This window comes from Somniosus microcephalus, chromosome 11 (assembly GCF_052327205.1).
Source record: "Somniosus microcephalus isolate GS21.2 chromosome 11, FLI_Smic_1.0, whole genome shotgun sequence".
NCBI lineage: Eukaryota > Metazoa > Chordata > Chondrichthyes > Squaliformes > Somniosidae > Somniosus > Somniosus microcephalus.
This window is the reverse complement of record NC_140997.1, coordinates 90,219,006-90,363,184: the sequence shown is the minus strand read 5'-3', so window position 1 is coordinate 90,363,184 and position 144,179 is coordinate 90,219,006. Positions and strand designations below refer to the sequence as shown.

The window sequence follows — 144,179 nt, the reverse complement described above, 5'->3', positions numbered from 1 at the left end:
CGGGATACTCAGGGAAGGGATGGAACAGACCGGGATAGTCAGCGAACGGATGGGACAGATTGGGACAATCAGTGAATGGATGGACAGACCAGGATAGTCAGTCAAGGGATGGGACAGACCTGGATAGTCAGCGAACGGATGGGACAGATTGGGACAATCAGTGAAGGGATGGACAGACCGGGATAGTCAGTGAAGGGATGGGACAGACCGGGATAATCAGTGAAGGGATGGACAGACCAGGATAGTCAGTGAAGGGATGGGACAGACCGGGATAGTCAGTGAAGGGATGGGACAGACCGGGATAATCAGTGAAGGGATGGACAGACCAGGATAGTCAGTGAAGGGATGGGACAGACCGGGATAGTCAGTGAAGGGATGGACAGTCCGGGATAGTCAGTGAAGAGATGAGAAAGACCGGGATAGTCAGTGAACGGATGGGACAGACTGGGATAGACAGTGAAGGGATGGGACTGTCCGGGATATTCAGTGAAGGGATGGACAGACCGGGATAGTCAGTGAAGTGATGGGACAGACCAGGATAGTCAGTGAAAGGATGGGTCAGACCGGGATTGTCAGTGAAGGGATGGGGCAGACTGGGATAATCAGTGAAGGAATGGGACAGACTGGGATAATCAGTGAAGGGATGGACAGACCAGGATAGTCAGTGAAGGGATGGGACAGACCAGGATAGTCAGTGAAGGGATGGGACAGACTGGGATAATCAGTGAAGAGATGGGACAGACTGGGATAGTCAGTGAAAGGATGGACAGGCCGGGATAGTCAGTGAAGGAATGGGACAGACTGGGATAGTCAGCGAAGTAATGGGACAGACTGGGATAATCAGTGAAGGAATAGGACAGCCTGGGATAATCAGTGAAGTGATGGGACAGACCGGGATAATCAGTGAAGGGATGGGACAGACCGGGATAGTCAGTGAAGGGATGGGACAGACCGGGATAATCAGTGAAGGGATGGGACAGACCGGGATAGTCAGTGAAGGGATGGACAGACTGGGATAGTAAGTGAAGGGATGGACAGACCGGGATAATCAGTGAAGGGATGGGACAGACCGGGATAGTAAGTGAAGGGATGGACAGACCGGGATAATCAGTGAAGGGATGGGACAGACCGGGATAGTCAATGAAGGGATGGGACACACCGGGATAGTCAGTGAAGGGATGGGACAGACCGGATAGTCAGTGAAGGGATGGACAGACCGGGATAGTCAGTGAAGGGATGGGATAGACTGGGATAGTCAGTGAATGGATGGGACAGACCGGGATAGTCAGTGAAGGGATGGGACAGACCGGGATAGTCAGTGAAGGGATGGACAGACCGGGATAGTCAGTGAAGGGATTGGACAGACTGGGATAGTCAGTGAAGGGATGGGACAGACCGGGATAGTCAGTGAAGGGATGGGACAGACCGGGATAGTCAGTGAAGGGATGGGACAGACCGGGATAGTCAGTGAAGGGATGGACAGACCGGGATAGTCAGTGAAGGGATGAGAAAGACCAGGATAGTCAGTGAAGGGATGGGACAGACTGGGATAATCAGTGAAGGGATGGGACAGATCGGGATAGTCAGTGAAGGGATGGGACAGACTGGAATAGTCAGTGAAGGGATGGAACAGACCGGGATAGTCAGTGAAGGATGGCACAGACCGGGATAGTTGGTGAAGGGATGGAAAGACCGGGATAGTTAGTGAAGGGATGGGACAGACCGGGATAGTCAGTGAAGGGTTGGGACAGACTGGGATAGTCAGTGAAGGGATGGGACTGACAGGGATAATCAGTGAAGGGATGGACAGACCGGGATAATCAATGAAGGGATGGGACAGACCGGGATAGTCAGTGACGGGATGGGCCAGACCGGGATAATCACTGAAGGGATGGGACAGACCGGGATAGTAAGTGAAGGGATGGAACAGACCGGGATAATCAGTGAAGGGATGGACAGACCTGGATAGTCAGTGAAGGGATGGGACAGTCCGGGATAGTCAGTGAAGGGATGGGACAGACCGGGATAGTCAGTGAAGGGATGGGACAGTCCGGGATAGTCAGTGAAGGGATAGGACAGACCGGGATAATCAGTGAAGAGATGGACAGACCGGGATAGTCAGTGAAGGGATGGGACAGTCCGGGATAGTCAGTGAAGGGATGGGACAGACCGGGATAGTCAGTGAAGGGATGGGACAGACCGGGATAGTCAGTGAAGGGATGGGACAGTCCGGGATAGTCAGTGAAGGGATGGGACAGACCGGGATTATCAGTGAAGGGATGGACAGACCAGGATAGTTAGTGAAGGGATGGGACACACCGGGATAGTCAGTGAAGGGACGGGACACACCGGGATAGTCAGTGAAGGGATGGAACAGACCGGGATAGTCAGTGAAGGGATGGGACAGACCGGGATAGTCAGTGAAGGGATGGGACAGACCGGATAGTCAGTGAAGGGATGGGACAGACCGGAATAGTAAGTGAAGGGATGGGACAGACCGGGATAGTCAGTGAAGGGATGGGACAGACCGGGATAGTCAGTGAAGGGATGGGACAGACCGGAATAGTAAGTGAAGGGATGGGACAGACCGGGATAGTCAGTGAAGGGATGGGACAGGCTGGGATAGTCAGTGAAGGAATGGGACAGACCAGGATAGTCAGTCAAGGGATGGGACAGACCGGGATAGTCAGTGAAGGGATGGGAAAGGCTGCGATCGTCAGTGAAGGAATGGGACAGACTGGGATAGTCAGCGAAGGAATGGGACAGACTGGGATAATCAGTGAAGGAATGGGACAGACTGGGATAATCAGTGAAGGGATGGGACAGACTGGGATAATCAGTGAAGGGATGTACAGACCAGGATAATCAGTGAAGGGAGGGGACAGACCAGGATAGTCAGTGACGGGATGGGACAGACCGGGACAATCAGTGACGGGATGGGACAGACCGGGATAATCAGTGAAGGGATGGGACAGACCGAGATAGTCAGTGAAGGGATGGGACAGACCTGGATAATCAGTGAAGGGATGGACAGACCGGGATAGTCAGTGAAGGGATGGGACAGACCGGGATAGTCAGTGAAGGGATGGGACAGACCGGGATTATCAGTGAAGGGATGGACAGACCGGGATAGTCAGTGAAGGGATGGACAGACCGGGATAGTTAGTGAAGGGATGGGACACACCGGGATAGTCAGTGGAGGGATGGAACAGACCGGGATAGTCAGTGAAGGGATGGGACAGACCGGGATAGTCAGTGAAGGGATGGGACACAGCGGGATAGTCTGTGAAGGGATGGGACAGACCGGATAGTCAGTGAAGGAATGGGACAGACCGGAATAGTCAGTGAAGTGATGGGACAGACCGGGATAGTCAGTGAAGGGATGGGACAGACCAGGATAGTCAGTGAAGGGATGGGACAGACCGGGATAGTCAGTGAAGGGATGGGACAGACCAGGATAGTCAGTGAAGGGATGGGACAGACCGGGATAGTGAGTCAAGGGATGGACAGACCAGGATAGTCAGTGAAGGGATGGAACAGACCGGGATAGTCAGTGAACGGATAGGACAGATTGGGATAGTCAGTGAAGGGATGGGACAGATTGGGATAATCAGTGAAGGGATGGACAGACCGGAATAGTCAGTCAAGGGATGGACAGACCAGGATAGTCAGTGAAGTGATGGAACAGACCGGGATAGTCAGTGAAGGGATGGGACAGACCGGGATAATCAGTGAAGGGATGGGACAGACTGGGATAATCAGTGAAGGGATGTACAGACCAGGATAATCAGTGAAGGGAGGGGACAGACCAGGATAGTCAGTGACGGGATGGGACAGACCGGGATAATCAGTGAAGGGATGGGACAGACCGGGATAATCATTGAAGGGATGGGACAGACCGGGATAGTCAGTGAAGGGATGGGACAGACAGGGATAATCAGTGAAGGGATGGGACAGACCGGGATAATCAGTGAAGGGATGGACAGACCGGGATAGTCAGTGAAGGGATGGGACAGTCCGGGATAGTCAGTGAAGGGATGGGACAGACCGGGATAATCAGTGAAGGGATGGACAGACCGGGATAGTCAGTGAAGGGATGGGACAGACCGGGATAGTCAGTGAAGGGATGGACAGACCGGGATAGTTAGTGAAGGGATGGGACAGACCGGTGTTGTGTATGTAATATGTGTGCTGTTTTGAACCTATGGACAGGACTGCACTGCTTGTAGGGCGTAGTGATACGCAGTACCACTCCTGGCCATAGGGGTATAAATAGTACTGTGGGTACTGATCTCCCCTCAGTTCCCGCCTGTGGGCATGAAGTAAAGACCTATGGAAAGTCCATACCTCCAACCAGTAAAGACCTGTTTGAGTTATACGTTTAAGTCTTTGTGTTAATTGTTCAATACAATACACATACTTAACAACCGGGATAGTCAGTGAAGGGATGGGACAGTCCGGGATAGTCAGTGAAGGGATGGGACAGTCCGGGATAGTCAGTGAAGGGATGGACAGACCGGGATAGTCAGTGAAGGGATGGACAGACCGGGATAGTTAGTGAAGGGATGGGACAGACCGGGATAGTCAGTGAAGGGATGGGACAGTCCGGGATAGTCAGTGAAGGGATGGACAGACCGGGATAGTTAGTGAAGGGATGGGACACACCGGGATAGTCAGTGGAGGAATGGAACAGACCGGGATAGTCAGTGAAGGGATGGGACAGACCGGGATAGTCAGTAAAGGGATGGGACAGACCGGGATAGTCAGTGAAGGGATGGACAGACCGGGATAGTCAGTGAAGGGATGGACAGACCGGGATAGTTAGTGAAGGGATGGGACAGACCGGGATAGTCAGTGAAGGGATGGAACAGACCGGGATAGTCAGTGAAGGGATGGGACAGACCGGGATAGTCAGTGAAGGGATGGAACAGACCGGGATAGTCAGTGAAGATATGGGACACACCGGGATAGTCAGTAAAGGGATGGGACAGACCGGGATAGTCAGTGAAGGGATGGACAGACCGGGATAGTTAGTGAAGGGATGGGACAGACCGGGATAGTCAGTGAAGGGATGGAACAGACCGGGATAGTCAGTGAAGGGATGGGACAGACCGGGATAGTCAGTGAAGGGATGGACAGACTGGGATAGTCAGTAAAGGGATGGGACAGACCGGGATAGTCAGTGAAGGGATGGACAGACCGGGATAGTTAGTGAAGGGATGGGACACACCGGGATAGTCAGTGGAGGGATGGAACAGACCGGGATAGTCAGTGAAGGGATGGGACACACCGGGATAGTCAGTGATGGGATGGGACACAGCGGGATAGTCTGTGAAGGGATGGGACGGACCGGATAGTCAGTGAAGGGATGGGACAGACCGGAATAGTCAGTGAAGTGATGGGACAGACCGGGATAGTCAGTGAAGGGATGGGACAGACCAGGATAGTCAGTGAAGGGATGGGACAGACCGGGATAGTGAGTCAAGGGATGGACAGACCAGGATAGTCAGTGAAGGGATGGAACACACCGGGATAGTCAGTGAATGGATGGGACAGACCAGGATAGTCAGTGAAGGGATGGGACAGACCGGGATATTCAGTGAACGGATAGGACAGATTGGGATAGTCAGTGAAGGGATGGGACAGACAGGGATACTCAGTGAAGGGATGGGACAGACCTGGATAGTCAGTGAAGGGATGGAAAGACCGGGATAGTCAGTGAAGGGATGGGACAGACCGGGATAGTCAGTGAAGGGATGGGACAGACAGGGATAATCAGTGAAGGGATGGGACAGACCGGGATAGTCAGTGACGGGATGGGCCAGACTGGGATAACCAGTGAAGGGATGGAACAGACCGGGATACTCAGGGAAGGGATGGAACAGACCGGGATAGTCAGCGAACGGATGGGACAGATTGGGACAATCAGTGAATGGATGGACAGACCAGGATAGTCAGTCAAGGGATGGGACAGACCTGGATAGTCAGCGAACGGATGGGACAGATTGGGACAATCAGTGAAGGGATGGACAGACCGGGATAGTCAGTGAAGGGATGGGACAGACCGGGATAATCAGTGAAGGGATGGACAGACCAGGATAGTCAGTGAAGGGATGGGACAGACCGGGATAGTCAGTGAAGGGATGGGACAGACCGGGATAATCAGTGAAGGGATGGACAGACCAGGATAGTCAGTGAAGGGATGGGACAGACCGGGATAGTCAGTGAAGGGATGGACAGTCCGGGATAGTCAGTGAAGAGATGAGAAAGACCGGGATAGTCAGTGAACGGATGGGACAGACTGGGATAGACAGTGAAGGGATGGGACTGTCCGGGATATTCAGTGAAGGGATGGACAGACCGGGATAGTCAGTGAAGTGATGGGACAGACCAGGATAGTCAGTGAAAGGATGGGTCAGACCGGGATTGTCAGTGAAGGGATGGGGCAGACTGGGATAATCAGTGAAGGAATGGGACAGACTGGGATAATCAGTGAAGGGATGGACAGACCAGGATAGTCAGTGAAGGGATGGGACAGACCAGGATAGTCAGTGAAGCGATGGGACAGACTGGGATAATCAGTGAAGAGATGGGACAGACTGGGATAGTCAGTGAAAGGATGGACAGGCCGGGATAGTCAGTGAAGGAATGGGACAGACTGGGATAGTCAGCGAAGTAATGGGACAGACTGGGATAATCAGTGAAGGAATAGGACAGCCTGGGATAATCAGTGAAGTGATGGGACAGACCGGGATAATCAGTGAAGGGATGGGACAGACCGGGATAGTCAGTGAAGGGATGGGACAGACCGGGATAATCAGTGAAGGGATGGGACAGACCGGGATAGTCAGTGAAGGGATGGACAGACTGGGATAGTAAGTGAAGGGATGGACAGACCGGATAGTCAGTGAAGGGATGGACAGACCGGGATAGTCAGTGAAGGGATGGGATAGACTGGGATAGTCAGTGAAGGGATGGGACAGACCGGGATAGTCAGTGAAGGGATGGGACAGACCGGGATAGTCAGTGAAGGGATGGACAGACCGGGATAGTCAGTGAAGGGATTGGACAGACTGGGATAGTCAGTGAAGGGATGGGACAGACCGGGATAGTCAGTGAAGGGATGGGACAGACCGGGATAATCAGTGAAGGGATGGGACAGACCGGGATAGTCAGTGAAGGGATGGACAGACCGGGATAGTCAGTGAAGGGATGAGAAAGACCAGGATAGTCAGTGAAGGGATGGGACAGACTGGGATAATCAGTGAAGGGATGGGACAGATCGGGATAGTCAGTGAAGGGATGGGACAGACTGGAATAGTCAGTGAAGGGATGGAACAGACCGGGATAGTCAGTGAAGGATGGCACAGACCGGGATAGTCGGTGAAGGGATGGAAAGACCGGGATAGTTAGTGAAGGGATGGGACAGACTGGGATAGTCAGTGAAGGGATGGGACTGACAGGGATAATCAGTGAAGGGATGGACAGACCGGGATAATCAATGAAGGGATGGGACAGACCGGGATAGTCAGTGACGGGATGGGCCAGACCGGGATAATCACTGAAGGGATGGGACAGACCGGGATAGTAAGTGAAGGGATGGAACAGACCGGGATAATCAGTGAAGGGATGGACAGACCGGGATAGTCAGTGAAGGGATGGGACAGTCCGGGATAGTCAGTGAAGGGATGGGACAGACCGGGATCGTCAGTGAAGGGATGGGACAGTCCGGGATAGTCAGTGAAGGGATAGGACAGACCGGGATAATCAGTGAAGGGATGGACAGACCGGGATAGTCAGTGAAGGGATGGGACAGTCCGGGATAGTCAGTGAAGGGATGGGACAGACCGGGATAGTCAGTGAAGGGATGGGACAGACCGGGATAGTCAGTGAAGGGATGGGACAGTCCGGGATAGTCAGTGAAGGGATGGGACAGACCGGGATTATCAGTGAAGGGATGGACAGACCAGGATAGTTAGTGAAGGGATGGGACACACCGGGATAGTCAGTGAAGGGATGGGACAGACCGGGATAGTCAGTGAAGGGATGGGACAGACCGGAATAGTAAGTGAAGGGATGGGACAGACCGGGATAGTCAGTGAAGTGATGGGACAGACCGGGATATTTAGTAAAGGGATGGGACAGGCTGGGATAGTCAGTGAAGGAATGGGACAGACCAGGATAGTCAGTCAAGGGATGGGACAGACCGGGATAGTCAGTGAAGGGATGGGAAAGGCTGCGATCGTCAGTGAAGGAATGGGACAGACTGGGATAGTCAGCGAAGGAATGGGACAGACTGGGATAATCAGTGAAGGAATGGGACAGACTGGGATAATCAGTGAAGGGATGGGACAGACTGGGATAATCAGTGAAGGGATGTACAGACCAGGATAATCAGTGAAGGGAGGGGACAGACCAGGATAGTCAGTGACGGGATGGGACAGACCGGGACAATCAGTGACGGGATGGGACAGACCGGGATAATCAGTGAAGGGATGGGACAGACCGAGATAGTCAGTGAAGGGATGGGACAGACCTGGATAATCAGTGAAGGGATGGACAGACCGGGATAGTCAGTGAAGGGATGGGACAGACCGGGATTATCAGTGAAGGGATGGACAGACCGGGATAGTCAGTGAAGGGATGGGACAGACAGGGATAATCAGTGAAGGGATGGGACAGACCGGGATAGTCAGTGACGGGATGGGCCAGACTGGGATAACCAGTGAAGGGATGGAACAGACCGGGATACTCAGGGAAGGGATGGAACAGACCGGGATAGTCAGCGAACGGATGGGACAGATTGGGACAATCAGTGAATGGATGGACAGACCAGGATAGTCAGTCAAGGGATGGGACAGACCTGGATAGTCAGCGAACGGATGGGACAGATTGGGACAATCAGTGAAGGGATGGACAGACCGGGATAGTCAGTGAAGGGATGGGACAGACCGGGATAATCAGTGAAGGGATGGACAGACCAGGATAGTCAGTGAAGGGATGGGACAGACCGGGATAGTCAGTGAAGGGATGGGACAGACCGGGATAATCAGTGAAGGGATGGACAGACCAGGATAGTCAGTGAAGGGATGGGACAGACCGGGATAGTCAGTGAAGGGATGGACAGTCCGGGATAGTCAGTGCAGAGATGAGAAAGACCGGGATAGTCAGTGAACGGATGGGACAGACTGGGATAGACAGTGAAGGGATGGGACTGTCCGGGATATTCAGTGAAGGGATGGACAGACCGGGATAGTCAGTGAAGTGATGGGACAGACCAGGATAGTCAGTGAAAGGATGGGTCAGACCGGGATTGTCAGTGAAGGGATGGGGCAGACTGGGATAATCAGTGAAGGAATGGGACAGACTGGGATAATCAGTGAAGGGATGGACAGACCAGGATAGTCAGTGAAGGGATGGGACAGACCAGGATAGTCAGTGAAGCGATGGGACAGACTGGGATAATCAGTGAAGAGATGGGACAGACTGGGATAGTCAGTGAAAGGATGGACAGGCCGGGATAGTCAGTGAAGGAATGGGACAGACTGGGATAGTCAGCGAAGTAATGGGACAGACTGGGATAATCAGTGAAGGAATAGGACAGCCTGGGATAATCAGTGAAGTGATGGGACAGACCGGGATAATCAGTGAAGGGATGGGACAGACCGGGATAGTCAGTGAAGGGATGGGACAGACCGGGATAATCAGTGAAGGGATGGGACAGACCGGGATAGTCAGTGAAGGGATGGACAGACTGGGATAGTAAGTGAAGGGATGGACAGACCGGATAGTCAGTGAAGGGATGGACAGACCGGGATAGTCAGTGAAGGGATGGGATAGACTGGGATAGTCAGTGAAGGGATGGGACAGACCGGGATAGTCAGTGAAGGGATGGGACAGACCGGGATAGTCAGTGAAGGGATGGACAGACCGGGATAGTCAGTGAAGGGATTGGACAGACTGGGATAGTCAGTGAAGGGATGGGACAGACCGGGATAGTCAGTGAAGGGATGGGACAGACCGGGATAATCAGTGAAGGGATGGGACAGACCGGGATAGTCAGTGAAGGGATGGACAGACCGGGATAGTCAGTGAAGGGATGAGAAAGACCAGGATAGTCAGTGAAGGGATGGGACAGACTGGGATAATCAGTGAAGGGATGGGACAGATCGGGATAGTCAGTGAAGGGATGGGACAGACTGGAATAGTCAGTGAAGGGATGGAACAGACCGGGATAGTCAGTGAAGGATGGCACAGACCGGGATAGTCGGTGAAGGGATGGAAAGACCGGGATAGTTAGTGAAGGGATGGGACAGACTGGGATAGTCAGTGAAGGGATGGGACTGACAGGGATAATCAGTGAAGGGATGGACAGACCGGGATAATCAATGAAGGGATGGGACAGACCGGGATAGTCAGTGACGGGATGGGCCAGACCGGGATAATCACTGAAGGGATGGGACAGACCGGGATAGTAAGTGAAGGGATGGAACAGACCGGGATAATCAGTGAAGGGATGGACAGACCGGGATAGTCAGTGAAGGGATGGGACAGTCCGGGATAGTCAGTGAAGGGATGGGACAGACCGGGATCGTCAGTGAAGGGATGGGACAGTCCGGGATAGTCAGTGAAGGGATAGGACAGACCGGGATAATCAGTGAAGGGATGGACAGACCGGGATAGTCAGTGAAGGGATGGGACAGTCCGGGATAGTCAGTGAAGGGATGGGACAGACCGGGATAGTCAGTGAAGGGATGGGACAGACCGGGATAGTCAGTGAAGGGATGGGACAGTCCGGGATAGTCAGTGAAGGGATGGGACAGACCGGGATTATCAGTGAAGGGATGGACAGACCAGGATAGTTAGTGAAGGGATGGGACACACCGGGATAGTCAGTGAAGGGATGGGACAGACCGGGATAGTCAGTGAAGGGATGGGACAGACCGGAATAGTAAGTGAAGGGATGGGACAGACCGGGATAGTCAGTGAAGTGATGGGACAGACCGGGATATTTAGTAAAGGGATGGGACAGGCTGGGATAGTCAGTGAAGGAATGGGACAGACCAGGATAGTCAGTCAAGGGATGGGACAGACCGGGATAGTCAGTGAAGGGATGGGAAAGGCTGCGATCGTCAGTGAAGGAATGGGACAGACTGGGATAGTCAGCGAAGGAATGGGACAGACTGGGATAATCAGTGAAGGAATGGGACAGACTGGGATAATCAGTGAAGGGATGGGACAGACTGGGATAATCAGTGAAGGGATGTACAGACCAGGATAATCAGTGAAGGGAGGGGACAGACCAGGATAGTCAGTGACGGGATGGGACAGACCGGGACAATCAGTGACGGGATGGGACAGACCGGGATAATCAGTGAAGGGATGGGACAGACCGAGATAGTCAGTGAAGGGATGGGACAGACCTGGATAATCAGTGAAGGGATGGACAGACCGGGATAGTCAGTGAAGGGATGGGACAGACCGGGATTATCAGTGAAGGGATGGACAGACCGGGATAGTCAGTGAAGGGATGGACAGACCGGGATAGTTAGTGAAGGGATGGGACACACCGGGATAGTCAGTGGAGGGATGGAACAGACCGGGATAGTCAGTGAAGGGATGGGACAGACCGGGATAGTCAGTGAAGGGATGGGACACAGCGGGATAGTCTGTGAAGGGATGGGACAGACCGGATAGTCAGTGAAGGAATGGGACAGACCGGAATAGTCAGTGAAGTGATGGGACAGACCGGGATAGTCAGTGAAGGGATGGGACAGACCAGGATAGTCAGTGAAGGGATGGGACAGACCGGGATAGTCAGTGAAGGGATGGGACAAACCGAGATAATCAGTGAAGGGATGGGACAGACCAGGATAGTCAGTGAAGGGATGGGACAGACCGGGATAGTGAGTCAAGGGATGGACAGACCAGGATAGTCAGTGAAGGGATGGAACAGACCGGGATAGTCAGTGAACGGATAGGACAGATTGGGATAGTCAGTGAAGGGATGGGACAGATTGGGATAATCAGTGAAGGGATGTACAGACCAGGATAATCAGTGAAGGGAGGGGACAGACCAGGATAGTCAGTGACGGGATGGGACAGACCGGGATAATCAGTGAAGGGATGGGACAGACCGGGATAATCATTGAAGGGATGGGACAGACCGGGATAGTCAGTGAAGGGATGGGACAGACAGGGATAATCAGTGAAGGGATGGGACAGACCGGGATAATCAGTGAAGGGATGGACAGACCGGGATAGTCAGTGAAGGGATGGGACAGTCCGGGATAGTCAGTGAAGGGATGGGACAGACCGGGATAATCAGTGAAGGGATGGACAGACCGGGATAGTCAGTGAAGGGATGGGACAGACCGGGATAGTCAGTGAAGGGATGGACAGACCGGGATAGTTAGTGAAGGGATGGGACAGACCGGTGTTGTGTATGTAATATGTGTGCTATTTTGAACCTATGGACAGGACTGCACTACTTGTAGGGCGTAGTGATACGCAGTACCACTCCTGGCCATAGGGGTATAAATAGTACTGTGGGTACTGATCTCTCCTCAGTTCCATCTGTGGGCATGAAGTAAAGACCTATGTATAGTCCCTACCTCCAACCAGTAAAGACCTGTTTGAGTTATACGTTTAAGTCTTTGTGTTAATTGTTCAATACAATACACATACTTAACACTGGCGACGAGTCAGGTTCTTACCCTGCGGCAGTTGAAGAGAGGTTTCAAACATCACCACCCCACTAGAAGCGACAGGCTTTAGGACTCTGAAGCCTCCATCAGCGACTGAGCACTGGAGTGCAGCAGCCATCCTGACAGCTTCCAGCGACTGACAGAAGTCTTTCTGCAGTTTCCTTGTTCAACCTAGGTGGTGGGGTAAGCCGTGCAGCGTTGGCTGCAAAGACAGGGCTGGGGAAGTTGGAGAAGATAAGGGCGATCGCAATCCCTGATAAGAGCCGCGGTGAAACGCGCGAGCGGGTAAGCCAGAGCCGGGAGGGAGCGAACAAGAGCCGCGGTGAAACGCGCGAGCGGGTGAGCCAGAGGCCGGGAGCCGCTTCAAGTGCGAGGCGCAGCGCGGGCCAGCGATCGGGACCAAAGATAAGGGCCGCACTCGGACTGAAAGGCGCGGCGGCTGCAGAAGCTCAAGGTGCGAGAGCCGCGGTGCACAACGCGGGCTATCGATCGCGGCGAAGATAAGGGCCGCACTCGGGGGCTGAAGGGAGACGGCGTCGGGGGACGGGTGAAGACCGCCAAGCGCGGGAAAACCGCCATTTTGTGGGCGGAGGACGACGGCAAGAGCGGGAAGCTGCCATCTTTGATAACAAGTAAACAAAATAAAATCTGAGAAATTGCAAATCTACAATGCCTAAACACGGGAATATTAGCACCTTTGATAGTGACCTCGAAGATTGGGCCATATATGTTGAAAGAGTAAAAAATTATTGTAAGGCCAATAAAATTCGTGACCAAGATAAAGCTCTAACATTATTAAATTTAATGGGTGCGAAGACATACGGGCAATTGAAACACCTGTTATCACCAGATGAACCAGCGGATAAGACGTTCGATGAGATTGTTACTGTCCTGAAAGATCATCTAAACCCCACGCCACTGATGCTAGTGGAACGATTTAAATTTTACGACAGAAGGCAGCTACAGCATGAAAGCAATGCTGAATATTTGCTGGAATTGCGTAAATTAGCGAAATATTGCCAGTTTGGAACGGGATTGACAGATGCACTACGAGACAAATTTGTGTGTGGTTTATTTAAACAGGATACACAAAAGCGACTGCTCGAGGAGAATGAGCTGACGCTTGAGAAGGCGGTCACTATGGCAGCAGCACACGAAGCCGCAGCGAGAGGCACGGCAGTAATGCAGCTACGGTCACCGGAGCTCAGTGCACACAAATTGGGTGTGAGTTCTGTTAAATGTTATCGTTGTGGAAAGACAACGCATGATCAGAACCAGTGTTGGTTTAAAAACCAAGAATGTAGAACTTGTGGTAGGCTTGGACATATAGCTAGAGTATGCAGGTCAGGGAAGAAGACCAGCAACAAGAAGTCACCGCAAGGAAAATACGCAAAGGTACACAAGGTGACCGAACAGGAGTCCGATTCAGACGCTAGCAGTAATGAACTGGCTAGCTTAAGAGTACTCAACGCTGGTAAGGGTGCAGACCTCCAGACAATTTGGGTCACTCTTCAGATAGAAGGAGTCCAAGTAAAACTGGAATTGGACACTGGATCGGCATTGACGGTCATAAATAAGAAAGATTACAGAAAGTTATTCCAACATATTCCCCTACAGGATACGGGGATTATATTGAAAACATACACGGGGCAAAGAGTGTACCCCATCGGGAAAATAGAGGTTGCAGTGGTCCACAAGGGCGAAGACAGTCAAATAATGGACTTATATGTGATATCTGAAGGAGGTTCTCCACTACTAGGACGGGAGTGGATTAGGAAAATGAATATGGACTGGCATTTCCTACAAACAATAACGAGTGAGAACTCGGTGAAGGTAGTCGGCCCAGACTCTGGAACGGATGATGGTAAGCCCAACTCAGGTGCAAAAGACAAAGTTTCAGCACAGAATTCCACTGAGCAACAACAACATAGTTTAACTGTGGATTCTGAGTCTGGCAAGTCTACTGATGTGCCCATTTCTGAGGGACACCGGGCTCGAACTCAACTCCATTTCAAACTACAACAGCAATTAGAACAAATGCTTCGCCGTTTTGAGCAAGAGTTGAATGCAACGAAAGAGTTCTTTGATATAGAGTTGGAGAATCTGGAAAGACAACAGAAGCAGCTGATGGAGAAAATGGAGCAGGAGCACACAAAACGTCTGATGTCAGAGGAGTTAACGGTCAGCCAACTCCTGCATATGCTGAAGGACAGGACTCTGAAATGGGAAAAACTTGAACACGAACTTCAATATTCAAACGAAAGGGGTTCGGAGCTCTCAAAGGTTATTGGAAGAGCTGAGGTGGCAACACAGACTGAGATGACTGCAACAGAGCAGCCCTTGGATGCCAAAAGTACGCTGACTCACGTCAACGTAGAACAACAGACCGCTGAAACAGCTGCTCCGGTAGAGGGATTGAATAGTCCGATCAATCAATCTCCAAAAGAAGTTGAAGTAGTAAAATCTCAAATGAGGTCATTAGTAAACGACTTGCTGAAAGCCCAGAAAAAGCTGGATGAAGAGGTACGCATGAAGAAGTCTCTTCAGGAAAGATGTCTGGACTTGGAACAAAAGCTGGCTAACGCCCAGCTGGGTATGCAGGAAATAGAAGACCCTCTCGCTGGCCTAGATCAGGACGACACCGAATATTACTATGTCCTGTCCTGCCCAACTTGTAACTTCGACTCCCACCATACAGAAATCATGGAGGAGCACCGAAAGTCTACGGAACATCGGGAGAAGGTGGCTCTACTACAGAAAAAGGAGGAAGAGAAGGAGGAACTGCGCATGCAGCTGGCAGCTGACAGTGGAGCCCAGAGAGTCTCCAAGAAGCAGAAAAGGAAAAGTCGAAACAGAAGATGACCCATCTGAACCATTATTACCTCTACGAGATCACACACGTGGTCCCTCTGAACGGAGCCAATTCAGTTCGGAAGTTCAAACTGTTAAATCCATGGAAGGACTATTGAATGAGTCACTCCAGCAACGTGAACCGACTACACCACAGAGATTGAATCTGTGAACTGTTTTCCGCAGAGACTGAATCTGTGATCTGTTTTGACATGAAGTTATCTATGTATCTATGTTATTCTGTTATGTAAACCTGAAGTTATATATGTATATATGTTATTACGTTATGTTAAATGGGGAGATGACTGTAAAGCTAGGAAGGGAGGAATGTTGTGTATGTAATATGTGTGCTATTTTGAACCTATGGACAGGACTGCACTGCTTGTAGGGCGTAGTGATACGCAGTACCACTCCTGGCCATAGGGGTATAAATAGTACTGTGGGTACTGATCTCCCCTCAGTTCCCGCCTGTGGGCATGAAGTAAAGACCTATGGAAAGTCCCTACCTCCAACCAGTAAAGACCTGTTTGAGTTATACGTTTAAGTCTTTGTGTTAATTGTTCAATACAATACACATACTTAACAACCGGGATAGTCAGTGAAGGGATGGGACAGTCCGGGATAGTCAGTGAAGGGATGGGACAGTCCGGGATAGTCAGTGAAGGGATGGACAGACCGGGATAGTCAGTGAAGGGATGGACAGACCGGGATAGTTAGTGAAGGGATGGGACAGACCGGGATAGTCAGTGAAGGGATGGGACAGTCCGGGATAGTCAGTGAAGGGATGGACAGACCGGGATAGTTAGTGAAGGGATGGGACACACCGGGATAGTCAGTGGAGGGATGGAACAGACCGGGATAGTCAGTGAAGGGATGGGACAGACCGGGATAGTCAGTAAAGGGATGGGACAGACCGGGATAGTCAGTGAAGGGATGGACAGACCGGGATAGTTAGTGAAGGGATGGGACAGACCGGGATAGTCAGTGAAGGGATGGAACAGACCGGGATAGTCAGTGAAGGGATGGGACAGACCGGGATAGTCAGTGAAGGGATGGAACAGACCGGGATAGTCAGTGAAGGGATGGGACACAACGGGATAGTCAGTAAAGGGATGGGACAGACCGGGATAGTCAGTGAAGGGATGGACAGACCGGGATAGTTAGTGAAGGGATGGGACAGACCGGGATAGTCAGTGAAGGGATGGAACAGACCGGGATAGTCAGTGAAGGGATGGGACAGACCGGGATAGTCAGTGAAGGGATGGACAGACTGGGATAGTCAGTAAAGGGATGGGACAGACCGGGATAGTCAGTGAAGGGATGGACAGATCCGGGATAGTTAGTGAAGGGATGGGACACACCGGGATAGTCAGTGGAGGGATGGAACAGACCGGGGTAGTCAGTGAAGGGATGGGACAGACCGGGATAGTCAGTGAAGGGATGGAACAGACCGGGATAGTCAGTGAAGGGATGGGACACACCGGGATAGTCAGTGATGGGATGGGACACAGCGGGATAGTCTGTGAAGGGATGGGACGGACCGGATAGTCAGTGAAGGGATGGGACAGACCGGAATAGTCAGTGAAGTGATGGGACAGACCGGGATAGTCAGTGAAGGGATGGGACAGACCAGGATAGTCAGTGAAGGGATGGGACAGACCGGGATAGTGAGTCAAGGGATGGACAGACCAGGATAGTCAGTGAAGGGATGGAACACACCGGGATAGTCAGTGAAGGGATGGACAGACCGGGATAGTCAGTGAAGGGGTGGACAGACCGGGATAGTCAGTGAAGAGATGGGACAGACCGGGATAGTCAGTGAAGGGATGGACAGACCGGGATAGTCAATGAAGCTGTGGGACAGACCGGGATAGTCAGTGAAGAGATGGAACGGACCGGGATAGTCAGTGAAGAGATGGGACAGACCGGGAGAGTCAGTGAAGGGATGGACAGACCGGGATAGTCAATGAAGCTGTGGGACAGACCGGGATAGTCAGTGAAGAGATGGAACGGACCGGGATAGTCAGTGAAGGGATGGGACAGACTGGGATAGTCAGTGAAGGGATGAGACAGACTGGGATAGTAAGGGAAGGAATGGGACAGACTGGGATAATCAGTGAAGTGATGTGACAGACTGGGATAATCAGTGAAGTGACGGGACAGACTGGGATAATCAGTGAAGGGATGGGACAGATTGGGATAATCTATGAAGGAATGGGACAGACTGGGATAATCAGTGAAGGGATGCGACAGACCGGGATAGTCAGTGAAGGGATGGACAGACCAGGATAGTCAGTGAAGGGATGGGACAGACTGGGATAATCAGTGAAGGAATGGGACAGACCAGGATAGTCAGTCAAGGGATGGGACAGACCGGGATAGTCAGTGAAGGGTTGGGACAGGCTGGGATAGTCAGTGAAGGGATGGGACAGATCAGGATAGTCAGTGAAGGGATGGGACAGGCTGGGATAGTCAGTGACGGGATGGGACAGATCAGGATAGTCAGTGAAGGGATGGGACAGACCAGGATAGTCAGTGAAGGGATGGGACAGACCAGGATAGTCATTGAAGGGATGGGACAGACCGGGATAGTCAGTGAAGGGATGGAACAGTCCGGGATAGTCAGTGAAGGGATGGGACAGACCGGGATAGTTAGTGAAGGGATGGGACAGACCGGGATAGTCAGTGAAGGGATGGGACAGACTGGGATAGTCAGTGAAGTGATGGGATAGACCGGGTTAATCAGTGAAGGGATGGATAGACCAGGATAGTCAGTGAAGAGAATGGACAGACCGGGATAGTCAGTGAAGGGATGGACAGTCCGGGATAGTCAGTGAAGAGATGGGACAGATCGGGATAGTCAGTGAAGGGATGGGACAGACCGGGATAGTCAGTGAAGGGATGAGACAGAACGGGATAGTCAGTGAAGGGATGGACAGACCGGGATAGTTAGTGAAGGGATGGGACACACCGGGATAATCAGTGAAAGGATGGAACAGACCGGGATAGTCAGTGAAAGGAAGGGACACACCGGGATAGTCAGTGAAGGGTTGGGACAGACCGGGTTACTCAGTGAAGGGATGGGACAGGCCAGGATAGTCAGTGAAGGGATGGGACAGACCGGGATAGTCAGCGAAGGGATGGATAGACTGGGATAATCAGTGAAGGGATGGACAGACCAGGATAATCAGTGAAGGGATGGAGAGGCTGGGATAGTCAGTGAAGGGATGGACAGACCGGGATAGTTAGTGAAGGGATGGGACAGACTGGGATAATCAGCGAAGGAGTGGGACAGACCAGGATAGTCAGTCAAGGGATGGGACAGACCGGGATAGTCAGTGAAGGGATGGGACAGGCTGGGATAGTCAGTGACGGGATGGGACAGATCAGGATAGTCAGTGAAGGGATGGGACAGACCAGGATAGTCAGTGAAGGGATGGGACAGACCAGGATAGTCAGTGAAGGGATGGGACAGATCAGGATAGTCAGTGAAGGGATGGGACAGACCAGGATAGTCAGTGAAGGGATGGGACAGACTGGGATAGTCAGTGAAGGGATGGGACAGACTGGGATAGTCAGTGAAGTGATGGGGCAGACCGGGTTAATCAGTGAAGGGATGGATAGACCAGGATAGTCAGTGAAGAGAATGGACAGACCGGGATAGTCAGTGAAGGGATGGACAGTCCGGGATAGTCAGTGAAGAGATGGGAGAGATCGGGATAGTCAGTGAAGGGATGGGACAGACAGGGATTGTCAGTGAAGGGATGGGACAGACCGGGATAGTCAGTGAAGGGATGAGACAGACCGGGATAGTCAGTGAAGGGGTGGGACAGCCTGGGATAATCAGTGAAGGGATGGGACAGAACGGGATAGTCAGTGAAGGAATGGACAGACCGGGATAGTTAGTGAAGGGATGGGACACACCGGGATAGTCAGTGAAGGGATGGGACAGACCGGGTTAGTCAGTGAAGGGATGGGACAGATTGGGATAGTCAGTGAAGGCATGGGACAGACCAGGATAGTCAGTGAAGGGATGGGACAGATTGGGATAGTCAGTGAAGGGATGGGACAGATCAGGATCGTCAGTGAAGGGATGGGACAGACCAGGATAGTCAGTGAAGGGATGGGACAGACCAGGATAGTCAGCGAAGGGATGGGACAGATTCGGATAATCAGTGAAGAGATGGGACAGACTGGGATAGTCAGTGAAGGGATGGACAGACCGGGATAGTCAGTGAAGGGATGGGACAGACTGGGAGAGTCAGTGAAGGAATGGGACAGACTGGGATTCTCAGCGAAGGAATGGGACAGACTGGGATACTCAGTCAAGGGATGGACAGAGCAGGATAATCAGTGAAGGGATGGGACAGACTGGGATAATCAGTGAAGGAATGGGACAGACCAGGATAGTCAGTGAAGGGATGGACAGACTGGGATAGCCAGTGAAGGGATGGGACAGACCGGGATAGTCAGTGAAGGGATGGGACAGACTGGGATAGTCAGTGAAGGGATGGGACAGACCGGGTTAGTCAGTGAAGGGATGGGACAGATTGGGATAGTCAGTGAAGGGATGGGACAGATCAGGATCGTCAGTGAAGGGATGGGACAGACCAGGATAGTCAGTGAAGGGATGGGACAGACCAGGATAGTCAGCGAAGGGATGGGACAGATTGGGACAATCAGTGAAGAGATGGAACAGACTGGGATAGTCAATGAAGGGATGGACAGACCGGGATAGTCAGTGAAGGGATGGGACAGACTGGGAGAGTCAGTGAAGGAATGGGACAGACTGGGATTCTCAGCGAAGGAATGGGACAGACTGGGATACTCAGTCAAGGGATGGACAGAGCAGGATAATCAGTGAAGGGATGGGACAGACTGGGATAATCAGTGAAGGAATGGGACAGACCAGGATAGTCAGTGAAGGGATGGACAGACTGGGATAGCCAGTGAAGGGATGGGACAGACCGGGATAGTCAGTGAAGGGATGGGACAGACTGGGATAGTCAGTGAAGGGATGGGACAGACCAGGATAGTCAGTGAAGGGATGGGACAGACCGGGATAATCAGTGAAGGGATGGGACAGACTGGGATAGTCAGTGAAGGGATGGGACAGACCAGGATAGTCAGTGAAGGGATGGGACAGACCGGGATAGTCAGTGAAGGGATAGGACTGGACTAGTAACAATACTGTGGAGGAGGAATTCCTGGAGTGTTTACGGGATGGTTTCCTGGACCAACATGTCGAGGAACCAACCAGAGATCAGGCCATCTTAGACTGGGTATTATGTAACGAGAAAGGATTAATTAGCAATCTTGTTGTACGAGGCCCCTTGGGTCGGAGCGATCATAATATGATCGAATTCTTCATTAAGATGGAGAATGAAGTAGTTGACTCAGAGACAAGCGTCCTCAATTTAAATAAAGGAAACTACGATGGTCTGAGGAGCGAGTTGGGTTAGATTGAGTGGGGAATGGCACTCAAAGGGTTGACGGTGGATAGGCAATGGCAAACATTCAAAGACCGAATGGATGAGCTACAGAATTTGTTCATCCCAGTTTGGCATAAAAATAAAACAAAAAAGGTGACTCAACCGTGGCTAACAAGGGAATTTAGGGATAGCATAAGATCCAAGGAGAGGACATATAAATTGGCTGGAAAATGCAATAATCCTGAGGATTGGGAGCAGTTTAGTAGTCAACAAAGGAGGACAAAGGGATTAATTAAGAAAGGGAAAATAGAATATGAGAGTAAGCTTGCAGGGAACATAAAAACTGACTGTAAAAGCTTTTATAGATATGTGAAGAGAAAAAGATTAGTGAAGTCAAGCGTAGGTCCCTTACAGTCAGAATCAGGGGAATTTATAATGGGAAACAAGGAAATGGCTGACCAACTAAATACATACTTTGGTTCTGTCTTCACAAAGGAGGACACAAATAACCTCCCAGAGATGCCGGGGAACATAGGGTCTGATGAAAGAGAGGAACTGAAAGAAATCATTATTTGTAGGAAAATGGTGTTAGGAAAATTGATGGGACTGAAGGCCGATAAATCCCCAGGACCTGATGGTCTACATCCCAGGGTACTTAAGGAAGTGGCCCTAGAGATAGTAGATGCATTACTGGTCATCTTCCAGAACTCGATAGACTCTGGAACGGTACCCATGGATTGGAGGGTAGCTAATGTTACCCCACTATTCAAAAAAGGTGGTAGTGAAAAAGCGGGGAATTATAGACCGGTAAGCCTGACATCGGTAGTGGGGAAAATGCTAGAGTCTATTATAAAAGATGTAATAGCAGAGCACTTGGAAAGCAGTGACAGGATCAGACAAAGTCAACATGGATTTACAAAAGGTAAATCATGCTTGACTAATCTACTGGAATTTTTTGAGGATGTAACTGGTAAAATAGATAACGGAGAACCAGTGGATGTGGTGTATTTGGACTTTCAGAAGGCTTTCGATAAGGTCCCACACAAGAGATTAGCGTGCAAAATTAAGGCACATGGGATTGGGGGCAAGGTATTGACTTGGATAGAGAACTGGTTGGCGGACAGAAAGCAAAGAGTTGGAATAAACGGGTCGTTTTCCGAGTGGCAGGCAGTGACTAGTGGGGTACCGCAAGGCTCAGTCCTAGGACCCCAGCTGTTCACAATATATATTAATGATCTGGACGAGGGAATTGGATGTAATATCTCCAAATTTGCAGATGACACAAAGCTGGGCGGGAGGGTAAGCTGCGAGGAGGATGTCGGGAAACTCCAGTACGATTTGGACAGGTTGGGTGATTGGGCAGAAACATGGCAAATGCACTATAATATGGATAAATGTGAGGTTATCCACTTTGGTGGCAAAAACAGGAAGGCAGATTATTATTTGAATGGCAATAGATTGGGAGAAGGGGAAGTGCAAAGAGACCTGGGTGTCCTTGTGCACCAGTCACTGAAGGTAAGCATGCAGGTGCAGCAGGCGGTTAAGAAGGCAAATGGTATGTTGGCCTTCGTAGCAAGAGGGTTCGAGTACAGGAACAAGGATGTCTTGCTACAGTTGTACAGGGCCTTGGTGAGACCGCACCTTGAGTATTGTGTGCAGTTTTGGGCACCTTACCTGAGGAAGGACGTTCTTGCCATGGAGGGAGTGCAGCGAAGATTCACCAGGCTGATACCTGGGATGGCAGGAATGACGTATGAGGAGAGATTGTGTCGATTGGGCTTATACTCACTGGAGTTTAGAAGATTGAGAGGGAATCTCATCGAAACCTATAAAATTCTGTCAGGTCTGGACAGACTAGATGCAGGAAGGATGTTTCTGATGGCCGGGGAGTCCAGAACCAGGGGTCATAGTCTAAGGATAAGGGGTAAGCCATTTAGGACTGAAATGAGGAGGAATTTCTTCACCCAGAGAGTGGTGAACCTGTGGAATTCTCTGCCACAGAGGGCGGTGGAGGCTAGTTCATTAAATATATTCAAGAAAGAGTTGGATATATTTCTTGAGGCTAAAGGGATCAAGGGATATGGGGAAAAGGCAGGGACAGGGTACTGAATTTGGATGATCAGCCATGATCACCTTGAATGGCAGAGCAGGCTCGAAGGGCCGAATGGCCTGCTCCTGCTCCTATCTTCTATGTTTCTATGTTTCTAGGACAGATTGGGATAGTCACTGAAGGGATGGGACAGACTGGGATACTCAGTGAAGGGATGGGACAGACCAGGATAGTCAGTGAAGGGATGGACAGACCGGGATAGTCAGTGAAGGGATGGACAGACCAGGATAATCAGTGAAGGGATGGGACAGAGCGGATAGTCAGTGAAGGGATGGGATGGACCGGGATAGTCAGTGAAGGGATGGGACAGACCGGGATAGTCAGTGAAGGGATGGACAGACCGGGATAGTCAGTGAAGGGATGGGACAGACTGCGATAGTCAGCGAAGGAATGGGACAAACTGGGATAATCAGTGAAGGGATGGGACAGACTGGGATAGTCATTGAAGGAATGGGACAGGCTGCGATAATCAGTGAATGGATGGACAGACCAGGATAGTCAGTGAAGGGATGGGACAGACCGGGATAATCAGTGAAGGGATGGGACAGACTGGGATAACCAGTGAAGGGATGGAACAGACCGGGATACTCAGTGAAGGGATGGAACAGACCGGGATAGTCAGTGAACGGATGGGACAGATTGGGATAATCAGTGAAGGAATGGGACAGACTGGGATAATCAGTGAAGGGATGGGACAGACTGGGATAGTCAGTGAAGGGATGGGACAGACCGGGATAGTCAGTGAAGGGATGGACAGACTGGGATAATCAGTGAAGGGATGGGACAGACCGGGATAGTCAGTGAAGGGATGGACAGACCGGGATAGTCAGTGAAGGGGTGGACAGACCGGGATAGTCAGTGAAGAGATGGGACAGACCGGGATAGTCAGTGAAGGGATGGACAGACCGGGATAGTCAATGAAGCCGTGGGACAGACCGGGATAGTCAGTGAAGAGATGGAACGGACCGGGATAGTCAGTGAAGAGATGGGACAGACCAGGATAGTCAGTGAAGGGATGGACAGACCGGTATAGTCAGTGAAGGGATGGGACAGACTGGGATAGTCAGTGAAGGGATGGGACAGACTGGGATAGTAAGGGAAGGAATGGGACGGACTGGGATTCTCAGCGAAGGAATGGGACAGACTGGGATACTCAGTCAAGGGATGGACAGAGCAGGATAATCAGTGAAGGGATGGGACAGACTGGGATAATCAGTGAAGCAATGGGACAGACCAGGATAGTCAGTGAAGGGATGGACAGACTGGGATAGCCAGTGAAGGGATGGGACAGACCAGGATAGTCAGTGAAGGGATGGGACAGACCGGGATAATCAGTGAAGGGATGGGACAGACTGGGATAGTCAGTGAAGGGATGGGACAGACCAGGATAGTCAGTGAAGGGATGGGACAGACCGGGATAGTCAGTGAAGGGATAGGACTGGACTAGTAACAATACTGTGGAGGAGGAATTCCTGGAGTGTTTACGGGATGGTTTCCTGGACCAACATGTCGAGGAACCAACCAGAGATCAGGCCATCTTAGACTGGGTATTATGTAACGAGAAAGGATTAATTAGCAATCTTGTTGTACGAGGCCCCTTGGGTCGGAGCGATCATAATATGATCGAATTCTTCATTAAGATGGAGAATGAAGTAGTTGACTCAGAGACAAGCGTCCTCAATTTAAATAAAGGAAACTACGATGGTCTGAGGAGCGAGTTGGGTTAGATTGAGTGGGGAATGGCACTCAAAGGGTTGACGGTGGATAGGCAATGGCAAACATTCAAAGACCGAATGGATGAGCTACAGAATTTGTTCATCCCAGTTTGGCATAAAAATAAAACAAAAAAGGTGACTCAACCGTGGCTAACAAGGGAATTTAGGGATAGCATAAGATCCAAGGAGAGGACATATAAATTGGCTGGAAAATGCAATAATCCTGAGGATTGGGAGCAGTTTAGTAGTCAACAAAGGAGGACAAAGGGATTAATTAAGAAAGGGAAAATAGAATATGAGAGTAAGCTTGCAGGGAACATAAAAACTGACTGTAAAAGCTTTTATAGATATGTGAAGAGAAAAAGATTAGTGAAGTCAAGCGTAGGTCCCTTACAGTCAGAATCAGGGGAATTTATAATGGGAAACAAGGAAATGGCTGACCAACTAAATACATACTTTGGTTCTGTCTTCACAAAGGAGGACACAAATAACCTCCCAGAGATGCCGGGGAACATAGGGTCTGATGAAAGAGAGGAACTGAAAGAAATCATTATTTGTAGGAAAATGGTGTTAGGAAAATTGATGGGACTGAAGGCCGATAAATCCCCAGGACCTGATGGTCTACATCCCAGGGTACTTAAGGAAGTGGCCCTAGAGATAGTAGATGCATTACTGGTCATCTTCCAGAACTCGATAGACTCTGGAACGGTACCCATGGATTGGAGGGTAGCTAATGTTACCCCACTATTCAAAAAAGGTGGTAGTGAAAAAGCGGGGAATTATAGACCGGTAAGCCTGACATCGGTAGTGGGGAAAATGCTAGAGTCTATTATAAAAGATGTAATAGCAGAGCACTTGGAAAGCAGTGACAGGATCAGACAAAGTCAACATGGATTTACAAAAGGTAAATCATGCTTGACTAATCTACTGGAATTTTTTGAGGATGTAACTGGTAAAATAGATAACGGAGAACCAGTGGATGTGGTGTATTTGGACTTTCAGAAGGCTTTCGATAAGGTCCCACACAAGAGATTAGCGTGCAAAATTAAGGCACATGGGATTGGGGGCAAGGTATTGACTTGGATAGAGAACTGGTTGGCGGACAGAAAGCAAAGAGTTGGAATAAACGGGTCGTTTTCCGAGTGGCAGGCAGTGACTAGTGGGGTACCGCAAGGCTCAGTCCTAGGACCCCAGCTGTTCACAATATATATTAATGATCTGGACGAGGGAATTGGATGTAATATCTCCAAATTTGCAGATGACACAAAGCTGGGCGGGAGGGTAAGCTGCGAGGAGGATGTCGGGAAACTCCAGTACGATTTGGACAGGTTGGGTGATTGGGCAGAAACATGGCAAATGCACTATAATATGGATAAATGTGAGGTTATCCACTTTGGTGGCAAAAACAGGAAGGCAGATTATTATTTGAATGGCAATAGATTGGGAGAAGGGGAAGTGCAAAGAGACCTGGGTGTCCTTGTGCACCAGTCACTGAAGGTAAGCATGCAGGTGCAGCAGGCGGTTAAGAAGGCAAATGGTATGTTGGCCTTCGTAGCAAGAGGGTTCGAGTACAGGAACAAGGATGTCTTGCTACAGTTGTACAGGGCCTTGGTGAGACCGCACCTTGAGTATTGTGTGCAGTTTTGGGCACCTTACCTGAGGAAGGACGTTCTTGCCATGGAGGGAGTGCAGCGAAGATTCACCAGGCTGATACCTGGGATGGCAGGAATGACGTATGAGGAGAGATTGTGTCGATTGGGCTTATACTCACTGGAGTTTAGAAGATTGAGAGGGAATCTCATCGAAACCTATAAAATTCTGTCAGGTCTGGACAGACTAGATGCAGGAAGGATGTTTCTGATGGCCGGGGAGTCCAGAACCAGGGGTCATAGTCTAAGGATAAGGGGTAAGCCATTTAGGACTGAAATGAGGAGGAATTTCTTCACCCAGAGAGTGGTGAACCTGTGGAATTCTCTGCCACAGAGGGCGGTGGAGGCTAGTTCATTAAATATATTCAAGAAAGAGTTGGATATATTTCTTGAGGCTAAAGGGATCAAGGGATATGGGGAAAAGGCAGGGACAGGGTACTGAATTTGGATGATCAGCCATGATCACCTTGAATGGCAGAGCAGGCTCGAAGGGCCGAATGGCCTGCTCCTGCTCCTATCTTCTATGTTTCTATGTTTCTAGGACAGATTGGGATAGTCACTGAAGGGATGGGACAGACTGGGATACTCAGTGAAGGGATGGGACAGACCAGGATAGTCAGTGAAGGGATGGACAGACCGGGATAGTCAGTGAAGGGATGGACAGACCAGGATAATCAGTGAAGGGATGGGACAGAGCGGATAGTCAGTGAAGGGATGGGATGGACCGGGATAGTCAGTGAAGGGATGGGACAGACCGGGATAGTCAGTGAAGGGATGGACAGACCGGGATAGTCAGTGAAGGGATGGGACAGACTGCGATAGTCAGCGAAGGAATGGGACAAACTGGGATAATCAGTGAAGGGATGGGACAGACTGGGATAGTCATTGAAGGAATGGGACAGGCTGCGATAATCAGTGAATGGATGGACAGACCAGGATAGTCAGTGAAGGGATGGGACAGACCGGGATAATCAGTGAAGGGATGGGACAGACTGGGATAACCAGTGAAGGGATGGAACAGACCGGGATACTCAGTGAAGGGATGGAACAGACCGGGATAGTCAGTGAACGGATGGGACAGATTGGGATAATCAGTGAAGGAATGGGACAGACTGGGATAATCAGTGAAGGGATGGGACAGACTGGGATAGTCAGTGAAGGGATGGGACAGACCGGGATAGTCAGTGAAGGGATGGACAGACTGGGATAATCAGTGAAGGGATGGGACAGACCGGGATAGTCAGTGAAGGGATGGACAGACCGGGATAGTCAGTGAAGGGGTGGACAGACCGGGATAGTCAGTGAAGAGATGGGACAGACCGGGATAGTCAGTGAAGGGATGGACAGACCGGGATAGTCAATGAAGCCGTGGGACAGACCGGGATAGTCAGTGAAGAGATGGAACGGACCGGGATAGTCAGTGAAGAGATGGGACAGACCAGGATAGTCAGTGAAGGGATGGACAGACCGGTATAGTCAGTGAAGGGATGGGACAGACTGGGATAGTCAGTGAAGGGATGGGACAGACTGGGATAGTAAGGGAAGGAATGGGACGGACTGGGATTCTCAGCGAAGGAATGGGACAGACTGGGATACTCAGTCAAGGGATGGACAGAGCAGGATAATCAGTGAAGGGATGGGACAGACTGGGATAATCAGTGAAGCAATGGGACAGACCAGGATAGTCAGTGAAGGGATGGACAGACTGGGATAGCCAGTGAAGGGATGGGACAGACCAGGATAGTCAGTGAAGGGATGGGACAGACCGGGATAATCAGTGAAGGGATGGGACAGACTGGGATAGTCAGTGAAGGGATGGGACAGACCAGGATAGTCAGTGAAGGGATGGGACAGACCGGGATAGTCAGTGAAGGGATAGGACTGGACTAGTAACAATACTGTGGAGGAGGAATTCCTGGAGTGTTTACGGGATGGTTTCCTGGACCAACATGTCGAGGAACCAACCAGAGATCAGGCCATCTTAGACTGGGTATTATGTAACGAGAAAGGATTAATTAGCAATCTTGTTGTACGAGGCCCCTTGGGTCGGAGCGATCATAATATGATCGAATTCTTCATTAAGATGGAGAATGAAGTAGTTGACTCAGAGACAAGCGTCCTCAATTTAAATAAAGGAAACTACGATGGTCTGAGGAGCGAGTTGGGTTAGATTGAGTGGGGAATGGCACTCAAAGGGTTGACGGTGGATAGGCAATGGCAAACATTCAAAGACCGAATGGATGAGCTACAGAATTTGTTCATCCCAGTTTGGCATAAAAATAAAACAAAAAAGGTGACTCAACCGTGGCTAACAAGGGAATTTAGGGATAGCATAAGATCCAAGGAGAGGACATATAAATTGGCTGGAAAATGCAATAATCCTGAGGATTGGGAGCAGTTTAGTAGTCAACAAAGGAGGACAAAGGGATTAATTAAGAAAGGGAAAATAGAATATGAGAGTAAGCTTGCAGGGAACATAAAAACTGACTGTAAAAGCTTTTATAGATATGTGAAGAGAAAAAGATTAGTGAAGTCAAGCGTAGGTCCCTTACAGTCAGAATCAGGGGAATTTATAATGGGAAACAAGGAAATGGCTGACCAACTAAATACATACTTTGGTTCTGTCTTCACAAAGGAGGACACAAATAACCTCCCAGAGATGCCGGGGAACATAGGGTCTGATGAAAGAGAGGAACTGAAATAAATCATTATTTGTAGGAAAATGGTGTTAGGAAAATTGATGGGACTGAAGGCCGATAAATCCCCAGGACCTGATGGTCTACATCCCAGGGTACTTAAGGAAGTGGCCCTAGAGATAGTAGATGCATTACTGGTCATCTTCCAGAACTCGATAGACTCTGGAACGGTACCCATGGATTGGAGGGTAGCTAATGTTACCCCACTATTCAAAAAAGGTGGTAGTGAAAAAGCGGGGAATTATAGACCGGTAAGCCTGACATCGGTAGTGGGGAAAATGCTAGAGTCTATTATAAAAGATGTAATAGCAGAGCACTTGGAAAGCAGTGACAGGATCAGACAAAGTCAACATGGATTTACAAAAGGTAAATCATGCTTGACTAATCTACTGGAATTTTTTGAGGATGTAACTGGTAAAATAGATAACGGAGAACCAGTGGATGTGGTGTATTTGGACTTTCAGAAGGCTTTCGATAAGGTCCCACACAAGAGATTAGCGTGCAAAATTAAGGCACATGGGATTGGGGGCAAGGTATTGACTTGGATAGAGAACTGGTTGGCGGACAGAAAGCAAAGAGTTGGAATAAACGGGTCGTTTTCCGAGTGGCAGGCAGTGACTAGTGGGGTACCGCAAGGCTCAGTCCTAGGACCCCAGCTGTTCACAATATATATTAATGATCTGGACGAGGGAATTGGATGTAATATCTCCAAATTTGCAGATGACACAAAGCTGGGCGGGAGGGTAAGCTGCGAGGAGGATGTCGGGAAACTCCAGTACGATTTGGACAGGTTGGGTGATTGGGCAGAAACATGGCAAATGCACTATAATATGGATAAATGTGAGGTTATCCACTTTGGTGGCAAAAACAGGAAGGCAGATTATTATTTGAATGGCAATAGATTGGGAGAAGGGGAAGTGCAAAGAGACCTGGGTGTCCTTGTGCACCAGTCACTGAAGGTAAGCATGCAGGTGCAGCAGGCGGTTAAGAAGGCAAATGGTATGTTGGCCTTCGTAGCAAGAGGGTTCGAGTACAGGAACAAGGATGTCTTGCTACAGTTGGTGAGACCGCACCTTGAGTATTGTGTGCAGTTTTGGGCACCTTACCTGAGGAAGGACGTTCTTGCCATGGAGGGAGTGCAGCGAAGATTCACCAGGCTGATACCTGGGATGGCAGGAATGACGTATGAGGAGAGATTGTGTCGATTGGGCTTATACTCACTGGAGTTTAGAAGATTGAGAGGGAATCTCATCGAAACCTATAAAATTCTGTCAGGTCTGGACAGACTAGATGCAGGAAGGATGTTTCTGATGGCCGGGGAGTCCAGAACCAGGGGTCATAGTCTAAGGATAAGGGGTAAGCCATTTAGGACTGAAATGAGGAGGAATTTCTTCACCCAGAGAGTGGTGAACCTGTGGAATTCTCTGCCACAGAGGGCGGTGGAGGCTAGTTCATTAAATATATTCAAGAAAGAGTTGGATATATTTCTTGAGGCTAAAGGGATCAAGGGATATGGGGAAAAGGCAGGGACAGGGTACTGAATTTGGATGATCAGCCATGATCACCTTGAATGGCAGAGCAGGCTCGAAGGGCCGAATGGCCTGCTCCTGCTCCTATCTTCTATGTTTCTATGTTTCTAGGACAGATTGGGATAGTCACTGAAGGGATGGGACAGACTGGGATACTCAGTGAAGGGATGGGACAGACCAGGATAGTCAGTGAAGGGATGGACAGACCGGGATAGTCAGTGAAGGGATGGACAGACCAGGATAATCAGTGAAGGGATGGGACAGAGCGGATAGTCAGTGAAGGGATGGGATGGACCGGGATAGTCAGTGAAGGGATGGGACAGACCGGGATAGTCAGTGAAGGGATGGACAGACCGGGATAGTCAGTGAAGGGATGGGACAGACTGCGATAGTCAGCGAAGGAATGGGACAAACTGGGATAATCAGTGAAGGGATGGGACAGACTGGGATAGTCATTGAAGGAATGGGACAGGCTGCGATAATCAGTGAATGGATGGACAGACCAGGATAGTCAGTGAAGGGATGGGACAGACCGGGATAATCAGTGAAGGGATGGGACAGACTGGGATAACCAGTGAAGGGATGGAACAGACCGGGATACTCAGTGAAGGGATGGAACAGACCGGGATAGTCAGTGAACGGATGGGACAGATTGGGATAATCAGTGAAGGAATGGGACAGACTGGGATAATCAGTGAAGGGATGGGACAGACTGGGATAGTCAGTGAAGGGATGGGACAGACCGGGATAGTCAGTGAAGGGATGGACAGACTGGGATAATCAGTGAAGGGATGGGACAGACCGGGATAGTCAGTGAAGGGATGGACAGACCGGGATAGTCAGTGAAGGGGTGGACAGACCGGGATAGTCAGTGAAGAGATGGGACAGACCGGGATAGTCAGTGAAGGGATGGACAGACCGGGATAGTCAATGAAGCCGTGGGACAGACCGGGATAGTCAGTGAAGAGATGGAACGGACCGGGATAGTCAGTGAAGAGATGGGACAGACCAGGATAGTCAGTGAAGGGATGGACAGACCGGTATAGTCAGTGAAGGGATGGGACAGACTGGGATAGTCAGTGAAGGGATGGGACAGACTGGGATAGTAAGGGAAGGAATGGGACAGACTGGGATTCTCAGCGAAGGAATGGGACAGACTGGGATACTCAGTCAAGGGATGGACAGAGCAGGATAATCAGTGAAGGGATGGGACAGACTGGGATAATCAGTGAAGCAATGGGACAGACCAGGATAGTCAGTGAAGGGATGGACAGACTGGGATAGCCAGTGAAGGGATGGGACAGACCAGGATAGTCAGTGAAGGGATGGGACAGACCGGGATAATCAGTGAAGGGATGGGACAGACTGGGATAGTCAGTGAAGGGATGGGACAGACCAGGATAGTCAGTGAAGGGATGGGACAGACCGGGATAGTCAGTGAAGGGATAGGACTGGACTAGTAACAATACTGTGGAGGAGGAATTCCTGGAGTGTTTACGGGATGGTTTCCTGGACCAACATGTCGAGGAACCAACCAGAGATCAGGCCATCTTAGACTGGGTATTATGTAACGAGAAAGGATTAATTAGCAATCTTGTTGTACGAGGCCCCTTGGGTCGGAGCGATCATAATATGATCGAATTCTTCATTAAGATGGAGAATGAAGTAGTTGACTCAGAGACAAGCGTCCTCAATTTAAATAAAGGAAACTACGATGGTCTGAGGAGCGAGTTGGGTTAGATTGAGTGGGGAATGGCACTCAAAGGGTTGACGGTGGATAGGCAATGGCAAACATTCAAAGACCGAATGGATGAGCTACAGAATTTGTTCATCCCAGTTTGGCATAAAAATAAAACAAAAAAGGTGACTCAACCGTGGCTAACAAGGGAATTTAGGGATAGCATAAGATCCAAGGAGAGGACATATAAATTGGCTGGAAAATGCAATAATCCTGAGGATTGGGAGCAGTTTAGTAGTCAACAAAGGAGGACAAAGGGATTAATTAAGAAAGGGAAAATAGAATATGAGAGTAAGCTTGCAGGGAACATAAAAACTGACTGTAAAAGCTTTTATAGATATGTGAAGAGAAAAAGATTAGTGAAGTCAAGCGTAGGTCCCTTACAGTCAGAATCAGGGGAATTTATAATGGGAAACAAGGAAATGGCTGACCAACTAAATACATACTTTGGTTCTGTCTTCACAAAGGAGGACACAAATAACCTCCCAGAGATGCCGGGGAACATAGGGTCTGATGAAAGAGAGGAACTGAAATAAATCATTATTTGTAGGAAAATGGTGTTAGGAAAATTGATGGGACTGAAGGCCGATAAATCCCCAGGACCTGATGGTCTACATCCCAGGGTACTTAAGGAAGTGGCCCTAGAGATAGTAGATGCATTACTGGTCATCTTCCAGAACTCGATAGACTCTGGAACGGTACCCATGGATTGGAGGGTAGCTAATGTTACCCCACTATTCAAAAAAGGTGGTAGTGAAAAAGCGGGGAATTATAGACCGGTAAGCCTGACATCGGTAGTGGGGAAAATGCTAGAGTCTATTATAAAAGATGTAATAGCAGAGCACTTGGAAAGCAGTGACAGGATCAGACAAAGTCAACATGGATTTACAAAAGGTAAATCATGCTTGACTAATCTACTGGAATTTTTTGAGGATGTAACTGGTAAAATAGATAACGGAGAACCAGTGGATGTGGTGTATTTGGACTTTCAGAAGGCTTTCGATAAGGTCCCACACAAGAGATTAGCGTGCAAAATTAAGGCACATGGGATTGGGGGCAAGGTATTGACTTGGATAGAGAACTGGTTGGCGGACAGAAAGCAAAGAGTTGGAATAAACGGGTCGTTTTCCGAGTGGCAGGCAGTGACTAGTGGGGTACCGCAAGGCTCAGTCCTAGGACCCCAGCTGTTCACAATATATATTAATGATCTGGACGAGGGAATTGGATGTAATATCTCCAAATTTGCAGATGACACAAAGCTGGGCGGGAGGGTAAGCTGCGAGGAGGATGTCGGGAAACTCCAGTACGATTTGGACAGGTTGGGTGATTGGGCAGAAACATGGCAAATGCACTATAATATGGATAAATGTGAGGTTATCCACTTTGGTGGCAAAAACAGGAAGGCAGATTATTATTTGAATGGCAATAGATTGGGAGAAGGGGAAGTGCAAAGAGACCTGGGTGTCCTTGTGCACCAGTCACTGAAGGTAAGCATGCAGGTGCAGCAGGCGGTTAAGAAGGCAAATGGTATGTTGGCCTTCGTAGCAAGAGGGTTCGAGTACAGGAACAAGGATGTCTTGCTACAGTTGTACAGGGCCTTGGTGAGACCGCACCTTGAGTATTGTGTGCAGTTTTGGGCACCTTACCTGAGGAAGGACGTTCTTGCCATGGAGGGAGTGCAGCGAAGATTCACCAGGCTGATACCTGGGATGGCAGGAATGACGTATGAGGAGAGATTGTGTCGATTGGGCTTATACTCACTGGAGTTTAGAAGATTGAGAGGGAATCTCATCGAAACCTATAAAATTCTGTCAGGTCTGGACAGACTAGATGCAGGAAGGATGTTTCTGATGGCCGGGGAGTCCAGAACCAGGGGTCATAGTCTAAGGATAAGGGGTAAGCCATTTAGGACTGAAATGAGGAGGAATTTCTTCACCCAGAGAGTGGTGAACCTGTGGAATTCTCTGCCACAGAGGGCGGTGGAGGCTAGTTCATTAAATATATTCAAGAAAGAGTTCGATATATTTCTTGAGGCTAAAGGGATCAAGGGATATGGGGAAAAGGCAGGGACAGGGTACTGAATTTGGATGATCAGCGATGATCACCTTGAATGGCAGAGCAGGCTCGAAGGGCCAAATGGCCTGCTCCTGCTCATATCTTCTATGTTTCTATGTTTCTAGGACAGATTGGGATAGTCACTGAAGGGATGGGACAGACTGGGATACTCAGTGAAGGGATGGGACAGACCAGGATAGTCAGTGAAGGGATGGACAGACCGGGATAGTCAGTGAAGGGATGGACAGACCAGGATAATCAGTGAAGGGATGGGACAGAGCGGATAGTCAGTGAAGGGATGGGATGGACCGGGATAGTCAGTGAAGGGATGGGACAGACCGGGATAGTCAGTGAAGGGATGGACAGACCGGGATAGTCAGTGAAGGGATGGGACAGACTGCGATAGTCAGCGAAGGAATGGGACAAACTGGGATAATCAGTGAAGGGATGGGACAGACTGGGATAGTCATTGAAGGAATGGGACAGGCTGGGATAATCAGTGAATGGATGGACAGACCAGGATAGTCAGTGAAGGGATGGGACAGACCGGGATAATCAGTGAAGGAATGGGACAGACTGGGATAATCAGTGAAGGGATGGGACAGACTGGGATAGTCAGTGAAGGGATGGGACAGACCGGGATAGTCAGTGAAGGGGTGGAAAGACTGGGATAATCAGTGAAGGGATGGGACAGACCGGGATAGTCAGTGAAGGGATGGACAGACCGGGATAGTCAGTGAAGGGATGGACAGACCGGGATAGTCAGTGAAGAGATGGGACAGACCGGGATAGTCAGTGAAGGGATGGACAGACCGTGATAGTCAGTGAAGGGGTGGGACACACCGGGATAGTCAGTGAAGAGATGGAACGGACCGGGATAGTCAGTGAAGGGATGGGACAGACCAGGATAGTCAGTGAAGGGATGGACAGACCGGTATAGTCAGTGAAGGGATGGGACAGACAGGGATAGTCAGTGAAGGGATGGGACAGACTGGGATAGTAAGGGAAGGAATGGGACAGACTGGGATAATCAGTGAAGTGATGTGACAGACTGGGATAATCAGTGAAGTGACGGGACAGACTGGGATAATCAGTGAAGGGATGCGACAGACCGGGATAGTCAGTGAAGGGATGGGACAGACTGGGATAGTCATTGAAGGAATGGGACAGACTGCGATAGTCAGCGAAGGAATGGGACAAACTGGGATAATCAGTGAAGGGATAGGACAGACTGGGATAGTCATTGAAGGGATGGGACAGGCTGGTATAATCAGTGAATGGATGGACAGAGCAGGATAGTCAGTGAAGGGGTGGGACAGACCGGGATAATCAGTGAAGGGATGGGACAGACTGGGATAACCAATGAAGGGATGGAACAGACCGGGATAGTCAGTGAAGGGATGGAACAGCCCGGCACAGTCAGTGAAGGGATGGGACAGATTGGGATAATCAGTGAAGGAATGGGACAGACTGGGATAATCAGTGAAGGGATGGGACAGACTGGGATAGTCAGTGAAGGGATGAGACAGACCGGGATAGTCAGTGAAGGGATGGACAGACTGGGATAATCAGTGAAGGGATGGGATAGACTGGGATAGTCAGTGAAGGGATGGACAGACCGGGATAGTCAGTGAAGGGATGGACAGACCGGGATAGTCAGTGAAGAGATGGGACAGACCGGGATAGTCAGTGAAGGGATGGACAGACCGGGATAGTCAGTGAAGGGGTGGGACAGACCGGGATAGACAGTGAAGAGATGGAACAGACCGGGATAGTCAGTGAAGGGATGGGACAGACCAGGATAGTCAGTGAAGGGATGGACAGACCGGTATAGTCAGTGAAGGGATGGGACAGACTGGGATAGTCAGTGAAGGAATGGGACAGACTGGGATAGTAAGGGAAGGAATGGGACAGACTGGGATAATCAGTGAAGTGGTGGGACAGAATGGGATAATCAGTGAAGTGATGGGACAGGCTGGGATAATCAGTGAAGGGATGGGACAGATTGGGATAATCATTGAAGGAATGGGACAGACTGGGATAATCAGTGAAGGGATGCGACAGACCGGGATAGTCAGTGAAGGGATGGACAGACCAGGATAGTTAGTGAAGGGATGGGACAGACTGGGATAGTCAGTGAAGGGATGGGACAGATTGGGATAATCAATGAAGGAATGGGACAGACTGGGATAATCAGTGAAGGGATGGGACAGACTGGGATAGTCAGTGAAGGGATGGGGCAGACCGCGATAGTCAGTGAAGGGATGGACAGACCGGGATAGTCAGTGAAGGGATCGGACAGACTGGGATAATCAGTGAAGGAATGGGAAAGACTGGGATAATCAGTGAAGGGATGAGACAGACTGGGGTAGTCAGTGAAGGGATGGACAGACCGGGATAGTCAGTGAAGGGATGGGACAGACTGGGATAATCAGTAAAGGAATGGGACAGACTTGGATAATCAGTGAAGGAATGGGACAGACCGGGATAGTCAGTGAAGGGATGGGACAGACTGGGATAGTCAGTGAAGGGATGGGACAGACCAGGATAGACAGCAAAGGGATGGGAGAGACCGGGATAGTCAGTGTAGGGATGGGACAGACCGGATAGTCAGTGAAGGGATGGGGCACACCGGGATAGTCAGTGAAGGGATGGGACAGACTGGGATAGTCAGTGAAGGGATGGACAGACCGGGATAGTCAGTGAAGGGATGGACAGACCAGGATAATCAGTGAAGGGATGGGACGGACCGGATAGTCAGTGAAGGGATGGGAGAGACCGGGATAGTCAGTGAAGGGATGGGACAGTCCGGGATAGTCAGTGAAGGAATGGACAGACCGGGATAGTCAGAGAAGGGATTGGACAGACTGGGATAATCAGTGAAGGGATGGGACAGATTGGGATAATCAGTGAAGGAATGGGACAGACTGGGATAGTCAGTGAAGGGATGGACAGACCGGGATAGTCAGTCACGGGATGCACACACCGGGATAGTCAGTGAAAGGATGGGACAGACTGGGATAATCAGTGAAGGGATGGGACAGACTGGGATAGTCAGTGAAGGGATGGGACAGACCAGGATAGTCAGCAAAGGGATGGGAGAGACCGGGATAGTCAGTGAAGAGATGGGACAGACCGGGATAGTCAGTGAAGGGATGGACAGACCGGGATAGTCAGTGAAGGGATGGGACAGACCGGGATAGTCAGTGAAGAGATGGAACGGACCGGGATAGTCAGTGAAGGGATGGGACAGACTGGGATAGTAAGGGAAGGAATGGGACAGACTGGGATAATCAGTGAAGTGATGGGACAGACTGGTATAATCAGTGAAGTGATGGGACAGACTGGGATAATCAGTGAAGGGATGGGACAGACTGGGATAACCAGTGAAGGGATGGAACAGACCGGGATAGTCAGTGAAGGGATGGGACAGACCGGGATAGTCAGTGAAGGGATGGACAGACCGGGATAGTCAGTGAAGGGATGGGACAGACCGGGATAGTCAGTGAAGGGATGGACAGACCGGGATAGTCAGCGAAGGAATGGGACAAACTGGGATAATCATTGAAGGGATGGGACAGACTGGGATAGTCATTGAAGGAATGGGACAGGCTGGGATAATCAGTGAATGGATGGACAGACCAGGATAATCAGTGAAGGGATGGGACAGACCGGGATAATCAGTGAAGGGATGGGACAGACTGGGATAACCAGTGAAGGGATGGACAGACTGGGATAGTCAGTGAAGGGATGGACAGACCGGGATAGTCAGTGACGGGATGGACAGACTGGGATAATCAGTGAAGGGATGGGACAGACCGGGACAGTCAGTGAAGGGATGGACAGACTGGGATAATCAGTGAAGGGATGGGACAGACCGGGATAGTAAGTAAAGGGATGGACAGACCGGGTTAGTCAGTGAAGGGATGGACAGAACGGGATAGTCAGTGAAGAGATGGGACAGACCGGGATAGTCAGTGAAGGGATGGACAGACCAGGATAGTCAGTGAAGGGATGGGACAGACCGGGATAGTCAGTGAAGAGATGGAACGGACCGGGATAGTCAGTGAAGGGATGGGACAGACCAGGATAGTCAGTGAAGGGATGGACAGACCGGTACAGTCAGTGAAGGGATGGGACAGACTGGGATAGTCAGTGAAGGAATGGGACAGACTGGGATAGTAAGGGAAGGAATGGGACAGACTGGGATAATCAGTGAAGGGATGGGACAGACTGGGATAATCAATGAAGGAATGGGACAGACTGGGATAATCAGTGAAGGGATGCGACAGACCGGGATAGTCAGTGAAGGGATGGGACAGACTGGGATAATCAGTGAAGGGATGCGACAGACCGGGATAGTCAGTAAAGGGATGGACAGACCAGGATATTCAGTGAAGGGATGGGACAGATTGGGATAATCAATGAAGGAATGGGACAGACTGGGATAATCAGTGAAGGAATGGGACAGACTGGGATAGTAAGGGAAGGAATGGGACAGACTGGGATAATCACTGAAGTGATGGGACAGACTGGGATAATCAGTGAAGTGATGGGACAGACTGGGATAGTCAGTGAAGGAATGGGACAGACTGGGATAGTAAGGGAAGGAATGGGACAGACTGGGATAATCACTGAAGTGATGGGACAGACTGGGATAATCAGTGAAGTGATGGGACAGACTGGGATAATCAGTGAAGGGATGGGACAGATTGGGATAATCAATGAATGAATGGGACAGACTGGGATAATCAGTGAAGGGATGCGACAGACCGGGATAGTCAGTGAAGGGATGGACAGACCAGGATAGTCAGTGAAGGGATGGGACAGATTGGGATAATCAATGAAGGAATGGGACAGACTGGGATAATCAGTGAAGGGATGGGACAGACTGGGATAGTCAGTGAAGGGATGGACAGACCGGGATAGTCAGTGAAGGGATGGGGCAGACCGGGATAGTCAGTGAAGGGATGGGACAGACCGGATAGTCAGTGAAGGGATGGGACAAACTGGGATAGTCAGTGAAGGGATGGGACAGACCGGGATAGTCAGTGAAGGGATGGACAGACCGGGATAGTCAGTGAAGGGATGGACAGACCGGGATAGTCAGCGAAGGAATGGGACAAACTGGGATAATCAGTGAAGGGATGGGACAGACTGGGATAGTCATTGAAGGAATGGGACAGATTGGGATAATCAGTGAAGGAATGTGACAGACTGGGATAACCAGTGAAGGGATGGGACAGAGCGGATAGTCAGTGAAGGGATGGGACAGACCGGGATAGTCAGTGAAGGGATGGACAGACCGGGATAGTCAGTGAAGGGATGGGACAGACCGGGATAGTCAGTGAAGGGATGGACAGACTGGGATAGTCAGCGAAGGAATGGGACAAACTGGGATAATCAGTGAAGGGATGGGACAGACTGGGATAGTCATTGAAGGAATGGGACAGGCTGGGATAATCAGTGAATGGATGGACAGACCAGGATAATCAGTGAAGGGATGGGACAGACCGGGATAATCAGTGAAGGGATGGGACAGACTGGGATAACCAGTGAAGGGATGGACAGACTGGGATAGTCAGAGAAGGGATGGACAGACCGGGATAGTCAGTGAAGGGATGGACAGACTGGGATAATCAGTGAAGGGATGGGACAGACCGGGATAGTCAGTGAAGGGATGGACAGACTGGGATAATCAGTGAAGGGATGGGACAGACCGGGATAGTCAGTAAAGGGATGGACAGACCGGGTTAGTCAGTGAAGGGATGGACAGAACGGGATAGTCAGTGAAGAGATGGGACAGACCGGGATAGTCAGTGAAGGGATGGACAGACCAGGATAGTCAGTGAAGGGATGGGACAGACCGGGATAGTCAGTGAAGAGATGGAACGGACCGGGATAGTCAGTGAAGGGATGGGACAAACCAGGATAGTCAGTGAAGGGATGGACAGACCGGTACAGTCAGTGAAGGGATGGGACAGACTGGGATAGTCAGTGAAGGAATGGGACAGACTGGGATAGTAAGGGAAGGAATGGGACAGACTGGGATAATCAGTGGTGATGGGACAGACTGGGATAATCATTGAAGTGATGGGACAGACTGGGATAATCAGTGAAGGGATGGGACAGACTGGGATAATCAATGAAGGAATGGGACAGACTGGGATAATCAGTGAAGGGATGCGACAGACCGGGATAGTCAGTGAAGGGATGGGACAGACTGGGATCATCAGTGAAGGGATGCGACAGACCGGGATAGTCAGTGAAGGGATGGGACAGATTGGGATAATCAATGAAGGAATGGGACAGACTGGGATAATCAGTGAAGGGATGGGACAGACTGGGATAGTCAGTGAAGGGATGGGACAGACCGCGATAGTCAGTGAAGGGATGGACAGACCGGGATAGTCAGTGAAGGGATGGGACAGACTGGGATAGTCAGTGAAGGGATGGGACAGACTGGGATAGTCAGTGAAGGGATGGGACAGACTGGGATAGTCAGTGAAGGGATGGACAGACCGGGATAGTCAGTGAAGGGATGGGACAGACTGGGATAGTCAGTGAAGGGATGGACAGACCGGGATAGTCAGTGAAGGGATGGGACAGACTGGGATAGTCAGTGAAGGGATGTGACAGACTGGGATAGTCAGTGAAGGGATGGACAGACCGGGATAGTCAGTGAAGGGATGGGACAGACTGGGATAATCAGTAAAGTGATGGGACAGACCGGGATAATCAGTGAAGGGATGTGACAGACTGGGATAATCAGTGAAGGGATGGGACAGACTGGGATAATGAGTGAAGGGATGTGACAGACTGGGATAATCAGTGAAGGGATGGGACAGACTGGGATAATCAGTGAAGGGATGTGACAGACTGGGATAGTCAGTGAAGGGATGGACAGACCGGGATAGTCAGTGAAGGGATGGGACAGACTGGCATAAGCAGTAAAGGAATGGGACAGACTTGGATAATCGGTGAAGGAATGGGACAGACCGGAATAGTCAGTGAAGGGATGGGACAGACTGGGATAGTCAGTGAAGGGATGGACAGACCAGGATAATCAGTGAAGGGATGGGACGGACCGGATAGTCAGTGAAGGGATGGGACAGACCGGGATAGTCAGTGAAGGGATGGACAGACCGGGATAGTAAGGGAAGGAATCGGACAGACTGGGATAATCACTGAAGTGATGGGACAGACTGGGATAATCAGTGAAGTGATGGGACAGACTGGGATAATCAGTGAAGGGATGGGACAGACTGGGATAGTCAGTGAAGGAATGGGACAGACTGGGATAGTAAGGGAAGGAATCGGACAGACTGGGATAATCACTGAAGTGATGGGACAGACTGGGATAATCAGTGAAGTGATGGGACAGACTGGGATAATCAGTGAAGGGATGGGACAGATTGGGATAATCAATGAATGAATGGGACAGACTGGGATAATCAGTGAAGGGATGCGACAGACCGGGATAGTCAGTGAAGGGATGGGCAGACCAGGATAGTCAGTGAAGGGATGGGACAGACTGGGATAATCAGTGAAGGAATGGGACAGACCGCGATAGTCAGTGAAGGGATGGACAGACCGGGATAGTCAGTGAAGGAATGGGACAGACTGCGTTAATCAGTGAAGGGATGAGACAGACCGGGATAGTCAGTGAAGGAATGGGACAGACTGGGATAATCAGCAAAGGAATGGGACAGACTTGGATAATCAGTGAAGGAATGGGACAGACCGGGCTAGTCAGTGAGGGGATGGGACAGACTGGGATAGTCAGTGAAGGGATGGGACAGACCAGGATAGACAGCAAAGGGATGGGAGAGACCGGGATAGTCAGTGTAGGGATGGGACAGACCGGATAGTCAGTGAAGGGATGGGACACACCGGGATAGTCAGTGAAGGGATGGACAGACCGGGATAGTCAGTGAAGGGATTGGACAGACTGGGATAATCAGTGAAGGGATGGGACACACCGGGATAGTCAGTGAACGGATGAACAGACCAGGATAGTCAGTGAAGGGATTGGACAGACTGGGATAATCAGTGAAGGGATGGGACAGATTGGGAGAATCAGTGAAGGAATGGGACAGACTGGGATAATCAGTGAAGGGATGGGGCAGACTGGGATAGTCAGTGAAGGGATGGGACAGACCGGGATAGTCAGTCAAGGGATGGGACAGACCAGGATAGTCAGCAAAGGGATGGGATAGACCGGGATAGTCAGTGTAGGGATGGGACAGACCGGATAGTCAGTGAAGGGATGGGACACACCGGGATAGTCCGTGAAGGGATGGAACAGACCGGGATATCAGTGAAGGGATGGGACAGACCGGGATAGTCAGTGAAGGGCTTGGACAGGCTGGGATAATCAGTGAAGGGATGGGACAGATTGGGATAATCAGTGAAGGAATGTGACAGACTGGGATAATGAGTGAAGGGATGGGACAGAGCGGATAGTCAGTGCAGGGATGGGATGGACCAGGATAGTCAGTGAAGGGATGGGACAGACCGGGATAGTCAGTGAAGGGATGGGACAGACTGCGATAGTCAGCGAAGGAATGGGATAAACTGGGATAATCAGTGAAGGGATGGGACAGACTGGGATAGTCATTGAAGGAATGGGACAGTCTGGGATAATAAGTGAATGCATGGACAGACCAGGATAGTCAGTGAAGGGATGGGACAGACCGGGATAATCAGTGAAGGGATGGGACAGACTGGGATAACCAGTGAAGGGATGGAACAGACCGGGATAGTCAGTGAAGGGATGGGACAGATTGGGATAATCAGTGAAGGAATGGGACAGACTGCGATAATCAGTGAAGGGATGGGACAGACTGGGATAGTCAGTGAAGGGATGGACAGACTGGGATAATCAGTGAAGGGATGGGACAGACCGGGATAGTCAGTGAAGGGATGGACAGACCGGGATAGTCAGTGAAGGGCTGGACAGACCGGGATAGTCAGTGAAGAGATGGGACAGACCGGGATAGTCAGTGAAGGGATGGACAGACCAGGATAGTCAGTGAAGGAATGGAACGGACCGGGATAGTCAGTGAAGGGATGGACAGACCGGGATAGTCAGTGAAGGGATGGGACAGACTGGGATAGTCAGTGAAGGAATGGGACAGACTGGGATAGTAAGGGAAGGAATGGGACAGACTGGGATAATCAGTGGTGATGGGACAGACTGGGATAATCAGTGAAGTGATGGGACAGACTGGGATAATCAGTGAAGGGATGGGACAGATTGGGATAATCAATGAAGGAATGGGACAGACTGGGATAATCAGTGAAGGGATGCGACAGACCAGGATAGTCAGTGAAGGGATGGGACAGATTGGGATAATCAATGAAGGAATGGGATAGACTGGGATAATCAGTGAAGGGATGCGACAGACCGGGATAGTCAGTGAAGGGATGGGACAGATTGGGATAATCACTGAAGGAATGGGATAGACTGGGATAATCAGTGAAGGGATGTGACAGACTGGGATAGTCAGTGAAGGGATGGACAGACCGGGATAGTCAGTGAAGGGATGGGACAGACTGGGATAATCAGTGAAGGAATGGGACAGACCGGGATAGTCAGTGAAGGGATGGGACAGACCGGGATAATCAGTGAAGGGATGGGACAGACCAGGATAGTCAGCAAAGGGATGGGACAGACCGGGGTAGTCAGTGAAGGGATGGGACAGACCGGGATAGTCAGTGAAGGGATGGGACAGACTGGGATAGTCAGTGAAGGGATGGACAGACCGGGATAGTCAGTGAAGGGATGGACAGACCAGGATAATCAGTGAAGAGATGGGACGGACCGGATAGTCAGTGAAGGGATGGGACAGACCGGGATAATCAGTGAAGGGATGGACAGACTGGGATAATCAGTGAAGGGATGGGACAGACTGGGATAGTCAGTGAAGGGATGGGACAGACCGGGATAATCAGTGAAGGGATGGACAGACTGGGATAATCAGTGAAGGGATGGACAGACCGGGATAGTCACTGAAGGGATGGACAGACCAGGATAATCAGTGAAGGGATGGACAGACCGGGATAGTCACTGAAGGGATGGGACAGACTGGGATAGTCAGTGAAGGGATGGGACAGACTGGGATAATCGGTGAAGGAATGTGACAGACTGGGATAATCAGTGAAGGGATGGGACAGACCGGGATACTCAGTCAAGGGATGGACAGACCGGGATCGTCAGTCACGGGATGGACAGACCGGGATAGTCAGTGAAGGGATGGGACAGACCGGGATAATCAGTGAAGGGATGGGACAGACCAGGATAGTCAGCAAAGGGATGGGAGAGACCGGGATAGTCAGTGTAGGGATGGGACAGACCGGATAGTCAGTGAAGGGATGGAACAGACCGGGATATCAGTGAAGGGATGGGACAGACTGGGATAATCAGTGAATGGATGGACAGATCAGGATAATCAGTGAAGGGATGGGACAGACCGGATAGTCAGTGAAGGGATGGGACAGACTGGGATAGTCAGTGAAGGGATGGGACAGACTGGGATAATCAGTGAAGGGATGGGACAGACCGGGATAATCAGTGAAGGGATGGGACAGATTGGGATAATCAGTGAAGGAATGGGACAGACTGGGATAATCATTGAAGGGATGGGACAGACCGGGATAGTCAGTGAAGGGATGTGACAGACTGGGATAGTCAGTGAAGGGATGGGACAGACCAGGATAGTCAGCAAAGGGATGGGACAGACCGGGGTAGTCAGTGAAGGGATGGGACAGACCGGGATAGTCAGTGAAGGGATGGGACAGACTGGGATAGTCAGTGAAGGGATGGACAGACCGGGATAGTCAGTGAAGGGATGGACAGACCAGGATAATCAGTGAAGGGATGGGACGGACCGGATAGTCAGTGAAGGGATGGGACAGACCGGGATAATCAGTGAAGGGATGGACAGACTGGGATAATCAGTGAAGGGATGGGACAGACTGGGATAGTCAGTGAAGGGATGGGACAGACCGGGATAATCAGTGAAGGGATGGACAGACTGGGATAATCAGTGAAGGGATGGACAGACCGGGATAGTCACTGAAGGGATGGACAGACCAGGATAATCAGTGAAGGGATGGACAGACCGGGATAGTCACTGAAGGGATGGGACAGACTGGGATAGTCAGTGAAGGGATGGGACAGACTGGGATAATCAGTGAAGGAATATGACAGACTGGGATAATCAGTGAAGGGATGGGACAGACCGGGATACTCAGTCAAGGGATGGACAGACCGGGATCGTCAGTCACGGGATGGACAGACCGGGATAGTCAGTGAAGGGATGGGACAGACCGGGATAATCAGTGAAGGGATGGGACAGACCAGGATAGTCAGCAAAGGGATGGGAGAGACCGGGATAGTCAGTGTAGGGATGGGACAGACCGGATAGTCAGTGAAGGGATGGGACACACCGGGATAGTCAGTGAAGGGATGGGACAGACCGGGATAGTCAGTGAAGGGATGGACAGATCAGGATAATCAGTGAAGGGATGGGACAGACCGGATAGTCAGTGAAGGGATGGGACAGACCGGGATAGTCAGTAAAGGGATGGGACAGACTGGGATAATTAGTGAAGGGATGGGACAGACTGGGATAATCAGTGAAGGGATGGGACAGATTGGGATAATCAGTGAAGGGATGGGACAGACCGGGATAGTCAGTGAAGGGATGGACAGACCGGGATAGTCAGCGAAGGGATGGACAGACTGGGATAATCAGTGAAAGGATGGGACAGACCGGGATAGTCAGTGAAGGGATGGACAGACCGGGATAGTCAGTGAAGGAATGGGACAGACTGGGATAGTCAGTGAAGGAATGGGACAGACCGGGATAATCAGTGAAGGGATGGGACAGACCGGGATAATCAGTGAAGGGATGGACAGACCGGGATAGTCAGTGAAGGGATGGGACAGATTGGGATAATCAGTGAAGGAATGGGACAGACTGGGATAATCAGTGAACGGATGGGACAGACTGGGATAGTCAGTGAAGGGATGGGACAGACCGGGATAGTCAGTGAAGGGATGGGGCAGACTTGGATAATCAGTGAAGGAATGGGACAGACTGGGATAATCAGTGAAGGGATGGACAGACCAGGATAATCAGTGAAGGGATGGACAGACCGGGATAGACAGTGAAGAGATGGACAGACCAGGATCGTCAGTGAAGGGATGGGACAGACTGGGATAATCAGTGAAGGGATGCGACAGACCGGGATAGTCAGTGAAGGGATGGGACAGATTGGGATAATCAGTGAAGGAATGGGACAGACTGGGATAATCAGTGAACGGATGGGGCAGACTGGGATAGTCAGTGAAGGGATGGGACAGACCGGGATAGTCAGTGAAGGGATGGACAGACCGGGATAGTCAGTGAAGGGATGGGGCAGACTGGGATAATCAGTGAAGGAATGGGACAGACTGGGATAATCAGTGAAGGGATGGACAGACCAGGATAGTCAGTGAAGGGATGGACAGACTGGGATAGTCATTGAAGGGATAGGACAGACCGGGATAGTCAGTCAAGGGATGGGACAGACCGGGATAGTTAGTGAAGGGATGGGACAGACTGGGATAGTCAGTGAAGGGATGGACAGACCAGGACAGTCAGTGAAGGGATGGGACAGACTGGGATAGTCAGTGAAGGGATGGGACAGACCGGGATAGTTAGTGAAGGGATGGGACAGACCGGGATAGTTAGTGAAGGGATGGGACAGACTGGGATAGTCAGTGAAGGGATGGACAGACCAGGACAGTCAGTGAAGTGATGGGACAGACCGAGATAGTCAGTGAAGGGATGGGACAGACTGGAATAGTCAGTGAAGGGATGGGACAGACTGGGATAGTCAGTGAAGGGATGGGACAGACTGGAATAGTCAGTGAAGGGATGGGACAGACCAGGATAGTCAATGAAGGGGTGGGACAGACTGGGATAATCAGTGAAGGGATGGACAGACCGGGATAGTCAGCGAAGGGATGGGACAGACCGGGATAGTCATTGAAGGGATGTGACAGACCAGGATAGTCAATGAAGGGGTGGGACAGACTGGGATAATCAGTGAAGGGATGGACAGACCGGGATAGTCAGCGAAGGGATGGGACAGACCGGGATAGTCAGTGAAGGGATGGGACAGACCAGGATAGTCAGTGAAGGGATGGACAGACCAGGATAGTCAGTGAAGGGATGGGACAGACCGGGATAGTCGGTGAAGGGATGGGACAGACTGGGATAATCAGTGAAGGAATGGCACAGATTCGGATAGTTAGTGAAGGGATGGGACAGACCGGAATAGTCAGTCAAGGGATGGGACAGACTGGGATAATCAGTGAAGGAATGGGACAGACTGGGATAGTCAGTGAAGGGATGGACAGACCAGGGTAGTCAGCGAAGAGATGGGACAGACCGGGATAGTCAGTGAAGGGATGGGACAGACCGGGATAGTCAGTGAAGGGATGGGACAGACCAGGATAGTCAGCGAAGAGATGGGACAGACCGGGATAGTCAGTGAAGGGATGGGACAGACCAGGATAGTCAGTGAAGGGATGGGACAGACTGGGATAGTGAGTCAAGGGATGGACAGACCGGGATAGTCGGTGAAGGGATGGGACAGACTGGGATAATCAGTGAAGGAATGGGACAGACTGGGATAGTTAGTGAAGGGATGGGACAGACCGGAATAGTCAGTCAAGGGATGGGACAGACTGGGATAATCAGTGAAGGAATGGGACAGACTGGGATAGTCAGTCAAGGGATGGACAGACCGGGATAGTCAGTGAAGGGATGGGACAGACTGGGATAATCAGTGAAGGAATGGGACAGACTGGGATAGTCAGTCAAGGGATGGACAGACTGGGATATTCAGTGAAGGGATGGGACAGACCGGAATAGTCAGTCAAGGGATGGACAGACCGGAATAGTCAATGAAGGGATGGGACAGACCGGGATAATCAGTGAAGGGATGGGACAGGGTGAAATAATTAGTGAGGAAATGGGATAGACCCGGATAGTTAGGGAGGAATGGGACCGGGTGTGATAGTTAGGGAGGAATGGGACAGCGTGAGATAGTTAGGGAGGAATGGGTAAAGGTGAGATAGTTAGGGAGGAATGGGACAGGATGAGATAGTTAGGGAGGAATGGGAAAAGGTGAGAGAGTTAGGGAGGAATGGGACTGCACAGCAAAGTTAGAGAGTGGATGGGACAGACCAGAGTAGTCATGGAAGAAGAAATGGATTCAGATCAAAGAACATTTGTGCACTTGTGTTTAACAGTTGCCCTGATCTATCAATCCCTCTCCATTTCTAGTTAGACTATAGCTTTAAGATCATGAACCAATTTTAGTTTCAATTTCAGCCATGGTACAGTCACAGACAGGGGATGAATGGAGCAGGAAACTGAATGGTGATTAATTCTGCCTGATCTCTGCCAATTCACAGGACTGTTCAATTCTCCACAGGGCAGGTGGTGCCAGCGTCCATTCAAAATTGCTGGAACTTCATTACCATTTTTAAATAAAGAGGAAGTAACATTACGTAGACATTGACGTGATTTTGTGTGTTTTTTTGCAGATTTTTGTGCCTAAACCTGTCCGCCTCGCTACATAAGAACATAAGAACATAAGAAATAGGAGCAGGAGTAGGCCAATCGGCCCCTCGAGCCTGCTCCGCCATTCAATAAGATCATGGCTGATCTGATCCTAACTGCCAATCCACTATCACAGAACCATCTCCTGCATCTAACAGAATTAGACACACGAAATAGGAGCAGGATCAGGCCACACGGCCCCTGGGCCCGCTCCGCTACCCACAGGGCCATGACCGATCCGAACCTAGACTCATGTCCAAATTCCTGCCCGCTCCCCGTAACCTTGATTCCCTTTACTTCTAGGAAACTGTCTATTTCTGTTTTAAATTTATGTAATGATGTAGCTTCTACAGTTTTTTGGGGCAGCATATTCCATGGACCTACCACCCTCTGAGTGAAGTAGTTCCTCCTCATCTCAGTTTTGAAAGAGCAGCCCCTTATTCTAAGACTATGCCCCCTAGTTCTAGTTTCACCCATCATCGGGAACATCTTCCCTGCATCCACCCGATCCAACCCCTTCACAATCTTCGGGTCACCTGCCCTAATTTATCTTTATGTGGATCAGTGTCAATTTTTTTGTCTTAAAATACTCCTGTGCAGCGCCTTGGGACGTTTTACTGCGTTAAAGGTGATATATAAATGCAAGTTGTTGTTGTTGTTGGTTTCCACCTGGAATTCCCCACAGACCTTGAATATTCGCCAAATGAAGGTCACTGTCTGAAGCAGGATATATTTAAATATAGTTAACTGGGTGAGGGACACTGACCAAATACGGTGCAACCTGTTTGGAATTTCAGGCTCCACAATATAGAGGTTAAATCCCTCTTCCTATTAATTTAGTCTGATACAACCAGTCTTGGTGTTAGGATTTGTGCCCTGGTGCTAAGAACAGCCCTTTCCAAAGCTTCAACATTCAAGCAGGGCAAATATAAGGGCAAATGGGACTGAAATGCTCTGGTTTGAGGGTCAGATTACAAGGGCTCAGGGTCCACATGTGGCTCATAGGATATTGTTTGGACACTCCCATGCTGAAGCATGGAGGGGTTAGCACTACCAGCTGAGGAAAAATTGAACGGAGAAATTGAGAAGGACTGGGGAGAGACTAAAATACAGCAGGAGAGACAAGGGAGAAAGAAGCGCTGAGACTGAGAGAGAAAAAAGAGGGAGGGAGGGACTATGAGAGACAGACTAAAACAGAGTGAGAGACAGAGGAGAATATTACAAGGCAAGCTGAGAAAGACCGAGAGTTCGAGTGAGACACAAGCAGACAGGCAGAGAAACTAATACTGAGAGAGAAAGAGGTGGAATGAGAAAGGCAGAGGGACTGAGGAAAAACTGAGAAAGATTGGCACTGAGAAAGACAAAGTGAGAAATGGATGGAAAAAGAGAGAGACAGTGAGTGGCAAACACAGAGAAAGGATGCCAGACACAGGCAGAAACAAATAGTGCTGCAAGCAATATATAATGGGAAGCCAAGGCATCTGCTTCTAATGGATTTAATGCCATTTGCTGCCCATTTTTATTAATTTACATTATAATTTGAGCATGATTCGAAGGTGGTGATTTGTGCAGATTGGCTAATACAATTTTGGATATAATTTATTTTTTTCTAATTTGCTGGATGTTCTGTCTGAATGCAACACTTAATGGTGTTTAATTAGATTTATTAATACATTAACATTTCTATAGATGTGACTGGTGTGTGATTTATTATGTTGAGCAGTGGGAGACTGACTCAGACAAACTCAGACGTGGGGGGTTGTTTATTTTTTTCACCAATTTTTGCCTCTCCCTCTCCTGAAGGTTATTTCTCTGACAGGGATACAGTTCCATGGGTGTCCCTCCCCCCTCTCCTGAAGATGCATTTGTTTTACGTATGTGACAAATGTATGTGCCTGGAATGTCTATGTATTAACATATCTGTTTGTGTGTGTATAACATCTGTGAGTATGTGTCTGTATTTGTGTGTGCCTCTATGTATGTGTATACTTTAATGTGTGTGTATATCTATAGGACAGAGAGGCAGGGACAAATCATCCAGTCCCTAACTGCTCATTTAATTTGTGGAACCCTTTGTGACAATAGCATGTGGTTTGAGAATCAGATCACTCATTTTTACAAAATTCACATAAAGGACTCGAGGGTGGTTCAGTTACTTAAACAGTTATGGTTCAGAATGTCTTCACTCTTAATGATACCATCCATCATTATTTGTCTGCTACTCACTTCACAAGTGAGCAAGAGCAGATGGTGCGGCGGGGACAGCAGTGGAAAGTTTGCGTCGGAGGGCGCAGCCCTCTCCAAGCTCTGTTCAGCTGGACACAAATACTGTACCCCGGGGGCTGTCGCTGTAAAGGATAATCATTGAGTAGCAACAGAGAACGTGTGATGCACTGACAGGCCTTTCAAGCACACTCACCACGATTGTAGAGAGAATGGAGGAGTCTGCATCCAGCGTGAGTGGGTTGATGTCGCAGGCCATTGAAATGATATGTTCTTCCACAGATAGAGTGGCCAGTTCCGTGGAACATGAAATGCTGAAATCAATTGAGTCCATGTCTGCCTTGACCATGACTGGATGCCAACATGTCTGTCACCTTAAATAGCATGACAAATACCTTAGCCTTGGCCTACAGTGCCGCACTGATCTGCACCAAAGTGCTCTACAGCAGAGTGGTAGCAGTGAAATGCGGCTGTGCCATGAGTGGGATGATGGCAAAAGGGGACATGGAATTGGGAACTCCACTCAAAGCACTTCCACTTCTCACCTGTTGCCTTCCCAAGTCAGTACTCAACGTGCTGCCTCATCTCCTGATGGCCGAGTCTGCCCCTATAGCGCAGTCTTTGGTGGAGCCCTCACAAGCGCCAAAATCCAGTACCATTCTGGACACCCTGGCTGGTGTATACTGATGGGCGTCTCCAGATCTGGCTAGGCACCTGAAGTGTAACATCAGCATGCCGATGGCTTGTTTGTTCACACATCTGGTGGTCATATGGCATTTGTTGTAGTGCTGTTGGGCTTCATTGGTCAAGTTTCTGACGGGTGTCATCAGCCAAGTTTGAAGTGGGTATCCCTTGTCTCCTAGTAACCACCCCTTAAGTGTGCTTTCAGGTTCGAAGACATCAGGGAGCTTAGACTGCCACAGGACGAAAGCATCAAGGCAGCTCCCCGGGAATCTTGCGCATACCTGTAGAAATATCTTTTTGTGGTTGCACACCAGCTGCACATTGATGGAGTGGAAGCCTTGCAGTTGAGAAGTACTCCTTGTTGATCTGGGGGTGCCAGGATTGCCACATGTGTGCAGCCGATGAGGCCCTGCACCTGTGCAAAGCCAGCCAGAGACACAAACCCGAGTGCCCACTCATTCTGATTGGTGTCAACACAGGCAAAGTTCACATAATTACCGGCCCTGGCAAACAACCTGTCTTATGCATTTGTGGGCCACTGACTGGGAGATCCTGGATATGTCTCCAGCAGAGCCCTGGAAGGATCCGGAGGCAAAAAAGTTGAGGGTAGTGGTCACTTTGAGAGCCACTGGTAACGCGTGGCCACCAGGTGCAGCAGGCAGCAGGTATTCTTCTAAGAGGCTGCAGATGTCTGCCATCACCTGCACAACAACCTGAGCCTCCTGAAACTCTGCTGTTCGGACATGTCAAAGAATCTCAGCCCCTGTCTGTAGTCCCTGTGTCATGGATAGTGGCCCAAGTGTGCTGCACCCCTCTCTGCTGCCCAGCTACAGGTCTCTCAAGAGCAGGCTGCTGCTGCTGGTCATATTGGTCCTCGTCCGAGGTCCAATATAAGGCAGCCAAAGCGCTACCCATCCTGATGTGATTCAGAAATCCTCCAAAGTGTAGAAAGTAAACTGCTCAGCAAAAGTACACTGAACAAACCCTTTCCCACTAGCATGTAAGAAAGCAGCTGTGAGTACTGAATATTTAGTGCAGTATTTCCATGACTTTGAATCATCCCCCTCAATTGCCATTGTGTTCTCGCCTTGCTTTCAGTGGCGAGTTTCAGGAAGTCCGGGAAACCCATGGATGTGCCGTTAAATTTGTAAGTGAGTTGAAATCTCGCTCCAATTGAGCGATAACCATATGTCAATAGGAACCTGCCTCTCCTGAACAGCCTAATGCGCTTGAGTTAAACGCGGAAGTCGGTGGGTTGGACCCAGCTTCTCAATGCGCTGGCATTTTTCCCGGTTTTAAATCCCCACCTGCACTCAAACCCACGCGCTCCTCCAGGTTAAAATTTCCCCCTTTAAGTCTGTATAATGAGACTTAAGGACAAATACATTAATGCAAAATGATGAGCAATTCTACCAATTCCAGCCTGCTGCCACTCTGTATTGATGTGAAGGCTTTTATTCTGTGTAATTGACAAACTCTTGACTGGTATAGAGGCTCCCAGCACTTATGTGATTTAACTGGGCATAGTGGGGCTTACATAAACAGGAGTGTCTCGCTCATCGTCATGGAGACTCCTCATGGGTCTCATACCATGTTCCAGAATTCACATGAAGAGGAATTTATCCTGACTCTGTGCCAGTATGGAAAGTTCCAAATACTCCACAGGTAGGATGGGCTGAATGGCCTTCTTCTGTGCTGTATCATTCTATAATGGTGAATGATATTTGCATTATATTTAAACATTAACATTTTTCAAAACACAATATCTCTCTTTGCTGACTTGATGTCCAGTAAAATGCAGGCTCTGCATCCTCGAGGACTGACTCCTGTCACTGTTGACCTCTGCTGCTCATCTGGTTCCTATCAGTCGCTTCACCAGGCAGCAGTGGAAAGCCTCGAATGAACACACCTAAGAAACCTGTTGTTTCCTTGCATGTCAGTTGTCAGAATTGGTTTCTGCCGCTGGCAGTTATAACAGTGACAGATGCCTTGTGAAATTAACCCTTGTGATTGATGGAAGGAGTACAGTGGATGAAAACATGATTTTACCCAGACAATCTATACACTGCACATGTATAGGACAGGAGGAGGTAAAAATCCAACAGGACAGGGAGGGGGCTCCAACAGCAAGGAATGGGGGTGGGGGGGGTGGGGTGGGCTGGGGTGTGGGGAAAGAGATAGTAAATGAAAGAGAAAAGGAAAAAATTGCAGCTAAGAGGGAGGAACAATCCCACCCAGTACATCTGGGATAAATTCATGCTTTTGAGTCACTTGTGTATTTTATTTTACATCTAGCATGCATTCAAAGCACTGCCCTGATCAACGGGTATTGAGCAACTCAACGTTATTTCAGAGATAGTCAGATACAAGATAAAGGCTGCATAGACGGCTAGGAACATAAAAAGACCATTAAGTATAACTAATTGATGGATTGAAACCACTTACCAGTCTCCTCACCATATCCCTCAATCTCTTCTCTTTCATCTAATTGTCCCAAACCAATTTACACGGTCTGCTTCAATGTTCTTCCCTAGTAACTTACTCCAGAACTTTTCACTCCTCAGATCACACAGTTCTGCCTGACTTCCCATCCTAACTTTAAGAACATAAGAAATAGGAGCACAGTAGGCCATTCGGCACCTCGCGCCTGCTCTGCCATTCAATAAGATCATGGCTGATCTGATTTTGGCCTCAACTCCACTTTTCTGCCTGTTCCCCATAACCCTTGACTCCCCTGTAGTTCAGAAATCTGTCTATCTCAGCCTTGAATATATTCAATAACTCCGCCTCCACAGCTCACTGGGGTAGAGAATTCCAAAGAATCATGACCCTCTGAGAGAAGAAATTCCTCCTCATCTCCATCTTAAATGGGCGACTCTTATTCTGAAACTATGCCCCCTAGTTCTAGATTCCCCCAGGAGGGGAAACATCCTCTCAGCATCTACCCTGTCAAGCCCCCTCAGAATCTTATACGTTGCAATAAGATCACCTCTCATTCTTCTAAACTCCAATGAGTATAGGCCCAGCCTGCTCAACCTTTCTTCATAAGACAACCCCTTCATCCCAGGAATCAATCTAGTGAACCTTCTCTGAACTGCCTCCAATGCAAGTATATCCCTCCTTAAATAAGGGGACAAAAACTGTACGCAGTACTCTAGGTGTGGTCTCACCAACGCCCTGTACAGTTGTAGCAAGACTTCCTTACTTTTATACTCCATCCTCCTTGTAATAAAGGCCAACATTCCATTTGCCTTCCTAATTACTTGCTGGACCTGCATGCTAACTTTTTTGTGTTTCATGTACGAGAACACCCAGCTCCCTCTGTACCGCAGCATTCTGTAGTCTCTCTCCATTTAAATAATATTTTGCTTTTCTATTCTTCCTACCAAAGTGGATAACCTCACATTTTCCCACATTATACTCCATCTGCCGAACTTTTGCCCACTCACTTAACCTATCTATATCCCTTTGCAGACTCTTTGTGTCCTCCTCAGAACTTACTTTCCCACCTATCTTTGTGTCGTCAGCAAATTTGGCTACAGTACACTCGGTCCCTTCATCCAAGTCATTAATATAGATTGTAAATAGTTGAGGCCCCAGCACTGATCTCTGTGGCACCCCACTAGTTACAGTTTGCCAACCTGAAAATGACCCATTTATCCTGACTCTCTGTTTTCTGTTAGTTAGCCAATCCTCTATCCATGCTAATATATTACCCCCAACACCATGAGCTCTTATCTTGTGCAGTAACCTTTTATGTGGCACCTTATCGAATGCCTTTTGGAAATCCAAATACACTACATCTACTGGTTCCCCTTTATCCACCCTGCTCGTTACATCCTCAAAGAACTCTAATAAATTTGTCAAGCACAATTTCCCTTTCATAAAACCATGTTGACTCTGCTTGATTGTATTGGGCCAGAAATTAGGATCGGGTGCTTGCCGCGCGTGCAAGCCCCCGATGTGCACTCACCCGGCGCGCCGACATCTGAAGCCTGGGCCTGCTTGGAATTCCTGTCACTGGCCCGGTTCTGATGTCGGCGCGATGTGCTTGCCTGATCCAGCGGCGTAGTTAGTGCGATGTGCCGGCTGGGATCAGGTGAGCACTCTGCAGCCAATCAGGGGAGGGGAAACTTCATTCATGAGTTTGATAGTAAAGACTGTCAAACTCATGAAAAGTACGGGCGCCCAAAAGACTAGTTTAACTTTAAATAAAATTTTAAAAAACATCCCAATAATTAAATAAACTATAAATAACTTTAAAAAAAACTATTTTAAACAATTAATAAAATTTTTGAAAAAAATAATTTTTTTCGAAATCGGGTCTAAAAATAAACTTACCTTACTGTAAAGTCCTTAAAAACAATGAAGTTGTGGAAAAAATGTAATAATTTTAAATAATAGACCACTTACCTTCAAGAATCCACTCCTTACGCCTCCTTTTTATATGTGTAAAAAGTTCAGGCCCTTGCACACGGGCAAACCTGTCAAAAAGAAGGAAGTTCAACACGTGCGCGCAGAGTCCTGCGTGAGTACCCCATCCGTACTCACACGTTGGGACCGGAATTACTGGCCCATTATGATTTTCTAAATATCCTGCTACTAATTCCTTAATAATGCATTCCAACATTTTCCCAATGACAGATGTTAGGCTTACTGGTCTATAGTTTCCTGTTTCCCTCCTTTCTTGAATAGGGGCGCTACATTTGCAGTTTTCCAATCCGCTGGGACCTTTCCAGGGTCATGGGAATTTTGGAAGATTACAACCAATGCATCCACTATCTCTGCAGCCACTTCTTTTAAGACCCTAGGATGCTGGCCATCAGGTCCAGGGGACTTGTCAGCCTTTAGTCCCATTAGTTTGCCTAGTACTTTTCCTCTAGTGATAGTGATTGTTTTAAGTTCCTCCCTCCCTTTCGCCCCTTGATTTTCCACTATTATTGGGATGCTTTTAGTGTCTTCTACCGAAGACAGATACAAAATATTTGTTCAAAATCTCTCCATTTTCTTGTTTCCCATTATTAATTCCCCAGTCTCATCCTCTAAGGGACCAACGATTACCTTAGCTACTCTCTTCCTTTTTAAATACTTGTAGAAGCTCTTACTGTCTGTTTTTATATTTCTTGCTAGTTTACTCTCTATCAATTTTCTCCCTCTTTATTATTTTTTAAGTCATTATTAGCAAGTTTCTAAAAATTTCCCAATCTTCTGGCCTGCCACTAATCTTCGCAACATTGTATGCCTTTCTTTCAATTTTATACCCTCCTTAACTTCCTTAGTTAGCCATGGATGGTTCATCCTTCTCGTAGAGTCTTTCTTTCGCACTGGAATATATCTTTGTTGAGAGTTATGAAATATTGCCTTAAAATTCTGCCACTGCTTATCTACTGTGTTACCTTTTAATCTATTTTCCCAGTCCACTTTAGCCAACTCTGTCTTCATACCCTTGTAATTTCCTTTATTTAAGTTTAAGACACTAGCTTCAGACCCAAGTTTCTCATCCTCAAACTGAATGTGAAATTCTATCATGTTATGATCACTCTTCCCTAGGGGATCCTTTACTACGAGATCATTAATTAATCCTGTCTCATTACACATTACCAAATCTAAAATAGCCTGTTCCTTGGTTGGTTCCACAACGTATTGTTCTAAAAAGCTGTCCTGAATACACTCTATGAACTCGTCCTCAAGGCTACCTTTGCCAATTTGATTTGTCCAATCTATATGGAGATTAAAATCGCCCATGATTATTTCAGTACCTTTCTTACAAGCCCCCATTATTTCTTGATTTATACACTGTCCTACAGTGTAGCTACTGTTAGGGGGCCTATAGACTACTCCCACCAGTGACTTCTTTCCCTTATTATTTCTTATCTCCACCCAAACTAATTCTACATCTTGATCTTTCGAGCCAAGATCATTTCTCGCTACTGTACTGATCTCATCCTTTACTAACAGAGCTACCCCACCTCCTTTTCCTTTCTGCCTATCCTTCCAAAATGTCAAATACCCCATAATATTCAGTTCCCAGCCTTGGTCACCTTGCAACTACGTCTCAGTAATGGCTATCAGATCATACCCATTTATTTCTATTTGTGCCGTCAATTCATCTATCTTGTTATGAATGTTGCGTGCATTCAGATAAAGAGCCTTTAATTTTGTCTTTTTACCATTTTTCCCTACTCTGACCCTATTTGCTGGTGCACTCTTATGTTTGTACGCTCTGTCCTTTCCTGTCACACTCTGGTTATCATTACCCATATCGCTACCCTGCACTATTGTCTTGTCCTTTCTCTTTAACTTTCTAAGTTTCCCCTCACCTGAACCCTCCCCCACCATTATTTAGTTCAAAGCCCTATCTACAGCCCTAGTTATTCAATTCGCCAGGACACTGGTCCCACACGGTTCAAGTGAAGCCCGTCCCAATTGAACAACTCCCTCTTTCCCCAGTACTGGTGCTAGTGCCCCATAAATCAAAATCCATTTCTCCCACACCAATCCTTGAGCCACGCATTCAACTCTCTGATCTGATTGAACCTATGCCAATTTGCTTGTGGCTCAGGTAGTAATCCAGAGATTATTACCTTTGTGATTCTGCTTTTTAATTTAGCCCTTAGCTGCTCATACTCCCTCAGCAGAACCTCTTTCTTAGTTCTACCTATGTCGTGATACCTATGTGGACCACGACAACTGGATCCTTCCCCTCCCACTCCAAGTTCCTCTCCAACCCCGAGGAGAGGCAGGCAACACAGCCTTCGGGACTTACGCTCTCGGCTGCAGAGAACAGTATCTATCCTCCTAACTATACTGTCCCCTACCACTACTACATTCCTTTTTACTTCCCCAACTTGAACGGCCCCCTGTACCACGGTGGTGTGTTCAGTTTGCTCATCCTCCCTACATTCCCTGCTCTCGTCCACACAGGTTGCAAGAATCTCGTACCTGTTGGACAAGTGCAAGGGCTGAGGCTCCTCCAATGCTACCTTCTGGATCCCCATACCTGCCTCACTTGTAGTCACACCCTCCTGTCCCTGACCACGGACCAAATCTGAAGTATTTAACCTAAGAGGTGTGACTGCCTCCTGGAACAAAGTGTCCAGGTAACTTTCTCCCTCCCTGATGTATCACAGTGTCCAAAGCTTGGCTCGCACTGGGGTCCACCAGCTCCCACATGCTACAGATGCAACACATCACTTGCCCTGCCATCGCTATTGTATTTTATTTAACTAATTAGGTTTTCAAGTTTTGAAATACTCAGTTGTCTATTAATAGTTTTTAATCTAGGTAATAACCTTGTTTAATTTATTAAATTTAGTAATATGCTTTAGGTCTTCACTGTAACTTAGCCTAAAGTCCCAATTTAACCCTAGGTGTTAATATTTTTTTATGTATCAAGCAGCACCTCTTACCCCCACCTCACCAAATTTCCTCACTCACCAAATTCCCAAGTTTAGTACTCTGTAGAAGCAGTACTTCGTAGAACTGGACTCCGTGCTACTTACCTTTACATTTTTAATCTGTATTAAAAGACCAATAAACTGGTCTCAGTACAATGACTAGCCAGGACAGGTGGAAGGAACTGTCTAATGATGACATTGTAAAACAGACAATACGGAGGGGACTATAACACAAAGCCAGTAATTATTGGGCTGAGACCAGCTTCTCATAAAACTGCTATAGGATAACGCGGCTGCACAGAAAATAATTGGCGTGTTGCCAACACAAGTGATGGAGATCAGCCAGTGCCAGGCTGCTCAGCGACTGAGTGCCCATTTGCTGCAATGAGCAGATAACAAAGCAACAGTCACAACTGAGACTGTACAATCTGCATTATGTCCACTAGTAACGGAGCAGTTACCTTTCAGACCAGGTGCACCTGGTATCAGGAAGTGGCAAAATCTCAGCACCGTCAACTTGGGTTGAGGAAGGGCTCCACCTGTAGCCTATTTAAAAGCATGGAGACCTCCATCCCTAGGCACCAGGAGGGGCTCAATGCCAGGTTTGCATTCCAGATGGTACATCATCAAAGGTATTACAGCTGGCACTGGTCCAGAACCTCAGCAATGGGATGTAATGGTACAACAACTTGTACTTATGTAGCGCCTAACATTGTAAAACATCCCAAGGCACTTCACAGGAGCGTTATCAAACAAAATTTGACACCAAGCCATATAAGGAGATATTAAGGCAGACTTGGTCAAAGAGGTAGGTTTTAAGGAGCATCTTAAAGGAGGAAAGAAAGGGAGAGAGGTAGAGAGGTTTAGGGAAGGAATTCCAGAGCTTAGGGCCTTGTCAGCTAAAGGCATGGACGCCAAACATGGAGCGATTAAATTCGGGGATGCTTTAGAGGCCGGAATTGGGGGTATTAGAGGGAACGGTAGCATAATGGTTATGTTATTGGACTAGTAATCCAGAGGCCTGGGCTAATGATCCAGAGACTTGAGTTCAAATCCCACCAATGGCAGCTGGGGAATTTAAATTCAGTTAATTCAATAAATCTGGAATAAAAAGCTAGTATCAGTAATAGTGACCATGAAACTATCGGATTGTCATAAAAACTTTTAATGCCCTTTAGGGAAGGAAATCTGCCGTCCTTACCTGGTCTGGCTTATATGTGACTCCAGACCCACAGCAATGTGGTTGACTCTTAATTGCCCTCTGAAATGGCCTAGCAAGCCACTCAGTTGTAAAAATAAAAGCTACGAAAAGCAGTAAGAATAAAACCGAACAGATCACCCGGCATCGACCTCAGCACCGGCTACGGACATGACAACGGCACACCTAGCCCAGTCGACCCTGCAAAGCCCTCCTCACCAACATCTGGGGATTTCTGCCAAAATTGGGAGAGCTGTCCCACAGACTAGTCAAGCAACAGCCTGACATAGTCATACTCACAGAACCATACCTTTCAGCCAATGTCCAAAACTGGCAGGACAGACCCACCGGGGTGGCGGCACAATGGTATACAGTCGGGAAGGAGTGGCCCTGGGAGTCCTCAACATTGGCTCCAAACCCTATGAAGGCTCATGGCTTCGAAAACTTCATGGCAAGGAAACCTCCTGCTGAATACCACCTACCGCCCTCCCTCAGCTGATGAATCAGTTCTCCTCCATGTTGAACACCACTTGGAAGAAGCACTGAGAGTAGCAAGGGCACAGAATGTACTCTGTGTGAGGAATTCAATGTCCATCACCAAGAGTGGCTCGGTAGTACCACTACTGACCGAGCTGGCCGAGTCCTGAAGGACTCATAGCTGCGAGTCTGGGTCTGCGACAGGTGGTGAGAGAACCAACATGAGGGAAAAATCTACTTGACCTCGTCCTCACCAATCTACCTGTCGCAGATGCATCTGTCCATGACAGTATTGGTAGCAGTGACTACTGCACAGTCCTTGTGGAGACAAAGTCTCGTCTTCACACTGAGGACACCCTCCATCGTGTTGTGTGGCACTACCACCATGCTAAATGTGATAAATTCAGAACAGATCTAGCAGCTCAAAACTGGGCATTCATGAGGCGCTGTGGGCCATCAGCAGCAGCAGAATTGTATTCCACCACAATCTGTAACCTCATGGCCTGGCATATCCCTCACTCTACCATTACCATCAAACCAGGGGACCAACCCTGGTTCAATAAGGAGTGTAAAAGAGCATGCCAGGAGCAGTACCAGGCGTACCTAAAAATGCAGTGCCAACCTGGGGAGCTGCAACACAGGGCTACATGCATGCTAAAAAGCGGAAGCAGCATTCTATAGACAGAGCTAAGCGATCCCACAATCAACGGATCAAAGCTCTGCAGTCCTGCCACATCCAGTCATGAATGGTGGTGGACCATTAAACAACTAATGGGAGGAGGATGCTTCATGAATGTCCCCATCCTCAATGATGGTGGAGCCCAGCACATGAGTGCAAAAGACAAAGCTGAAGCATTTGCAACCATCTTCAGCCAGAAGTGCCGAATGGATGATCCATATCGGCCTCCTCCTGAGGTCCCCGCCACCACAGAAGTCAGTCTTCGGCCAATTCAATTCGCTCCACATGATATCAAGAAATGGCTGAGCGCACTGGATACAGCAAAGGCTGTGGGCCCTGACAATATCCCAGCTGTCGTGCTGAAGACTTGTGCTCCAGAACAAGCGGCGCCTCTAACCAAGCTGTTCCAGGACAGCTATAACACTGGCATCTATCAGACAATGTGGAAATCTGCCCCAGGAATGTCCTGTCCACAAAAAGCAGGACAAATCCAATCCAGCCAATTACCGTTCCATCAGTCTACTCTCAATCATCAGCAAAGTAACGGAAGGTGTCATCGACAGTGCTATCAAGCAGCAATTACTCATCAATAACTTGCTCACTGATGCCCAGTTTGGGTACCGCCAGGACCACTTGGCTCCAGACCTTGGAGTCTTGGTCCAAACATGGACAAAAGAGCTGAATTACAGAGGTGAGGTGAGAGTGACTGCCTTTGACATCAAGGCAGAATTTGACTGACTGTGGCATCAAGGAGCCCTAGTAAAACTGAAGTCAATGGGAATCGGGGGGGCAAACTCTCCACTGGCTGGAGTCATACCTCGCACAAAGGAAGATGGTTGTGGTGGTTGAAAGTCAATCATCACAGCCCCAGGACATCGCTGCAGGAGTTCCTCAGGGCAGTGTCCTAGGCCCAACCATCTTCAGCTGCTTCATCAATGACCTTCCCTTCATCATAAGGTCAGAAGTGGGGATGTTCGCTGATGACTGTACAGTGTTCAGTGCCATTCGCAACTCCTCAGATAATGAAGTAGTCCATGCCGCTTGCAGCAAGACCTGGACGACATTCAGGCTTGGGCTGATAAGTGCCAGGTAACATTCGCGCCACACAAATGTCAGGCAATGACTATCTCCAACAAGCGAGAGTCTAACCACCGCCCCATGACATTCAACGGCATTACCATCGCTGAATCCCCCACCATCAACCTCCCAGGGGTTACCATTGACCAGAAACTTAACTGGACCAGCCACACAAATACTTTGGCAACAAGAGCAGGTCAGAGGCTGGGTATTCTGCGGCAAGTGTCTCACCTCCTGACTCCCCAAAGCCTTTCCACCATCTACAAGGCACAAGTCAGGAGTGTGATGGAATACTCTCCACTTGCCTGGATGAGTGCAGCTCCAACAACACTCAAGAAGCTTGACACCATCCAAGACAAAGCAGCCCGCTTGATTGGCACCCCATCCACCACCTTAAACATTCACTCCCTCCACCACCGGCGTACCGTGGCTGCAGTGTGTACCATCTACAAGATGCACTGCAGCAACTCGCCAAGGCTTCTTCGGCAGCACCTCCCAAACCCGCGACCTCTTCCACCTAGAAGGACAAGGGCAGCAGGCGCATGGGAACACCACCATCTCCAAGTTCCCCTCCAAGTCACACACCTGACGTGGCAGTGTATCGCCGTTCCTTCATCGTCGCTGGGTCAAAATCCTGGAATTCCCTCCCTAACAGCACTGTGGGAGTACCTTCACCACACAGACTGCAGCGGTTCAAGAAAGCGGCTCACCACCACCCTCTCAAGGGCAACTAGGGATGGGCAATAAATGCTGGCCTTGCCAGCGATGCCCACATCCCATGAACGAATAAAAAAAAGTTCCAGTATCCCTATCCCAGGGTGCTGCTGATAGAGATCCAGTATCCAGTATATGGTGCTGGTACAAATCCAGTATCACCACCCTAGATAGAGTTTTGGTACAGAACTGTTATTCGTATAAGCCACTAATTCCCACACATATTGTACTGAATGCACTGTCAAACTAGAAAGAAATTTACTTTTTAAATGCATTTAGGAACTCAGATTGTCCCTGTCTGCCTGTACTGGTGGATGTAAAGGATTCCACGGCAGTATTCAAAGAAGTGCTGGGAGCTCTTCCAGTGTCCTGGCTTATATTCGTCCCTTAACCAACCCCATCAAAAAAATGGACTAATTAGTCCATTACCTCATTGCCGGTCTTTGTTTAAAATGGCTGTTGTGTTTTCCTACATAAGAACAGTAATTCAACTTCAAAACTTGTGCTGTTTTAAGTTGTAAGTCTTGTATGGCAGTATAGAAATGCAAGTATTATTATTATAACTCCACGGTTTTTATACATTGCAAACCATGACTCCCACCTGCCGTACAACAGCAGTCAATGCTGCCCCCTGGTGCTCAAGATGATTCTAACAGCACTGGGGATTTTAAACAGTGAATCAAGGTCAGTTTTTAAGTTTTACTAACAGGTAGAAAAGTAAAACACAATTGGACATTCTTCCCTAAGCTTTGGCCAGTGAGGAAATCTCTTCAGTTGGAGATTTAATTTGCACTGTGCGATAGGGCTAGTACCTGTGCTGAGTATTAAAGGGTAGTCATTTAGTGATTAAGTGTCAACTTTTGCTGTTGCTCTTGGGAGTAAGTAACTCTAGTGCACAGGCCTGGTGTTAATGCTTTTTTACTTGTTTACAGCCTGGCATGAGGTTGAAAAGGCCATCCGACAACTGAAGAATAACAAGGCCTCAGGAGCAGATGGAATCCCTGCCGAGGTACTAAAGCATGGCGGAGAGGCACTACTGGCACGAATTCATGAACTAATTTCTCTTATCTGGAAGGAGGAGAGCATGTCAGGGAATCTCAGAGACGCCGTGATTGTGACCATCTTCAAGAAAGGTGACAAGTCCGATTGCGGTAATTACAGAGGAGTTTCCCTGCTGTTTGCCACAGGGAAAGTCATCGCAAGAATCCTCCTCAATCACCTTCTCCCAGTGGCTGAACAGCTCCTCCCAGACTCGCAATGCAGATTCCACCCACTAAGGGGCACAATGGACATGATCTTCACTGCGCGCCAATTACAAGAGAAATGCAGGGAACAGCACCAACCGCCTTCAACACTGTCAACCATGAGGGATTATGGAATGTCCTCCTCAAATTTGGCTGCCCTCAAATGTTTGTCACCATCCTCCGCCTGTTTCACGACGACATGCAAGCCGTGATCCTAACCAACGGTTCAACCACAGACCCAATTCACGTACAGACCGGGGTCAAGCAAGGCTGTGTCATCGCACCAACGCTCTTCTCGATCTTCCTTGCTGCAATGCTCCATATCACCCTCAGTAAGCTCCCCGCTGGAGTGGAGCTAATTTACAGAACAAACGGGAAACTGTTCAACCTCCGTCGCCTCCAGTCCAGATTCAAGGTCATCCCATCCTCTGTCATCGAATTACAGTATGCAGACGACGCTTGCGTCTGCGCACACTCGGAGGTCGAACTCAAAACCATCGTTAACACCTTCACCGAAGCATCCGAGAGCATGGGCCTTACACTAAACATCCGTAAGACAAAGGTCCTCTACCAACCTGCCCTCGCCACACAGTACTGCCCCCCCTCCGATTATCAAAATCCACGACAAGGCCTTGGACAACGTGGACCACTTTCCATACCTCAGGAGCCTACTGTCAACAAGGGCAGACGTCGATGACGAAGTCCAACACAGCCTTCAGTGTGCCAGTCAGCCTTCGGTCGCCTGAGGAAGAGAGTGTTTGAAGACCAGGACCTCAAACCCGGCACCAAGCTCATGGTCTACAGAGCAGTAGTGATACCCGCCCTCCTGTATGCCTCAGAGACATGGACCATGTACAGCAGGCACCTCAAAGCACTGGAGCGGTACCACCAACGTTGCCTCCACAAGATCCTGCAACAGGGACTACACTCCAAAAGTACTTAATTGGCTGTAAAGTGCTTTGAGACATCCGGTGGTAGTGAAAGGCACTATATAAATGCAAGTCTTTCTTTCTATCATGCACCTTACTCACAGCCTCCCATTTAATTGCTTGGTGTATGCATCTGTTACCATGCCCATGATGGTCTGTCTGCTGTCACCTGATTTGACTGCATCAAATGGCAAAAAAAGTGTATTATCACTTTTTGCATTCTTCTTAAAGGCAAAGACAGTCCTGAGCAGGGGAGTGGAACTAGCTGAAGTGCTCTTGCAGAGAGCCGGCACGGGCTTGAAGGGCCGAATGGCCTTCTTCCATGCTGTAACCATTCTTTTGAGTCTATGACATGAGAGGGAGCGAGAGAGAGAGGCTGGCCACAGATGGCGGACCTGTCAACCTCCACCCTCTATGTAGAGGAAGTTTGGAACTCCTAAGGAGGCAGCCAACAGAGACAATGGGGGATGGGGAAGTTGAAAGTCAGATGACAGCTGCAGGTTTGTCATGACATTCTGCTTCTTATCCTTCTCATCCTATTGTGCCCAACATTACCTGCCAACAAACAAGATCGTGAAACCCTCATGTCACTCCGCCAACTGAATACATGTGGGGGTAGATTTTCACCTTGCTGCCCGGGCATAAAACTGGCGATGCGGATCGGCCGTCCTTTATAGAAACCACCCAATTTAATTATTTAATTTCCATTGATTTCATGAGTGTCTCTGGCAGCCACCAACAAAATGTCCTCCACATCTTCTACAGGCAGCTGCCGTGCCTCTGGCTGATTTCCTTGCCTCTCTTGAGTGCCTTCCTTGTCCAGGGACTCCACAATGAGGCCTCTTTGTAAGGCTGAGTTGTGCAGCATACCACCAGAGTCCTTGAGGCTCCACCTGGGCTATATTGCAGAGAACTTCCAGACCGATCCAGGCACCTGAGATACGCCTTCAGAATTGCATGTGTGCTATATGATGACTGTGGTGGAAGAGTGGACCTGGTTATAGTGGTGCTCAGCTGGTGTCCTGGGAATGCACACTGGTGTCGTTAGGCAAGGCTGTAGATGGTAGCCTTGATTTTCCCAAATGCTTGCCTTTCTGGGTCAACGACTGCAGGGGCTGGTGGACTACCTTCAAATGAAAGCACTGTGGTGGCTGCCAGAAATGTAAACATTCACTTGTATGGTGTGGTTTTGGTCACAAATGAGCTGGACATTTGACTGTTGACATGGATTCTGTTAAATTCCAAATGTAGTTATTGATTATTCATAATTAATAGTGTAGTCTGTAACAGGAAGATTACAAACAAATCCCCCAAAGGTTCAAGTCTGCAACCTTTGAAATCCTGGCCACTTGGATGCATTCTATGACTGCTTGGATCTTGGCAAACCTAGGTACTCTGCAAAATTGCAGTACCATGTGGTGTTGCTTGTTGTCCTTGGGGAAAGTGATGAACGGGCTCGCTCTCGTGAGCAATGAATCTGTCACTTATGTTATACATCTGTGCACAGCTGATGGGTCCTGTTACTGATATCTCCAGTGGCAGCCTAGAAGCATAAGAGTTCAAGGCAGTTGCGACCATCACAGTCACTGGCATTGTGATGGCTGCGGTGAAAGAGGACTGCAGTTCATGTTGCACGCAGCATAACTTGGTGATGGTTTCTCTTGTGAAGCACAAGCTGTGCAACGGCTGCTCCTGGGTCAACTGAAGGTAGGTGCATCTTGGTCTGTACATTCTGGAGTGGGGTTCTGGTGAGTAGGAGCCCTGCGCCTGCTGACAAGCCTGTACTCCCTCTGTTGCTCTTTTTTCTCAAAAAGTACAGATAAAGGAGTATTCCCACTGGAAAACCTATTGTGGCTTCTTTGCCAAAGCAGAAGCACAAAAGTACATGGTGAACCAGTTGTCAGTAGCAGAGAAAGCAAAATAAAAAACTTTTTATGCATCCTATTATAAAAGTTGCTGGACCCTTTAAATTGCCTTCTGCTTTTTCCTTCCTTAGCAATGCTGGACACCTATTTATTGGGGCAAGATGTACATGTATGAGGTCACTATGTCATTGCCACCCTCATTTAAATACACCCATTTGTTTTAGGATTAGCACTTCAAGCACTGGCCGGAAATGATGATGGAAAAAATAGGCAGTGATCAGTATTCCCCACACTCTGGAATTGTGCCTGAAAATGGGGCAAAGTTGGGAAAATACAAGATAGGGAGTCATAAAGAGCGGGAGAGGAGAAGGCCCAGGACACAGCGGACCTGAGCGGTGATTAAAAAAAAAAAAAAAAACCAGGAGTGATGTCACAGCACAGCAGGCAGGTGATTGGTTGGTGCGAATTACAGTTTTTAATCATTAACAAACAACAACAACACCAACAACTTGTATTTATATTGTTTATACAATAAACTTGTATTTATATAACTAAGAGCTACGGAACTATAAATATTACATTATTAAATATTAACTTAACTATATAAACTAATTAATTAATATAACTATAAATAATCAGTTGATTAAAAACTTTAATTAAATAAGCAAATAAATAAAATTGTCTAGAGATGGCAGGGCAGGCAATGTGTCAGGACTGTAGTATGTGGGAGTTTGTGGACAGTGAAACTGTCCCAGATTCCCACATCTGCAGGAAATGTCTCTGCCTTCAGTCACTCCGGCTCAGAGTCATTGAGCTGGATACTATGGCCGCAATTTTCCCTACCGAGGCGGGCGATGTCGGTGGCTTCCGACATGACTTTCCCCTGATTGGGCTTGTTAAGCCCACCCAGCGAGTTTCCCGGCCAACTGAAGGAAGCAGTCTGATGGCGTCCGCGACATCAGCCGGTTTCCATAAAGGGACCATGCGCAAATTTACTTTGACATTTGTGCTGTCAGTGTTCTACAGCATTGACATGCTGCAAACACTGACAAGCACTGCACAAAGGTGCACGACTGCACCCAGGCTCTCCCATATGCTTATGGAGGGAGTCACAGCACGCAGGGAGGTTCTCTTCCTTTCCAATGGGCGGAAGAGATTTCTCTAGGAGACCAATGCAGCCTGGTTTCACATTGCACAGAAGGGCACAAGCAGGGATGTCATCAGGAGGACCAGGCTGCAGTGGCACAAACCTTTCAATGATCTCAGTAGATCACGAAATGTTACTGCAAAGCTACATTCAACCTCATCCTGCTGTGCCACTCATCACATCTCCACTTCCCTACCCTACTCCTGCACATCCTTACTCACACCACCCTCTCTATCTACATTATCACTTCCCCATCTCACTAGTCACCCCTCACACGCACCCTCACCCTAGTCCAATCATACCAACTAACATACAAGGGAAGGCACTTGTGTGTTTTAGCCAATGTTCATGTGAAGTTTCTGTTAATGTGCTGTCGAACATTGAAATCTTTATTTTCAACACTTTGCTTTCTTGGACAGATTTGTGTGCACCTTTGGAAGTGGCTTAGTAAGTTGCAGTGAATGGTGAGACATAACGGTACCATGACCCCCGCAATGCTGATGAGTGTAAAAGGAATGGCTTGGGCATTGTAGGATGCTTTATGTTGTTGGTGTGAACTTGCCGCATCATGTGGCAGCCAAGGCGTGCAGCGTCAAGTGAAGTAAATGTGGCCATGGTGAGGCCATCCCCGGCAGCAATGTGGTTGGGTGTTGATACCCTCTGTCCTGTGCAGTGTCAGAGGTTGGTGCTGATCGTGGTCAGATTCTGAGGACCAAGGTGAGAAAGTATAAAGTGCACCCATGCTGATGGAATAGATGGCAGGTGAAGTAGAGATGATAGAAGCGATCTGTCAATGGTGGGAGAGGTAATGAGGTCAGACTGTATGAAAACTTGTGTAAAGACTTGCAACATCCTGAATCTGTAGTGGAAATGCAGTTTAAAGATGCTAGTGCTTAAAGGAAGATATTTGAATCAGCTGGGAGCTTTGAGTTGACATTTGAAGCTGCCAACTCATCAGCTGATTCAACAGCCACTGACCTCCCACCTCAGCTTCACTGACGAGGTCTAGGCACAGCAGGAAACCCGTGAAAGTGCCATGGGATCTTTTACGTCCACCTGAGACCTCAGTTTAACGTCTCATCTGAAAGACAGCACCTCCAACTAATGCAGCACTCCCTCAGCACTGCACTGGAGTGTCAACCTAGCTTTATGTGCTCAAGTCCCTGGAGTGGGACTATGAACCCACAACTTTCAGACTTAGAGGCAAGTGTGCTACCAACTGAGCCACAGCTGACACACAGGTAGGTAAAGGGGATAAGGGATCCTACAATGTGTACAGGACTGCTTCCTAACCAATATGTAAAAAGTCCAACAAGGAAGGATTCGTTATTGGATCCAGTAATGGGGAATGAACCAGAGCAGATAAGAAAAGTAAAGGTAGGGGAACATCTAGGCAATAGTGCCCATAATATAATACACCTTAAGATAATAATTGAGAAAGACATGAGCATGTCAAAGACCAGGATAATGGATTGGAGAAAAGCTGATTTTGAGGGGCTGAGAATAGAACTTGGGAAAATAAATTGGACAACAATATTGGCATACGGTGATGTAGAACAGCAATGGGAAACGTTTAAAACTGTGTTCAACAGAGTCCAGGAAAAGTATATTCCGCTAAAAAACAAGATCAAGTTAAACACTAATGAGACATCGTGGATGAATAAAGCCATAAGGGAAAAAATGAGGGTAAGGAAAGAGACATACATTAAGTACATGGACAGCAGGGGAGAACATGATGAGAGAGAATACAAAGAGATTAAGAGAGAAGTCAAAAAACAATTAGGAAGGCAAAGAGGAACTATGAAAGTAAATTATCAAGGAACGTAAAACAAAATAGTAAAATATTTTACAGGCACATCAATAAAAAAAAGAAGGTTGGGATGGGAATAAGGCCATTAAGGGATGGACAGGATAATACCACAGGCAGCGATAGAGAGATGGCAGAGATATTAAATAATTACTTTACTTCAGTATTTACCAGGGAGATAGAACAGGTGGAGATGATGACAGATGATGAGATTAGTACTGAGATAAACGCATTTAAAATAAAATGAGGAGATATATTAAATAAACTAATGAAACTCAAAGAGGATTAAACTCCTGGATTACATCCACGCATTTTAAAAGATTCTAGGGAAGAGATAGCAGAGGCATTACTACACATATTTAGTAATTCATTAGAAAAAGGTGTAGTGCCAGAGGATAGCTAACGTAATACCTATATTTAAGAAGGGAGATAGAACATGTCCAGGGAACTATAGACCAGTTAGCTTAACATCGGTTGTAAGGCCAGAGAATGCGAAGTCAGGCGACAAGCAGCAGAATGGATCGTTAGCTGGCTTCAGGACAGAAAGCAGAGAGTAGGGGTAAAGGGTAGCTATTCACAGTGGTGGAAGGTGGGAAGTGGTGTTCCACAAGGATCAGTGCTGGGACCGCTGTTGTTCACAATTTCACAGAATCACAGAATCACAGAAACCCCACAGTGCAGATAGAGGCCATTTCGGCCCATCGAGCCTGCACCGACACATATCCCACCCGATCCCCGTAACCCCTACACCAACACATATCCCACTAACACCACGTATTTAATCCCACTAACACTAAGGGTCAATTTATCATAGCCAATCAACCTAACCCGCACATCTTTGGACTGTGGGAGGAAACCGGAGCACCCGGAGGAAACCCACGCAAACACGGGGAGAATGTGCAAACTCCACACAGACAGTCGCCCGAGGCCGGATTCGAACCCGGGTCCCTGGCGCTGTGAGGCAACAGTGCTAACCACTATGCCACCGTTAATTTAGATTAACAATTTAGACTTTGGAATCAAAAACACAATTTCTAAATTTACGGACGACACCAAATTGGGGGGGATAGTCAATACTGAGGAGGACTGTAACAAATTACAAGAAGACATTAATAAACTTGCAGAATGGGCATATAATTGGCAAATGAAATACAACACAGATAAATGTGAGGTACTCCATTTTGGTAAGAAAAATAGGGAAGTCACATATTACTTGGAAAATACGAATCTAAATGGGGTAGAGGAGCAAAAGGATCTTGGAGTACAAATACACAAATCACTAAAAGTATCGACACAGGTTAACAAGGCCATAAAAAAGCAAACCAAGTGACATAATAAAACTCACTACGCACTTGGTTTGAGCATAAAGCAAGGCTTTAATCAACTTATTTCAGAACATGGAAGTCTAGTTGTGTCCACTAGCTCCTTGTCTCTACAAAATGTCCCTGGAAAGCTGGGGTCAACGCCCGAGTATTTATACTCCTTGGGCAGCGCCATCAGCTGGCCGTCCAGTGTTATTTCATAGTTTCTCGATGATGAGATTTATGACACCAAGCACTAGGGTTTATTTCTGGAGGGATAGAATTGAAAAGTAGGGAAGTTATGCTAAACTTGTATCGAACCTTGGTTAGACCACACTTGGAGTACTGCGTACAATTCTGGTCGCCATATTATAGAAAGGATATAGAGGCACTGGAGTGGGTGCAGAAAAGATTTACAAGGATGATACCAGAAATGCAAGGGTTTACCTATCAGGAAAGGATGAACAGGCTGGGTCTCTTTTCTCTTGAAAAGAGAAGGCCGAGAGGTGACCTAATAGAGGTCTTTAAAATTATGAAAGATTTTGATCGAGTAGACACAGAGAATGTCTCCACATGTGGGGAAGAGCAAAGCTAGAGGCCATCAATATAAAATAGTCACCAAGAAATCAAATGGAGAATTCAGAAGAAACTTCTTTACCCAGAGAGTGGTGAGAATGTGGAACTGGCTACCACGGGGAGTGGTTAAAGCGAATAGTATAGATGCATTTAAGGGGCGGTTAAATAAGCATATGAGGGAGAAGGGAATAGAGGGTTATGCTGATAGTTAGATGAGGAAAGACGGGAGGAGGCTCGAGTGGAGCATAAACGCCGGCATGGAGTGGCTGGGCCGAATGGCTTCTGTGCTGTATATCCTCTGTAATGCTATGGAGTGGTCAACATGTGGAAAGGACTGACGTAATAAAACTCACTACGCACTTGGTTTGAGCATAAAGCAAGGCTTTAACCAACTTGTTTCAGAACATGGAGGTCTAGTTGTACTTCACTAGTACCTTGTCTTTCAAAATGTCCCTGGAAAGCTGGGCCCACACCCGAGTATTTATACTCCTTGGACAGCGCCACCAGTTGGCCATCCAGCGTTATTTCATGAGTAGTTCCTTGATGAATGATGAGATTTATAACATTTTTCCTGCCTAAAAGATTTGGAAGTCCAACGACTTCCTCTTAACGGATTAGGCGGATCACGAATAGCCGCAATCTTTTAGATTTTTGTTAATGGCTAGAAGGCACGTCTCCCCAGACCGTGTCTTGGTCCCTGGGTTGCTTGATCCGTACTGGTGGATCGACAGGGCCCATGTTGCTCTGATCGACCCGAGGGAGGCTGGGGAGATCGTGACTCCGGATGCGGGTCCTCACAGGCGCAGAACTGGCTTCATCCTGTTGGATAGCCGGGGATTGACCGGCGTCCTGGCCTCGAGTGGCCATCCCACGGGGAGCACTCAGCTCCCCGAGTGGATCCGGTGGGGCAGCTGGCAGATCTTTTGATGTCCCAGGTAGGGCGTCATCTTCGGGGGAGCGCAGAGTGTCGGCATCATCCCCGTGGGTCCCTCTATCGGTTGGGTTCGTGGAACCGGCCGGACAGGGAGCCAGGTCCCGGAGCGAAACGGTGGACTCCCGGCCATCAGGGTACCGCACGTGGGCGTACGTAGGGTTGACGTCCATGAGTTCTACCTCGTCGACGAGAGGATCGTTTTTAGATGATCGGACGACTCTTCGGAGCAGCACGGGGCCAGGAGCTGCCAACCATGACGGTAGAGACGTCCCATGGGTGGAGCGACGCTGGAAGCTGAAGAATCGCTCGTGAGGTGTGACATTGGTAGACGTAGAAAGGAGAGACCTGATGGAATGCAACACGTCAGGGGGCATAGATTCCCACTGCTGGTCTGGTAGGTTGCGTTACCTCAGCGCAAGATGAACAGCGTTCCAAATGATAGCATTGTATCTCTCAACCTGTCCGTTACTGATGGGATGGTACGGTGTCGTTTTACATGTGGCGATTCCCCGTTGGGAGAGATAACTTTTGAGTTCGCTTGACATGAAGGAGGGACCCCAATTAGAGTGGATGAAATTAGCTGTACCGCAAAGGGAAAAGACTTGATCAAGGCATTAGATCACTGTGGAAGTAAGCATATTGGGACAGGGGAAAGAAAGGGAAAGCGCGAATATTCATCCACCATAGTCAGTAAGTAGGTGTTTCACGTTGAGGAAGGCAATGGCCCTTTAAAGTCAATGCTGAGTCGCTGCATAGGCTACATAGCGTGTATGAGCAAGCCATCCGATGGACAGAAGAATTGCGGTTTTAATTCCACACAAATTCTACAGGAGGAGCATGTTCTTTTCACATCTTCCATAGAAAATGGGAGATTTTTAGATCGCACGAAGTGCAACATACGGGTAACGCCAGGATGGCATAAGTCAGTATGAAGATCCGCCAGAGTCGAAGTTGACATAGAAGAGCAGAATGCCCGCGTAAGAGTATCCGGGGCCACATTCTCTTTGCCGGGTCGATAATGTATGGTGTATCCAAAGGTGGCCAATTCCATCCTCCAGAGTTGTATTTTGTTATTCTTGATCTTAGTGCATTTCCGGTTATCCAGCATAAAGGCCATGGAGCGCTGAAGTGTGAAATGGCGTCGAGCGAGAAAATGACTCCATTTACGTACCGCTTCGATGATGGCCGTAGCCTCCTTCTCAACAGGAGGATAATGGAGCTCGCTACCCTGCAAAGTTCTGGACAGAAATGCAACGGGTCGACCGCCTTGATTCAAGGTAGTAGAGATCGCCACATCCGATGCATCGCACTTGACCACGAAAGGAAGATTTTCATCAATGGAATGAAGCGTGGCTTTTTCCAGTTGTCGCTTGAGGAGGTTGAAAGCTGAAATAGCCATTGCCTCCAATGGAAATGACTTTGCGTGAAGCAGGGGCTGGATCTTGTCGGAGAAGTGGGGTATCCATTTCGCATAATAGGCGAACATGCCAAGTGCCCGACGAAGAGAGCCGAGATTCGTAGGGGGAGGGAGCTCCTGAAGTGGACGAAGTCACTCCGGATCCGGTTTGATGACACCGTTGCCCACCCAGTAGCCAAGGATGTTGACTGATTGTACTGATTTCACAGATTTGGACTCATTTAAGGTTAAGTTGCGAAGATGGAGAACGTCAAAAAATTTCTGGAGGTTGGCATCATGCTCCTTCTGGTCATGACCAGCAATGGTGATATTATCCAGATATGGAAAAGTGTCCCTTAAGTTCTCCTGTTTGACTAGGCTATCCATTGCCCATTGAAAGATGGCCACCCCATTGGTGACCCCAAATGGAAGGCGACAAAACTGGTAAAACCAACCATTGGCCTCAAAGGCCGTATACTTTTTGTCAGAGTCCTTTAACGGTACTTGATGATATGCGCTCTTTAAATCAAAAGTTGAAAATACCTTGTAGTTAGCAAGGTTATTGGCCATGTCATCGATGCGTGGTAGTGGGTAGGCGTCCAGGTCAGTATACCGGTTAATAGTTTGCAAGTAATCGATGCAAAGACGTTTCTTGTGTTGCTTCAGAGGATTTTTAACGACGACGACTTGAGCCCGCCAGGAAGATGAACATGGCTCAATGATACCGTCAGCTAGAAGGCGAGAGATTTCTGCCTCGATAAAGGATCGATCATCTTGGCTGAAATGTCGTGATTTAGTGACTATGGGCTTACATCGGGGGGAAAGATTGGCAAACCAGGAGGGCTCGTCGAGCGAAGCCGCCGAAAGCGCACAAAACGGTACCTTGGAAATAGTAAGCTCCGGCTTTGACCCTCCAAACTCAAAAGTGAGTCTTTTGTGTTGTTTCTGGAAATCCTGTCCCAGGAGCACATCACTGCATAGGTTCTTGAGCACCCCGAGCCGGTTGGAGAAATAAGTGCGGCCATTGAGAATAAGGTCGACAAGACAAAAGCCGGAAGAACTGGTGGTCAGTGTCGTCAGAGCCATTGCAATTTCCCTGTTTCAACTTACTGACAGCCGCTCACTAATGAAGCTGTCAGAGCTGAATGAGTCGATTAGTGCACTCAAAATGTGTCCATTTACCGAAACCTTTGTGGCTGCATGGGACAGACTTTGGGGAAAAACAGCTGTGATGGGAGGAGGGGCAGTTTTACCCTTGACAGCTGTAACCTTAGTAGTGGTTCTTGGGGGAGGAGCAGTTTTATAGATTGCAGCTGTAACCTTAGTAGTGGCTCTTGGGGGAGGGGCAGTTTTATAGATAGTAGCTGCAAAACTAACAGGAGCTTTCAACCGGTATACCTTAGAAAAGTGGCCTTTCTTACTAACAGCAGCTCTTGACTGGCATACCTTAGAAAAGTGACCTTTCTTGCTGCAATGATTGCAGGTTGCGTTACGAGCAGGACAATATTTCCTATAATGGAACGCACCTCCACAGAAGAAACAGTTCCTTCCAGATTGCTAGGATGCCGCTAGGGCAGGGTCATCATCAGTGTAGGTTTCTAGGGTAGGGTTGTCATCAGCCAGGTTGGAGTCATCATCCATGAGGGCTTCTGCCCGAGGCCTACTGAAGGGGTCACTAAAAGTGATAGCAGCAGCCCATGCACATGGTGAAAGATAGGTATCTGCATTCCTCTTTGCTAAATCCAGAGAACATGCCTGGTCATAGGCAACCTGTAACTTGAGGGTTTTATTCTCCAACAGACGCTGACGTATGAAGGGAGACGCAATCCCATTAATAAAGGAATCACGAATTAACTCCTCCTGGTACTGCTCAGCTGTAACAGCTTTAAGATTACAATCCTTGCTGAGCCTGAGAAGTTTCTGAAGGAATTCGTCAAGTGATTCCCCAGGTTGTTGTCGAGTTGTGGCCAGTAGATGCCGAGCAAAAATTTCATTTGTGGTCTTGACATATAGCTGCTGTAGTATTTGGATAGCGGTGTCATAGTCTACACAGCCTTCGATATAATCAAACACGAGGGGAAAAATAATTAGCAAGTATCTCTAATTTATCAGGAACATTCTCACCACACACCCTGAGGAAGTTGCTGAAAGTACGATACCAGTGTTTCCATACCTTAGCAGCTGTAAGTGAATTCGGGTCCAGGTCGAGACGGGTGGGTCTGAGTAGTTTCTCCATGATGGATCGATTACTTGTCTGAGTTCCCTTCTACGGTTCGAGTCATAGCTGACTTTTCCCGAAATCACCCAAAGCGTGGAGTCGACATCAAGTTGATCAAATTGACGTAATAAAACTCACTACGCACTTGGTTTGAGCATAAAGCAAGTCTTTAATCAACTTGTTTCAGAACATGGAGGTCTAGTTGTACTTCACTAGTTCCTTGTCTTACAAAATGTCCCTGGAAAGCTGGGCCCATGCCCGAGTATTTATACTCCTTGGACGGCACCACCAGCTGGCCGTCCAGCGTTATTTCATGAGTAGTTTCTCGATGAATGATGAGATTTATAACAAATACTTCATAAGAACATAAGAAATAGGAGCAGGAGTAGGCCATTCAGCCCCTCAAGCCTGCTTCGCCATTCAATAAGATCATGGCTAATCTTCTACCTCATCTCCACTTTCCTGCACTATCCCCATATCCCTTGATTCCCTTAATATCCAAAAATCTATCGATCTCTGTCTTGAATATATTCAATGACTGAGCCTGCACAGCCCTCTGGGGTAGAGAATTCCAAAGATTCACCACCCTCTAAGTGAAGACATTTCTCATCTCAGTCCTGAATGGCCGACCCCTTATTCTGAGACTGTGTGACCCCTGGTTCTAGACTCCCCAGCCAGGGGAAACATCCTCCCTGCATCTACCTTGTCAAGCCCTGTAAGAATTTTGTATGTTTCAATGAGATCAACTCTTACTCTTCTGAACTCCAGAGAATATAGGCCTAGTCTACTCAATCTCTTCTTATGACAATCCCCCCATCCCAGGAATCAGTCTGGTGAACCTTCGTTGCACTCCCTCTATGGCAAGTATATCCTTCCTTAGGTAAGGAGACCAAAACTGTACACAATACTTCAGGTAGTGTTTCAGTTAAGCAAAAACCTTGAAATCGGTTCAGAATGTTGTGAGTGGATGCTGTGAAGGGGAGACTGTAGGATCTCTCTGGACAGATTAGCTAAGATGGGCCGAATGGGCTTCCTCATCCATATTTATCTTGTGTACGTTCTTGTTGCTGCACAAAATGACGTTCCACTAATCTGGCAAGGCTGTGAGAGTCTGCTGGCAACCTCTGCCTCTTTGCTACTGGTATGTAGGTCTCATCAGTCACAAATGTGTCCATCAACTCATGAACAACTTGTGCCTGAAAGCTTGTATGGCAGTGGCTTCAAATGTGTCTCCTTATATAGTATGCAAGCATTTATTGAGGTCACCTCCTTGGCACAGTGACAGCTCAAATTTTATGCCTTTACAGTCTGGTGGAGGAGATACTCAGAGTAACCCATTAGTTAGCCAGGTGGCGATTTCCTCACGTATTATGTCATACTGCCCCATGGTTCAATATGTTGCTGTAACCCAGGACTCTAAGTTCTGGTTCCATCTTTTGAGAAAATGTTCCTGTCAGAAGGTAAATGCAGCCGAACAAAGTCTAGAAACCGCAATTATGAAGCTGTTTTTCTAACTATATTATGGTAAATTCCAAATGTAGTTATTCATTATTATGTGTAGTCTGTAACAGGAAAGTTACAAGCAAATCCCCCAAAGGTTCAAGTCTGCGACCTTTGAATTCCTGATCCCGGGACATCCAGGTGTTGGAGTCACCGGTGTTAGAGCTGCTATATAAAGGCTAGTTGTTGCTCCTTGAACCTGTAGGGTAGGTGGCCATATCAGAATGTTTTTCTTGTGTTCTGTTTGGCGACAATAATTGACTAGATCGACGATGATTAAGAAGCTGTGCTGAAACCCTGAATTTATGGAGGAGCTAGAGAAAAACTCCAAGCGAAACAAACTTTTGGGGAAACTCGTGTAGGAACGTCGAATAATGCTGCGAAAAGGGAATGAGATTCAGAGACACCGCCGGCTGTCATGCCACGTAGGAACAGGGATATCTGTCGGCTCAAAAGGTGCCCTGTGAGGAAGGAGCTTTCCCCAGTAGCATGTGGTCCCGTGGGGGCGGGGAAGGCACCGCAGTGCTGTGTGGGGGTTGCTAAATGTATGAAGAAAGATTTATAAATATCGTATTTCTAAATAATATTTACATTGGTAGTCTGGTGTGATGACCAGACGCAATCCAAACCACACGCCAGCCCCGCTCAGGCTTCCATCGGCGGGAAAGCAGGCCGTGGTGAGAAACAGCGGCTGCGCAACATTTGAATCCGCGGCGTTCCAGCGGCTCGCGAGACCTTCCGTTAGCCGAGTGGGGGGAAGCGGGGCGCTTGAAACAAGCGACGTCATTGGCCAGCGCCCCGCTAACTGATTTGCCTTTCCAGCCGTTCGGTTGGTTGCGTCCTTCGAGTTAACGGGCGTGCGATTGGCGGAGAGCATGGGGTAGGACGTGATTGGCCATGGGCGGAACCCCCAGGCTGTGGTTTTTCGTGTGCGATTGGCTGGCAGCTCAACCCCGTGGGTGGGGTTAGCAAGGACGGGGCGGGGTGAGCGAGAGGCGAGCGCGTGCCGGGAGCGCGGGCTGAGCTTCGGCCTGGGAAGGGTCGGAGACACGGAGCTGCAGGCGGCCGCTCGCCGCACCCCAGCGCAGGCATGGACGAGGTGTGGCTGGTATCTCTGTGCCTGACCGTCATAGCTATCGTGATCGCCCTCCTGTCGTTGAAGAAGTCCGACGACAAGTCCGAGAGCTCGGCCAAAGCCAAGGAGCGGAGCCCCGAGCCCATCTCTTCCTTGCCCCAGCCGGTCGCCCGCTACATGGAGCTGACCCTGGAAGACATCGAGAAGTCGCTGGAGAGGCTAGGAGCGGTGCTGGGCACCGAGCCGGTCGCCGCCAAGGGAGCGGCTTCCTGGGGGCATGTGCCCGCGTCCGGCTCCGAGTCCGACACTCAGGCGTCGCTGTCGGGTTCCGAGGAGCCGCAGCAGTACCGGCACGGGGGGAGAGCAGCAGCTCCCCAGGGGTGGGCAGAGCACAGCGGCAATGACACCTGGAGTCACCCCGAGCGACAGGTACACTGGGCCCGGGGGACACTGGCGGCTCAGGCCGGTTAGTTTCACTTATTCCGGCCTGAATGAAGCAAATTCGGTTTTTATTCCATGGGATTTGGGATCGAATTCCATCTGTGTTTACGCCAATGGATTTGGGGCTTGTTATGTGTGTTGGGATTGAATTCTGAGATTCTGTCCATTTTTCTGTAAATCAATGGTCTTGCGTGTTATCGGCCAGCCGGGATCAACGGGCTGGTGCATTTCTGACCACTGGAGTTCCCCTGAAACCATATTTGCTCCACTGTTATTTTCAGTGTTCATTCCTTGGACGAGTTATAAAAGTTGTTTCCAGTAATGTAGAATAGGGTATACAGTAGGGTGAGAAAAAGCCTGTGATGTGTTGTAGGCAGAGCCATTAGTTTACGGTTTCCACAGAAAAATTGATGAACTCATGGAATTCGATCACCAAGACACTGGTAAAAATCCTAGAATCCATGCAATAAAAATGAAATTTGACTTATCAGTGTTCAGTGGTAATGGGAGAACAGTACTAGTATTTCATATTCACACAGCGCACTTGTGTTAAAACACATGAAAAAAACATGAATGGTCTGCCAAAAGTGTTCATTACAATGTTATATAAGATGAATGAATTATCTCGCCTCCGTCTAAAATTGTTGAGCTTTGAACAAGTGACCATTTGGGGAGTGACCCTGTCAGGACCACTTGCTTATTTAAACAGTTTCACAAAATTGTAATTCGATTTTAAAGTGTCTTCTGCATGAATTGGAGTAACTGATATTAAATCAACATGAGAATTGAGTTAATGTCTGTATATATTTAATAATCTTGGGCTGGTATGTTGCATGAACTGTGTGACTGTTCATTCACGTGGGGTTCAGTTTCCCTGATGTGGCCATGCATGCCCAGTTTCAAATCAAAGTAAGATAGACTAGAAGTCTGTGAAATATTTTGGGAGAAATTCAAGTACATTTTTACATAATTTATTCCTTGATTCATTTTTTTTCTTTAGCCACCAAGAAAAGTTTGCCAACTTTTAAAATTATTTTGAAATACTGACTTGCACCTCCTGTGTTGCCACTCTACACTTTTCTATTAAGCCACTCTGACATTTAAAAAAAATATCACTGACTCACACAGTAATCATATGCTATAAGTAATCGCTCCAGAATACTTCAGCCCATGCCAAGACATCCAGGCTGTTCTATTTGCAGCACTTCCCACAAACTTCTCAAACCAATTTGCTGACTGAGCTTATAAAGGGACTGCTCCATCTGCATTATAATGACTCACAAAATAAAAGTAACACAGATTCTTAAACTTTTGTCTTAAAACTTAAAAAGAAAATTGAATGTGTAAACTGAATATTGCATCCCCACCCCCCTATGGGGCAGCATGAAGAAAGTAACCTGCCAAAACCAAGATGTTGACATCATTTTCTTGCCTCTCTTAGCAACGTGGCTGTCTCCTGTTGTCTTCAATTCTGGGTCTGTCTACGGTATAAGTATCTTGGGTCCCTATAATCTGTTGGGAATTAGAATAAAACCTGGTAACTATAGACCAGTCAGCTTAAGGCCAGTGAAATGGAATCTATACTAAAATAAGTGATAGAAGAGTAGAGACAGAAAATATAATAAAAAATAGCATGGATTCAGAAAGGCTAAGTCATTCTTAACTAGCCTGATAGAATTCCTTGAAGAGGTAACAGAAAGAGTAGACAATGGTAATGTAGTAGATGCCATATACATAGATTTTCAAAAGGCCTTTGATAAGGTACCAACTAGTAGGCTCATGACAAAGGTTAGGGCATGTGGAGTCGGGGTACAAATAGTTAAATGGATAGCAAATTGGCTAATAATAGAAAGCAGAGAGTAGGGATAAAGAGTTGTTATTCAGATTGGAGGAAGGTAGAAAGCGGTGTTCCACAAGGATCAGTGCCTGGACCACTGTTGTTCATAATTTACATTAATGACTTGGACTCGGGAATAAGAAGCTCAATATCAAATTTTGCAGATGATACCAAACTGCGGGGTATAGTGAACACTGAGGAAGAATGCAACATAATGCAAGAAGACATTAGAATACTTGCAGACTGGGCGGTTAAGTGGCAAATACACTTTAACATAGATACATGTGAGGTGATGCACTTTGTTAGGAAAAACAGAAACATCACCTACACCTTAGCAAATAAGAAACTGAATGGGGTAGAAAGGGATTTAGGGATACAGGTGAACAAATCATTAAAAGCAGCATTGTAGGTCAGCAAAGCAATTAAAAATGGTAAAGCACTGGGATTTATTTTTAGGGGTATAGAATTCAAAAGTAGTGAAGTTATGTGAAACTTGTATAGGACCCTGGTCAGGCCGCTGGAGCACTGTGCACATTCTGGCCTCCATACTATAAAAAGGACATCGAAGCACTGGAGAAAATGCAAAAAAGATTTACAAGGATGGTACCAGAACTGAGAGATTACAGCTATTGGGAAAAATTGAACAGGTTGGGGCTTTTTTCTTTAGAAAAGAGAAGACTTAGAGGTGACCTTATGAAATTATGAATCGGCTGAACAGGGTAGATGTAGAGAGAATGTTTCCACTTGTAAATACAAGATACAGGAAACTTTTTTTTATCCGGCACCGACGGGACCGACGTGGTGCCGGTTCATCAAAAATTCCAGATCACCGAGCGCTATAGTAAAAGATACGAAAGCTGAGAGCTCCGTATAAAGCAACAAACCCTGTTGCTTAGCAACAGGTTCAGAACAATGGCCACAAGTTACAAGCACCTCTAGCTTAGCAACAGCTGCAGCCACACCCTTGCACAGCAACAGATGGAGGAAGGCAAGTAATATGAAGTATGAACCTACTCCTGAATTTTGCTGGTTAACCGAGATTTCCGGTTATTTAGGTGCCGGTAAATTGAAAGTTTCCTGTAGTTACTAATAAATCCAATAGGGAAATGAGTAATTTCTTTACTCAGAGAGTGGTTAGTATGTCGAACTTGCTACCATAGGAAGTGGTTGAGGCAAATAGCTTTGATGCTTTCAAAAGGAAACTAGATGAGTACATGAGAGAAAAGGGAATAGAAGGATATGCTGAAAGGCTGAGATGAGGTAGATGGAATGGGAGGAGACTCGTGGAGTATAAACACCAGCACAGATTGATTGGGCCGAATGGCTTGTTTCTGTGCTGTATATTCTATGTAATTATTTTGAAGTCTTTGTGCAGCTAAATCCTTGAAGGCCAGTGAACTTGATGAGAATGACCTACTTCATGCTGAAGATAAACTGGTACGACATCAGAAATATTTACTTGAGCTATCAATCCTCAACGAGATAATACGTGTCTCAAAGGTTGCTCGTGCTTAAGCCAGGCATCTATATATACTTTAGGGAATACAAGAGCCTCTGCTGCACCTCAACATTCTGCATCAGTCAAAAAGTTGGTACTAAGTACTTATGGCCAAGTTTAACACTAATCTTTTCTTGTCTGCACCCAGACAGTTATTGCCTGGAGCTCTGTCCCCGTTTCCTGAGTGTGAATTAGGCCATAGGATGTATGTGACTTGCCAGTATATTTTCTCCAATACTCTCAGTGCCCCCAGCTAGCACCTGGGCTACATCTGTGGAAGATCTGCTCATTACTGTGGTCTTCGGCTCTACCCTCTGATCTCCTCATAGACAAAAAAAACCATCAAACTGGTTTCCCATTATCTAATAAGGGAAAGAAAGGTTCGGGGGAGTACAGGGTTGTCAGATTGAGTGTCAACAAAGCTGCATGCTCAAGCCCCATTCCAAGACTTTGCACTGACATGGTTGTAGTGTAAATGTAGCCTCACTCTCCTGGAGAGAATACAATAAATAGCTTCTTGTCTGTACAGTCCGCTAGCCTTTCTGTTGCAGCCTTTCTCCTCTATCGACACAAGTATGGTTATTGTTCATTTAAACTTTACTTCCTGTGTCGTTTACACTCATAGTATGCTGTTATACATGTTCTTGCTGCTCTTACAACCATACTATGTTAAAACCAAGATTCATTACACTGTCTCTTCTCTAATTCATTCTTTATCAGGATCTCACGAACTGTAGATCTCCTTACCTCTCAGTCTTCCCTTTCTCCTGCAATTTCAGGTTTTAAAACATGGTGTCACTCAGTCACTACTTCCTGATTTACCGTATATTTTGTTACTAGTTTCAACCTTGGTGGTATGACTCACCCCATGTCTCGGTCATTTACTTAGGTTTTTCTAGTAGGATGAGGAAAATGTTCTTGTGAGCTATGGGTAAACAGTGGGGATATGAAAAATATCTACTTCCTGATGTAGCCCATACCGTTTCTGTTGATTCTGGGAAGGTGGACAGTTAACAACAACAGCTTGCATTTATATAGAGTCTCTAACGTAGTAAAATGTCCCAAAACGATTCACTAACAAAAATTGACACTGAGTCAAAGAATGATATAACTGCAGTGCAATCATTTCTGAAGACATTTTTCATTCCAATGCTAGTTTTCATTTTTTTTAAATGTGTAGGAAAGAGAAGGGTATGTCATGGGCTTCAGAGTCTTGATTTGGCACAAGCAGTGTGTTAAAATTGGATCCTGCGTTGCTAAATTTAAAGCTGCAGTTGGCTAGGAGTGTAACCTAATCAAGGGCTTTTGATGCACCACAAGACATAACTGCAGAATTGACCACTCTGCGAAGTCATTGGGAATGTGTTCCACCAGCGCATGTTCCTAGGCAACTGTTCTGATATAGAAATTTATGGCACAGAAGGAGGCCATTCGACCCATCGGGGGCGATTTTCTCAGCCCCATGGAAGCGGGTCTGCCGGGAAAATAGCAGAATTTGGGGGCGGGTGCCCAACCCACATCGGTGCCCTCTTGCCAGTAGGCGGGAAGCCGTCCTGCACCGGGTCCCGTCTCCTTGGAGGCGGGAAGGGATTAAAGCCTATTAAAAATAGGATTATCCCCATTTTGTGCCCTGAAATGCAGGCTTCCCAACCTGGGGGAACCCCGCTAGGGTGTGGGAGGCGAGCAGTGGGTCAGAGGGGTCTGAAAGTGCGCTGTAGAGGTGAGTGATGGTGCAAGTGTGGAGTGGTAAGCATGTGAGGTGAGTGTAAAGTGTTAGAAAATGTTAACTTACCTTTGTTTCTTCCTGCAGCCTTCAGCTGCTGTGGAGCCGGAGTCCCTGACATGTCCATTGTAGAGATCAGAGACTGGCTGCTGCATCCTCCGATGCAACAGTCATCTGATTTCTGCAAAGTAGAAAGGTTTGATGAGTTCTGAACACAAGGGCTCATCAAACTACACAGAATGTCAGTGTTTGACAGCTTCACAGAGCTGTCAAACGATGACATTTCTTCTTTCAAAATTTCTTGACAGATGACACGTCATACGTTGATGTGCTCTGCAACCAGCTTCGCCCTAATTGGCCTGCTAAACCCGCTGGGCGGGCTTAACAAGATCAATCGGGAAAATCCCGCTGGTTGGCCAGAGGCTGATGGAGGCGGGACTGAAACCCAACAAGTAGGAGTCTCGCCTCCAAAAGCATCCCATGGAGAAAATTACCCCCATCTTGTCTGTGCCGGCTGAAAAAGAGCTATCCGGCCAAATCCCACTTTCCAGCTCTTGATCCGTAGCCCTGTAGGTTACGACACTTCAAGTGCATATCCAAGTACTTTTTAAACGTGATGAGGGTTTCTGGCTCTACCACCCTTTCAGGCAGTGAGTTCCAGACCTCCACCACCCTCTGGGTGAAAAAAGTTCTCCTCAACTCCCCTCGAATCCTTCTACCAATTACTTTAAATCTCTGCCCCCCTGGTTATTGACCTCTCTGCTAAGGGAAATAGGGTCTTCCTATCCACTCTATCTAGGCTCCTCATAATTTTATACACCTCAATCAAGTCTCCCCTCAGCCTCCTCTGTTCCAAAGAAAATAACCCCAGCCTATCCAATCTTTCCTCATAGCTAAAATTCTCCAGTCCTGGCAACATCCTAATAAATCTCCTCTGTACCCTCTCCAGTGCAATCACATCTTTCCTGTAATGTGGTGACCAGAACTGTACACAGTACTCTAGCTGTGGCCTAACTAGTGTTTTATACAGTTCTAGCTTAACCTCCCAGCTCTTATCTTCTATGCCTCGGCTAATAAAGGAAAGTATCCCGTATGCCTTCTTAACCATCTTATCTACCTGTCCTACCTTCAGGGATCTGTGGACATGCACTCCAAGGTCCCTCTGTTCCTCTACACTTCTCAGTATCCTATCATTTATTGTGTATTCCCTTGCCTTGTTAGTCCTCACCAAATGCATTACCTCACACTTCTCCAGATTGAATTCCATTTGCCACTTTTCTGCCCACCTGACCAGTCCATGGCTATCTTCCTACATAACAACAGTGACTACACTTCAGAAAGTGCTTCATTGGCTGTAAAGTGCTTTGGGACGTCTGGTGGTCGTGAAAGGCGCTATGTAAATGGAAGTCTTTTTCCTGCAGTCTACAGCTTTCTTTCTCACGATCAACCACACAGCCAATTTTTATATCATCTGCAAACTTCTTAATCATGGCCCCTACATTGAAGTCTAAATCATTGTATACCACAAAAAGCAAGGGACTTAGTACTGAGCCCTGCAGAATCCCACTGGAAACAGCTTTCCAGTCACAAAAACATCTGTCGACCATTACCCTTTGATTCCTGCCACTGAGCCAATTTTGGATCCAACTTGCCACTTTCCCTTGGATCCCATGGGCTTTTACTTTTCTGATCAGTCTGCCATGTGGGACCTTGTCAACAGCCTTGCTAAAATCCATGTAGACGACATCAAATGCACTACCCTCATCAACCCTCCTTGTTATCTCCTCAGAAAATCCAATCAAGTTAGTCAGACATGACCTTCCCTTAACAAATCCATGCTGACTGTCCTTGATTAATCCATGCCTTTCTAAATAACGATTAATACTGTCCCTCAGAATTTTTTTCAACAATTTGCCCACCGCCGAGGTTAGGCTGACTGGCCTGTAATTACTCGATCTATCCCTTTCTCCCTTTTTAAACAACAGTACAATGCTGGCAGTCCTCCAGTCCTCCGGCACCACACCTGTAGCCAGAGAGGATTGAAAAATTATGGTCAGAGCCTCCGCTATTTCCTCCCTCGCTTCTCTTAACAGCCTGGGGTACATTTCATCCAGGCCTGGCGATTTATCTTCTTTCAAAGATGCTAAACCCTTTAATACTTCCTCTCCCTCACTATGCTTATCTCACCTAATATTTCACACTCCTCCTCCTTAGCTACAATGTCTGCATCGTCCCTCTCTTTTGTGAAGACAGACGCAAAGTATTCATTAAGAACCTTACCCATGTCTTCCACCTCCACACACAAGCTCCCTTTTTGGTCTGTAATAGGCCCTGCTCTTTTTTAGTTATTCTCTTGCTCTTTATGTATTTATGAAACATCTTTGGATTTTACTTGCCAATATTTTTTCATGCCCTCTCTTTGCTTTCCTAATTTCCTTTATAATTTCACCCCTGCACTTTCTGTACTCCTCTAAGCTTTCTGCAGTATTGAACTCTCGGTGTCTGACACAAGCTTCCCTTTTTTGCTTTATCCTACCCTGCATGCCCCTTGACATCCATGGGGCTCTAGATTTGGGAGTCTCACCCTTTTTCTTTATGGGAACATATTTGCTCTGAACACTCACTATCTCCTCCTTGAATGCCTCCCACTGCTCTGACACTGATTTACCTTCAAGTAGCTGTTTCCAGTCTACTGTTGCTAATTCACATCTCCGCTTAGTAAAATTGGCCTTTCCCCAATTGAGCACTTTTACTCCTGATCTATCGTTGTCCTTTTCCATAACTGTGCTAAATCTAACTGAATTATGATCACTACCACCAAAATGCTCTGCCACTGATATCCCTTACACCTGCCCAGCTTCATTGCCTAAAACTAGGTCCAGAACTGCCCCCTCTCTTGTTGGGCTTGCTACGTACTGACTAAAGAAAGTTCTGAATGCATTTTAAGAATTCTGTGCCCTCTATACCTTTTACACTGATTCTATCCTGGTTAGTATTAGGGTAGTTGAAATCCCCTACTACTACTGCCCTGTTGTTTTTGTAGTTCTCAGAAATTTGCCTACATCTTTGCTCATCTATCTCCCTCTGACTATTTAGGGGTCTATAGTACACTCCCAGTAGTGTAATTGCCCCTTTTTCTTCAGTTCAACCCATATGGCTTTATTTGATGATCCTTCTAACATATCATCCCTCCTCACAGCTGTAATTGTTTCTTTAACCAATATTGCGACCTTCCCTCCTTTTTTATCCCCCACTATCTCGTCTGAAAACCCTGTAAACAGGAATGTTGAGCTGCCTTTCCTGCCCTTCTTTCAGCCATGTTTCAGAAATAGCTATGATATCATACTTTCACATGTCTATCTGTGCCCTCAGCTCATCTGCCTTAGTCACTAGACTCCTTGCATTGAAGTATATACCGTTAAGCACTGCCAAACCCCTTTGTTGTCTGTAGGTCAGTTCAGTTCAGCGAATAACCTTTTTGTCACTACACTTCATTCACTTACCAATAATTCAGAGAAAAACATTAATAAAACTTTCAAATCACATTTTTAACTGTGGTGCAAGAATGTTTCAAAATATCAAATTTCTTCACTAATTTGCTATACTTTGCTAGGTTCTGTGAGTAGAAGTTGTGTACTTAATACAGAAACTGGAGCTAGAAATACAATAACGTGAAATTTTTGCAGCCACCTTTTGTTCAATCTGTGATTACAGTTTCTCCTTTTGGCTCATAATGCAGTGTACATTGATATTTATTTTTAAATTAGTGATGCATGTCTTCTAGTAGTAAATTCTAAGAATTCATGGTCCCAGTGTAGAGATTTACCGCTGAGTGCATATCAGGCATTCGAGCACAGTGGTCCGTGGGTCCTGCTGGATTTTCCCTCCGAAGTGGATATCATAAAATGCAGAATTGGAGGATTTCTCTGTCCGCAGTGGGTGTCTGTTTACTACCTGTGCAGTGAGAAACATAATTTACACAGCTCAGCGCATTTATGAATGCAGCTATCTTCTTTCCAGTATGCTGATAGTTTTCAATTAGAATTATAGAAATTTTGGTACAGATAGAGGCCATTCGTACCTGTTTTATCTCTGCATCAAGCTATCTGTTTCCATTTCCCTGATTTTCTCCATACTCTTTATTTTTCTTCAAATGTTTTAATTGAATTATTCTATTGTTGCTCATTTTGTGATGTTTGCTGTAAACTCAGTGCTTGACTGACTCATTCACTGGAAGGTATCTGCTCTCCGCGTGGGAGACTCTGAAGATGGGTTTATGCCTCCACTTTACAAGTTGCCTACCCAAACTTGAGGGTATGGTTCTCGAGTCATAGGAACAGGAGCAGGTCATTTCGCTCCTCGAGCCTGTTCTGCCATTCAGTGAGATCATGGTTGATCTGTGACCGAACTCCATATACCCACCGTTGCCCCATATCTCTTAATACCTTTGATTAATAGAAATCTATCAATCTCGGATTTAAAATTAGCAATTGACTCAGCATCAACTGCTGTTTGTGAAAGAGAGATCCAAACTTCTACCACCCTTTGCGTGTAGAAGTGTTTCCTAACTTCACTCCTGAAAGGTCTGGCTCTAATTTTTAGGCTATGTCCCCTAGTCCTAGATTCCCCAACCAGTGGAAATAGTTTCTCTGTATAAAGAAAAAAAGAAAGACTTGCATTTATATAGCACCTTTCAAGACCACTGGACGTCCCAAAGCACTTTATAGCCAATTAAGCACTTTTGAAGTGTAGTCACTGTTGTAATGCAGAAAACGCGGCAGCCAATTTGCGCACAGCAAGCTCCCACAAACAGCAATGTGATTATGACCAGATAATCTGTTTTATTGATGTCGATTGAGGGATAAATATTGGCTCGGACAGCAGGGAGAACTCTGCTCTTCTAAGAAATAGTGCCATGCGATCTTTTACGTCCAGACTCAGTTTAACATCTCACCTGAAAGACAGCACCTCCAACAGTGCAGCACTCCCTCAGTACTGCACTGGAGTGTCGGCCTATCCACCCTATCAGTTCCCCATAATATCTTTAGGGGGGAAAATTGGGTCGCACCTCCTTTAGGGTGCTAACTTCGCTGGGGCGCTACTCTTAGCAACCCGAAAAAGTTACCGCCCTCGCCCCCAAAATTGAGTGGTAGTGCCCCAAGCAGGAGGCAGGGCACTACTGGAAGCACTCCCTCTCCTTGGGGCGCTCCAGCTCAATATCACGGCGTCACGTGCCGCAGCGCCACGAGCGCCAGCACGTTGTACCGTGCTACTGTGGGCCTTCCTCCTCTTATTAAAGGGGAGGAGCCTTGCGCATCGCAAACCGGGGCCCAGCTGGGCCACCGGGGAGCGGAGTGCCAGGAAAAGATCGCCCGATTGCGACCGGCACCCCGGCAAAGGAGGAGAGGAGGGCAAAGGGGGCAGGTGCTGGCAGGCGGCCAGCAAAAAAAAGGTCACCTAGCACCTCCCCTTTAAATATCGGCGCACCACACCCCCCCCCCCCCCACCCGACCCTGTCGGACATAGCGTCCGGCAGTACGTCAGGGGGCGCAACTGAAGTTTGCAGCTGGGGTGCTGCGCACGGCGATGACATCATCGCCGGAGTGGCTACCGCCACCGCTAACCTCACGCTGAATTCCGCGGGAGGCGTTAGCGGGACCATGCGCTAGTTGCTTTGCGCTCCGTACGTGCCCCCTTAGGGTGCTAACGCGTGGCGCAATGCAACAGAATTTTGCCCCCTTAATATCTTGAAAACTTCGATCAAATCACCCCTTCATTTTCTAAATTCCAGGGAATACAACCCTAGCTTGTGTAATCTCTCCTCATAATTTAACCCTTGGAGTCCAGATTATTCTAGTAAATCTACGCTGAACTCCCTCCACGGCCAATATATCCTTCCTATGATGTGGTGCCCAGAACTGCTCACAGTACTCCTGATGTGGTCTTAACTAGGGCTTTGTATAGCTGCAGCATAACTTCTACCCCTTCGTATTCTAGTCCTCTAGATATTAAAGCCAACATTCCATTAGCCTTTTTGGTTATTATTTGTACCCATCCATGACATTTTAATGATCTATGTACATGGACTCCTAAATCTCTTTGGACCTCCACTGCTTCTAGCTTTTCACCATTTAGAAAGTACGCTGACCTATCCTGTTTAGGTCCAAAGTAGATTACCTCACACTTGCCTATATTGAAATCCATTTGCCACAGTTTTGCCCATTCTTTTAATCTATTAATATCTCTTTGTAATTTTATGCTTCTATCTACACTGCTTACAATGCTTATAATCTGTGTGTCATCAGCACGCATGTTGCTCTCTATCCCATCATCTAAGTCGTTAATAAATGCAGTGAATAGTTGTGGGATGCCACTAGTCACATCCTGCCGATTAGAGCACCTGCCCATTATAGAATAGAATCATAGAATGGTTACTGACATAAATCAACTGAGCGGCCTGCGGGTGGCGCTGTCCAGAGAGATTTAAAATACTCGGGCACGGGCCCAGCTTGCGTAGGACATTCTTAACAGGAACTAGTGAAGGACACAACTAGACCTCCATGTTGTAAAACAGTTGATTAAAGCTTTGTTTAACGCTTAGACCAAGTGCCTAGTAGTTTTCTTACGTCAATTTAATCAACTGGAACTTGCTCCACGCCCTGTGTGATTTTGGGAACAGATGGCTACGACTCAAACGGTAGAAGGGAACCAGACGTAGTAATCAATCCATCATGGAGAAACTACTCAGACCCGCCCGTCTTGACCTGGACCCAAATTCACCTACAACTGCTAAGGTATGGAAACACTGGTATCGTACCTTCAGCAACTTCCTCAGGGCTTGTGGTGAGAATGTTCCTGATGAGTTACAAATGCTTGCCAATTATGTATCTCCTTATGTGTTTGACTATATCGAAGACTGTGTAGACTATGACTCCGCTATCCAAATACTGCAGCAACTATACGTTAAGGCCCCAAACAAAATTTTTGCTCGGCACTTACTGACCACAACTCGACAACAACCCGGGGTATCACTTGACGAATTCCTTCAAAAGCTTCGCAGGCTCAGCAAAGACTAATCTCAAAGCTGTCTCAGCTGAGCAGTACCAGGAGGAATTAATTTGTGATTCTTTTATTAATGGAATTGCGTCTCCCTTCATTCGCCAGCGCCTGTTGGAGAATAAAACCCTTGAGTTACAAGCTGCCTATGACCAGGCATATTCTCTGGACTTAGCAAAAAAAATGCAGATGCCTATCTTTTACCACGTGCACGGACTGCTGCTATCACTCTTAGTGACTCCTCCGATAAGCCTCAGGCGGAAACCCTCACTGATGCCGACTCTATCCTAGCTGATGACGACCCTACCCTAGCGGCATCTAGGCAATCTAAAAAGAAGTGTTTCTTCTGTGGAGGTGCATTTCACTATAGGAAATTTTGTCCTGCTCGTAGTGCAACCTGCAATCATTGCAGTAAGAAAGGCCACTTTTCTAAAGTATGTCAGTCAAAAGCCTCTCCTAGGGTTACAGCTGCCATCTATAAAACTGCTCCTTCCCCAAGAGCCACTACTAATGTTACAGCTGTCATCTATAAAACTGCTCCTCCTCCCATCACAGCTGTTTTTCCCCAAAGCCTGTCCCAGGCAGCCACGAAGGTTTCGGTAAATGGACACATTTTGAGTGCACTAATCGACTCAAGTAGCTCTGACAACTTCATTAGTGAGCAGGCTGTCAGTAAGTTAAAACTGCGTATTTACCCCTCAGACAAGGAAATTGCAATGGCTCTGACGACACTGACCACCAACTTTTGTCTTGTCGACCTTATTCTCAATGGCCGCACTTATTTTTCCACCCAGCTTGGGGTGCTCAAAAATCTATGCAGTGATGTGCTCCTGGGACAAGATTTCCAGAAGCAACACAAAAGACTCACTTTCGAGTTTGGAGGGTCAAAGCCGGAGCTTACTATTTCCAAAGTACCGTTTTGTGCGCTTTCGGCGGCTTCGCTCGACGAGCCCTCCTTGTTTGCCAATCTTTCCCCCTGATGTAAGCCCATAGTCACTAAATCACGACGTTTCAGTTAAGATGATCTATCCTTTATCGAGGCAGAAATCTCTCGCCTTCTAGCGGATGGTATCATTGAGCCATGTTCATCTTCCTGGCGGGCTCAAGTCGTCGTTGTTAAAAATCCTCTGAAGGCACACAAGAAACATCTTTGCATCGATTACTCGCAAACTATTAACCAGTACACCGACCGGATGCCTACCCACTACCACTCATCGATGACATGGTCAATAACCTTGCCAACTACAGGGTATTTTCAACTTTTGACTTAGAGCGCATATCATCAAGTACCGTTAAAGGACTCTGACAAGAAGTATACGGCCTTTGAGGCCAACAGTCGGCTTTACCAGTTTTGTCGCCTTCCATTTGGGGTCACCAATGGGGTGGCCTTCTTTCAACGGGCAATGGACAGCCTAGTGAAACAGGAGAACTTAACGGACACTTTTCCATATCTGGATAATATCACCATTGCTGGTCATGACCAGAAGGAGCACGATGCCAACCTCCAGAAATTTCTTGACGTTCTCCGTCATCGCAACTTAACCTTAAATGAGTCCAAATCCGTGAAATCAGTACCATCAGTCAACATCCTTGGCTACTGGGTGGGCAATGGTGTCATCAAACCGGATCCAGAACGACTTTGTCCGCTTCAGGAGCTCCCTCCTCCTACGAATCTCGGCTCTTCGTCGGGCCCTCGGCATGTTCACCTGTTATGCGAAGTGGATACCCCACTTTTCCGACAAGATCCAGCCCCTGCTTCACGCGAAGTCATTTCCGTTATAGGCAATGGCTATTTCAGCTTTCGACCTCCTCAAGCAACAACTGGAAAAAGCCACGCTTCGTTCCATTGATGAAAATCTCCCTTTCGTGGTCGAGTGCGATGCATCAGAGGTGGTGATCTCGGCTACCTTGAATCAAGGTGGTCGACCCGTTGCATTTCTGTCCAGAACTTTTCAGGGAGCTCCATTATCCTCCTGTCGAGAAGGAGGTTACGGCTATCATCGAAGCAGTACGTAAATGGAGTCATTTTCTCGCTTGTCGCCATTTCACGCTTATAACCGATCAGTGCTCCGTGGCCTTTATGCTGGATAACCGAAAACGCACTAAGGTCAAGAATAACAAGATACAGCTCTGGAGAATGGAATTGGCCACCTTTGGCTACACCATACATTATCGACCCGGCAAAGATAATGTGGCTCCGGATACCCTCACCCGTGCATTCTGCTCTTCCATGTCAACTTCGACTCTTGCGGATCTTCATACTGACTTATGCCATCCTGGCGTTACCCGTATGTTCCACTTTGTGCGATCTAAAAATCTCCCATTTTCTACGGAAGACGTGAAAAGAACATGCTCCACTTATCGAATTTGCGCAGAATTAAAACCGCAATTCTTCCATCCGTCGGATGGCTCACTCATACACGCTACACAGCCTATACAGCGACTCAGCATTGACTTTAAAGGGCCACTGCCGCCTTCAACGCGAAATACCTACTTGCTTATTGGACGAATATTCACGCTTTCCCTTTGTTTTCCCCTGTCCCAATATGTTTACTTCCACAGTGATCAAATGCCTCGATCAGGTCTTTTCCCTTTCTGGTATGGCCAATTTCACCCACTCTGATCGGGGTCCCTCCTTCATGTCAAGTGAACTCAAAAGTTATCTTTCCCAGCGGGGAATCACCACAAGTAAAACAACACCGTATCATCCTATTGGAAATGGACAGGTTGAGAGATACAACGCTATCATTTGGAACGCTGTTTGTCTTGCACTGAGGTCCGAGGAGACGTGCCTTCCAGCCACAAGCAGAGATCCAAACGACTGCGGCTATTCGTAGTCCGATTAATCCGATAGAAGGAAGTTGCCGGACTACCATTCCTTCAGGCGGGAAGAATGACATGAATCAACTGAGCGGCCTGCGGGTGGCGCTGTCCAGGGAGAGTATAAATACTCAGGCACGGGCCCAGCTTGCGCAGGACATTCTTAACAGGATCTAGTGAAGGACACAACGAGACCTCCATATTGTAAAACAGTTGATTAAAGCTTTGTTTAACGCTTAGACCAAGTGCCTAGTAGTTTTCTTACGTCAGTTACAGCACGGAAGAAGGCCATTCAGCCCATCGAGCCCGTGCCGGCACTCAGCTACTCCTACTCCCCCACCCTTTCCCCGTAGCCCTGCAATTTTTATCCCTTCAGATACTTATCCAACTCCCTTTTGAAAGATAAAATTGAGTCTGCCTCCACCACCCTTAAAGGCAGTGCATTCCAGATCTTAACCACTCGCTGTGTAAAAAAAAAAATTCTTACGTCGCCTTTGGTTCTTTTGCCAATCACCTTAAATCTGTGTCCTCTGGTTCTCGACCCTTCTGCCAATGGGAACAGCTTCTATCTACCCTGTCCAGACCCCTCATGATTTTGAACACCTCTATCAAATCTCCTCTCAATCCTCTCTGCTCCAAGGGGAACAACTCCAGCTTCTCCAGTCTATCAACTAACTGAAGTCCCTCATCCCGGGAACTATTCTTGTAAATCTTTTCTGCACCCTTTCTGAGGCCTTCACATCCTCCTAAAGTGTGGTGCCCAGAATTGGGCACAGTACTCCAGTTGGGGCTGAACCAGTGTTTTACACAGGTTCATCGTAATATCCACACTTTTGTATTCTATACCTCTATTCATGAAGCCCAGGATCCCGTAAGCCTTTTTAATTGCTTTCTCAACCTGCCCTGCCACCTTCAACGATTTATGCACAAATAACCCCCAGGTCTCACTGTTCGTGCACCCCCTTTAGCTTTGTACCATTTAGTTTATATGTCCTCTCCTCATTCTTTCTACCAAAATGCATCATCTGTAATGTTCCCACCTACTTCCTTATTTGCACTAAAATCCTGTTGTAACAGTGTCCCTCTGGACAGCATAGCGCTCAAGTAATGTAGGAGACAGAACACGGGCAGTTTATTCAAACACTTGAGTAGACTTCCCCCAATACTCTTACCAGTCACAATAAACAACACTCCCAGTCCCATGCTACCCCAACACAACCTAACTTGCATCTGATTTTAAACCAAAAGCACCACAGAGTGTGGGTTGCTACAATATAGAGCCAATGATTAATCTGTCTTTTCTGCTAAATGCTTGTCTTCTCTCCCTTCTGCAGCTCGTCTTGGTTTTGCTCAACCTACTGGCACAGGCCTCTATTTGCTTCCCTCACTTCCTGCTGATGGTGCAGAGGAGGACAAGGAGAGAGACAGATGCTGTTGTCAGTGTTTTTCATATCCCTTTAGAATACCTGTTGTGATGAAATATTTCCATTCATCACTGCCTGTGACTGAGATCGGTTTCAGTGTCATTTCCCTTCCCCCAGACCTCATTGTATTGTGTACTGGAATGTGCTGTATTGTATACTGGAATGTGCTGTGTGTAGGGCTCCGCCCATACCTGGCCCCGTTTGTAAGCTAGCTTCAGTCTAGCCCCAATCCCCAGAAGGACGACATCTCTCTCGCTTACGTGTTTCGTTCTAAGTTAATAAAAGCCTTGTTTTGTTCTGCTACCTTCAAGTCTCGGAATTATTGAGGCACATCACCTGTGTGTGCGGAATCTGTTACTGTGGTGACTTCTATGGAGATCAAAGATGTCCACGTTTCCGAGTTTAAGCTGCTATATTGTTTTTATATGGAGATACTGGACATTCTTCCCCTCTTCCCCGGTCACCTGATTCTCATGCTTGTGGATATGTTTTTTATAACTTCGTTGTGTGGCGTACCGATCACAGAAAGGACACAATCCGCTTTTCGGTCCGTAGACTATAAATCAGGCGTCATGCCTTTAAGAAGGATCACACCTTTAAGAAACTCGATCTGCAACATAGTTAAGCCCAAAGCGGGGGAGGAGCAGTCGAAGCTGTGGACTGATGAAAAGCAGTCGGACTTGGTGTAGTCTCTGACGCCATTTTGTGTTCAACATGTAGCCTCAACAATTAAACCGTTTCTGTTGAACCTTTCCGAGTTCAGTATTTTTTGCTAGGAGTACGTAGACTCCTACATTGGTGACCCCGACGCTCAGGACGACTCCTAAGCGTAACCATGGCTGACACAAACGCAGTTTCTGTGAAGCTGCCGGAGTTCTGGGAGAACCTAGCCACCGCCTGGTTCCTTCAAGCCGAATCGCAATTCTGACTCCGCGGCATCACCGCCGACGCAACGATGTACGACTACCTCCTCGCCTCCCTGGGCAGCTCCACAATCACGAAAGTCTGGACAACACTACAAGACCCTCCGGAGGAAGGCAAGTACGCACATCTCAAGGCCGCGCTCCTTAAAAAATTCACAGACTCCCAATTTTTGCACAACTGCCACCTCCTCGACCTCCCGGGCCTCGGTGACTCCACGCCGTCAGACTTGCTCTCACACATGCTTGCTCTGACCGACGAGAAACCGCCCGGCTCCCTCTTCCGCACGCTCTTTATCTGCCAACTACCTCCCAGCATCCGCCCGGCAATCGTGGCGTCCAGCCTCACGGACCTCGAGGCCCTGGCCGACGAAGCCGATAAGCTCCTGTCTGCCGGCTCCAACCACGCCGTCACCCCCGACCTGGCCTCCGCAGCGTCGGCGCGCGCTCCACCCTCTATCGCGCGGCCACACAGCTCGGCCACCACGTCCCCCAAGCCCTCCAACCCAGGGCTACTGCTACTTCCATACCCGGTTCGGCGCACGGGCACGCCGCTGCAGCCATCCCTGCACGTTTCCACACCGGCCTACACGATGGCCGTGGGGCAAGCAGGCGCACTGCTGTACGTTACGGACAGCGCTTCCGGACGCCGTTTCCTATGCGACACGGGCGCGCAGCGCAGCATCATCCCCGCGTCCACCCTCGAGATCCAGCGAGGCGGCCGCGGCCCTGCGCTGGCTGCCGCCAATGGCACCGACATCCGGACGTACGGCACCCGCACCGTCACCATCGACCTCGCAGGCCGCCGCTACCACTGGGAGTTTATCACCGCCAAGGTGCTCTCCCCGCTCCTCGGTGCGGATTTCCTGTGCGCCCATGGCCTGTTGGTCGACATGCCTCGGCGCCGCCTCGTGGACATGAACACCATGTCACCTATCCCGGGCGCCATGGTCCCCCCCAACCCGCCGAAATGGCGTGGCAGTGCCGCGCCCGCTCAACGGACGACTACTCAGCACTCCTGGCTGAGTTCCCAGCCCTCACCAACCCGACCTTCTCCGCGAAAGTTGCTAAGCATGGGGTAGAACACTTCATCCCCACCACAGGCCCACCGGTGTATGCCCACGCCCGCAGGCTGGACCCGGCCAAGCTGGAGATCGCGCGGGCCGAGTTCGCCACAATGGAACAGCTCGGCATCATCCGCTGCTCCAACAGCCCCTGGGCCTCCCCACTCCACATCGTCACCAAACCCGACGGGATGGCGCCCCTGCGGGGACTACCGGCGCCTAAACGACGCCACCACGCCGGATCGGTACCCCATACCGCACATTCAAGACTTCTCGGCTAGACTGGCCGGCCGCTCAGTCTTCTCCAAAGTCGACCTGGTGCGCGGTTACCATCAGGTGCCAGTCCACCCCACGGACGTTCCCAAGACGGCGATAATCACCCCTTTTGGACTATTTGAGTTCCTCCGAATGCCCTTCGGCCTCAAAAACGCAGCCCAGGCCTTCCAGCGGCTCATGGACTCGGTCCTCCGGGACCTGAAGTTCCTCTTTGTCTACCTGGATGACATCCTGGTAGCTAGTTCCTCCAAGCAGGAACACATCGAGCACCTCCGCACCCTGTTCCAGCGGCTCAGTGAGCACGGGCTCATCATCAGCCCAGCCAAGTGCCAATTCGGCCTCAGCAGGATCGAATTCCTCGGCCACCACATCACGCAGGACGGAGCCATTCCCCTGCCCGCCAAGGTGCAAGCCGTCCAGCAGTTCCCCCGGCCTACCTCCATCAAAGGCCTCCAGGAGTTCTTGGGGATGATCAACTTTTACAACCGCTTCATTCCCGGAGCGGCCTCCCTCATGCGGCCCCTATACGAAGCCCTCCGGGGTAAGAAAGACAGAATGGCGATCGAGTGGTTGGCGGACATGTTGACCGCTTTCGACTCGACCAAAAAGGCGCTCGCCGACGCCACCATGCTCGCTCACCCACAGCCCAACGCCAGGGTGGCCCTCACCACGGATGCCTCTGACCACGCCGTCCGCGCCGTGTACGAACAGTGGGTCGACGGGGCCTGGCAACCGCTGGCCTTTTTCAGCCGCCAACTGCGCCCCCCGGAGGCCAAATACAGCGCCTTTGACCACGAGCTCCTCGCACTGTACCTGGCAGTCCGCCATTTTAGATTTCTTCTGGAGGGCTGCCCCTTCACCGCGTTTGTCGACCACAAACCCCTGACATTCGCGATGGCGAAATCTGCGTGGTCAGCCAGGCAACAACGCCAGCTCGCCGCGGTGTCCGAATTCACCACGGACATCCGGCACGTCTCCGGTCGAGACAACGTGGTGGCCGACTGCCTATCCCGCCCCGCCGTCCACGGCGCCCACCTGGCTGTGGACTATGCTCAACTGGCAGCGGAGCAACGCACCGACCCCGATCTGCTCTCCGCGCCCACAACCCTCCCAGGGCTGCGACTGACCGACGTCGCCTGCGGCCCGTCCGCCTTCACAGTCAAATGCGACACCTCCTTGGTGCAGCCCCGCCCCGTAGTCCCGGCGTCCTGGTGAAAACGGGTGTTCGACATCATCCACGGCCTCTCACACCCCGGCACCCGCGCGTCCATTAGACTGGTGGCCAACCGATTTGTCTGGCGCGGCCTGCGCAAAGATGTGCGCGTCTGGTCCAGATCCTGCATAGCTTGCCAGCGTGCCAAAATCCACCAGCACGTCAAAGCCCCGCTCGAGGAGTTCACCGTGCCAGAAAGAAGGTTTGACCACGTCCACATCGACCTCGTCGGCCCCCTGCCGCCATCACAAGGTCACACGCACCTGCTGACAATCGTGGACCGTACCACCCGCTGGCCCGAGGCCACTCCACTGACGTCCACCACCACCGCCGACATCGCGAGGGCGTTCATCGGTACCTAGGTCGCTCGGTTCGGCGTCCCCTCCGACATGACGTCGGATAGAGGCCCGCAGTTCACCTCTGATCTGTGGGCCGCCATCGCCCGAAACCTCGGGGTGGCCGTTCACCGCACCACGGCTTACCACCCCCAAGCCAACGGACTGTGCGAGCGATTCCACAGGTCCATGAAGGCGTCCCTCCGCGCCAGCCTCGAGGACGAGGCTTGGATCGACCGCCTCCCGTGGGTGCTACTTGGCCTACACTCTGCGGTCAAGGAAGACCTGCAAGCCTCGGCGGCGGAACTCGTGTACGGCCAGCCGCTGCGCGTACCCGGAGAGTTCCTGCCCACCGCCACGACCCCCTGGTCGGCTGACCAGCAACGCCGCGCTTTCGCCAACCGAGCACAACAGTTCGCTCCGGTACGCACCGGCCGGCACGGCGAACCAGCAACCCGCGTACCACCTAGCCTGCACATGGCCAAATTTGTTTTCGTGCGCCATGACGCCCACCGAGGACCTCTACGGCCCCCATACGACGGACCCTACAAGGTGCTCCAGACGGGGAACAAGTTCTTCCTCCTCGAAGTGGGCGGCAGAACTGACAAGGTGTCGGTCGACCGGCTCAAGCTGGCGCACCTAGAGCCCGACGAACCCGTTCAAGTGGGCCAACCCCCACCGCGGGGCAGACCGCCTAAGAGCCCGACGTGTCCGACCGCCCCGCTCCCGACACCAACCGCCAAGAGCCGTTCCGGCCGTGCCATCAAGCCGCCACGCGGGTTCGTACACTCCCTACTAGCGGATTCTGGGGGGAGCTGTGTGGCGTACTGATCACAGAAAGGACACAATCTGCTTTTCGGTCCATAGACTATAAATCAGGCGTCATGCCTTTAAGAAGGATCACACCTTTAAGAAACTCGATCTGCAACATAGTTAAGCCCAGAGCGGGGGAGGAGCAGTCGAAGCTGTGGACTGATGAAAAGCAGTCGGACTTGGTGTAGTCTCTGACGCCATTTTGTGTTCAACATGTAGCCTCAACAATTAAACCTTTTCTGTTGAACCTCTCCGAGTTCAGTATTTTTTGCTAGGAGTACGTAGACTCCTACAGTTCTAATGATCAGCCTGTCTTTGCCCAGTCATTTTACCCAAGTAAGTGTAGAAACAGTAAAGGATCTTCCACTGCCATGCCAATGGCTCTCTCATAATACTCCGCCGTGCTGGGTTATCCATTTTGTTTACGCTGCCAATAACGTGATATGCTGTAGTATATAGAATTGTTTGGGATAGAAAAAATCTTTATGTAAAGAGAAGATGTGAGGATTAGTATCAATTAGCATATGAGAAAAATGTCACTGAATTCTAAAAATGTAGCTTAATCTGATTACAGGACAGGGTTGTTGCAGTTAAGGCTCTGCCATTGCTGAAACCCGAGCTGGTAAATCAGCTCCTTGCCACAGAAGACTGGGAATTTGAAGATGAGGAGGAAATTGGTGCACTTCAATGTGAGGGAGCAGACAAGCAGTATTATCACCTCTACTGGGACGAAGAAAGCTTACCCGACAGGTCGAGCAAGTCAGTTGTAGAAAGAGCAGATTTAAATAGAAGGAAGGTAAACCATGACAGAGTAAGTAAGATAGTCACTGGAACAAATAGAAATTTGAGACATTAGTTAGAACAGCAGACAAGAAATGGAATGCAATTTTACATTTACAGTAGCTTTAAGGACCTGTTCAGATTGGAGTTGAATTGCTTGCAAATGGCTGACTCTGCTACCATTGGCATCTTTTGCAAGCTGTCCTAGCTCACCCTATGGAAGAGAAACTAGTTTAGATCACTAGGAACCCAGTCTGGAACAGGTAAGCTTACTTCAGAGCCAGTTTGAATGCTTTAAGTTTTCCCCAATGTCGCTCTGTTTTAGATCATTTTTAAAGCTCAGTAGAAAAGTTACATTAGCGGGATTCGCAATGGGAAGGAAGTTAACATTTTATATACAGTGGGTACTCGAAATATCTGTAGGCATGAATAACATTTTTTCCCCAAACATTAGGCAATATAACAGGATGAAGCTGGAAGAAACAGTATTGAGGGCAGGTGGTTTATGAATCTTACGATTGACGATGTTAGAAATACTTGATGAAATTGTACTGGGGGCACCCGCAGAACACTCCCTTAGCTTAATCCGTGCTTCAACAACCCTGCTCCAGTAAATGGCCAATTCTATATTTCACCATATGCATTCAAGGGGCAGTATTCCAGTTTGGCATAAAAATAAAACAAAAAAGGTGACTCAACCGTGGCTAACGAGGGAAATTAGGGATAGCATAAGATCCAAGGAGAGGACATATAAATTGGCCAGAAAAAGCAGTAAACCTGAGGATTGGGAGCAGTTTAGGATCCAACAAAGGAGGACAAAGGGATTAATTAAGAGGGGGAAAATAGAGTATGAGAGTAAGCTTTCAGGGAACATAAAAACTGACTAAAAGCTTTTCTGGATATGTGAAGAGAAAAAGCTTGGTGAAGTCAAGCGTAGGTCCCTTGCAGTCAGAATCAGGGGAATTTATAATGGGGAACAAAGAAATGGCAGACCAATTAAATACATACTTTGCTTCTGTCTTCATAAAGGAGGACACAAATAACCTCCCAAAGATGTTGGGCAACACAGAACATAAGACCATAAGAAATAGGAGCAGGAGTAGGCCAATCGGCCCCTTGAGCCTGCTCCGCCATTCAATAAGATCATGGCTGATCTGATCCTATCCGCCAATCTCTATCACAGAACTATCTCCTGAAACTAACAGAATTAGACACACGAAATAGGAGCAGGATCAGGCTACATGGCCCCTGGGCCCGCTCCGCTACCCACAGGGCCATGACCGATCCGAACCTAGACTCATGTCCAAATTCCTGCCCGCTCCCCGTAACCCTTAATTCCCTTTACTTCTAGGAAACTGTCTATTTCTGTTTTAAATTTATGTAATGATGTAGCTTCTACAGCTTTTTGGGGCAGCATATTCCATGGACCTACCACCCTCTGAGTGAAGTAGTTCCTCCTCATCTCAGTTTTGAAAGAGCAGCCCCTTATTCTAAGACTATGCCCCCTAGTTCTAGTTTCCCCATCATCGGGAACATCCTCCCCGCATCCACCCGATCCAACCCCTTCACAATCTTATGTTTCAATAAGATCGCCTCTCATTCTTCTGAACTCCAATGAGTAGAGTCCCAATCTACTCAACCTCTCCTCATATGTCCATCCCCTCATCCCCGGGATTAACCGAGTGAACCTTCTTTGTACTGACTCGAGAGCAAGTATGTCTTTTCTTAAGTATGGACACCAAAACTGTATGCAGTATTCCAGGTGCGGTCTCACCAATACCTTGTACAACTGAAGCAATACCTCCCTATTTTTATATTCTATCCCCCTAGCAATGAAAGCCAACATTCCATTGGCCGCCTTAATCACTTGCTGCACCTGCATACTAACCTTTTGAATTTCGTGCACCAGGACCCCCAGATCCCTTTGTACTTCAGTACTTTCCAGTTTCTTGCCATTAAGATAATAACTTGCTCTACGATTTTTCCTGCCAAAGTGCATAACCTCACACTTTCCAGTATTGTATTCCATCTGCCAAATCTCTGCCCACTTACTTAGCCTGTCTATGTCCCCTTGCAGGTTTTTTATGTCCTCCTCACTCACTACTTTCCCTCCCATCTTAGTATCATCTGCAAACTTTGATATGTTACACTCGGTCCCCTCCTCCAAATCGTTAATATAGATTGTAAAGAGTTGGGGACCCAGCACTGACCCCTGCGGAACACCACTAGTTACTGATTGCCAGTCTGAGAATGAACCATTTATCCCAACTCTCTGCCTTCTGTTAGATAGCCAATCCTCTATCCATGCCAGAATATTACCCCCAATCCTGTGATTTTTTATCTTAAGCAATAATCTTTTGTGTGGCACCTTGTCAAATGCCTTTTGGAAGTCTAAATACACTACGTCCACTGGTTCCCCTTTATCCACCCTACTTCCTCAAAGAACTCCAGCAAATTTGTCAAACATGACTTCCCCTTCATAAAACCATGCTGACTTTGTCCTATTAAATTATGATTATCCAAATGTCCTGTTACTGTCTCCTTAATAATGGACTCCAAAATTTTACCTACCACAGATGTTAGGCTAACCGGTCTATAGTTTCCAGCCTTCTGTCAACTGCCCTTTTTAATTAGGGTCTAATGAAAGGGAGGAACTGATAGAAATCAGTATTTGTAGGGAAATGGTGTTAGGGAAATTGATGGGATTGAAGGCCGATAAATCGCCAGGGCCTGATAATCTACATCCTAGGGTACTTAAGGAAGTGGCCCTAGAAATAGTAGATGCATTGCTGGTCATCTTCCAAAATTCGATAGACTCTGGAACAGTACCCATGGATTGGCGGGTAGCTAATGTTACCCCACTGTTCAAAAAGGGTGGTCGAGAGAAAACGGGGAATTACAGACCGGTAAGCCTGACATCGGTAGTGGGGAAAATGCTAGAGTCCATTATAAAGGATGTAATAGCAGAGCACTTGGAAAAAAGTGACCGGATCGGACAAAGTCAACATGGCTTTACAAAAGGTAAATCGTGCTTGACTAATCTACTGGAATTTTTTGAGGATGTAACTGGTAAAATAGATAAGGGAGAACCAGTGGATGTGGTGTATTTGGATTTTCAAAAGGCTTTCGATAAGGTCCCGCATAAGAGATTAGCGTGTAAAATTAAGGCACATTAACTTGGATAGAGAACTGGTTGGCAGACAGAAAGCAAAGAGTTGGAATAAACGGCTCTTTTTCCGAGTGGCAGGCAGTGACTAGTGGGGTACTGCAGGGATCGGTCCTTGGACCCCAACTATTCACAATATATATTAATGACCTGGACAAGGGAACTAGATGTAATATCTCCAAGTTTGCAGGCGACACAAAGCTGGGTGGGCGTGTGTGCTGTGAGGAGGATGCCGAGAAACTCCAGTATGATTTGGACAGGTTGGGTGATTGGGCAGAAGCATGGCAGATGCAATATAACGTGGATAAATGCGAGGTTATCCACTTTGGTGTCAAAAACAGGAAGGCAGATTATTATCTAAATGGCAATAGATTGGGAGAAGGGGAAGTGCAACGAGACCTGGGCGTCCTTGTGCACCAGTCGCTGAAAGTAAGCATGCAGGTGCAGCAGGCGGTTAAGAAGGCAAATGGTATGTTGGCCTTTGTAGCGAGAGGGTTTGAGTACAGGAACAAGGATGTCTTGCTGCTGTTGTACAGGGCCTTGGTGAGGCCACATCTTGAGTATTGTGTGCAGTTTTGGTCGCCTTATCTGAGGAAGGATGTTCTTGCCATGGAAGGAGTGCAGCTAAGATTCACCAGGCTGATGCCTGGGATGGCAGGAATGACGTATGAGGAGAGATTGGGTCGATTGGGCTTGTACTCGCTGGAGTTTAGAAGAATGAGAGGGGATCTCATCGAAACTTATAAAATTCTAACAGGACTAGACAGACTAGATGCTGGAAGGATGTTCCCGATGGTCGGGGAGTCCAGAACCAGGGGTCACAGTCTAAGGATAAGGGGTAAGCCATTTAGGACAGAGATGAGGAGGAATTTCTTCACCCAGAGAGTGGTGAACCTGTGGAATTCTCTGCCAAAGAAGGCAGTAGAGGCCAATTTATTAAATATTCAAGAAGGAGTTGGATATATTTCTTAAGGCTAAAGGGATCAAGGGGTATGGAGAGAAGGCAGGAACAGGGTACTGAATTTGGATGATCAGCCATGATCTCATTGAATGGCGGAGCAGGCGAGGGGCCGAATGGCCTACTCCTGCTCCTATCTTCTATGTTTCTATATTCCAATAAATGACGCAGATAGGAGAGGTGTTTAAAACATTGCTTCTGGCATTCTGTATTGACTTTTATGGATTGATTCTGAATGTTTAAACACAAAAAACAAGCCATTTGCTCCATTGTGTAGATGTAAAATCTTGTATTCTAAACAATTATTCATGATCTTGAAGAGGCTAGACCCTGCCTTGAGGTAGGCCATCCTTCTCTAGTCTCCAGATCTACAAGGCTACTGATCAGACCGAGTCAGATGCAGAAGATGTCTTTATTTTTGCAGCCTGCCAAAGAGATCTGCGCTCTTGACCATGTAGAGAAAAGTTTTCTTGAAATGTATTTTCTTTGTTCTCAGAATGATTCTTTGAATCATATAGACACCACCATGGGTATTGGCCCTACACAAGCAGGGTGTACTGCCTTCATTCAGCCCTGCCTTGACCACCAGCTGATGCCATCCACCAGTTCTAAAATCTGCACTGAATGTCATGGATCCTTATTGTTTGTGCTGTGTTACATTTGTTAACTTTTCAAAGTGCTAAGCCAGCTCTAAACTTAGCACAAGAGCTCAATGTGATAGATTCATTCTCTGGATGGCGGACCTGCCTGCAAGGATGTCGAAATTTGATTCCTCCAACAGCTATGCCAGGTCAGATTGGGAATTGCTCATTAGCAGGGAACATTCTGAGAAATACCTCCATAAAGATCCATTGGCTTAGTTATATTGTCCTTTGGCTTTTACAGGTTGGAGAAGATGTTGGTGGCCTCTGGATCCCACACAACATTCTGGAATAGGTCACAAATCAGGCATACTTCTGAAGCAATATGAAGTAGATATTGATCAATCAGCTCTCTGCTGATGCCCAACATCCTTCTTACACATTGTGTTCATGAAACATCCAACCTCCTCTTCTATACCTTTATCAGGATCTGTCTCAGCAGGATATAAGTTTTCCTTTTTACTTCCCATTATAAATCTCGCATCCTGAATGGTTTTCAGATTCCTTCAAAACTGCTTCTAAAAGAGCAATATGTCTCTTAACTTTCTCACAACCTCCTCCATTGAACTTACAACTTCCAAGCAATCCACACTCCTCCACCACTTCCACTTACTCACCGTCAATTTCTACTTTCAACTTTCTGTGCTTCTCATAGTATGGCTGTTATTTTTATCTTTGAGTCCTCACTTCTTTGAACATCCAGCTCTGTATCCGCCAACGACAAGGTGCAGTCCTGATGGATTCCTGTCTTTCTTTAAATAATTTTGACATTTTTCATCCTGTCCTCAAGAAGGCTTTGTTCCCCTCTGTCTCCTTCAGCAGCTGGGTAATCTTTCCTGGTACTGAATAGAGTTCCAGCAGGTCTCAGCAACTCCGAGTCTTGCACCTGCCCACAAACTGTGAACCACACTTGCTAATTTTTTCATACAGTATGGGGGTAACTTTGTGAAGTTCTGCTTCCAGCACAGAGCTTCGCCAGTCTCAAGCACAGTAGCGGATTTAGGGCTACAACATTATAGTGCTGATTTTCTGACCTACATTCACTGTCAAGGCTCTACACCAGGAGTGGAGCTATGACATCCCATATATGATGGAGGTGGGAATCAAAACAATATATGATCCTGAGCCTGCATTTCTCTCCTTGCATCTAGTGGCCATTTCCGGAGCAGTGTTGATAGAGCCCTGGGAAAAAGACAGCTGCTGACCTTTTGGTTGGGAGTGGTGGGGGTGGGGCGTGGAGAGGGACAGGGAGCAGGAGGGAAAGGGGGGCCTAGATGAAGGAATAGAGGATTGTATATTCAAGTTTGCATATTACATTAAGTTAGGAGGCACAGTAAGTTCTGTAGATCAGGACATTACAAAGGGACATAGACAGAGTAAGTGACTGGCCAAACAATGGCAGATGGTGTTCAATGTGGGGAAGTGTCAGATCCTCCACTTTGGATCTGTGAAAGACAAGTTGGAATATTTCTTAATGGTGAGAGACTAGAATCTGTGGAGGAGCACTGTGCTCAGTTCTGGGCACCATGCCATTCAGGAAGGGTAATGGAAATCTGGAACTCTCTCCCCAAAAGGCCGAGGATTCTGGGTCAATCGAAATTTTCAAGTCTGCGATCGATAGATTTTGTTGGGTAAGGCTATTAGGGATATGGAGCAAAGATGGGTAAATAGAGTTGAGGTACAGGTCAGCCATGATCTAACTGAATGGAGGAACCAGCTTGAGGAGCTGAATGGCATATTCTTGTTCCTATATACCTACAGGAAACTTCCAATTTACTGGCACCTAAAAAACCGGAAATCTCGGTTAACCAGCAAAATTCGAGTAGGTTCAGGTAAGTTTTATTACTTGCCTTCCTCGATCTGTTGCTGTGCAAGGGTGTGGCTGCAGCTGTTGCTAAGCTACAGAGATGCTTGGAACTTGTGGCCATTGTTCTGAACCTGTTGCTAAGCAACAGGGTCTGTTGCTTTATACAGAGCTCTCGGCTCCGTATCTTTTACTATAGCTTTCGGTTATCCGGAATTTTTGATGAACTGGCACCACGTCGGTGCCGGATAAAAAAAAGTTTCCTGTATTGTGTTTGCTGATGGGAGAGGGCATTTTTAAACTGCAGAAACACTGTTTATACAGAAACAAAAGGTTGTTGTGTTACTCCTAGACTTCCACTACAGCAATCTTGACGCAGGCGAGGCACTCATACTGGTAAATTCCACATTCCCCATCCCCGATTCTCCATCTATTAATTTAATGGATGGGAAGTCGCAGACTGGAGGTGCAGAATCTCCCAGTACATGCTTCCTGCCTGCCACGTATCACTGAAATAGAATTTTTTCCCTTACAGTATCTGGCCAAAGTGTGTAAGGGAAAACATTGACCCACATACCACATATTAAGCCAGAGGGCTGTTGTGCTCCATTTAACAAATCATTGGAATCACAGCAACATTTTTTTTGGGTTAAATCCAGTTACTTTTCAGGGATATTTATGCCTTTAGGACTTTTCTGAACCTATATTGTTCTTTAAGCAGTCTTCATTTCAGCACCCTCCAAAAGCATACGGCCAACAAGTGATTATTCTAGTGTGAAGCTGCTGAAATGAAGGAAAAACATTGATTACATACCTTGTAGGGTTATCTTCATATCTAGAGGCATGGGGAAAAAGCTTCAACTCAAGGAATGAAGACGATACAATGTAGGTAATCTAACTTTTTTTTAAGAAAAGGAATGCTAGCTGATTCTTTTTACCGTTATTTCAGTAGAAATATTGCAATCAATGGCTTCTTAACAAATCTAACTCATTTTTACAGCAGGCATACAGCATGGACACCAGAGAGAGAGACGGGACCTGTTCAGCAGTGTTGCAGTTAGGCAGCAATCCCCTGCATCTGCAGGATTCTGGTAAACAACATATGAGTGACCAGTTGGGTACAACACTGGTCAGATTTCAGAGAAGTGAACAGATAGACAATGATAAATTGGAGTCCTGCACTGTAAAGCAAGTCGATTCTACACCCCAGTGGCTCACCACTGAATTGCCAATGTCATTTCAGTCAGTCGGTGGAGACAAAGGTAGTGAGACTGACACAGGGCTAAATTTGAGTTTATGCAAAGATAGACAAAAGCATCACAAAAGTGAAAACCAGATTAGTTCCTGGACTGGCAGAGACACCGATGGCGATGGAAGTTTGTGTTTCGAAGAGTTTAGTTTATTACATTATGAGCTTCAGATCAAGCACAGAGGCAGTGACTCAGAAAGCTCAAGTATGGATAGCTGTCCACCACCATCCCCAAGACTTAATAAATGGTCATCAGTTCCTTTGTGCCTCAGCCATTATATGGAGAGAGATGATGCTTCCAGTATTGATGACGTTAGTTCATCACCTGCCAATAGCAAAGACGGCAGGTTTACGTCATATGATGAAAGTTCGAGCAGTGATATCAGTCTCCTTTCCTTTTTGAGTGACTCCAGCTTGCATGAATCCAGTTCTAAAAATGCAGACAGCAGAGACTCTAGGAACTCCACTCTTGTTGCAAGAATGAGAACAGGATTGGGGAATACAGTGGCAAAAACTGATAAAACACTGTGGCCTATTCTGGCCAGTGAGTCCTCAGTAGCAAAGCTAGATACCAGCAATGAAGTGGTTGTAGTAGGTGACCTCCAGAACTATTTTACTAAGACTAACAGAAATGATCATGTTGTGAGTGGCAGAAAGTCTGAAATCTGCTCCTGTGCACTTAGCTCAGAGAAGGAGTCGCCGACTAGTTTGTGCACTCTGCAGCCAGCAGCCTTTTACAGCGGAGAGCTTAACACTATAGAAGAGTTACTTAGTGTGGAAAATGCTGGCTATCAGATGAATTCAGAGGACAGCGGAGAGCCTGTAAAATGGAGATTGGAGAAGCAATGTGGAAGGAAACAAGTGAAAAATGATGTTACTGTTGTCCATAACTTCTCACATTGTGAGGATCCTCACAAGTGGCAGGATGGTACTTTGTGGAAAACAAGACCACCCCAGCAGCTTTGGCCAGAATTTGAGCAGGTAAATCTTACCACAGAAATGTTACTGTATGCAGCCAATCAACTCTTGATTGGGTCGAGAGGGAAGCAACTGAGTGGAAGTTTCTTAATCAAATGTTACAGAAACTTGCAGTAATATCCCAAAAGCAGTGTGTGTAAGTTGCTTATGATAGTACGAGCAGAAACTGGTGTCAGTGTAGAGCCGTTTGGTCATTATCACTGCTGATTCACAGGCTGTTTTAACCCAGTGGAAGTGGGATCATCACAAGGTAGGTCTGGGTGAAGACGACCATTCAGGCCCTTTGATCTCACCCTACTGTCTTTCATTATGGCATCCAACTGTCTTTTCTTAATGAAGTCCAGTGTCCTTGCCTTAACGCCCCTCTCTGGTAACCTGCTCCAGCTAGTGATTAGAATATGTATGTATCTGAGGTGAAACAGATTGGTGGATGAGTGCCAGGAGGGAGTAAAATAATGAGTTTAAGCAATTACCCATGACATTAAATGGGGTAATTTTCTGACTTTGCACTCCTGATAAGGGGCCTCACCCCTTAGACATATTTTGGAAATTCAGGGGTACATGACAGCATTTTCTGATCATTTAAAATATGGTTGGAAACTCCCGGGCAGTGCACACTCAGATTTCCAATATGTGCCCTTGGCAGGTGAGGCTCCCTGCTGGAAACCAAATTTGGAAAATGACCCCTTACTTATTTTTTCTGGCATTTTGTGTCCCCTTCACATCCCAGACAAAAATCCCTGTGTTCTCTGTGGAATCCTAGAACAATATAGTTAGGCTTCTGCTGATTCAGTGTTTGCAGTATTAGTTTGCAGTCTCCTGTGTAAAGTGAAGAAGAGAAAGTGACAACTCCACACAAGGCAATATGAAACCCTTTATTCATGTGCAGATTACAGTCTTGGCCTGTGATTTTCCTAAACTGGTTCTACAAATCTTACATTTCCCCCGTAATTAGTGTTTAAAGGGCACTAAGACATGAATAAATAGGACAAAGAATCTTTGTCAATCCAGGCACTTGTTTCATTTGGGGAAAAGGCCCTTAGGTAAAGTCTTTACCAAACAAGTTAGTAAATTTGGTTATCCGCAGCATAACTAAGACTGTCTATTTCCATCTCTGTAACATCGCCCGTCTACACCCCTGCCTCAGCTCATCCGCTGCTGAAACCTTCATCCATGCCTTTGTTACCTCTAGACTTGACCATTCCAACACACCCCTTGCTGGCCTCCCACATTCTACCCTACGTAAACTTGAGGTAATCCAAAACTTGGCTGCCCGTGTCCTAACTCACACCAAGTCCTGTTCACCCATCACCCCTGTGCTTGCTGACCTACATTGGCCCCCGGTTAAGCAACGCCTCAATTTCAAAATTCTCATCCTTGTTTTCAGATCCCTCCATGGCCTCGCCCTTCCCTATCTCTGTAATCCCCTTCAGCCACCAACCCCCCCCCCCCCCCGCCCCCGAGATATCTGCGCTCCTCTAATTCTGCCCTCTTGAGCACCCCTGATTATAATCACTCAACCATTGGTGGCCATGCCTTCTGTTGCCTAAGCTCTGGAACTTCCTGCCTAAACCTCTCTACCTCTCTTTCCTCCTTTAAGACACTCCTTAAAACCTACCTCTTTGACAAAGCTTTTGGTCACCTGCCCTAATTTCCCTTTATGTGGCTTGGTGTCAAATTTTTTGTCTTATAATACTCCTGTGAAGCGCCTTGGGACGTTTTACTACATTAAAGGTGTTATATAAATGCAAGTTGTTGTTGTAGTGGAGTATCTGTCCTGGCAGGGCATCACCCACCAGAAAAACATAACATTTCTTGGATTGGTTTGAAGGTTCCTCTAAAGTCCACTTGCTAAAGCAGAGACCTGGTATACATGCTTTTCTTTCACCAGGCATTGTTGTCTTGACCTGACAGTTCAGGATGATAAATACTTGGACACTGCTGGCCGCAGATGTAGATTCTCATAACTCTGCTGCTTTTCTCCTATTGGGTAAAACCCTGTTTTGAAAAAGGGTTTCGACCCGAAACGTCAGCTCTAATTTCTCTCCACGGATGTTGCCTGGCCTGCTGAGTTTTTCCAGCATTTTCTGTTGTTAATCAGAAAGGTCTGCTAAGTTTACTCGAGCTATTGTCCTTCTCAGAGGGTGTCTGTCAGCACATGTACCAAGGTATTGCCTACCCTATCTATGATACTGACTACTGATCAGTGCCTCTGTTCCAATTGATGCATGTGATTTGACTGCTTCAGATTTTGTCTTGACTGATGTTAGTCTTGGAGTTAACTCTACTGTGGTATCAACTAACATCAAGGGATTGAAACTAAGTTCCACAGTTCTGGGACAGTCTGATTCAGAATGCTTGGAACATTGTATATTGTAAAAAAAATTATAGCTCTCAGAACCCTAGAACCACAGTTGGCATCAAGCCCTTGTGACCGTTGCTTACAAGTTTTGTGCCTTGGCACACTTTTAACAACCATGCCTCTTGTAAGTTGAGTTCACCGTGCAAGCTTTCTTTGTCAAAGGTCCAAGAATTGGCCCACAGTTGTAATGCTTGTGTAATAAAGGGTGGAGGGTCATATTGCTCTTATTGGGCTACTTTACACCAAGCCATTTAAGAATCCACTTCCCCTTTGATTTGTCTCTGTTGACAATGGACCTGTTCTAATATATAGAGTATCAACCACTAAGAATCAGGAAAGCATCAGGTTCAGCTGCACCTCATCTTTCAGTTAGGCACTTTACAGCCTTCTGGACTCAACATTGAGTTCAACAATTTCAGACTGTAACCACTGCCCCCATTTTCAGGCTGTTTATGATTCTGCCATCCCCATTTGCAACATTTAATCTCTCCTGCCTCCTACCCTAGCACAGAATGTTCCTTCCTCCCCTCCCCCTTTCCCTGCCTCTGCACCTGCTTAAAATCTGTTACATTTCTAGCCTTTTCCAGTTCTGATGAAGGGTCCCAGACCTGAAACGTTAACTCTGTTTCTCTCTCCACGGATGTTGCCTGGCCTGCTGAGTGTTTCCAGCATTTTCTGTTGTTATTTCAGATTTCCAGCATCCGCAGTATTTTGCTATTGCCTTTGATATGTCATTGTCATTCTTTGAACATGGGTAATCCTCCACATATCAACTGTTGTCACTTTTCCTACTTCTAAGATTTTGAGTGCCTGAACAATCTTCATATATGTTCCTTAGATGTAAATGTTGCCATTTCTCAATATTGTCTTTGGCAAAAAAGTGGGCAGTGGCCTAAGATCCCAGTACTTCAGTCTCAGTTTGGCTCAGTTGGCAGCACTCTCCCCTCTGAGTCAGAAGCTTGTGGGTTCAAGCCCCATTACAGACATGAATACATAATCTAAGTTGATCCTTCAGTGCAGTACTGAGGGAATGCTGCATTGTTGGAGGTGCCATCAAGGCCCTGCCTACTTGCTCAGGTGGATGTAAATGGTCCTGTGTAATATTAAACTCCTGCAGCGATCTCCTCGGGCATATTTAAGGAGTAATGATCATGATATCAAACTGTGGACAACAGTCATGCCTTGTGTGTTTTTTCATTTTCTGATGTACTGCTGTTAGTACTTTAAATACTTCCATTATTTTTCTACACTTGTACAGTATACTCCAGTATGACTGTTTTATGATCTGGGCTTTTATGTCCCTAGTATATCTGATTTAGTTTTCTGTGACACAGATTTCATGCCCATTTGTGGAGTGATGGTTTCCAGTTACAGTCAAAGCCACACTGGAATGCAGACACATTTACTGCAATGACTATACTGGCTTCATAATGCAAGCAAAGGCTGGATATTACCAGACTTGAGACAGCCATGTTAGTGTCAGATTAAAGTTGTGCCAAGGTCCAAATACTTATAGGCAACTGTCACAAGTAAGGGCTTGATACCAATATTAGAGACAAAATATTAATAGATTAGTATTAATGGGGCAGAAACAAGTCACCTTCATGATCGATGAGATTTCCCACTTAGAAATAGTTTTAATTTGTTGCTTGCCTACTTCACAGCTTTCATGCAGTAGCTTCAGTATTAAAATCCAAATATCACAAGGCTTCTTTACAGCTTTACAATTTTCTCATGTGGCACTGCCATGTTTAAATAGCATATGGGAAGATTGCTTTTGCTCATTTGTTCAACCTCTACGTACAACTAAAAATGACCATCCGCCCTGTGGGGAAGGTGGAAGAGGGAGGGAAATCACAACGGGCATCACCTGGCCTTACTCCATCCAATCATATAACCTCAAACTAAGGCCAAACTTCAGTTTTGTTTCCCTAGGCCTTGGCTCAGTAGTACCAAAGGACTATGGTAGCATAGTGGTTAGGTTACTGGACTAGTAATCCAGAAGCCTGGACTAATGATCTGGAGACATGAGTTCAAATCCCTTCAATTAAATAAATCTGGAATAAAAAGTAATGGTGACCATGAAACTACCGGATTGTTCTAAAAACCCATCTGGTTCAGTAATGTCTTTTAGGGAAGGAAATCTGCCGTCCTTACCTGGTCTGGCCTATATGTGACTCCAAACCCATTAACTGCCCTCTGAAATGGCCTAGCAAGCCACTCAGTTGTAACAAAACCGCTACGAAAAACAATAATAAAACTGGACAAACCACCCGGCATTGACCTACAACAAAGGCACACCCAGCCCAGTCGACCCTGCAAAGTCCTCCTCACTTACATCTGGCACATTGTGCCAAAATTGGGAGAGCTGTCCCACAGATTAGTCAAGCCAACAGCCTGACATAGTCATACGCACAGAATCATACCTTTCAGCCAATGTCCCAGACTCCTCCATCACCATCCCTGTGTATGTCCTGTCCCAGCAGGACAGACCCACCAGAGGTGGCAGAACAATGGTATACAGTTGGGAGGGAGTGGCCCTGTGAGTCCTCAACATTGACTCCGGACCCCATAAAGTCTCATGGCTTCAGGTCAAACATGGGCAAGGAAACCTCCTGCTGATTACCACCTACCGCCCTCCCTCAGCTGATGAATCAGTACTCCTCCATGTTGAACACCACTTGGATGAAGCACTGAGGGTAGCAAGGGCACAGAATGTACTCTGGGTGGGTAACTTCAATGTCCAGCACCAAGAGTGGCTCGGTAGCACCACTACTGACCGAGTCCTGAGGGACATAGCTGCCAGACTGGGCCTGCGGGAGGTGGTGAGAAAACCAACACGAGGGGAAAAACCTACTTGACCTTGTTCTCGCCAAGCTACCTGTCGCAGATGCAACTGTCCATGTCAGTATTAGTAGCAGTGACCACCGCACAGTTCTTGCAGAGATGAAGTCCCGTCTTCACACTGAGGACACCATACTAAATGGGATAGATTCAGAACAGATCTAGCAGCTCAAAACGGCATCCATGAGGCGCTGTGGGCCATCAGCAGCAGAATTGTATTTGCCAGGAGCACTCTGCTCCAGACCTCATTACAGCCTTGATCCAAACATGGACAAAGGAGCTGAATTCCAGAGGTGAGGTGAGAGTGACTGCCTTTGACATCAAGGCAGCATTTGACTGAGTGTGGCATCAAGGAGCCCTTGTAAAATTGAAGTCAATGGGAATCAGAGGGAAAACTCCACTGGCTGGAGTCATACCTAGCACAAAAGAAGATGGTTGTGGTTGTTGGAGGCCAATTATCTCAGCCCCAGGGCATCGCTGCAGGAGTTCCTCAGGGCAGTGTCCTCAACCCAACCATCTTCAGCTGCTTCATCAATGCCCTTTCCTCCATCATAAGGTCAGAAGTGGGGATGTTTGCTGATGATTGCACAGTGTTCAATTCCATTCACAACTCCTGAAATAATGAAGCAGTCCATGCCCACATGCAGCAAGACTGGACGACATTCAAGCTTGGGCTGATAAGTGGCAAGTAACATTTGCGCCACATAAGTGCCCGGCAATGACTCGCCAGCAAGAGAGAGTCTAACCCCTTGACATTCAACGGCATCACCGAATCCCCCACCATCAACATCCTTGGGGGGTCACCATTGACCAGAAACTTAACTGGACCAGCCACATGAAACTGTGGCAACAAGAGTAGGTCAGAAGCTAGGTATTCTGCAATGAGTGTCTCACCAAATTCTTTCCACCATCTACAAGGCACAAGTCAGGAGTGTGATGGAATACTCTCCACTTGCCTGGATGAGTGCAGCTCCAACAACACTCAAGAAGCTCGACACCATCCAGGACAAAGCAGCCCGCTTGATTGGCACCCCATCCACCACCTTAAACATTCACTCCCTGCACCATTGGCGCACCCTGGCTGCAGTGTGTACCATCTACAAGATGCACTGCAGCAACTCGCCATGGCTTCTTCGACAGCACCCCCCAAACCCGTGACCTCTACCACCTAGAAGGACAAGGGCAATAGGCGCATGGGAACACCGTCACCTCCAAGTTTCCCTCTATGTTGCACACCATCCTGACTTGGAAATATATCGCCGTTCCTTCATCGTCAGTGGGCCAAAATCCTGGAACTCCCTCCCTAATAGCACTATGGAGTACCTTTACCATACGGACTGCAGCGGTTCAAGAAGGCAGCTCATCGCCACCTTCTCAAGGCCAAGTAGGGATGGGCAATAAATGCTGGCCTTGCCAGTGACGCCCATATCCCATGAACGAATAAAAAAACCTTTCGTCTTTTGAGTCAGAAGGTTGTGGGTTGAAGCTCCTCTTCAGCAGTAAGCCAGGATGACACTTCAATGCAGTAACGAGGGAGTACTGCACTGTTGGAGGTGCTTTCTTTCAGATGATACATTGAACCGAAGTCCTATCTGCCCTCTCAGGTGGATGTAAAAGATCCCATGGTACTATTCGAAGGGACGTTCTCCTGGTGTCCTGGGCAACATTTATCTTTCAACCAACACAATTTAACAAATTACCTGGTCATTCAGCTCACTGCTGTTTGTGAGATATTTCTGTGCACAGATTAGCTGTTGTGTTTCCCAACATTACAAAGTGACTACACTACAAATGTACTTAATTGTCTGTGAAGCACTTTGGGACATTCTGAGATTCTGAAAGGCGCTATATAAATGCAAGTGCTTCATTTCTATCCCTGCTCCCCAGCAGCAGGTGGTTTCCTGCACCAGAAATTGTTTTAATCATTTATTGGTTTTGTTTGCACCATTTTGTGGTTTTGTTTTTATCACTACTTTCACAATCCTTAGAGGTCCTTAGTTTCCACACTATTGTCTGGCATCATTTTGGATCGATGCATACCAGGCATTTGCCACCTGATCTAACCTTGGTTAAATCTAAGGCCACTGTTTACATAAGAACATAAGAAATAGGAGCAGGAGTAGGCTAATCAGCCCCTCGAGCCTGTTCCACCATTCAATAAGATCATGGCTGATCTGATCCTAACCTCAAATCTACTATCACTCTACATCCCTCCTGAACCCATGTGATCTCCTGGGAGAGGCGAAAAACCAGATAAAAAACCCAATGGCCAATTTGGGAGAAAAAATCTGGGAAATTCCTCTCCGACCCATCTAGGCGATCGAAACTCGTCCAGGAGATCACTCTGTCCCTATAATTTCTACAGTACTTACCTTCTGTAAAAGGTGATCTCCACCCCAGCCAGGAACAGGAATAGAACCATCTCCTGAAATCTAACACAGAATTAGAACACAAGAAGTAGGAGCAGAACCAGGCTACACGGCCCCTGGGCCCACTCCGCCGCCCACAGGGCCATGACCGTTCCGAACCTAGACTCATGTCCAATTTCCTGCCCGCTCCCCGTAACCCCTAATTCCCTTTACTTCTAGGAAACTGTCTATTTCTGTTTTAAATTTATTTAATGATGTAGCTTCCACAGCTTCCTGGAGCAGCAAATTCCACAGACCCACTACCCTCTGAGTGAAGAAGTTTCTCCTCATCTCAGTTTTGAAAGAGCAGCCCCTTATTCTAAGATTATGCCCCCTAGTTCTAGTTTCACCCATCATTGGGAACATCCTCACCGCATCCACCCGATCAAGCCCCTTCACAATCTTATATGTTTCAATAAGATCGCCTCCGATTCTTCTGAACTCCAATGAGTAGAGTCCCAATCTACTCAACCTCTCCTCATATGTCCATCCCCTCATCCCCGGGATTAACCGAGTGAACCTTCTTTGTACTGACTCGAGAGCAAGTATGTCTTTTCTTAAGTATGGACACCAAAACTGTATGCAGTATTCCAGGTGCGGTCTCGCCAATACCTTGTACAACTGCAACAATACCTCCCTGTTTTTATATTCTATCCCCTAGCAATAAAAGCCAACATTCCATTGGCCTTCTTCATCACTTGCTGCACCTGCATACTAACTTTTTGAGTTTCGTGCACCAAGACCCCCAGATCCCTTTCTACTACAGTACTTTCCAGTTTCTTGCCATTAAGATAATAACTTGCTCTACGATTTTTCCTGCCAAAGTGCATAACCTCACACTTTCCAGTATTGTATTCCATCTGCCAAATCTCTGCCCACTTACTTAGCCTGTCTATGTCCCTTTGCAGGTTTTTTATGTCCTCCTCACTCACTACTTTCCCTCCCATCTTTGTATCATCTGCAAACTTTTGATATGTTACACTCGGTCCCCTCCTCCAAATCGTTAATATAGATTGTAAAGAGTTGGGGACCCAGCACTGACCCCTGCGGAACACCACTAGTTACCGATTGCCAGTCTGAGAATGGACCATTTATCCCAACTCTGCTTTCTGTTAGATAGCCAATCCTCTACCCATGCCAGAATATTACCCCCAATCCCGTGATTTTTTATCTTGAGCAATAATCTTTTGTGTGGCACCTTGTCAAATGCCTTTTGGAAGTCTAAATACACTACGTCCACTGGTTCCCCTTTATCCACCCTGTATGTTACTTCCTCAAAGAACTCAAGCAAATTTGTCAAACATGACTTCCCCTTCATAAAACCATGCTGACTTTGTCCTATTAAATTATGTTTATCCAAATGTCCCGTTACTGTCTCCTTAATAATGGACTCTAACATTTTACCAACCACAGATGTTAGGCTAATAGGTCTATAGTTTCCAGCCTTCTGCCTACTACCCTTTTTAAATAAGGGTGTTACATTAGCAGTTTTCCAATCTGCCGGGACCTTTGCTGAGTCCAGGGAGTTTTGGAAAATTATTACCAATGCATCCATAATCCCTACCGCCACTTTTCTCAAGACCCCAGGATGTAAGCCATCAGGTCCAGGGGATTTATCCGCCTTGAGTCCCATTATTTTACCAAGTACCACTTCCTTAGTGATTTTAATCGTATTTAGTTCCTCCCCCCCCTAGAGCCCCCTGTTTGTCCAGTGTTGGGATATTCTTAGTGTCATCTACCGTAAAGACTGATACAAAATATTTGTTCAGCGTTTTTGCCATCTCCATGTTGCCCACCATTAATTTCCCGGTCTCATCCTCTAAGGGACCAACATTTACTTTAGCCACCCTTTTTCTTTTTATATAACTATAGAAACTTTTGCTATCTGTTTTTATATTTTTTGCTAATTTACTTTCATAATCTATCTTCCCTTTCTTAATCAATCTTAGTTATTTTTTGCTGTCTTTTAAAGACTTCCCAATCTTCTATCCTCCCACTAGATTTAGCTACCTTATATGCCCTTGTTTTTAGTCGGATACTATCCTTAATTACTTTACTTAGCCACGGATGGCTATCTTTTCTTTTACACCCTTTTTTCCTCAGTGGAATATATTTTTTTTGGAAGTTGTAAAATAACTCCTTAAATATACACCACTGATCATGTACCGTCTTACCCTTTAATCTATTTTCCCAGTCCACTCTAATCAATTCCGCTCTCATACCTTCATAGTCTCCTTTATTCAAGCTCAGCACGCTTGTTTGAGATCCAACCTTCTCACCCTCTAATTGAATATGGAATTCAACCATGTTATGGTCACTCATTCCAAGGGGATCCTTTACTCGGACATTTTTTATTAATCCTGTCTCATTATACAGGACCAAATCTAAGGTTGCTTGCCCCCCTGGTCGGTTCAGTTACATACTGCTCAAGAAACCCATCCCTAATACACTCAATGAACTCATCCTCAAAGCTGCCATGCCCAATTTGATTTGTCCAGTTAATATGATAGTTAAAATCCCCCATAATTATAGCTGTTCCCTTATTACAAGCCTCAACTATTTCCTGATTAATACTCCGTCCAACTGAGTTGCAACTGTTCGGAGGCCTATAGACTACGCCCACTGGTGTTTTTTTCCCCTTATTATTTCTTATCTCCACCCAAACTCTTTCACTATCCTGATCCTTTAACCCAATATCATTTCTCTGCATTACAGTGATTCCTTCCTTTATTAACATAGCCACCCCACCTCCCCTTCCTGCCTGTCCTTCCTGATTGTTAAATAACCTGGTATGTTTAATTCCCAGTCATGGTCACCCTGCAGCCATGTTTCTGTAATGGCCACAAGATCATACCCATATGTAGTTATTTGTGCCGTTAACTCGTCCATTTTGTTACGAATGCTACGTGCATTCAGATAAAGAACTTTCAAATATGTTTTGTGACACTTAGTTCCTGCTTTTTCCCCTTTTACTACTTTACCTTTTACTCCATACCTTCTGTCCCTTCCTGACACGTTCTGTTTTTTAATTCCCCCACTGCTACCTAAGTCTATGACCTTCTCCATTGTCATTTTTATTATTTGCTCTCTAGAAATCTCCCCCCCCACTAATTAGTTTAAAGCCCTCTCTACAGCCCTAGTTATATGATTCGCCAGGATTCTAGTCCCAACACTGGCCAAGTGAAGTCCGTCCCAACGGAACAGCTCCCTCCTGTCCCAGTACTGGTGCCAGTGTCCCAAGAAGCAAAACCCATTTTTCCCACACCAGTCTTGGAGCCACGCATTTAACTCTCTAATTTTATTTATCCTAGCCAAATTCGCTCGTGGCTCAGGTAATAATCCAGAGATTATTACCCTTGAGGTTCTGTTTTTTAATTTGACCCCTAGCTGTTCATACTCCTTTAACAGAACCTTCTTCCTTGTCCTATCTACGTCGTTTGTACCAACATGGACCACGAGAACTGGATCCTCCCCCTGCCACTCCAAGTTTCTTTCCAGCCCAGAAGAGATGTCCTTAACCCTGGCACCGGGCAGGCAACACAGCCTTCGGGACTCCCGCTCTCGACTGCAGAGAACCCTATCTATCCCCCTAATGATACTATCCCCTACCACTACAACATTTCTTTTTACTCCCCCCACTTGAATGGCCCCCTGTTCCACGGTGCTGTGGCCAGGTTGCTCATCCTCCCTGCAGTCCCCACTCCCGCCCTCACAGGGAGTAAGAATCTCAAACTTGTTTGACAAGAGCAAGGGCTGCGGCTCCTTCAACACTACCTCCTGGATCCCTGTACCTGCCTCACTCATAGTCACACCGTCCTGTCCCTGACCACGGACTACATCTGAATTAATTAATTTCATAGGCGTGACTACCTCCTGAAACATAGAGTCCAGGTACTTCTCCCCCTCCCTGATGTGTCACAGTGTCTGAAGCTCGGTCTCAAGCACCTCAATACGGAGCCGGAGTTCCTCTAGCAGCAAACACTTGTCGCAAGTGTAATCACCGTGAGCCTCAATGGGGTCCACTGGCTCCCACATCTCGCAACAGTAACACATCACCTGCTCCATTCTATGTAATTAATTAAATTTCTTATTATTAGTTATGAAACCCTCTGCCTGGATATAGATGATAATATCACACCACTATTTAATAGGACTTACCAACTTAAAGGTATAAAAGAGAAGGAAGAGAACCTACCAACCAGCTGATCACCAACCTCCCTTTTGAATGCTGTCTGTGGGGCCTGTTAGGTTGATTCGTCTCGCTGCTCCGCTTCTGCAGTGCTGTCTAAGCCTGGGAGTAGGGAACAAAACAGAGCAAAAACAGCCCCTCACCTCCCACTTGCCTGAACTCTCCCACTTACCAAACTCTCGCTCCACTCAATGCCACTGCACTCAGCGCTGCCACACTAGTCCCGCCCCTTTTTATACCCGGATTCTACTTCCGGTTTAAACTCCCCAGCAGCTTAATTTACACTAAAAAATTAAACTCACTTCAAATAATTAACTTTTTAACTCACTAAAATTCACTAAATACACTTAAATGACTTTTCTCCCACTTACCAAACTCGCTCCACTCAATGCCACCGCATTTCTGGTAGATTCTGTTTTTAAAATTTGCAGAGTGAAATAGAGATGTATTTGTGATACTTGTCTCTTGCCTCCTGACATTCTATGACATCTGTTGTGAAGATCTACTACTCAGGCACCCAGTCACTGCAAGGGAGTTTTGGCCTCCAGAATGCCCAAGCTTGACTTAAGGTGGCTCAAGGGCTGCTTGGTCCTACTTTCCTAAAATTCAATTTTCTTTGCATTGTAGTCACTCTCGCTCTCGGCTGTCAAAAATGCTGACTTATGTTTATGGTAGGAGTTTTACTTGATAATTCATTTTCAATGAACAATAAGGTATAAATTACATCCTATACTGTAGCAGTGTTTGGGAGTTTTACTGAAGACTGTGACAAACCATTTAAAAAAAATAAGAGCAAGAATGAGAAAGCCTGCAGATTTGATCTCTTAAGATGTTTTGACCTGAGATTGTCCACATGATCTTCCCACCTGTGCCATATAAAGACACCTCCCCTGGCTTGACATGTTTATTCTTTTCCCCATTATCTGTGGTGCACTCTTTCCTTCTCTCTAGAAAGAGCATTAGGCCTATCAATGCCCATTTCATTCGCCACATTAGCTCTTTATCTTTTTAATATCAGCCATTTCTCCATTTGGAACATGGGCCCATTCTACCTATGTGAAGTGATTTAGCTTATAGGGCATATTCACTGAACTTATACTCACAACAAGTCAGTAGGCTACAGCACTGTTTTCCCAATACTCCGACAAGCCCTCGCTTCAAGCAAGGCTCTGGTAGGAATGCAGAATTGGTTATATGTGAAGAATTACTTTTCATTTAGAAAAATAATCAGTTTTTCCAACTAATAAGGCAAAATTAGAACATCTAAAGGTTTCAAACACAGGGTCAAGTGCTCCATGGTTTATATGGTTGGTATTTTTCTGCCTGTCGTTGAAGCAGTTTTGTTCATTGCCCAGGCCAAGATCGAACCCTCAGAGCAGGTAGACCCTCGGAGACACGGTGGAGGAGAAGTAAGATTTTTTTAATTATCACAAGACCTTGCTAGATTTTTCAAGCTGGGTTTGCCCTTTTGGAGAGTTCTATCTCAAAGTTGGAGGTCTCTTTTTAGGAGCTTTAAGAAGTTATTGGTTTAGACTTTTGTAAGGTTCTTCACCATGATTGTGGAATAAATGGGAGTGTTGTAACAACATGGATTAATGGCTCTCTGTCAAGGCCAAAGCAAGCTGTCTGTACTGGGTCTACTATGCCAGCTTGGACCTACCCATGCTTCCCCTGTAGTTGACTCGGCCATCTGTCAGTTTCATAACAAGCGTGGCAAGAAATCTGTGGCCCTGAAAAAGGGGTCCAAGCAGCAGGACTTTCAGTTCTTTCAACGGGCTGCAATCCAGAAGTGTTTGCTTTCATGTACATTTGGCAAGAACTTTGCATCTTCAGAACTCGAGGTCCTGTGTTTGATGAGGACACCTCATGTGCCTGTCAAAGAACCCCCTCTCCTGTTGATGAAAGGTTTCCCTGGACTGTTTTATTCGCGTTAAATATCAAACTAATAAAACTACGGAGATTAACATGAAACAGAAGGATACTTATGACAAAAGTCAGGTTTATATAATAATGTAGAGAACCAAGCCGAGTACATAAAGTACAGAGGAGAACTGAAAAATGAAGTAAAAGGAGCAGAGAGAGTATGAGAATAGATAAGCGGGTAACATAAAAAGGAACCTAAAAGTATTTTAGAAACATAATAAATAGTAAAAGGAGGGTGGGGGGCTGATTATGGTCCAAAAAGGAGATGATCTTGTGGAGGCAGAGGGCATTGTTGAGGTACTAAATGAGTACTTGTATCTGTCTTCACTAGAGAAAAGGATGCTGCCAATGACACAGTAAAGGAGGAGGTAGTAGAGATATTGGATAGTATAAAAATAGATAAAGAGGAATTGCAGAGGCTCTGGCCACAATCTTGACATGAAACTCAGAAATGCAGTAAACAATGAGGAGAATAGTAATAGACTTCAGAAGGACATAGACAGATTGGTGAAATGGGCAGACACATGACAGCTGAAATTTAATGCAGATGTGTGAAGTGAGACATTTTGAATGGTACAACATTAAAGTGGATGCAGGAACAAAGATCTAGGGGTATATGTACACAAATCTTTGAAAGTGGCAGGACAAGTAGAGAAGGCTGTTTAAAAAAAAACGTGGGATCCTTGGCTTTATAAATCGAGGCATAGGTCCTGATTTTAACTCCAGGTGGATTCCCCGCACAGGCCTGAGTTAAAATTACAGTTGAGTCTCCATGACGTCACCAGCCGCGCCATGCATATGTAAAGAAGAATCCTGTGGGCTCCAGGTGCATGTCCTTGCTTCCTGCTCAGGAGAGCAGGTTAAAATTGCAGATGTTATGATCATGGCGGCTTTCGGACAGGTAAGAGCCAGGGAGGGCGATTTTAACTGCCCACCTGCCAAGTTTCTGCTGAGCGAGTAGGGTTAAAATCACCACCATAGAGTACAAAGCAAGGAAGTTATGCTAAACCTTTATAAAACACTGGTTAGGCCCCAGCTGCAGTATTGTGGCCAATTCTGGGCACCACACTTTTGGAAGGATGTCAAGGCCTTAGAGAGGGTGCAGGAGATTTACTAGAATGGTACCAGGGACGAGGGACTTCAGTTACGTGGAGAAGCTGGGGTTGTTCTCCTATGAGTAGGGAAGGTTATGGGGGGATTTGATACAGGTGTTCAAAATCATGAATGGATTTGATAAGAGTATATAAGGTGAAACTGTTTCCAGTAGCAGAAGGGTCAGTTACCAGAGGACACAGATTTAAGGTAATTGGCAAAAGAACCAGAGGTGACATGAGGATTTTTTTTTACACAGTGAGTTGTTGTGATTTGGAATGCGCTACCTGAAAGGGTGGTGGAAGCAGAGTCAATAGCAACCTTCAAAAGGAAATTAGATAAATACTTGGGTGAAAATTTTGAAGGACTATGGGGAAAGAGCAAGGGAGTGAGATTAATTGGATAGCTCTTCCAAAGAGCTGGCACAGGCACGATGGGCTGAATGTCTTCCTTCTGTACCGTATTTTGCATCTGTCTTCACAGTAGAAGACGCAAAAAGCATACCAAAAATGGTGGGGAACCAAGGGTTTAATGAGGGTGAGGAACTTAACATAATTAATATAAGTAGAGAAAAGGTACTAGAGAAACTAATGGGACTGACGGCCTACATCCTAGGGTTCTAAAAGAGGTGGCTGAAGAGATAGTGGATGCATTGGTTTTGATCTTCCAAAATTCCTTAGATTCTAGAATGGTCCCACCGGATTGGAAGGTCGCAAATGTAACACCACTATTCAAGAAAGGAGGGAGAGAAAAAACAGTGAACTGCAGGCCAGTTAGCCTGATATCAGTCGTCGGGAAAATGCTGGAATCCATTGTTAAGGAAGTGGTGTCAGGGCACTTAGAAAATCATAATATGATTAGGCAGAGTCAGTATGGTTTTATGAAAGGGAAATCATGTTTGACAAATTGTGGTAAACCACTGTTTGTATTCCACTCTGGACATGCCTGGACATGCCTCGGCTGACTCCTCCCACAAGTCCTAGTATAAAGGTGACTGCTCCCCAGCCCTTTGTATTCTGGACCGGTCGACCACTCGAGGCAGACCTTCATTCTTTTGTTAATAAAAGCCTTTAGTTACTCTCTTAACTCTCAGTCTTTTATGAGTAATTGATAGCGCATCAATTTTATTAACAAAATTTTTATAATGGAGAAGATCCTCACACCAGCATGCCTGGACTTAGATCACCGGGAGGCAGACTCATCCACCAAGTTTACTCACTGGCTTAAGTGTTTCGAAAAATTCCTGACCGCCTCCGCAGCAATCAAATCGGACGAGGACAAACTGGATGTCCTGACCTCCAAAGTGAACCACCGAGTGTACTCGGTCATCCAAGACGCAACCTCGTACGCGGACGCTATCAAGCTCCTCAAGGACCAGTACACGCGCCCAGTGAACGAAGTGTACGCCAGGCACCTTCTGGGGAGTCGTAAACAACAACCTGGGGAATCGACCGTGGAATACCTTCAGGCACTGTCTGTGCTTGGCCGGGCCTGTGGTTGTAAGGATGTAAAGGCCGCCGTGTACACAGAGGAACTTATCCGGGACGCTTTTGTAGCGGGCCACAGATCCAATTACACCCGACAGCGACTGTTGGAGCAGAGTGACCTCGACCTCAACAAGGCCTCTGAACTCACACTATCATTGGATGCAGCCTACCGGGGCATGGATGCCTACTCCTCTGCACCATGGACGCTGCGGGGAATGACAGCCTGGGACACGGTAGGACCGCCTCATAGCGCCGTGCCACCCCAGCCACATCCCAGTAACGGCCCAACTACCGCAGCAGTGTCCCAAAGCCAGACAGCAGTGCCCCAAGGCCAGAAATGCTACTTCTGTGGCCAGGCAAAACACCCCAGAGCGCGCTGCCCGGCGAAAAACGCGATCTGCTCGGGCTGCGGGAAGAAGGGACACTACGCTAGCGTCTGCAGGGCCAAAGCCACCCCGAACCCCAGCAGCGCCACGTGTGGGCTATGCGGGCCGCCATCTTGGGCCTCCCCGGCCATGTGCGAACCACCGGTACAGCAGCCATTTTGGACGCCTCCAGCCACATGGGGATCATGGACGCCGCCATCTTGGACGACAGCCGGAACGCAGCAGGCCCCCAACACCGCCTCATCTGATACACCGACCCCTACGCTGGCATCCGTTACACTGGACCAAGCGAGACCGCACCAGCTGGCCAGTTCCACAATGGACATTAAGGTAAATGGTCACGATACAATCTGCCTTTTTGACTCTGGGAGCACGGAGAGCTTCATCCACCCCGACACGGTGCGGCGTTGCTCTCTCCCAGTCCTGCCTGCGCACCAGCGGATTTCTATGGCCTCCGAGTCCCAGTCGGCGGACATCGGCGGCTACTGCATGGTGACACTTGTAGTAGACGGGACTGTGTACGATCATTTTAAACTTCTGGTCCTGCCCGACCTCTGCGCTGCCGTCCTGCTGGGGTTAGATTTTCAGTGCCACCTTAAAAGTGTTACGATGGCGTACGGTGGACCCCTACCCCCACTCACAGTCCGCAGCCAGCAGCTTCCAAATTGCCCGCCGCGCACCAGGTGCAACCTCTCCACACTCAGAGTCACCCCCCCCACCACTGTTTGCTAACCTCACCCCCGACTGTAAGCCCATCGCCACAAAGAGCAGGCGATACAGTGCCGGGGACAGGGTTTTCATTAAAACCGAAGTGGAGCGGCTCCTGAAGGAAGGGATTATTGAGCGCAGCACCAGCCCCTGGCGAGCCCAGGTCGTGGTCGTTAAGACCGGCGAGAAGCAGCGCCTGGTCATCAACTACAGCCAGACAATAAATCGCTACACCCTGCTGGACGCCTACCCACTCCCCCGCATAGCTGATATGGTCAACCAGATCGCGCAGTACCGCGTCTTCTCGACCATTGACCTGAAATCAGCGTACCACCAGCTCCCTATCCGCCCTGAGGACCGCCAGTATACTGCCTTTGAGGCAAACGGCCGCCTCTATCACTTCCTTAGGGTTCCCTTTGGCGTCAACAACGGGGTCTCCATCTTCCAAAGGGAGATGGACCGGATGGTAGATCAAAATGCGTTGCAGGCCACTTTCCCATATCTGGACAATGTGACCATCTGTGGCCGTGACTTGCAGGACCATGACGCAAACCTCGAAAAATTCCTCCGCACTGCCCAACTCCTGAACCTGACATATAACAAGGAGAAGTGCATATTCCGCACAAACCGCCTCGCCATCCTTGGCTGTGTTGTGGAACACGGAGTCATCGGCCCCGACCCCGACCGGATGCGTCCCCTTATGGAACTCCCACTGCCCCACTGCTTCAAGGCCCTGAAGAGGTGCCTAGGGTTTTTCTCCTATTACGCCCAGTGGGTCCCCTACTATGCGGACAAGGCCCGTCCGCTGATCAAGTCCACCTCTTTTCCCTTGACGGCAGAGGCCCGCTTAGCCTTCCACCGTATCAAGGAGGACATTGCCAAAGCCACCATGCACGCAGTGGACGAATCCATCCCCTTCCAGGTGGAAAGCGACACGTCCGACTTTGCCCTGGCCGCTACCCTCAATCAGGCGGGGAGACCCGTGGCCTTCTTTTCACGAACCCTCCAAGGCCCGGAGACCAGACACTCTGCTGTTGAGAAGGAGGCCCAGGCGATTGTGGAGGCTGTGCGTCATTGGAGGCACTACCTGGCCAGAAAATGATTTACCCTGCTCACTGACCAGCGTTCAGTTGCTTTCATGTTTAACAACAAGCAGAGGGGCAAAATCAAAAATGACAAGATCTTGAGGTGGAGAATCGAACTTTCCACCTACAATTACGAGATCTTGTACCGGCCCGGGAAGCTCAATGAACCCCCGGATGCGCTATCGCGTGGCACCTGCGCCAGCGCGCAGATCGATAGACTGCGGGCCCTTCACAATGACCTCTGCCACCCGGGGGTCACCAGGTTCTTCCACTTCATCAAGGCCCGCAACCTGCCTTACTCTATTGAGGAGGTCAGGACCATGACCAGGAACTGCCAAGTCTGCGCTGAGTGCAAACCGCACTTTTATAGACCAGACAGGGCCCACCTGATAAAAGCCACTCGCCCCTTCGAGCACCTGAGCGTTGATTTTAAAGGGCCTCTCCCCTCCTCCGACCGCAATGTGTACTTCCTCAATATTATTGATGAGTACTCCCGTTTCCCGTTCGCCATCCCCTGCCCGGACATGACCAGTGCCACGGTCATTAAATGTCTGAACGACCTCTTCACCCTGTTCGGTTTCCCCAGCTATATCCATAGCGACCGGGGCTCATCGTTTATGAGTGACGAACTCCGTCAGTACCTGCTAACTAGGGGTATTGCCACAAGCAGGACCACCAGTTACAACCCCCGGGGGAACGGACAGGTGGAAAGAGAAAATGCGACAGTTTGGAAGGCCGCCCTGCTAGCCTTAAAGTCTAGGGGCCTTCCAACCTCCCGCTGGCAGGATGTGCTCCCCGATGCGCTCCACTCTATTCGGTCACTGCTCTGCACTGCCACTAACGCCACCCCTCATGAGAAAATGTTTGTCTTCCCAAGGAAGTCCACATCGGGGACATCGCTACCGCCATGGCTGACGTCCCCAGGGCCGGTCCTACTGAGAAGACACGTGAGGACCCATAAAACGGACCCCCTGGTCGAGAGGGTCGACCTCCTCCACGCCAACCCCCAGTATGCTTACATTGCATACCCGGACGGGCGGGAGGACACAGTCTCCATAAGAGACCTTGCACCCTCGGGGGCCGCAGTAACCCACTACTCACTACCACCCCCCCCCCCCCACGATCCGATATCCAGCCCCAGCAGACGGCAGGCCTGGGCCCCGCGACCCGCTCGACATCTACGAGGGCGACACGCCGGTGCCACAGCCTACGCAGGACTCGACGCCGGAAGCTCCACTACCCCTGCCGTCGCCACGCCGATCACAGCGGCAGACAAGACCTCCGGAGAGACTCCAATACACTTAACTTTTAATACACTTCACCCCGCCGGACTCAATTTTAAACAAGGGGTGAATGTGGTAAACCACAGTTTGTATTCCACTGTGTACATGCCTGGACATGCCTCGGCTGACTCCTCCCACAAGTCCTAGTATAAAGGTGACTGCTCCCCAGCCCTTTGTATTCTGGACCGGTCGACCACTCGAGGCAGACCTTCATTCTTTTGTTAATAAAAGCCTTTAGTTACTCTCTTAACTCTCAGTCTTTTATGAGTAATTGATAGCGCATCACAAATGTATTAGTTTTTTGAGGGTGTAACTAGCAGGGAAGATAAAGGGGAACCAGTGGATGTAATATATTTGGATTTCCAAAAGGCATTCGATAAGGTGCCACATAAAAGATTATTACACAAGATTAGGGCTCACGGGGTTGGGGGTAATATAGTAGCATGGATAGAGGATTGGTTAACGGACAGAAAACAGAGTAGGGATAAACTGATTTTTTTCAGGTTGGCAGGCTGTAACTAGTGGGGTGCTGCAGAGATCAGTGTTGGGGCCTCAGTTATTTACAATCTATATTAATGACCTAGATGAAGGGACCGAATGTAATGTATCCAAGTTTGCTGATGATACAAAGCTAGGTGGGACAGTAAGCTGTGAGGAGAACACAGAGTCTGCAAAGGGATGTAGATAGACTAAGTGAGTGGGCAGTAAGGTGGCAGATGGAGTATAATATAGGGAAATGTGAGGTTATTCACTTTGGTAGGAAGAATAGAAAAACATATTTTTTAAATGGTGAGAAACTTTCAAATGTTGGTGTTCAGAGAGATCTGGGTGTCCTCGTGGAAGCAACACAGAAAGCTAGCATGCAGGTATAGCAAGCAATAAGGAAGGCAAATGGCATGTTGGCCTTTATTTCAAGGGGGTTGGAGTATAAGAGTAAGGAAGTCTTGCTACAATTGTACAGGGCCTTGGTGAGACCACACCTGGAGTACTGTGCACAGTTTTGGTCTCCTCATCTAAGGAAGGATATACTTGCCTTGGAGGCGGTGCAACAAAGGTTCACTAGATTGATTCCTGGGATGAGGGGGCTGTCCTATGATGAGAGATTGTGTAGAATGGGCCTATACTCTCTGGAGTTTAGAAGAATGAGAGGTGATCTCATTGAAACATACAAGATTCTGAAGGGGATTGACAGGGTAGATGCTGAGAGGTGGTTTCCCCTGGCTGGAGTGTCTAGAACTAGGAGGCATAGTCTCAGGATAAGGGGTCGGAGATGAGGAGGAATTTCTTCACTCAGAGTTGTGAATCTTTGGAATTCTCTGCCCCAGAGGGCTGTGCATGCTGGGTCTTTGAGTGTATTCAAGGCTGAGATAGATTTTTGGACTCTAGGGGAATCAAGGGATATGGAGATCGGGTGAGAGAGTGGAGTTCAGGTCAATGATCAGCCATGATCTTATTGAATGGCGGAGCAGGTGTGAGGGGCCGTATGGCCTGCTCCTGCTCTTATTTCTTAAGTTCTTATGTATCGTACTGTGATTCTCCTGCTTAGATCTAACTATCAGTAACAAAATATATCAGGTTGATCAGTTAAATGTGGGTGAGCATCTCGGGAGTAGTTACCATAATATGATACGGTTTACGTTTTACATAGCAAGAGAAAAAGTTAATACGAAAACAAAGATACCAAATTGAAATAGGGCAGAATTGAGGAAAATGCCGAGTGACCTAGTGGACATGGAAAGAAGTTGGCACACAGGGCTGTCGATCAATAATGGGATATTTTTAAAAAGCAGATTTCAAAGATGCAGAATAAATATATACCATCAAAAAGGAGATTACTTCAAGTTTCAGGATGCTTTAAATAAATAAAGAGATTAGAAACAAAGTAAAATTTGAAAAAGAGGGCCTATGGGGTGTTTGGATAATAATCAAAATAAGAGAGACTATGAGAAAATAAGGAAAGCACGAGGGAGCATCATGAGGGAATCTCAAAAATTATTATAAGGAATAGGCAAGAAAGTGGCAGATGGAGTTCAATGTCATTAATTATGGAGTGGTACATTTTGGTTACAAAAATAAAAAGAATTATACTTTGAATGGTGTGTCCAACTTTAGGGCAGAGGAGTTTGTATGCCCTGAATTGAGGTTAAACTTTTGAAAGTGACATGGTCCGTTTGAGGGATGATGATGATATTAACATCTCTGGATAGATAAAGAATTTTGTATGAAGAATTAAATAACTAATCATTGACTCATGCCTAACATGCTCACTCAGACTCTTGAATATCCAAGTTCAAATATATCTGAATAGATCACTTAAACCTGATCTTTGAGTTTCATTTCTCTTGGCCAAGTAGCTGGGATGGGGGAGAGAGTGCATGTAATGCTGCTTTGTGTAAAAGTAAAGAAGATGGAACTACACTGAATCAAATAGCAATCTCGCATTATAAGCACAATCTTTGTTTTTGTAGGGGAGAGAAATTCTGGAGCATCCACCTGCAACTAGTGCAACACAGAATATAATGGAACAGATTGGTGAGTCAGAGTAAATACCGCAACACTAGACCTTCCAGTGTGATTTAATATACCAATAATATATCATCTTTAAAAGTGCATAGAACTCTCAATGTATTTTGTAAGCAAGTAATGTAACTTTCTTTGGTGCATGAGTCTGGGTTGCATGGTAGACTAGATCACTAGAACATGCGCTTCTATCTGGGAGCTGGAAGAAAATCTAATGCAGTTTCACATTTATGTCTTACCAGAGCAAGCTGTCCAGGAGACACTAGATCACAACAGGGAGCACTCGGAATTTATTCGAGTCAGACGGGCACCACCTGCTCCACGGCTTGAAACTCCGCCTCGGTAAGGGACTGCAGCTCACAAATGCTAGCCATTCGCTCACCTATCATCCTACAGTTTTGAGCGAATTATAACTGGAGCCCTTTGTAATGGCAGAATGCTCCACTACTGGGCAGTGGGCAAAACTTCTCTACAGTTGCAGGGACGATTTCCTCTGTACACGATAGAGACAATTCTGTAACCTGGCATTCCCAGCTGTGTGTCCAAATCACGGCTGCCCACCTGCAATTTCCCACGGCCCACTCCCTGTGTATGGCCGCTCTCTGCAAGTGTCACTCCCTGAGAGCTACTCCCTCCCATTGTGCGCCATGCCCTGTCACTTTGTGGAATCATCCCTTGTGCAAAATGAAATCATAAACATATTTTATAAACAGCGCATTTATGATTTCTTTGTATGTAGCGTACTGAGGCACTTGCCCACCTTCTGGAAGGAGATTTTGAGGGTAAATGCACTTTGAAGGTGTAAACTCGAAGAAAGTTGGAGACTTTTTTAGATATCTCCAAATCTGCCATTTTCTTGCTTTGTCGGAGACCCCTTCCTGAGTTATTTGGCTGCGGTCAACTCTGGAGTCTTCAGCGAGCTGTGACTGTGAAGGTAAGCTGTTTCTTTCAACAGAGCCAGCAGGATGGAAGGTGTTTTGTTTTTATTGCTTGTCTTTTTGTCTTGTACCTGGGAAAATTTCTATCTCTAATATAAAAAATGGTGTGCATGAAATGTTCAGTGCCCCAAATAAAGAGTTGAAGATTGAGGCAGAGGTGGGTTCTTGGTGTGATTGTACATTCTGGGATTTTGTTCCTTTTTGTTGAAGTGCTCTGTCTTTCACAGGGATGATGTGCTGCAGTCCAGAAGCCTGCATTCCTCTGACTAGATTTGGCTCAGTCTGGGGTAAGTTCCATTGCCAAACAGGCAGCCGAATGCAATATATTCAGCTCTTTATTCAGGACCTAGCAATATTATCTGGAGGAAGTTCACAGGTTTCCTCGCAAAGAAGAGGGCCCGGACTGGCTGAATTTGTGTTCAAACCCACAATTAATGCTCAGTTTAGCTTAATACAAACTTCCATTTCATCTTCTGTGTACCATTGGAACTGCCATCTGAACATGACACTTGGCTAGATACAAGTGCAGGGGTTTGACAAATGTTTGCTTTTATCTGGATCCAGGCAGTAAATGAAGACAGTCCTGTCTGTGGAGCTCTCTGCCTTGTATACAGCAGTTTAAATGCAGAGTTCCTCATCCACACTACATTTGTACCCTGGTTGTCAGTGTAAGGTCCTGAGTGCTGTTCTAGTAAGTGGAACATATACCTCTTGTTCCTAGTCACACTTTGGTCAGAGCAGAAGACTTTAGCAAGGTAAACAATGGGGCTTCAGCAGCACATCTCCACGTGGAGGTATGTATCAGAGCTATTTTCCCACAGATTTACCACCAAATTGAATCTCAAATTCTCACTGAGCAATTTTAAGCACATACATAGGAACATAGCAAAGTACGGCACCAGAAAAGACTGCTGTCCAGCTGGTTGGCAGACAGGAAGCAAAGAGTTGGAATAAACGGGTCTTTTTCCGAGTGGCAGGCAGTGACTAGTGGGGTACCGCAGGGATTGTGCTAGGACCCCAGCTATTCATCACAATATATATTAATGATCTAGACAAGGGAACTAGATGTAATATCTCCAAGTTTGCAGACAACACAAAGCTGGGTGGGCGTGTGTGCTGTGAGGAGGATGCCGAGAAACTCCAGTATGATTTGGACAGGTTGGGTGATATGGCAGATGCGGTATAATGTGGATAAATGCGAGGTTATCCACTTTAGTGGCAAAAACAGGAAGGCAGATTATTATCTGAATGGCAATAGATTGGGAGAAGGGGAAGTGCAACGAGACCTGGGTGTCCTTGTGCACCAGTCGCTGAAGGTAAGCATGCAGGTGCAGCAGGCGGTTAAGAAGGCAAATGGTATGTTGGCCTTCATAGCGAGAGGATTCGAGTACATGAGCAAGGATGTCTTGCTGCAGTTGTATAGGGCCTTGGTGAGACCACACTTGAGTATTGTGTGCCGTTTTGGTCGCCTTATCTGAGGAAGGATGTTCTTGCCATGGAGGGAATGCAGCGAAAATTCACCAGACTGATACCTGGGATGGCAGGAATGACGTATGAGGAGAGATTGGGTCGATTGGGCTTATATTTGCTAGAGTTTGGTAGAATGAGAGGGGATCTCATTGAAACTTATAAAATTCTAACAGGACTAGACCGACTGGATGCAGGAAGGATGTTCCCGATGGCAGGGGAGTCCAGAACCAGGGGTCACAGTCTAAAGATAAGGGGTAAGCCATTTAGGACAGAGATGAGGAGGATTTCTTCACCCAGAGAGTGGTGAACCTGTGGAATTCTCTACCACAAAGTTGAGGCCAATTCATTAAATATATTCAAGAAGGAGTTAGATATATTTCTTAAGGCTAAAGGGATCAAGGGATATGGGGAGAAAGCAGGGACAGGGTACTGAATTTGGATGATCAGCCATGATCTCATTAAATGGCGGAGCAGGCTCGAGGGGTCGAATGGCCTACTCCTGCTCCTATCTTCTATGTTTCTATGACCAGTCCCAAAAACTTAATACCCCACAATTGCTCACTCCCTCAAATATGAAAGTGAGGTGAGTTGCCCACATCTTTTCTGATGCTTGTCTGTCTTGTTCTCTCCAGGAAATGCCTCAGTCCAAAGCACATGGGCAGGTGATGCTCCCACGCTGCTTGGGAGGCCATGCATACCTCCCGACTTCTGATCTGCTAAACCATGGGAAATGAAGCTGGGACTCGGGGCAAAAACTGAACACGTTGATATTTGATTTTACATTTTTTGGGGGCTAGTGTGAGTACTTTTTCTGACATGGAGGTTTTGTGTGTGAAGTATAGTGCATTCCTCCTGACACCAACCTTGGCCTGTGAATCATTGAAAGTTTCAGCACAGAAACAGACCATTAAGCCTTTCAAGTCTGCTACAGTTTTTCTTCACATGAGCTGCCTAGTCGAATCCCACTTTCCTGCTCACTTCTCATATCTTTGAATATTGTACTTTTTTCAGCAGCTATCATTCCCTTGTAAAAGAATTTATGGACTTGGCTTCAATGATAATTGTGGCAGAAAATTCCACATTCTAACCACTCTGCAAAGAATGTTTTTAACCTTTCTTGGGGCTGAGTCTAGTTATCATAGAATCATAGAAAGTTACAGCACGGAAGGAGGCCTTTTCGGCCCATCATGTCCGCGCTGGCCAACAAAGAGCTATCCAGCCTAATCCCACTTCCCAGCTCTTGATTCGTAGCCCTGCAGGTTAGAGCATCCCAAGTACACATCCAAGTACTTTTTAAATGTGGTTTGGGTTCCTGCCTCTACCACCCTTTCAGGCAGTGAGTTCCAGACCCCCACAACACTCTGGGTGAAGACATTTCACCTCAAATCCCCTCTAAACCTTCCACCAATTACTTTAATTCTGTGCCCCCTGGCTTTTGACCCCTCTGCTAAGGGAAATAGATCCTTTCTATCCACTTTATCTATGCCCCTCATAATTTTATACACCTCAATAAGGTCTCCCCTCAGCCTCCTCTGTTCCAAGGAAAACAGACCCAGCCTATCCAGTCTTTCCTCATAGCTAAGATTCTCTACTCCCGGCAACATCCTTGTAAATCTCCTCTGTACCCTCTCTAGTGCAATCACATCTTTCCTGTAATGTGGTGACCAGAACTGCACACAGTACTCTAGCTGAGGCCTAACTAGTGTTTTATACAGTTCAAGCATAACCCCCTGCTCTTGTATTCTATGCCACGGCTAATAAAGGCAAGCATTCCGTATGCCTTCTTAACCACCTTATCTACCTGGCCTGCTACCTTCAGGGATCTGTGGACATGCACTCCAAGGTCCCTCTGTTCCTCTACACTACTCAGTGTCCTACCATTTATTGTGTATTCCCTTTCCTTGTTAGCCCTCCCCAAATGCATTACCTCACACTTCGCCGGATTGAATTCCATTTGCCACTGTTCTGCCCACCTGACCAATTTATTGATATCTTCCTGCAGTCTACAGCTTCCTTCTTCAGTATCAACCACACAGCTGATTTTAGTATCATCTGCAAACTTCTTAATCATACCCCCTATATTCAAGTCTAGATCATTGATATATACTACAAAAAGCAAGGGACCTAGTACTGAGCCCTGCGGAACCCCACTGGAAACAGCCTTCCAGTCACAAAAACACCCATCAACCATTATCCTCTGCTTCCTGTCTCCGAGCCAGTTTTGAATCCAACTTGACACTTTGCCCTGGATCTCATGGGCTTTTAACTTCATGACCAGTCTGCCATGTGGAACCTCATCAAAAGCCTTGCTAAAATCCACTACCCTCATCTACCCTCCTTGTTACCTCCTCAAAAAATTCAATCAAGTTTGTCAGACACGACCTTCCCTTAACAAATCCATGCTGACTATCCTTGATTAATCCATGTCTTTCTAAATGAAGATTTATCCTGTCCTTCAGAATTCTTTCCAATAATTTTCCCACCACCGAGGATCAATATACAAATATTTGGATCTGACCATTGAATGGGTTGGATCTGAAAATGTGATTGTAAGGAGCTATTCAGGCCTGTGACCAATTCACCCTGTCAGTATAATAGTGAGTGGACTTACCATAGAGTTCAACAATTTCAGACTATAACTTCAGCCCCTGTATTTCCTTTTTTTCTCTCTTGTTTTCTCACATGGTAGCTGTTAATGATGCTGCCATCATCATTCACATCTCATCTAGTCATCTTTTGTTTCTTAACTTGTTCCATTACCTCTCCTTTTGCCTTGCACCATCATCCCTTTTGTCAGTCAATCTCTCCTGCCTTCCAGCCTATCACAGACCTTCCCTTTGTTCTTACCTCCCCTGCTCCCTGCCCCTGCTTAAAAATCTCTCCTCCCTAACCTTTTCCAGTTCTGACGAAGGGTCCCTGACTCTCAGCACTGGCTCTGTCTCTCTTCGATGCTGCCTGACCTGCTGAGTGTTTCCAGCATTTTCTGTTGTTATTTCAGATTTCCAGCATGCACAGTATTTTGCTATTGTAATAGTGAGTGGGTATATGGTGAAGGAGCTCAGGCACAGTAACACTGATCATCAGTCTGCTTTGCCCCTTTAGGTAACATGGTGGCTTTCGTGCTGTTGCTTCTACTTCTTGAGTGAACTTCGACCTTCGAGGGCTCTGAACGGGCAGGAGTTGCTGTCTTGCTTAGTTATCCCCGAACTTCATAGCTGCTGCTGGATTTGGGTCACCTTCCTATTTTAATTGATAATATTACAATTGAAAACAAGAACATGCATTTTTAAAGTGTTTGCTAGTATGTGTTTTATTTGATGCACCTTTGAACAGTCTTAACCTCCGGCAAGCTTGTGGTTCCACGCCACTTGTAGGTTATCCCACAAGCCTCAGCCCAGGATCTCTTTCTTCTGGCAGCTTTTACTGTGGGATTTTGTTTAATTTCAAATTGAAAAGTGAAGTGTTGGAATTTATATTTATGGCCGTTGCATAGTTTAATTGAAACGGAGGAAATTAGTCCCAAATAGCAAGTATAAATGATTTGTGTCAAATGCATTGAAGGTTTATACTGGATACGTGCTTACATGGCTATGCTTTATTGGTGGGATATCACATAGATTGGTGAAAGTTGTTTGCATGCTCCCCAAATTAATTCTTACAGGTGAGGCGCCTCCTGTATCTGGTTTCCTTTTCTATATTATCTCCCATTATCTATGTGTGACATGCAGTGAAAAATTCCAGTATTTTTGTAATCCGCAGTGATCCGCATGATCTTTGACCCCCAAGTAGTGTGATTTTTTTATTTAAAATTTCAACTTTTTATCAGAAGCCTTAAAAGTTAACTATCGATATATTTGTTAAACGGATTAATTTAATAATGTAGAAGCTTAAAGATGAGAATCAGCTGGACTGTAGGGTGATGCCATGTTGCAGCTCCCCCTGACTCAGTGTGGTACTGCCAGCTCCCCTGACTCCGTACCATACAGTTAGTTCCAAAATGCTCCAGCTGATTCTGGTGCTCAAGTTTATGTTTCTACATCTTAAAAAGTGCAATTTAACAAACAGATTTGATGACAGTGGCAAAGATTTTTGAAAACATATTTCCCATTGCTCATTGTGCTGGACAGTTATCTTATTGCAGCACTATTTATTCCCTGCTTGTCACCTCAACTGCTCTGTGACTTTATTTATCGGTGCTCATTAACTGCAGGCCTCATTTCTCTCCTTGCTCATTTTCTTTTTACACTATTTATCAATGACCTGAAACTGACTGGGAGTCAAATGCTTAGTTAGGTCTGTGCTGGGTGAGTTTGCTCCACTGCTGATTGCACTATGGGGAGGTCAGTGGTTCCAAAATACTAACCATCCAGTCCAACCAGCTTGAGTTGCATTGATGGGGAAGTCTGCAATTCACCTTGCCACACTGGGTCAACACTGAACAAGACTGCTGTCTGTGGCGAGTGCTCCGCCTATGTAACCGCTGTTGATTGTGTCAGATCATGATCAGTAGAGAAACCCACACACACTGGGGGGAATTTTCTGAGTTTGCGGAACCGGCAGGGAGTATCACTGACTGACATATTAAACATTCGGCCACATGCCTCCCCTGATTTTCTGTGCATATGGAAGAAAATTGTAGGCATCACATGCCTGAATATCCAATATCGAGTACCCCACCCCACTCCCGCCAGGTCCTGCGATCATCGTGCCATCTTGACCAGATACTGGAGTCGGTGGTATTGGAGCAGCCGATAAAGCAGAAAATGTGAGGAAAATAAATACATCTTTTAATAAAACTTTCCCAATCTGTTCTTTGTTTTTCTTTCACCCTACCTGCAGAAGTAAGTTGTAAATCACTGGATGATCTTCAGTTTCAGGATTGCTTATAACTGGCAGAATTATTCTCTACTTCGCAGAGTTAGTTTAAAGTAGAGTTTCCGATATCTGCCTACAACCTCCAGTTAGCGCAGTGGGTAAATTTAGATTGCAGTGTGATACCGAGCCATACAAACTAGGAAGGTGCCAGCTTCCATCTCTGTGCTGAGTTGGCTGATCTCATTTCCTAGTCATTTCTAGCATACTTACTGTGTAGGAATGACGCAGGAAGTTCTTTCGGCGAGGAAATTCAGGTGGAAGCCAATTCCACTGCTGATGTGCTTTTAAAACACTCCCCCAGAGTTCTCACACCTTTGGAGCCTTTGCACAATCCACCTGCTGAGTCTCCACTGGCCTCATTTGCATATGCCTGAGTGAGAGTCAATGATGAAACAGCTCCGAGGGCACGAAGTAATTAAGTTTGGGAAGCCCCTTCTGGCACATCAAAAGTATTTGCCTGCAAAATTACCACCTGCAACAAATGTATAACAAGTTTCCCCTGGCATTGTGTGGGCATTGTGTGTTATTTGCCCTGCAAGAAGATGGAGTTAATGAGGGTAACGCTAGTAGTTGAGTATGTACCAAGTGACATGGGAGAGCTGAAGTAAGAGATGAGGTATGTGGCTGTTAAAGTGGAGGACGGAGTTTTAGGGTTGTGCATATAATAATTGGTGTTAGAGGAGCTGTGTGGCTGTAGTGAAATATGCTGAGTTTCCACCCCCCAAAACCAGAGAGCGTTGTAAAGGGTTAGTTGTGTAACACAGAAACATAGAAGATAGGAGCAGGAGTAGGCCATTCGGCCCCTCGAGCCTGCTCCGCCATTCGATGAGATCATGGCTGATCATCCAAACTCAGTACCCCCTACCTGCCTTCTCCCCATATCCCTTGATACCTTTAGCTCTAAGAAATATATCTAACTCCTTCTTGAATATATAAAGACTTGGCCTCAACCGCCTTCTGTGGTAGAGAATTCCACAGGTTCACCACTCTCTGGGTGAAGAAATTCTTCCTCATCTCTGTCCTAAATGGCTTACCACTTATCCTTAGACTATGACCCCTGGTTCTGGACTCTCCGACTATCGGGAACATTCTACCTGCATCTAGTTTGTCCAGACCTGTCAGAATTTTATAAGTTTCAATGAGATCCCCTCTCATTCTTCTAAATTCCAGCGAGTATAATCCCAATCGACCCAATCTCTCCTTATACGTCATTCCTGCCATCCCAGGGATCAGCCTTGTGAATCTTCGCTGAACTCCTTCCATGGCAAGAACATCCTTCCTCAGATAAGGCGACCAAAACTGTACACAGTACTCAAGGTGTGGTCTCACCAAGGCCCTGTACAACTGCAGCAGGACATCCTTGCTCCTGTACTCAAACCCTTTCGCTATGAAGGCCAACATACCATTTGCCTTCTTCACCGCCTGCTGCACCTGCATGCTTACCTTCAGCGACTGGTGCACAAGGACACCCAGGTCTTGTTGCACTTCCCCTTCTCCCAATCTATTGCCATTCAGATAATAGTCTGCCTTTCTGTTTTTGACACCAAAGTGGATAACCTCGCATTTATCCACGTTATATTGCATCTGCCACGCTTCTGCCCAATCACCCAACCTGTCCAAATCATCCTGGAGTTTCTCGGTATCCTCCTTGCAGCACACACATCCACCCAGCCTTGTGTCGTCTGCAAACTTGGAGATATTACATCTAGTTCCCTTATCTAGATGTTGCTTTAAGAGGATAAAGAGTGTGCTGGTGCCCAGAGTGTCAGGGAACATAGGAATAGGAGTAGGCCATTCAGCCCCTCGAGCCTGCTCCGCCATTCAATGAGATCATGGCTGATCTACGCCCTAACTCCATATACCCGCCTTTGGCCCATATCCCTTAATAGCTTTGGTTAACAGAAAGCTATCAATCTCTGATTTTAAAATTAACAATTGATCTAGCATCAATTGCCATTTGCAGAAGAGAGTTCCAAACTTCTACCACCCTTTGTGTGTAGAAGTGTTTTCTAATTTCACTCCTGAAAGGTCTGGCTCTAATTTTTAGACAATGCCCTCTAGTCCTAGAACCCCCAACCAGTGCAAATAGATTCTCTCTATCTATCCTATCTGTTTCCCTTAATATCTTGAAAACTTCAATCAGATCACCCCGCATCCTTCTAAATTCTAGGGAATACAACCCTAATTTGTGTAATCTCTCCTCATAACTTAACCCTTGAAGTCCGGGTATCATTCTGGTAAACCTACGCTGCACTCCCTCCAAGGTCAGTATATCTTTCCCAAGGTGTGGTGCCCAGAAATGCTCACAGTACTCTGGGTGTGGTCCAACCAGGGCTTTGTATAGCTGCAGCATAACTTCTACCCCCTTGTATTCTAGTCCTCTAGATATAAAGGCCAGCATTCCATTAGCCTTTTTGATTATTTTCTGTACCTGTCTGCATTAAACGGAGTGGACTTGAACAGAGTGTTTTATTTGGGAATTTGGAAAGAGTGGGAATTCGGAGAAGAGGGGAAAGGAGTTGATGCTTTTTGGCTACACTCCTTTGTGTTACAGGTAGATATTTAATTTCAGTATCCTTAACTTAATCTAGATCAAGTAAGTAGTCAGGAACTACACTGTAAACTAAGTTACCTAAATACAAATTTAATTAAATAAAACAAGGTCATATAGGGATGGCAGTGCAGGCGGTGTGCCGCAACTGCAGCATGTGGGAGTTTGTGGAGAGAATTGTGATCCCGGACAACCACGTTTGCAGTAAGTGCCTGCATCTTGAGGAACTTCAGCTCAGAATTTTTGAGCCGGAGTCTGAGGTGCAGACATTGATCCAGGAGACAGTCACACCCCTTAGGTTAGGTAGTGGTACAGGTCTGGTTAGTGGTCAGGGACAGGAGGGTGTGACTGCAACTCAGGCAGGTAAGGGGACCCCAGGTGCAGTGCTGGAGGAGCTTCAGCCTTTGTCCTTGTCCCAACAGGTATGAGGTTCTTGCTGCCTGTTGTAAGTGGTTTTCTCGGGCGCACCGAAAATACACCTCTTACTGCAAGTCCTGGACGATAGGGGTTATATGGAACAGATCAGACTCAGACACTCGTAACAGTACAACCTTGGCTTGTCCAACAAGCCATACAGTGCTAAATTACCACGGTCTAATAAAAGAACCCTCCCGTGAAATAAACTAACACATGACCCCAGCACTGAACCCCTCTAAGGTTTGGTTGGGACTTACAATCACCCCCTCACACAGTTAAGTGGTGTTGTCGATGTGTAGGCGCAGGCAATATGCTCACCCCGATTGCCTGTTGTCTTGCTTGCAGCTTCTTCCTGTACGTCTCACTCCTGGTTCCATACTGCCAACGCAGTATCCAAGTTCCAGTTTGAGTCAAGGTCCGTTGAGGGATGAAGAGCAGCGCTCAGCTTCTGGCGGTGTTCCGTCGAGCCGAGCCTCACTCGGGAGACTCGCTGTAGACTGATGCCGAGGAGAAGGAAAAGCAGCCCTGAACGGTTCCTGATATACCCAAAATCCATCTCCTTTTCCTCCTGCCAATACTGATCGATGTATTGACTCAAGTGATCTGTCTGGAGCCCCCTGTGGCCTGGAGTGACTCATGACCTTTGAAATCTTTGTGAAAAATTATATTCCATTTCCCCGCTCCCAGACCTGGCACCTGGAGAGACAATGAGTGCTGATTACTGGATGTCTGTTGTTTCCTGAGTTGATGGCCCCCATTAGCAGGTAATGAGTTTCAATCTCAAACCGAACTGGTTTATCTCCTGGAAGACAATGGCCTGGCCATCTCCTGCCTTCCACCAGTTTCGGTTGGGACTATGTTTTATTGATAGTGTCTCTGAGTCACCTCTCGGGGTATTGTTCCCAGTAATCATGTTAGATGGTGATGACGTCAATTGGCCTGGGTTCCCTTTCACCCAGCCTGTCAGTGTGAGATGGCTGTTTGCATATGAATGCACCTTAGTCAGATTGGCCTGGCTTGCAAACCTATTCCCTAAGCCACTCCCACAAGCTTGCCCAATAGTACAGTTCTTTTCTTGGGGTTTTGAATTTAAAATATG

General features: G+C 47.5%; 1 protein-coding gene across 11 annotated transcripts; it reads left to right on the top strand.

The window, feature by feature from the left end:
- Window positions 1-67,268: 67,268 nt before the first annotated feature.
- Window positions 67,269-140,037, top strand: LOC147110722 (uncharacterized). 11 transcript variants are annotated; one of them, XM_086000963.1, is made up of 10 exons: window positions 67,269-67,434; window positions 67,817-68,040; window positions 96,256-96,357; window positions 101,541-101,777; window positions 109,316-110,545; window positions 123,701-123,754; window positions 132,778-132,841; window positions 133,072-133,171; window positions 133,995-134,054; window positions 138,340-140,037. In XM_086000963.1, exons 2-9 carry the CDS (start codon window positions 68,020-68,022, stop codon window positions 134,035-134,037), a joined length of 1,851 nt encoding a protein of 616 aa, XP_085857089.1. In that variant the 5' UTR covers window positions 67,269-67,434; window positions 67,817-68,019; the 3' UTR covers window positions 134,038-134,054; window positions 138,340-140,037. The 11 variants fall into 11 exon arrangements, 10 of the variants coding, with proteins under 10 accessions (XP_085857089.1, XP_085857090.1, XP_085857088.1 ...); XR_015079975.1 differs by lacking the exons at window positions 67,269-67,434; window positions 67,817-68,040 and adding exons at window positions 79,442-79,975; window positions 135,870-136,035; XM_086000962.1 differs by lacking the exons at window positions 67,269-67,434; window positions 67,817-68,040 and adding an exon at window positions 79,065-79,148.
- The last annotated feature ends 4,142 nt before the right edge of the window (window positions 140,038-144,179 follow it).

What these genes read in the sequence shown, in the direction of transcription:
- LOC147110722 (XM_086000960.1), top strand. Translation starts at nt 79,562, where the DNA reads ATGGACGAGGTGTGGCTGGTATCTCTGTGCCTGACCGTCATAGCTATC. An exon ending in GAATATAATGGAACAGATTG is followed by an intron (nt 132,842 to 133,071) that starts GTGAGTCAGAGT and finishes ATGTCTTACCAG; the next exon opens with AGCAAGCTGTCCAGGAGACA. An exon ending in CGGCTTGAAACTCCGCCTCG is followed by an intron (nt 133,172 to 133,994) that starts GTAAGGGACTGC and finishes TGTCTTTCACAG; the next exon opens with GGATGATGTGCTGCAGTCCA.